Genomic DNA, 117,202 nt, shown 5'->3' with positions numbered 1-117,202 from the left:
GGTCTCTGCTGGTGTGTCCATGCGCATGCACGTCTACACACGCGCTCATCTGGTGAATACCCTCTGATTCTCCCCCCTCCCCTCCCCGTCCTCCTCTCTACTCCAAACAGACCACGTGGTTTCCTCTCAGAAAAAAAAAGAAATAACGGTGCATGTGAGCCGGTGAGGGGCGGCGTCTCCTCTGCCAGCAGCAGGCGGATCACTGCGAGAGGAAAACTAGAGAGAGAGGCGGAGAGAGAGGAAAACATTTTCCCGACCTGATCCCGCCATAGTTTTTCCCACTCTTCCACCACAGACCATCACCAAATCCACCAGTCCACCTCCTCCTCCTCCCCGCTGCTATAGGCTGCTACAGGCTGCTGCTGCTGCTTTACTCTGCTGGAGCCGCTGCAACTCCACGGATCCTCCTGCTGCTCCACTCATACAACTGGATTAATTCAACCACCACATCCGTTAGCACACTTTCAAACCCCTTTAGATTTTTATTTAAGTTTGCAGGCGAGATTTTGCTTTTTTTCGTTTTGCATTCTGCCCTTTTTTTTCTTTATTTTCTGGCGTGATTTCCACTTTCAGCGAGTGTGACAAGTGTGTCAATATCTTGTTGCGCTATCGGCGAATTCACGCAGAAACTTTTTGCTGAGATCTTCTGGACTTTTGTGTTTTTCTTTTCGTTTTTTTGGACTAAACAGTTTCAACATGCACAAGCTGTACATTGGGAATCTAGGCGACAGCGTGACTGCCGAGGACTTAGGAAAAACCTTTGACGACCACAAGATCCCCTACTCCGGACAGTTTCTCATGAAAACCGGCTATGCATTTGTGGACTGTCCGGACGATCAGTGGGCCATGAAGGCCATCGAAACGTTTTCTGGTGAGTTACGGTGGTCGTCAGACCCCCAAAGAGCCCTCTTACCTTTGGTTTCATTCATTCAGAGGGAGCGGGAGTCGCCGGCGTGGAGCCGCGGCTGCGTACACACCTTCGGCGGTGTGCCCCAGATTCACTACCCGCCTCCACCGAGGCTCCAGCGGGTTAAAAAAACATCCACATAATTATTTTACTGGTAGTAGCTTAATGTTGTGGGGAGATCTGGTCACCCAAAGGAGCCATTCAACTTTTACAGGGGGGAGGGACACGCGTAGTAAAGCCATACCGTAATGATTGAACGCGCAGTGGTGCCATTTAACTAAATTTACCTTTTATAATTTAAAACAGACGCGTGTGATAATTAGAGCGGGCGCCATTCTTCCTAATATTTCTATCTGAGTGACATGTAGATGCCTAGCATTGCTGTGTGATATATAATGAAGCCTCGCTGGTTCCCCTCCCCCTTTAAGCCGGTGCCCACTATGACAAAGATAGAAAATATCTTATCCTAATTCTGCTCCAAACGCATGCTCCACGCCAGCTCGAACACGGTAGCATCGTTATTAAACTCCCTATAAATAAAATTGTCGCAGCTTCAGTTGTGTATCCTAATATATTCATCTCGATCTGATTCATTTGTAACGTGAGGAGGCAAGGTCGCCATGCCTGTCAGCTTCTTGTGCATGAAACCTCACCAAACCAAACCAAGGAACACCAAATACACACTCACACAACCAAAGAGGGGAATTACATTTATTAAAACGCTATAATTCTCATCTAAATGGGTTTAAGAGGCTCGTTGCTGATGTGACGTGCCTCCACAGCCTACTTACTGGACTGTTTGGTTCTGTTTGGGCCCTTTGAACCCGCCCCTCCCCTTCCTATCACCTAGTTTCTTTTTTTAATGTAAAAACTCAAATAAAACACGTCTCCTACTTCAGCTATGTCTCCATTAAACAGCCTACCCACTCCACACAGGCCTACAACAGCTAGTAAACAGTTAGCATGTAGCATCACTGTCTGAACACCGTGTTTTATTTATTTCTTTCAGGTAAAGTGGAGCTTCAAGGGAAACGTATTGAGGTCGAACACTCCGTCCCCAAGAAGCAAAGGTACCAAACATTTTCTAACACCACACCCCCCTCCCCCATTTCTTTATGTGTTGCTTCACCTTGCCCAGGCCTTTCTTTAATACATTTACCAGTGGTTCAACCTTTAGCTGGTTGGTTTCTATTAAGTGCTGCTTTCAGACCCACTTCCATGAGTTTGTCGTGGGTAAAAATCCACGTCAGTGTTGTGTCCGTGGTGTTTGGTTGATGGTGTGAGTGTGCGGAGCCTCAACTTTGTCCGCCATTGCTGTGAAACTGAACTGTGACAGCTTTCTGCTGCCGTGCTGTGCATACTGTTACTGTTCATCTGAAAAATGCTAGTGTTGGTGGACTGGAGCCTGTTAGCATGCTGGGAGGATTTTCTGGAAAAATCCTGCCAAAAGCACACCACATTTACTTTAATGCAGACACACTTTATATTTAATCAGGAGGATATTTAGAAATTCGCAAGGAAACGGTGGATTTTGTTGACTTGTACGAGTTTGGAGTACATTGTCAGCCATACACAGTATTTCCATATATTTGGATTTAATTTAATTATTTGGCTTTTTGAGCATATGGGTAGTTCAGTTGAAACTTACTATAGAGTAGTTTTACAAATTTAAAAATACGTCATGGCGTATTTACGTTAGCTGTATTATGAATGAATGACTGAAATGGGTTGTTTAATTTTAATTTAAATATGTAGAGCTGTATTAACATTGTTTATAAGATTTAACGAGTGGGTGCTTTATTAAAAATATTTACATGGCAAAAAAAATCACTGAAATGGCTTTCTTAAACCTGGCGTGTATTTAAGGTCATTCCTGGTGATGTTTTACGTAAAAGCAGTGTTGTGTTTGCATCCAGCATATGAAATAAAAATATGAAAGTGGTGTTTCTAGGTTTGATTTGAAATTGGGTGTAATCTAACATAGCCAAAGGCATTTCAATTGTAATTACAACCTGTAGAAAGGACACTAGTGTGTGGGTTAAACCGTGGTGTATTTTAGATCAGCTGCTGTGTGCTCAGACTCGGATTTGACCCGGTTTTAGCTGAATACTAATCCATGATATACTAATATTCATGCTGTAACCTTTGGCACAGATACGAGGTGAGCAGTCCTACATGCTCCGCCATTACAGGCCACATGTGTGCGGATTTCATGATGGGCAGAAAAGTGGGACAAAAATCCGTCATGTTGATTATTTTTGGCTTTAATTAAATTGTAACAGGTTGTTTAAGCTCGTGTTTTTTACAGTGTTGGTGATTTGGCCAAAATTTTAAAATAAAGCGGGATTTGGTTCGCCCGCTTGTCGCCACGAGAACAAACTACTAAGATTTATTTAATTTAAAACATCAGCAGTGTTAATGTGAGCGTTTAGACGTGTTTTAAAGTGAAATTGCTGAATGTTAAAGTAGTTTTTGCCAAAATGTTCAAACGGGCCACTCTTCACGCCTAAATAGAGCCAACATGGCGACAGTTTGGGCTGTGGTGTCCTTTAATCTCACTATGGCTCCGTAAATTAGTCCCCTGCTCGGTGTTTTCGTGCCTTACACCTCCTCTGAGCTCACCTTTGCGAGAAAGGTGATTTGCGAGGAGCAGAAGGGGCCATCGTGGGTGAGCTGAGGCCCTCCGTGGCTCCTGAACACGTGGAGCTCCCACGCACAGAGAGTCACTCCACGTCAGGCTGAGAGTCCAAAATGGCGACGATCTCAGTGAACAGGCGGAGGTTTTTTTTCCCTCGGTGTGTAGTTCCGGGTCCGCTCTGCGGCCTAGCTCGTTCTGTATGAAGTGAACTGTCTCTGTTTGAACATTAAAATATGAAAGTGTGATTGTAAATCAAACAGAAGTGGACTGGTGTGAGTTTAGACAGTTTTTGAAGCCATTTCTCAAAATGGCTGTTAGTAGGCTGTGAGGGCGCGAGCCTAATTACCCAAGTTGCGTCCTAGATCACTCCGCTTAAATTTCAAAATTTCACCAAATTTAAAAGAAGACTTTCTTCGGTTTAAATTTCGACTTTCACTTTTTAATTACGATTGTTGACAGGAAACCAGACATGACGCGTTTGTTACCTGAGTTAAAACACAATTTTTGAGCAAAACGAGCATTTTTGGCGTTCGTGACATTTTGTTCTTTTCTTTAAACACGCAGAAAAAGAAAAAGGAAGCCTTCGTGGCCATTGTAGAATTGTGCAATGAAATTAGAAATATATATTTCTTTAAATGTGCATGAATCAGGCACTCACAGCTACAAAGAACACAAGTCAAGTGATGGGTGTGTGTTTTACACAATACACAAGTAAAATGCATTTAAATAAAAACAGGAACAAAAAATAGCTGTAGAAGAAGTAGAACATGACATGGTGAATTGGTTTTATAGTGCTTTCTCCTCTCTTGACCACTCAAACAGGTTTGAATAATTTATTTGTACATGTTTTTTTTTTCCTAAATAGCTAAAATTTGCTCTTATTTTATATCCTGTAAATTCTGTGTACCAGTGTTGCCATGCTTCATGTTTAAAAACCACATTTGTAAATGTATTTGTGGTACAAAGTTGCTATCTGCAGTGTGCGTGTGACATGAAGCTCCTATGGAGGTGTGTGGTGGTTTGTGAGAGGGGGGGTGTATTCACATGGTGCAGACCCTGTGTTTGAATGGGGAGGGGTCACTGCTGCAACGGGCAGTCTTGTGCTTCTGTCCCTTCTCTTTTTATTTTCAAATGTTTATGATGAAACCCCCGTAGGAGCTGCAGGGGGCGCCGCCCATGGCTGCCCCTGACCCTCTGACCACGTCCCCTAGCTAGCGTGGTTTCTGTGTACGTCTGCGTGGATTAGAAGTGAGTCTGAAGGGTTTTAAATGATGCAGACAGTCATAATATTCATCATGAAGTTGACTGAAATGTGTGTCAGGCTGAGGTCAGCAGGAGTGGTTGAGAAGGGGGGAGGAAGAGGAGGAGGAGGGGAGCGACAGGAGGGGGAAGGAGGTGCAGGAGCAGGGGTCGAAGGAGGAGGGAGGGAGGGAGGAGAGGGGGTCACTCAGAGGGAACAAGCCTTCCTCTCTGGAGAGAAAAATGTATAGAATTCCTGCAGAGCCAGGGAGAAGAAAACGACCAGCAGCACCAGAAACCTTTAAAACGGCGTGCACGTAAAGCGTGAAAACTGTGCACGCAAAAAGAGCGTGCACATTTAAATTTAGTGCAAAAATATGGGCGTGTTTGGCTGTGTGCAGAAACATTTTTTTTGTTGCATGGTTATCGAAAAGAAAAATATATATATAAGCGCTTAAATGTCAGAATAATGACTCTTCTGTTAAAATGCCAGACAGAAAAATTGAAAGAATAAATGAGTAGAGCAGAGGTTCTCAATTGTTGGCCTGGGACCTAAAAGTGGGTCACTGAGCTGTTTTTTGTGAATGTGGTCCTGGAAAAAATGCTGCATGGTAAAAAATAAAAAAAAAAAAAAAACAGCATGAGGATTTTTTCCTGCATTCAGATTTTGGTGTTAGCCACCAGTGCCTGACTTCATACCTCCTCTCGCCTTCATCACACGTGTTTTTTAAGGTTATTTTTGGGCAGCAGGAAGCATGGGTAGAGAGAGTGTGTGTAGACACGCACCAAACCAGGACTCCATCCTGCGACCGGGGCATGGAGGACTATGGGCGCCTGCTCCACTAACTAATCCAAACAGACGTGTGTTTTTATGAAGAATACCGTCTCCTAAAGGTTGTGTTTGACAGGGATGGAGACAGAAACCCGGGTCTTTGTGGAAATAGTTATGCATTTTTTAAAACCTGCTAATCAATAATGCTTTAGCTTATCAATGCTGCTACTGGTTCTTCCGGTTCTGTGATCACTCTAATGCAGAAACATGCATCAGCTCTTGTAAGATGGAATGTAAGCCCAAATCAGCAGTGTGCATTCCAAACATGCTATCTTTGACTGCTGTTAGCATGCAGCTTTAGCTGCTGCAGAACCGTCATCCTCATCTGCTCAGATCAGCACGGAAACATGCACCCAAACTTTGCAGTTTGTTTAAATATTTATTCAAATCTGATAACTGTGGGGAAATCTGCAGGAAAGTTAATTGGTGGTCCTAACGAGTTGAGTGACCATTATAATGTTTTCAGGTAGGCTCAGTTACTAAATAAAATGATTATATGTGTTCGGATGGCACATCGAGAAAAAGAGAATTTAGTTCTGAGGAGAAACTTGAGTAGAGACAGCTGTAAAGACAATAATAATAATAATAATAATAATAATAATAATGTAAAACAGATGGAATCAGGCCCTCTTTAACTTATGCTTTCTGCAGCTTAGACCACCTCTGTTAAATGTGGATTGTTTATATTTCCCCTGAACAATAGAAAGGATTGATATTAGTATTGTTAAAGACTGAGATGAAGAAGAGCATCAGTAAGGGTATCGGTATCAGGGTATCTCTAACTGCAGGACTCAGGGGGTCGACGCCAGACCCCCAAAAACACATGATCAGATTTGAAACCGTCCCACCTATTCAGCCATTATTAGTGAATGTGACGCATGGTAAACACTCATCAGTCCTGTCCTGATCCAAGCTGCACTTTTTCGTGTCAACTGTCCACTCCAGGCTCTTGGAGTCTGCCTGAGAATCAGAACAAAAGACCTGCTTCCTGCCGGTGATTTTCACCAATCAGGATATAGCAGATTAGCCTAAAACTCCAGTGATGGACAACACGGCAGCCCCAGAACTCTGTCCCTAAAATACTTTAATTGCACCCTAGTAACAGGCTGCAGCAAAGGCAGAACATGGATTTTATTTGACTTTATTTGAAAGTCCAGCCCCCAGATTTTTAGCTAAGAATAAAGGTACAAATGTAGGTGATGACCCTGTCATATGGCTGCAGCAGGCTTTTATATCGGGCGTAACAAATTCACATGTGCACAGTGAATTAGGATGCATGATAGGAGATTTTTGCTGCCAAACTCATTTTTTTAAAATAATTATTTTTATGCATTTATTGACAGAAGAGGACAGTGAATAGAATCAGAATAATGAACTATCTGAGCTGGTATTATTAATTGTACATCCCTACTATAAAGGATCAACTGCCTCATTTTGATCCAGAGAAATCCGGGTCCTGATGAGCTCCTCTGCAGTCTTCCTCATGCTGCTCATTTTGAGTTTATTTCATCTGTAGAGCACCGCTGACCGACTACACTGTCATTGTGGTTGGAGTTCCTCTGCTGAGTTTTTTGACGGAGCTGTACGGTGGTTTAGTGGTTTGCTCTGTTGTTCCTGGTTCCATCTAGGTTGGACAGAGTCTTTCTATGTCTCCATCTTCCTCCTGCAGTCCACAGACATGCTCGGTAGGTTAATTGGTGACTCTAAATTGCCCGTAGGTGTGAGCGTGCATCATCTGTGATTGAGCGGCGATCAGACCTCTCCCCCAGTGAGAGCTGGGGTCAACTCCAGGATAGAGGGATATTTGTGAAGCTGCTTCTGTGTTGAAAACCTGTAAAAGTTGCATTAAATAAATTAAAGAGGCTGAAAACTTTCAGAAAAAAGGTCTGTGGTTTCTAATTTCTGAAAAGGTAGGGGTCCTGAGGCTAGACCACTTAAGAACCACCCACGAACCCTTCCATTACACCGCTGCTGACTAACTCGATCCTTGAAAGTCCAACATTTCTCCAGGTTTTCCTCATGTTTGGTTGTTTCTCAGTGTTTGAAATTATTTTTTAAGACTGGCCGTCGATGCTTGTGTGGTTTTATGTTTATTAAAGAGGTAATGATGGCTTTGTTTAAAGTTTAAGCACCAAAACCTGCATGAAAAATTATAAAAAGAAGATTAGCTCTGGTTGTTGCGACACCTGGCTTCACAATTCTAGTAAAAATCAAACTATCGTTACCACGGAGGCAGAAATGTGAATCCTCAGCACCCATATCAACCCAGAAAAACCTGCAGAATCCGTCACAAAGTCGTGCAACTTTGACCTTTTAAGGCTGATATTTCCAGACTCTTTAGCCTTTAACATTTATATTAAAGCACCTTTTTTAAAGATTATTCTTAAAACTTTTTGCCTAAATTCAGACAAGACAGCAGAAGAGACACTGTGAATCGATCCCAGGACCAGTCCGTCAGAGACTCCAGCCTCTGTTTAAGGGTTCAACTGAGCTAAACCGGCACCTTTAAGAGTCTTTTTATCATAAATAACACAGAGGAGTCTCTCCTCTAGTTTACAGAAGAACTATGGGTATTTAGGGAGGTTCCTGTCATTCTCCTGTCATGAACTAAGAATAAACTAGCATGGTTCAGGATAAAAACTCCATCCATGAGCTTAAAACTCCTCTAAAGTCAAGCTTCTCCTATAGATGAACCATTATATTACATTTATGCTGATTTATTGTCTGTCAGGATGATCAGAAATGTTCAGATCTACAGAGACTGGCTGATGCCTACAGTTTAGATGTTCAGGACTTTCTTTGCAGCTTTTACAGATTTATTTTGGGGCGTTTTTAGAGAGAGGATGGGGTAGAGTAGCGAGCAGGAAACCATGGAGAGAGAGAGAGTGGGAGCTGACATGCAGGAAAGGAGCCACAGGTCAGATTTGAACCTGAAGGTCTGATTTCTGTTTACCAGGCGGGGTGTGACTGCCAGGCTGCCTTTGCTCCGCTTCCTCGCTATTTCTGACGGCTTCTTTCCTCTCATAGAGACGGAAAACCGTCGGCACACCAGGGAGCTTTAGTTCAAGCTTTTATTTGCCACCAAGTGACGTTTGGAGCCGGTGGGCGCTTCTTCAGACTGTAAATAAATCCTGACATAACTATTTTAAATATGGAACACCAAAACTACCGAATAAAGATCCTATAAGGAGCAGGCATATCCAATAACAGCATGTATGTAGATTCAAAGACGGTTCAGATATATTTAAGATTGACATCAGGGCCAGAGCTGGTTCACAATAGAAGAGAATAAAATTTACATTTACAAACAATAAACAAGAAAAAACACCAGAATATGTCCTTCATTCCTCTGATGAACTTCTGTCATATTAAATAAATAAAGCTAATCATTTAAATCAGGGCCACGAGGATCCAGCTCCTCAGGAGAAATTCACCAAAATGCCCGAGTGCTTAATGACAAATATGACGGTTAGGAATGTAAATAAAACAGAAGAAAAATGTTTGAAAAGCTCATCATTACAGAAGGACGAGCATACATACACTTGTTTTATTCCATTTTTCCTAAAGACAGTTTATGCAGGAATTTCCTGATTATCCTGGTGAAAGCAGCTTTATTATCCAGGAACAGGAAGTAGAAGCTTTAGAAAAAGACAGACCTAAAAATGCATGGATGTTCATTTATAGAAATATCCACTTTAACACATCTTAGACTTTCTGCTGCACATTCAGGACCCTCTGGAAACAGCCATGAGACCAGCTTTTGGGTTCCGATCCTCCATTTGAGAACCATTGATCTACAACACACGGGACAGCGCTCCTGCAGATCCTTGAAAAGTCTTAAAATTTCTTAGATTGGAACTTTTTTAAACTAGAGGCCATAAAACGTCCTTGTTGTAGCTATTCACATCATTTTTTTGTTTGATAATTTTACATTTATTCATTATTTGTTTGGGGAGAATTTAAGGATTAATTTTGATACAGCTAATGTTATCGTATAGAGTAATTAATTATTGATTGGGGCTTTGTTTTGATATATTTGGTAGTTTTGCACAAGATGACGTCTATATTATGGGCAGGTAGGATAGGATGGGCGGGCACCGGGGAAGGTGAATGGTTTTTTACTTGTATAGCGGCGATTTGAAATTGTTTGTTAATTGAAAAGAACAAATCGCCGCTATAGTCCTAGTTTAGATTGTGAGGTCTGAAAGTTTAGAGGCGTGTTTTTATCCTGTCTTCATTTCTGTCTACATTTATTCTTAATATCCCTGTATGTTTTAGTGATAAATGTGCCGTCAATAATCACATTTGGGGTTTTCTGACCTGAGAAATCTCACGCCTCTCATTTTATTCTCAGCTCAGGTTTTAAAAAGTCTTAACACTAGAACCACCTTGGATCTCTACATACCTAAAACAGCCAAGGGGTCAGATTTACCTGTCATTAAAGTGCCTTGATTTTCATAAATAACACTGATCAAGGATTGTCATTTAACCACTGATATTAAACAGCTTATTAACCTCAGATAGCAAACTAGATCACTGCTGGAAGATGATCCGTCACATAGAAAATCATCTTTGGACTGACTGCTAATCCTGAAACTTCCTCATCACCGTATTCTTCTTCATTAAAAGCACTGAGATTACCTTTAGACATTTATCAATGGTGAATGTATTTTTCCCTGTTGTATCCATGTTGAAGGTTGATCTATGACTTCTGATTAGGCGTTGCTGCAGTAGAGAGAAGGTATTTCCATTGCACCATCTATTTATTTCTGGTCTGAAATAAAACAGTGGGAAAATCAAGGCTTTCTTATGGGGTAAATTTGACCTGCATGGTGGTTCTAGATATGAATGCCCATTAACAAAATTTGGGTTTAGGCAAAGATTTTTCTATGACACCAGATGCTATAAAGCAAACTTTTAGGAAAGTCAAAGACTGGCAGTCTTTAAAACTGTAAACACATCAAGTAAGATTCTAGTGTTAAAGGTGAGTAGGAATCTTGCTAAAAGGAGCCCAAAATATGCTGCAGATTTTTGCCAAGAAATCTACTATTTTACTAGAAAAATGTTTTTTTTTTACCTCCTGTAGTAACCTCCTTATTATTAGGAGTATATTCTAAAGACAGATGTATGATATAATAATTCCCTCATATTAGTTAAAGATCTGCTGTGCAATGCTCTCCTCTTTGTTGGCTATAATTCTGCACCTTTAATGTCTACTGGTGCAGGATTTTGTCACATAGTCTTCCTCCAGGTTGATTCAGCTTACTTTTAACACACTTAAAAAACAGATTTTGACCCTTAGTATTTGTAACATATAATTATTATGTTTGTTTCACTGATTTAAATGTGTAATTCAACCCTTCTTATATTTTTTGACTAATTTCAAAATGTGCTGTCTCCATTTCAAATGAGTTGATTTTAATTGTGCAAAAGTAAAATAATAAAACTGTGTTCAAATAAGTTGGTTTGAAATGTGTTAAAATAACATAAAAAAAATGGTGTTAAACTAAAGTGATTTTAATTTTAAAAATGTGCTCAGGCTAGTTGAATTTAATTGTGTACCAGGAACATAAAAATTTTAAAAATATTATGACTTTAATCTCGTAACATTACGACTTTATTCTCGTAAAATTACGACTTTATCCTCATAACATTACGACTTTATTCTCGTAACATTACGACTTTATTCTCGTAAAATTACGACTTTATTCTCGTAAAATTACGACTTTATTCTCGTAACATTACGACTTTATTCTCGTAACATTACGACTTTATTCTTGTAAAATTACGACTTTATTCTTGTACTATTACGACTTTTTTTCTCGTAATATTACAACTTTATTCTAGTTAGATTATGACTTCATTCTCGTAATATTACAACTTTTTCTCGTAATATTATGACTTTATTCTCATAATGTCAAAAAAGAAAAAAATAATTTTTGTTTTCTCATGGTGGTCCTAATACTCCGTTGTAAAAAACATATGTGGAATCTAGGCAAATTTCCTTTGTGCAACTGCTTAAATTGATAAAATTGAGTTAATTCAACTCCACTCATTCGAGTCTGTTAAACCTAGGTTTACTTAACTTTTTAAAAAAAAATTTAGCACCTGCTACACAAATTACTAAGTTCTCCAACATTCTTTATTGGTTTTTAAAAACAAGTTTAAAAACAACAACAGAACAAAATCACCAGCTCAGACAGCACAGATCTATCTCAGTAAAAAAGAAAGAATGAACACAGGAAAAGGAAGTACCATACATTAAACAATTATATGCACATGAAATACAAGTCACACATCCTATCTGGGTATCTCACAATTCCAACCACTTCTTTGCAATAATATGGCATCAACAAGTTCCCAAAGGCTAAGTCTGAAGGCAGGTATGTAAAAATATATTCAAGGGCAAAAGAAACATTAGGATCTAATTGGAAATCCATGCAAAATTGACAATGATAAAATGGGTCCTATATGTACTAAGTAAGGATCCCAGACCTTATAGAAATGATCCACAGAGGAGTGAAGCATACATGAGATACATTCATTAGGAATACATTCCATAATTAAGTTGTGCCATGACTTCTTTGTAGGGACTGTCTTTGATCCAGAAAAGTAGAATATTCTTCCTTGCTGCAAAGGTTAGGAGAGTAAATAGTCTTTTATGACTAGCTTCTGTGATCTGAACATTTGAGAGACCAAGAAGAAGGCACATCAGGTTTAAGTCAATAGGAACACCAAAAACAGCAGATAATTCAGTTACAATATCAAGCCAGTATCTTTGCAACTCAGGGCATGACCAGAAACAATGAATGTAATTGCCAGTTTCAGATTTACATTTACTGCAAAGTGGAGATGCATTATTACCCATTTTATGTTTAAGAGCAGGTGTTATATAAATACGATGTACAATTCTTAACTGAATGGATCTAGTACAAATTATTCAGTTAAACTTACCTGTATTATTCATCTGAGATTACTTAAAAACATTAAGTTCAGTCAACCAAAAAATTATACCTAGATCTAGATAAACATGTTGTGTGCAACTGCTAAAATTAATAAATTAAGTAGGATCAACAAAACATTTTTTTCAGTGCACGCTAAACTTTAGCATTTGTAAATATTTCTGATTAATAAGAATATTCTACGATCTCGACGCTGCGCTGCCTCCATAAATCTGTTTTCCTCCTCTTAGTTTACCGACGTCATCGTCTCCTCAGCGTCTCTCAGCCTCGCCGAATCCTAAAGTACGAGTGCCGCTGAGGTCTAACAGGATCACTGTGTAGGACTGAACATCTCTGTTTTAGTTTATTATATAACTTATGAAACATGAAAACTTTATTTATGAGTCACTTAGACCTGCAAACGGCCAACATGCTAATATGTGGAGGAGGAAACAAACACAAACGGGTGCTTCTCACCTTTTCAGGTTTTATTTCGGATTTAGAGCCGTTATTTATTTATTTATTTGTTTATTTATTAGCGACCAGGTCAGGACGCGTAGCTCAGCTGGTATTCTCTTTAGCATGTCTGAAAGCGTCTCCGGTGGTTGTAGATGTAGAGTAACGCTGGCTAAGACGATGAGGAATAAATGAATCTTGATTTTCAGTTATAATAAAAATCTATCATCAGATCCTGCAGGAGTAGGTCCAGTCCCCTTACGGTCCTGTTAGGCACGCACATGTCTAAAAGTGGGACGTCCTGCTTCTTATTGGACCATGGGGGTGAAGTGCTAAGCCTACATGACCTTTAAACAAAGGCATGTCCAGAAACGACTGTTAAGAGAAATCTCCCAGAATGCTTTGAGACCCATCAGCAACCATCTAAAATCCTGATTTAATGCTGTTTCAATAGTTCTGGTCCTTTTGATCCAAACAAGCGTTAACAAATCCCTGGCAGTAGAAACATACGCCATCATCACGCCTGTTTCTATAAAAGCTGTCGACGACTCCTGATGTCGTACCAGGATCTGGAAGGGTCGGTCCAGTGTGTTGGAAGATTTCAACAAAATATTCAAATGGAAACCTGCAAAAAATCTTTTTTTTTACCTTTTTTTGGTCCTAGACCATCAGAAGAATGAAGGTCAACGACCAAAACATTGCAATAAATGACTTTTTTGGAAGTTGGAGCGTGTGTGGGAGTTTCCTTTGAATCATAGTTGGACACGCTGCCCTCTGACTCACTGAAATAAATTAGATGTGCAAAGAAAGTCATTGTAAGGCAGGATTTCACTTCTACCTCTGCATCCCAAACACAGGCTGTAGTCCTGTAGGATTCAAGACCGTCCTTGGGAGTCTTTCCTGCATGTCCAGCCCCTCTCTCTCCACTGTCCTATAAAGTCAAAGCATAAAAGCCCAAATATAAAAGAAATAGAAATGTTAGGACAATGAGGCTCCCCGTCTCTGCCGGCCTCGTTAATGCAACGTGAATCCTGGGTATCTGTCGATCGTCTCGTGGCGTGGTTGCAGCTGCAACAAGGCTGCTGCAGAAATGCATTGTGAACAGGAAATAAATGCATTAAACATCTGCAATGGTTCTGTGCAGAGATGTTGCAATGTTTTCCTGCAGTTTGTTCTCATTCATCCCTGTCTTATAAAACAGATGTCAAACTTTCAAGCCTCACTACTTTTTTTTACATGCTGTTAATCATAACAGAAATGTAGATTGCATTGATTTAAAAAATGCTAGAACAACAGTTTGGACCTGCTTTAAATGTAGAGAAAAAGTTCAGCATGCATGTTGTTTTCTTCCTGCAGAATGAAGCATAAAACAGTTTCTCTGACTTCAGTTTTGATCAGGATGTTGATTATTTTTAAGTAAAATAATTCACAGCTGATTCAGATTCATGCACGGCTGCAGAAAAATGCTCCTGGTGTCTCTTTGTGTCCATGTTTCCTCCAAAAGGTGTAGAAAAGGGATTTAATTTAATAAAATATTGGTAATGTTTCTGTTCAGAGATGTTGTCCATGTTTAAAGCAAGTGAGAAAAATCTGCAGGAGCTTTCCTGCAGTTTCCGGCAGATTGATCCCTCCTTTACACGCCTGTCTTATAAAACAGATGTTAAACTTTAAAGCTTGGTATTTTTTATGCTGTCAGCTGCTGCAAAAACATTATTTGTGTGGCATTAATGCACTAAATGAGGAAGTTTGAATTAAATGTTTAACTTCCTTAAAATGTAGGGCAAAAGTTCAGCATGCATGTTGTTTTCTTCCTGCTGAATGAATAAGACGGCCTTTCTAGCATCAGTTTTGATCAAGATTTTTTACTAAAAAGTTCACAGTGGACTTTAGATTCTTGCATGGCTGCAGGATAATGCTCCTCAAGTCTCTTTGTGTCCATCTTTACTTTAAAAAGTGAAAACAGCCGTGCATGTTAGCATCTTCTCTCTGCAGAACAGGATGGTTGAGTTCTCTGCAGCCTCAGCTCATCCTCTCCCTGGTTTGGGTTTTATTTTTTATTCTCTCATTGTTGGCTCTTCTGGTCTGTCCTCTGGTGTGCAGACAGACCTCCATCCTCCGTGTGTGATCTGCCATTTTCCTCCAAACAGGAGCTCATGATTATTCCACCACTCTTCATTCAAAAAATGTGTGATTTTAGAGAAAACGCAGGAAAGATCAGAGCAGACAAAAAAAAGATTTTCTCATCTGAAATCTGAAGAAGAGACGTGTTGGTGCGTTCATTTTATGCAATGCTTCCCGTGTGTTAATCCTCGTGTGTTCTAACAATTCCAGCTCACTCACACAAAAACATGTTTTATTTAAAAAGTACAGAGCTGAGTTTAAGGGGCTAAAGCAGCCAAATGTCACTGATCATCTCACAGATGTCTTTACATCACTCCGTGGTTCAGTCACCAACGCGCCTCGTTGTTGCTCTTCTGGAGGTTTCTGTGCATGTTATGATCCATCTTCACTCCTCTTCTTTGGTCCTTTATAATCAGCTGGTTTGATGAAACAGAGAGAAGCAGTTTAAAAGTTTCCTGCAAACTCACATGTGCCACTTTATCCTCAATAAACATTTGAAAGTCTGTCCTCAGCATGTGCATGAAAAAATAGATTTTTGCTTCATCTTTGCAGCTTTTGAATCAAACTTCTGCCCTGAAGGAGTCATTTCTTCACATGTGAGGTCATCTTTCTGAGTCGCCATCTTGAATGTACACACACCACATTTATACAGTGCATTAACAGGGATTTATGTCTATTTTGGGAACTCAGATACTGCGTGGTAGTCTTACTGCTCTGTATGGACACACCTCAGCACAAACAGTTTGATATCTGATAGTTCAGACTGCAGACAGACGTGGTCTAGGATGTCTTCATCTAGACTGGATTGGTTGTGCGTATGTAACTACTTCTAGGCATGCAGTACAGACCGCCCTGTTGACTGATTCAATCTGAAGAATTCTGCAATGAAGCATGGCTTCATGTATGTCCAGCCTCGTTTAGAGAGATGGGAATTGGAGCTCATTTTAGAGATCTGGATTATTTGAATCAGCTCTGTAATAAGAGCAGATCTGTGCTCCTAGATGGCTCTTTGTTTGGTACCAGTTTGCCCTTTAATGTCCTTAAATTTGAAGAAGGGAAACCACTGTTCAAACAGGAGTAAGCTCTTCGGAGCGACTCGTCCTTGAACGACACTTCACCACTCCCTCATAACTGATTGTGTTGAACTGAGTGTAATTCCAGTCTCATGAGGGAGCCAGGCACTTTCCCAAAAGTTGGAAGGCCTACTATTTGGCAAAAATGTAGGAAAAACCCCCAACATCCCCAGCTTCACTATCAACCCAACCTCTGCCTTTAAAGCCTATAAAACATTCCTGCCTTGCCTTTTGCATACAGGCTAGTCTAGACCCCCAGATTTCATACCAGTCACACCAGTTCCCCTCTAGTTTTATCAGCTCAGCATTAAACCAGCACGTCCTCTTCAGGTTATGATGACACGAGGGAGAAAAGCAGTTAAAGAGGCCACAGCTAGCCTCTTAGCTCGTGGCTAATCGGTCCTCGTTTATCTCATCAGATGCACGGACAGAAGTGGTGTAACTCAGGTCGAATTAAGAACAAATTATAAGAAATACACAGCATGCAACATTTGCACCATCTTACTGCAGAGTTCTTGACATTTTTGTCAGCAGCAGATTGAGTCTGATGCATTCAGGATCCAGACACTTTGATGTGCATGAGTCCATTTTCCCTTGGAGTCTCGACTTCTGTGACATAAAAACCACCCATACGAGCATGTAAACACTTTAAAGCTCACAAATCTTCATGTGAATTTTAGCTTTTTATTCTATTTTAAAGACAATCCTACATTAGAGTGGTTCCCAGCCTTCTCTGGCTTTGCAAAGCGAAGCAGCGTCTGCTATTTCAGCTCGTATCAGAGGCTTCTTTTAACCTTGTGTTCGGAGTTCTAGTCTACTAACACATGAGAGCAGCAGATCAGGAGAGGATGCACACGTAAGATCAGTCCTTTAAAAGATGTTTTGCACTGGTCCTTTAATTTGTGCAAGTTTTTAATCAAAATGAAATCCATTTTTAGTCCGTCATTTTCCTCTGATTCAGTATTTCTCTGCTGACCCAGGGAAATGTTTTGCTGTCTGTGCGTGAAGATGCTGATTGGTTTGTTTAGCAGGAGCCGGTCGGGCTAACGTCTTTGTCAGGTAAAGGGTTAGGATTAAGCTGCCGATGATTTTGTTTCTGCAGATCTCACCTTTACCGGCAGAGATGAAGTACTTTGTTTTAGTTGTCACACCTCTAAAGTGTATTTGCATGTGCATAAGATGGAGCAGTTGTTGGTGTCATACAGAAAGATGATTCTAAAAACTCTGCAGGCGGTCACTGTGACATCGCTCAGTGTAACCATCAGAGATAAAGAGCTTTAACAGCGCCATCATCATGATCGAGAGCAAATCTCAGTTCAGTTGGCCCACGATCAGGGAACACAAGACCCTCAAGATCACAGCGCTACATGGCCTGTTGTGCCTATTTTACCTCACATCATCACTACCATGCATGACCTTAGATTAAAGTCTGTTATACTGAAGCACATCTGTTTTTATAGTATCATTTATTGCCTGTTTAAAAGTGTTCAGGTTCGATAAATGCACGTTTAATAATCCTGATTGAGCTCTAACTACGGCTACAGGATTGGCTCAGTTTGCAGCATTAGTTCATCTTCCTTCTGTTGGCTTCCTTGCGTTGCACGCTGCAGTGTCGCGTCGTGGTTACCATGCGGCGTTTAGTATCAAACTGCAGTAATGCCTCAGCTAGTCAGTGAAAGACTTCTCAGTCCTCCGCAGGGCGTCGACAGCGAAACGTTCTCCTTTTTCTTTCCGTTAGTATAAAGCAAGTATTCAACACATCAGGAGCATGCAGACTTCCACCAGAACAGAGGATTTCATAACACTGATCAGTTAAACTGTATGAGGTGTTGAAGAGGCTGCAGATGTTCAGAATTACCTGTAGGAATGTACTTTCTGAGGAGTTCCCCTTACTCGGGTGGATCGTGCCTGAGACCGGCTCTAAAGCGAGCTCGAGCACGGCACGTGAGGTCCGCATGCTTGTGTTCACACTGACCATACATAACCAGGCTTTGGGGTCAGGCTCACTCAGATCTGGACCCAGGTCCATCAGTTGAACCCTCTCTGACCTGCAGCAGTTTGAAATAGCAGAAACTCTGGATGCAGAAGCGTCAGGAGAACTCTGAAGTTGGTCGTTCTGCAGTGTTGGCTGATGTAGCCTCCTCAAACAGCAGAGCATCATCTCCTCCTTTCCTCTCCTCTTCAGAGTTTCCCTGTAGAAGACACAACACCTCCATGTTAGCAGCCTGTGCAGCTTGTTTTGCAGTACATCCATGCATAAACTAGCACTCCCAGATTCTGTTTGAGGCTATTTTAGAGGATTTTCCAAACTGGAATATTAGAGAAGAATGTTCCCCTCATGCTCCTGCAGCTTCGGTTCGACCCTGACGGGAAAAGCTGCAGATTTAAATCATGCAGACATCTATCCTACAGCACCGGCGTGCTTCTTGACCCTCTTTTCCTTCTGGGTGATGTGCACGCTCGTCTCCTCATGACTCTCATTGTGAGTGCATTCAGACGGCTGCTCTCTCCTCTCCGTCCTCTGCTGCACATTTCTGTTTCGTCATCTTTTCCCCCTCATGTTTCAGCTCCAATCCGTCGTCTTTCTGTGCTCCGTGCTGCAGACGTGCTCTTTATTTTCATGTCTTTGTGCACCGTGGAGTGAGCTGCAGCTTTAAATGAGCTCAGAGTGTTAAAATGCATGTGAGAGCTGGTGTCTGTGTGCAGCAGCATAGAGGGAAAGAGTCGGAGGAGAAGCACGCCATGGTTCGTCTTCGTCGCCTCTCATGGACGGCGAGGAGGAGGGGACGATGGGCGGAGAGATCCAGGGGGGTGCGACCAATCGTCTGGCAGCAGTGCCTCTGAGCAGGGAGGGAGGGAGGCGGTGGCGGCTGTGCAGACAGGAGAGGAGGCGATGGGTCCTCCCTCCCTCCTCTCTGTTCATACTTTGATTCTCTCGTTGTTTTCTTCTCTCCCTCTCTCTGGTACAGTATGTTCATTTCTCTCTCCCCTCTTTTCCCTCTCTTTCCTTCCCTCCCTCCCCCTCCTGGCCTGTTGCCATGTTCTCTGCACCATTTCAGCGTTTTAGAGAGCGATCGGGCAGACAGAGATGGAGAGATGAAGGGGCTGAAACATGCCTGTGTTTGAAATGTGAGGTGGGAGTAAGCTCTGATAGTTTAGCTTTTATCTGTGAGCTATCGCTCTAATTCTTCTTTTTCTCCTGTCCTCTATTGTGGTAACGAAGATTCTGTGTGAGAGGAGGAAGTGGAGGATCCTTTTCAGCAGCTGGTTTTGTTTCACTTCAAACAAAAGTCCTTTGTGTTTAAGGAGAGGTGACGTCCACGCTAGGGCCGGGCAGGACGGCTGAAAAACAGGGCCTAAAGTTTTAGCTAAAGGATGAATCACTGTATTTATAAGGATAGGTTTAAAAAAGTTCCTCACAACCCCAGAACTTTAAATATATCTCACTAAGACCTGTCTGATACCAGCAGCTAAAATACAACCCTAGATCCACAGTACTGGGAGGTAAATACACTCCTAAATAATCTCTAAATGTCCAAAAACTTTAGCAGCTTTTCCTTATTAAGAATATTAGGAACACCACGAGTTTATAGATGATCAAATCTTTATATTCTAAAGGTTAGCAGCATCAAAAAGGACAGAAACATCATGCTTTGTTATTCTAAATTTAGAGTTCAAGTTTTAACTTGAATTAATCCTGTATTCAAACAGTCAGATAATAAAGATTACATCTAAAGATGCACAGTATTATTAACATGATATCAATATTCACAGATAATAGCTTACACAGTTAATAATCAGAATCAGCAGATATGAAAGTTTAGCTGATATCTAAAAACAATTTATCACCCGGAAATAACAACGGATACTGGTCTATGATGGCTGTAAATACTGGTTGGGGTTAAATTACAGCATATATTAGCTGTTAATATTGATCTTATTAGGGATCAATAACTGCCTATACAGTCTATAAATAACAGCCTCTATTTTCTGTAAATAAAAGCCTAAATCAGCTGTAAACATCAGCCTATGTCTAATGTGTAAACTCCAATGTTGGCTTTAAATACAGGTCTGTACCAGCTTCATTTATAAGCCAGAAATGCTCACATTGGCTGTAAATATTTGTCGATATTAGGGGTAAATTACAGCCTATATGGGCTGAAAATGCTGGTCTTAATAGGGACTAATAACAACCTAAACAAATCAAAAATAACTGCTTATACTGGCTGTAAATATTTGCCTGTATTTGGGGTAAATTATTATGTATTTGGGCTAAAAATATAGTTTTTTTTTTTTTTTTAAATAAGGATCAATACCAACCTAAACTGGTTATAAATAACTGCCTATACTGGCTGTAAATATTAGCCACAACTGGCCGTTAATGTTGAACTTCATTAGCTGTAAATATCTGCCTTTACGGGCTTTTATTATCTGCAGATATCAACTTTTGTTTGGCTGTAAATGTCTGCCTTTATTTAGTGTATATGCAGATCTATAACTGCTGTAAATATCTGCCTTTATTTAGTGTATATGCAGATCTATAACTGCTGTAAATATCTGCCTTTATTTAGTGTATATGCAGATCTATAACTGCTGTAAATATCTGCCTTTATTTAGTGTATATGCAGATCTATAACTGCTGTAAATATCTGCCTTTATTGACTGTATATACAGATCTATAACTGCTGTAAATATCTGCCTTTATTGACTGTATATACAGATCTATAACTGCTGTAAATATCTGCCTTTATTTAGTGTATATGCAGATCTATAACTGCTGTAAATTTCTGCCTTTATTTAGTGTATATGCAGATCTATAACTGCTGTAAATTTCTGCCTTTATTTAGTGTATATACAGATCTATAACTGCTGTAAATTTCTGCCTTTATTGACTGTATATACAGATCTATAACTGCTGTAAATATCTGCCTTTATTGACTGTATATACAGATCTATAACTGCTGTAAATATCTGCCTTTATTTAGTGTATATGCAGATCTATAACTGCTGTAAATATCTGCCTTTATTTAGTGTATATGCAGATCTATAACTGCTGTAAATATCTGCCTTTATTTAGTGTATATGCAGATCTATAACTGCTGTAAATATCTGCCTTTATTTAGTGTATATTCAGATCTATAACTGCTGTAAATATCTGCCTTTATTGACTGTATATACAGATCTATAACTGCTGTAAATTTCTGCCTTTATTGACTGTATATACAGATCTATAACTGCTGTAAATATCTGCCTTTATTGACTGTATATACAGATCTATAACTGCTGTAAATATCTGCCTTTATTGACTGTATATACAGATCTATAACTGCTGTAAATATCTGCCTTTATTGACTGTATATACAGATCTATAACTGCTGTAAATATCTGCCTTTATTGACTGTATATACAGATCTATAACTGCTGTAAATATCTGCCTTTATTTATTGTATATGCAGATCTATAACTGCTGTAAATATCTGCCTTTATTTAGTGTATATGCAGATCTATAACTGCTGTAAATTTCTGCCTTTATTGACTGTATATACAGATCTATAACTGCTGTAAATATCTGCCTTTATTGACTGTATATACAGATCTATAACTGCTGTAAATATCTGCCTTTATTGACTGTATATACAGATCTATAACTGCTGTAAATATCTGCCTTTATTTATTGTATATGCAGATCTATAACTGCTGTAAATATCTGCCTTTATTTAGTGTATATGCAGATCTATAACTGCTGTAAATTTCTGCCTTTATTGACTGTATATACAGATCTATAACTGCTGTAAATATCTGCCTTTATTGACTGTATATGCAGATCTATAACTGCTGTAAATATCTGCCTTTATTGACTGTATATACAGATCTATAACTGCTGTAAATATCTGCCTTTATTGACTGTATATACAGATCTATAACTGCTGTAAATATCTGCCTTTATTGACTGTATATACAGATCTATAACTGCTGTAAATATCTGCCTTTATTGACTGTATATACAGATCTATAACTGCTGTAAATATCTGCCTTTATTGACTGTATATACAGATCTATAACTGCTGTAAATATCTGCCTTTATTGACTGTATATACAGATCTATAACTGCTGTAAATATCTGCCTTTATTGACTGTATATACAGATCAATAACTGCTGTAAATATCTGCCTTTATTGACTGTATATACAGATCTATAACTGCTGTAAATATCTGCCTTTATTTAGTGTATATACAGATCAATAACTGCTGTAAATTTCTGCCTTTATTGACTGTATATACAGATCAATAACTGCTGTAAATATCTGCCTTTATTGACTGTATATACAGATCTATAACTGCTGTAAATTTCTGCCTTTATTGACTGTATATACAGATCTATAACTGCTGTAAATATCTGCCTTTATTTAGTGTATATACAGATCAATAACTGCTGTAAATTTCTGCCTTTATTGACTGTATATACAGATCAATAACTGCTGTAAATATCTGCCTTTATTGACTGTATATACAGATCAATAACTGCTGTAAATTTCTGCCTTTATTGACTGTATATACAGATCAATAACTGCTGTAAATTTCTGCCTTTATTGACTGTATATACAGATCAATAACTGCTGTAAATATCTGCCTTTATTGACTGTATATACAGATCTATAACTGCTGTAAATGTCTGCCCACATTGGCCGTAAATATTGGTCTATATTTGGGGTAAATATCTGCCTATATGGGCTGAAAACACTTTTTTAAATGAGGATCATTAACATCCTAAACTGGTTATAAATAACTGCCCACATTGGTTGTTAAAAATGATCCTTTATCAAATGTGCATAACAGTCAATACTGGCTTTAAATACAAACTCATATTAGCTGTGTTTTTTAGTAAATCATTTATCTGTAAATATGACTTTAAATATCAGTGTGGATCAGCGGTAAATATGGGGCTGAAATGCCTCCATGTTAATCAGGTTTGGGAGTTTTATTTCTGGCCACGTCTCCTTAGTTTATTCCTGTTTTTTGTTTTTTTTTAATGTTAAATTGTTTTGAGGACTGAAGTTTCAGGTCTTAACTACATTTATATTCCAACACTAGGTACTGAAATAAATCTGTGAATACCAGTTAATCAGATAAAAAGATCTAATTTCGTGCGTTCTAAATGATGTCACTTTATAAACACCAGTATTTATCAGTCAGAACCCTAGCACTGTTTCTACCCTGATGAGTTTATAGATTATAATAACGATGGCAGAGCTGACTCTTATTATCTTTGATTTTTAGTGGAAATAAACCATAAATGTCTGACTGTTCCAGACTTTAGACAGAGCCAGTATATTCATGCCTGCAGATGTTTTTCTATCGGCTGTTGGTGTCTCTACTTTAGGACTGTTAAGATTAGAACGTAGCTTTAGATTGTTTTTCCCAGTTTGACCAGTAAGCCTGTCTGTAAATGTCTCAGAGTCGGGTTCGTCTCATTGGTCCTGATCAGATCGCTGGTATTTGAGGTTTGGATGATTCCTCCACTCAGGGAAGATTTCTATGATGTTCTTTTGGCTGCAGGATGATGTCATAGTGATGTCATTAGAGAGGAGCAGCAGCTTTGAATCATGGGAGATGTAGGCTCACTGGTTGATTGATAGTTGGGATGCATATCAGATTATAGATAGACTGAAACACCGATGCAGATGTGTTAAATAATAAATTTCAATAAATAAAGAGGTTTAAAGTGATGAAGAGTTTTTAATCAGAGGCTGAAAATCATGCAGAGAGGAGGAGGAGGATGGAGGAGATACAGAGAGGCTTTATGTAGGTGAAGGGGTAACACGGGCCTGTCTCTTTAAGAAGAACACCCCCCTTTTCTCCCCCTCCTTCCCCCCTCCTCTTCAACCGTCGATCTCTGATTGTTTCTTCTCTCTGGATCAAACCATCTGTCCTCTCTCTCTCTTTCTCTCTGTAGCTCTCGATCGTCCACTAAAAATAAATTTCACACACACATCTGGTCACACACGCGCTGCAGCCACACACTGGCGTGGAGCGATGAGCAGCGAGGGGGAAGACGGAGAGTTAGAAATGGAGAAAGAAAGAAAAGAAAAATGGGGATGGGGTCGGCAGGGGCCCGGGGGGCGGGGCTTCTGTGTGGATGGGGCCCCTTGTGCAGAAACGTATATGAACATACGTCTGTGAGGAGAGATGTTAGCAGGAACACAGAGGAGTTTTCTGTCTAAAAGATGCTAAAGAACAAAATATTTACTCATAAATCAGCTGAACTCGTTCCAGTTTAGAGGAGATTTCAGAGTGCGCTTAGCATAATTTTCTTTTTACAAGGAAAAATCCAAACTTACTGTTCTTTGAAGGATTCTAGCTGAAATTTTCTGCATGCAAAAATGCATTTATTGGCATCATTTTATAGCAGCTCCTCGTAGGTCTAACTGTAGTTTACTCTGGTACTATAACCTTACATGTACAGTCGCTCTGCAGGAATTAGCCTGCTACTTGTTGATGATCACGTTGGTGTCCTGGGAATTGTCTTTCAATCATTTTAGCAAAGTAAGGTTGTCAGATCTGCACGTTCAGATGTGCAGACGTAATTTTAATGTCAATCTAAAAATAAATCTGTATCTAAAGAGAGGAAACAGGAAACACAAAGCTGGGAGCATTAAAAGCTCAGAAGCTTCATGGTTTTTAGTTTTATTTTGAAACAAAAGAGAGGGTTAGGGGTTAAAGCTGAACAGCAGAGGAGTGAGGGTTTCCCTGCAGGAGTCCGTTGAATATTTCCTCTCCTATCTTATTAATAAGGTTTATGTTTTATTTTTAGCATTCACTGATACTCTGTTTGATAATTCATTTTACATCAATAAAGCTAAATATTATTAGCATCAGTAGCAATCAGTTCCAGCAGATGCTGATATTTACCATCATATCGCCCTGGAAATAACGGCCCATACTGGTCTGTAATGGCTGTAAATATCGGCCTGTTTTTGGGGATAAATTAAAGCCTATATTAGCTGTTTATTTAAGTAAATAGCTGCTTTAAATATCAGCCTGTGTGAATTGTTTGTATCAGCCAACATGGAGTTTTCAGCATCTTTCACATGTTTCTGTTTTTGCTTGGAAAAATCCAAACTCTTATTATTATTGTAAGGATTTTAGCTGATAAGTTGTGCACTTTCTGCATGCAAAAATGCATTTATTGGCTAAATTTTGGTGCTAAATTTTCATCATCAAACCTCAGAAAGCTCCTGAACTTTGCAGATAAATTTTGCATGCCAGTGTGCAGGAAACAAAAAATTTCAGGGATCTTCTGCACATCTAAATTACATTTTAAAGACCCAGTTTACATGTGAAACACTGCTGATGCATTCATGCAGGGATCAGGAGTCTGTTGCAGCTTTCTGCTATTAAAAACAAGTTAGCTGATATTTGGTTCCAATGATTTCTGTTTTTGTTGCTGCAATTTGAACTCCAATTTTGTTATAATCAAACTAAAGTGTAGAGATGTGGGAGAGCGAGGGACTTCAGGTAAAAACACTCAGATTTAAGGGCATAAAAAAACATGTTTGCATTTCCAAAGATAGATCATAAATGAAATTTAAAGTTTCCAACAGCAGAAAAAAATGTTACAGCATTATAATTCATATATATATATATATATATATATATATATATATATATAAAATATCTATGTTTAACTTGTAAATAAGAGATTCTAGTTCCAGTTTTTAGAGACTAGAAGGTAAAGCTGGTTAAAAACGACATACCTGAGATGTCTCTCCAATAAAAACTAAACTCTGTAGTTTATTCACCAGGCAGTGAACCAACATTTCAGTTTCATGGATGAATTTAACAAACAAAGGGAGAAAAGCTGTTAAAAAGTGGTTGCAGCTCATGTCTACCTCCATCTTTAACAGCTTTTCTCCCTTGGTGAGGTAAAGCGGTGCTCTAATATTTAGTAAAAACAGAAGGTTCTGGATCACTCTGATGCTCTAGTTCCTCAGCGGTGAAACCGCGCCGACACGACTGCAGAGACTTTTTTATTCCTCTCTGTTTCCATTACACACGTTTGAGCCGAGTTTCCGGCGTCTCCTCCTGTGATTCTGTTCAAACATTTAAAGATAAATAATTCACTCCATCACATTATGTACTCTGCAAACATGATTTAGTGAACATGAAGATGTTACAGAACAAACAGACGTGAGAAACAGAGCGTCATGGACAAAATCTGTACATCTCTGACAGCATGGATTATAAACTCTGCTCTTATTTTGAAGGCTGGAGGAAGTGAATATCTGCACATTTTATCAGGAAAAGTCATTCTAGAACTTGACAACTAAAAAGGGTTTTAGTGGGTAGACATGGAGCGAGAGAACCATCTTCAGGTAAAAACCAGAGAATTACAGGACAGATGTGAAATATAAATCCTGTCTGTCCATGGATGTCAGAATCTAGACTGCTGAATATCGAGAAACCTTTCAGACTTCCCTGGAATACTGTTTTAATGAGAGAATGTGTTTTTCCCGGTCAGTTTATTCCAGGCTGACTTGACTAGACTGATAAACCGCCACTGGGATTTTCAAAGTAAAAGCCCCATCAGTTTGTTTCCATGGTGAGACGACTCCCGTTCTCATACGGTGCTTTTATTCTGAAGTGTTTCTCGGTTGTTGCAGTAACATGTAGAGTTGCTTCAGTGTTTAACTTTCCTTTCATTTCTACTCGATGTAAATGATTTTAAAACATCGGATTATCAGAGATGTTAACTCAGATGATCTCCATCTCCTACATCTTGTCCTCTGCTCAAAAGTGTTGTGAATTTCCACCACATGCATGATGGGAAATAATCTCAAAAGGAATCATATAGCAATTCATCGCAAAGTAGATTAAAATGCAATATGGCATGCTGCAATTTTCAAATTGCAGACAGTGCAATATTTCTTTAAACTGAAACGTGTCAAAATACCAGTTTGATACAATCTTTTTCCTTTTTTATGCTTTATACCAGTGTTACTCAACCCTGCTCAACCAAAAAGCCAAATTGTTGAAAAATACCTTTTGCAAGAGCCACAATCTAAGCTTGAAGTAGCAATAGCAATAAGTTAAAGGTGGCAAAAATGGTCAAGAAGCAACAAAATGGGTGAAAAGGGGCAAAAATGGGGAGAAAAGGAGAAAAAAGGTCAGAAAGTAGCAAAAATGGGTGAGAAGTGACTAAAAATGAGTTACAGTTGGCATAAATGGTACAAAGTGGCAAAACCGAGAAAAAAATGAGTGAAAAGTCACTAAAATGGGCAAAAAGCAGTCAAGATGGGCTAAAATGGGCAAACACTAGGAAAAAAGTGGTATTTAATGACAACAAGTAGCTTAAATGGGTGAAAATGCAGAGAAAAAAGGGTGAAAAGTGGTAAAAAAATGGGTAAAAAGTTGCAAAAAAGTGTCAAAATAGGCCAAAAAGTAGGGTAAAAGTGGTATTAAATGGCAAAAGATAGCCCTAACAGGCAAAAATGGGATAAAAGTGGCAAAAATGGGCAAAAAAAGTAGGAGAAACTGTGGTATATAATGGCAAAGGGTAGCTTAAATGGGTGAAAAGTGAAGAAATGGGTGAAAAAGTGCAAAAAAGTTTCCCTGTTTTAAGGTTTTCTGGGGGAATGATATTTAAAATTAAGACATAAAAGAGCCACACGTGAGTATCACTGCTTTATACATTAATAAAACCTTCAATTATCTTTTTTATTTCATTTTATTTTTTACAAAAATCTTACTTTTCTTGCTCATGCATTTATTTTTCTTTATCAAAATGTGAATAATGAGAAATGATCGTCCCCTTCAATCAAGCAACTAATATCAAAATTGCTTTAGTAGCCAAAATCACAGAAAGATAATTTTTTTTCTAAATTTAGCCCTAGTTGAACTTATCTAATATTGAACTTGTTATAATATAGAGTGATTTCTTGCTGATGTTTGTTGAACAACAGAAAAACTGAGGAACCTAAATAATCACATTTCAAATTACAATATTGCAGGAAAAAATTGCTATTACATTATTTTTGCAAATCGTTCAGCCCTAGTAGTTGGTGACCACCAGTCTGCAGAATCTCAACGGCTTGCCTACAATTTGTCTTTAGATGTGAGAGGCTCCCAGATGTCTGTTTAGAGTCTTTAAGACTTTTAGAGAAGTCCTCTGGTGTCAGGCCGGTCACGTTTCAGTCTGAACTACATTTAAATATCAGTATTGATAAAAATGAATGATAAAACATGGGCATATTGGATGTCAGTGCATGTATAAGAAAATGTGTGTGTGGAGCATCTGTTGTCCTAAAGCCATAGAATAAACTGCACTAACTCTCCAGACTACAGACCAGCATGGCTGCTTAAATCTCAGAGTCTGAGGACGGTTCCATGGTTCCACCTGCTTTTCTCCACAGTCGTGTCGTCGGTTCTCCTGAAACGGTTTAAAGCTGTTAGAGCTGCTGGTAAATGCTGTCGTGAGTCTGCATGTTTGGTTTTTCAGAGAACACCGAGAGTTTAGAAGAGTTAAACTCAGAACAATCAGATACTGAAGTTTTCCTCTGTTGATAATTAAAGAGACCTCTCCAGACTCCAGTAGTGGCTCTGTTGTAAACTTAAAGGCTTTTCTGCAGGCATTTTAGTAAACTTTTACCCTTCTACTGAAATAACGACAGCTTTCTATGCAGGCATGTGATCGACAGCCTCACATTAACGTGCAGCTCAGAGCGGTGTGATTCTGACAGTTTAGATTATTTCTACATTAGTGGACTTTCATTTATTTAAAATAAAACACTTCCTCTGATGCTAAAATGAGTGTTAAAGATTTCAGACAGACGTCGCCAGGTTCACTGGTCATTTTCTCACCTGTGGATTTTTCATAAATATGTGGCTAAAACAAAAATACCCAGGACAGAGTTCTGTTCATCCTTAGCCGATAGAGATGAGGGACATTTCAATCTTTTAATCACGGAGCATAAATGTAGTTTGACTGTAAACGCTGGTGCTGCTGTCGGCCATGTTTGTTTCTCATGAACGTTACTGGGGAGCAGAGATTCCAGATTAAACACTTTAACTGTTATTCTGATCATGATTGGTTTATCAGCATGTTTGGAAATGTGCTCTATACTAAGAAAAAAAACTAAAAATACACAGGGAATAAAAAAGACAGCCTGAATTAACCTGGTTAATAAAATACATACAGGCATTTTTATAAATAAGCATATGTTTTGGAAAAGGCTGTTCTTTTTTAATGGAAGTGAATAAAAGTTTAAATGACTGAATTTTAAACTAAAACATGAAAACAGCAGGATGAAGAATAAACCAGAGTGACTGTTGAAAAAGAGAGGAAGTGAATTGTTCTTCATATTTCTTCTTTTCTCTCATTTATTTATTAAAGTCCTCAAATTTAGTTTATTCAAAGGTTTATTCTAAGGTTTAATTTGTTTATTCTAAAGTTTATTCTAAGGTTTATTCTAAGGTTTAATTTCTTTATTCTAAGGTTTAATTTGTTTATTCTAAGGTTTATTCTAAAGTTTATTCTAAAGTTTATTCTAAGGTTTATTCTAAAGTTTAATTTCTTTATTCTAAGGTTTCATTTCTTTATTCTAAGGTTTATTCTAAAGTTTATTCTAAGGTTTAATTTGTTTATTCTAAGGTTTATTCTAAGGTTTATTCTAAGGTTTAATTTCTTTATTCTAAGGTTTATTCTAAAGTTTATTCTAAGGTTTAATTTGTTTATTCTAAGGTTTATTCTAAGGTTTATTCTAAGGTTTAATTTCTTTATTCTAAGGTTTATTCTAAGGTTTATTCTAAGGTTTAATTTCTTTATTCTAAGGTTTATTCTAAAGTTTATTCTAAGGTTTATTCTAAGGTTTATTCTAAGATTTAATTTGTTTATTCTAGGGTTTATTCTAAAGTTTATTCTAAGGTTTATTCTGTTAATTTTGTTTATTCTAAGGTTTATTCTAAAGTTTATTCTAAGGTTTATTCTAAGGTTTATTCTAAGGTTTATTCTGTTAATTTTAAGGTTTATTCTAAGGTTTATTCTGTTAATTTTAAGGTTTATTTTAAGGTTTATTCTGTTAATTTTAAGGTTTTTTCTAAAGTTTATTCTAAAGTTTATTCTAAGGTTTATTCTGTTAATTTTAAAGGTTTATTCTAAGGTTTATTCTGTTAATTTTAAGGTTTATTCTAAGGTTTATTCTGTTAATTTTAAGGTTTATTCTAAAGTTTATTCTAAAGTTTATTCTAAGGTTTATTCTGTTAATTTTAAGGTTTATTCTAAAGTTTATTCTAAAGTTTATTCTAAGGTTTATTCTGTTAATTTTAAGGTTTATTCTAAAGTTTATTCTAAAGTTTATTCTAAGGTTTATTCTGTTAATTTTAAGGTTTATTCTAAAGTTTATTCTAAAGTTTATTCTAAGGTTTATGCTGTTAATTTTAAGGTTTATTCTAAGGTTTATTCTGTTCGTTTTAAGGTTTATTCTAAAGTTTATTCTGTTAATTCTTGAGTTTATTCTAAGGTTTATTTTAAGGCTTATTCTGTTCACTCTAAGGTTTATTCTAACTTTTATTCTAACTTTTATTCCAAGGTTTATTCGAAGGTTTGTTTTGTTTATTCTAAAGTTTATTCTAAAGTTTATTCTAAGGTTTATTCTGTCAATTCTAAGATTTATTCTAAGGTTTAATCTGAAGTTTATTCTAACTTTCAGGTTTTTTCTAACTCACTGAAACAGCCGTACTCATAGATACCAAACTTCCCTGTTTTTCTTTCTCTGTTTCTGCTGACCTTTAACCTTTTACCTCTCCCTCCCCCTGGGCAGACCGAGCGCCCCCTCCTCTCTGAGAGAGAGAGAGAGAGAGAGAGAGAGTGGCAGTGGGGGCGGAGCCAGCGCGTTGCACCTTGGACCTAAATTCTTGACATTTTTTCAGCTGTAATGAGAAAGAAAGTGGAGATTAAAGAGCCTATAGAGCACCGTGGACTCTGATTGGCCGGGAGTTGTTCCATGCTGCGGTCTGATTGGCTAGAGGAGGGGTTTCTATAGTTGCTCTTTCACATATAGAACTTCCTGCTCCGCCCTTGCCTGGTTCTCTGCTTCTGTCCGAGCCTCTGAACGTCTCTGTGGTTTTTTATTTCAGGAATTTTTGTTCCTGTAGTTTCATAAATTCAGTTTCCCTCTCACAGCTGAGGGAAGCAAACTAACAGTAAAATAAATATTTCAGAGGGTTTTCCTGTATTTTAAAGAATTACTTTGATTCTTTTTCCTCTAAAACATGCAAACATTTTTATTCTGCATGTGCATTTATCTAAAAAGTTTTAAATTACTGTGAAACTTCAGTATTTTCTATTGTTAAGCTTCTAAAATCACTCTCTGCTCTTAGAAAATTCCTGAAGACGTTTTAAAGTCGTTTTCCCAGAAATATTTTGCTGCAGAAGGTTAAATTCAGTCCTCATGAAATCAGCCAGTTTAACCTGCAGGGAGGCCAACCTAGAAACCACCAGCCTAGAAGAGCTTAAACATTCACTCTTCAGGATTTTGATTCTTTTTTATTCACTCTTGGATCTTTATTTACTTTTAAAATTCACATCTTCTTCCTTTAAAGTCGTTTTAGATGTGCATCTCATGTTTGATGACTTGAACTTCAGGCCTCAGCAGACCTTTACTTAGCAGGAAAACAGCCGTAACTCCCATAAAGATCCATAAAGACCCAATAATCCAGATAGTAGCACCTGATTACACAGAAAAACATCTCCTGAAGCTTTTGACAAACTCTGTTAGTGCACAGAGATTTTTTTTAAGGAATTAAAAAGTGTAAAAACATGGAGCAGTGTGCTGCCAACTCGTCCTAACTCACTAATAAATAAAGTAAATATTAAAACATGGCGTCATGTAAATGCAGTGTAACCTGCGGGCAGATTTTCCCTCCGCACCGCCTGCAGGAGTCAAACAGAGTTCTGCTTTTAGAGCCGTTCTTTGTGATTCCTGTGACATAAAGACCTTCATTCATTTTCATCAGAGCTCTCATGTTTTTTTATTTATTTTTTTATTGATCACATGTCGTTGTGATTTCTCTGACGGATGGTAAAAAGCTCCAACAGGCCGCTTTCTCCACCTCAGCCTGCAGGATAACGCCTTAAAATCAGAAAATTGTTTTCTTTTACTGTAAACATGAAAATCAGAAGCTCTAGAAATAAATCAGAATTTAATATTTATTTATTTATGTTTAGCATTTAGACTTTCCTCCTCTGCCTGCAGCTTCTGTGAGTCAGTAAGGAGCTACGCTATATAAACGACGCTTTATCTCAGCAGGACGAGCTGCAGACTTGGTCTTATAAATGCAGAAGATTGTGTTTAGGGTCTGATTGTCTTTAGGGTTTGTTTTCCTTTATTTTAGAGGGAGACCAGCGGATAAAAGGAGGAAGACTGAGGAGAGGGAGGAGGGAATGACATGAGGGAAAGGAGCCTAACATGGATCATTTCTTGGACCAAACTGGGACGTGCAATGAGGCCGTCAGCTCTGTTCTCTTACTGCTGATGAGGAATGCGTCACGTGGACTGTTTGAATATTTAACTGTCCTGTGAAATCATTTAAATCTGTTCAAATCTACCCAGAGCCTTAAACCTGCCTCTGCCTCTGCTTCTGCTTCTTCATATTCACATTTTAAATGAATCCGTTAAGCCCTTAAAACTCCCGATGGCTAGAATTCTGGTGAAAGACAAAGGCTCAAGTTAGTTCTGTCTTCATGGGGCCCCTGGTAGTCCGGGCCCCTGGCATTTGCCTGAAAGTTTAAAGTTTTCCTGTGGTGATTATAAATTTCAGTCTTTGTTCTGAGATTCCGACGCCACTGTGTTTGCCTGCAGTACAAAAACATCTCAGCAGAGCGACTTTTACACCAAACTTCCTGCTTGTTTGAGTTCAGGAAACCGTGGAGGCTGACATCAGTGAGTTCTGCTGGAGTTGGAGCTGGTAAATATCAATTGTTAGCTGGTTCTATGCAAGAGAGGAGACACTGACGGAGATGGAAAGATCAGCTGATGGATCAGCTGATGGATCAGCCTAGAGCTAGTAGGCCAATCACAGCACTTACATTCTCATAGTTTTATTTTACATTAACATACTGTTATAAGATTGTTATTTATTATGTCTTTAAATGCAGAAATGCTTCGTTTACTTGAGAATCCATGCAGGGGAGATACAAAGGAGAGAAACGGATCCGTCAACAACAGATTTTCTGCAGAAGCATGAACAACAGTTTAGTGCAATAAAGGATGCAGGAGTTTTAGTTGATAAAATACTAAAGGTTAAACATCCTGATACGCCAGACGTGTGCAGCCAAGTGTTAATCTTAGCAGCTACTTTTAATTTTAGTCTTTAAATGAAATGCAGTTTAGTTTTAGTCCCATTTTAGTCATTTCTATCCTTTTTAGTTTTAGTCTAGTTTGAGTCCATAAAAAGTCCTCACATTTTAGTCTTTCCTTTTAGTCCAAGCATTTATTCTCCCGCCTAAATCTGGTACCAAATCATGGTAAGTGTGTTCTCTGCACTCTGCCAAACCTGGGGTCTCTGCTCTTCTCAACCTTTTCAGCCTGTGACCCCCAAAATAAAGGTCCCAGAGACCAGGGACCCCCACTGGACCTGGAGGTGGTTAAATACAGCCATGCATATTGAAGAAGTGCAGACAAAGCTGTCCATAAGGGGGGATAAAGGGAGAGGTCTCCGGGACCCAGCCATGATGGGGGCCCGCGGAGGTTAGTAAAACCTTGGTCCATTATGAAATTAAGTTGTGAAAACCATATTTTATATTTGACCTGAATAATAACCACTCTTATCAAATAAATATTTTTATTTATTAATTTGTGTAGTAAATAGCCATCATTAACATGATTGAAATGGGTTAAAAAATGCAAAAATTGGTTAATAACAGAAAAAATGGTGGAAAAGGTGGTGAAATTAGATTTATAAAGAATAGATTTTGGTTTAAGTGGCAAAAACAGGCAAAAAAAGTGGTAACGGGATTAAAGCGTGGCTGAAATGGCTTTTAAGTGCAAGAAATTGGTGGAAATTAATTGGAATGAATATTTGATATAAACTGGCAAAAATGGGTTAACCCTGGTTAAAACTGGCAATAAAAGGCTGTAAAAAGTGATTGATATACGCAATAATGGGTCAACGGAGGCAACACTAGGCAGAAAGTGGCAAGCATTGTTTTAAAAGTGGCAAAAACAGGCAGAAAAAAGTGATGGAAAGGATTTAAAATGGAAAAAACAGGGTTAAGGTGGCAAAGATGTTCAAAAATGGGCAAAATTATTGTTAAGAAGTGATAAAAAAGGGTTAACATTTGGTAAAATTGGCGTAAAGTGGCAACAGTGTAATTTAAAAAATAAGTAAGGCATCTGGTGACCCCCTGTCAGTGTCTCACGACTCCCAAAGGGGTCCCAACCCCAAGGTTGAGAACCACTGCTCAAGAGAATGTCGCAGATTTTGATTATCTGATAAAAAACTACATTACATTTTAGTCTAGTTTTTGTCATCACAGATCTATTTTTGTTAGTTTTAGTCTAGTTTTAGTCATCACAGATCTATTTTTGTTAGTCTCAGTCTAGTTTTAGTCATCACAGATCTATTTTTGTTAGTTTTAGTCTAGTTTTAGTCATCACAGATCTATTTTTGTTAGTCTCAGTCTAGTTTTAGTCATCACAGATCTATTTTTGTTAGTTTAAGTCTAGTTTTAGTCATCACAGATCTATTTTTGTTAGTCTCAGTCTAGTTTTAGTCATCACAGATCTATTTTTGTTAGTTTAAGTCTAGTTTTAGTCATCACAGATCTATTTTTGTTAGTTTAAGTCTAGTTTTAGTCATCACAGATCTATTTTTGTTAGTTTAAGTCTAGTTTTAGTCATCACAGATCTATTTTTGTTAGTCTCAGTCTAGTTTTAGTCATCACAGATCTATTTTTGTTAGTCTCAGTCTAGTTTTAGTCATCACAGATCTATTTTTGTTAGTTTAAGTCCAGTTTTAGTCATCACAGATCTATGTTTGTTAGTCTCAGTCTAGTTTTAGTCATCACAGATCTATTTTTGTTAGTTTAAGTCTAGTTTTAGTCATCACAGATCTATGTTTGTTAGTCTCAGTCTAGTTTTAGTCATCACAGATCTATGTTTGTTAGTCTCAGTCTAGTTTTAGTCATCACAGATCTATTATTGTTAGTCTCAGTCTAGTTTTAGTCATCACAGATCTATGTTTGTTAGTCTCAGTCTAGTTTTAGTCATCACAGATCTATTTTTGTTAGTCTCAGTCTAGTTTTAGTCATCACAGATCTATTTTTGTTAGTCTTGGTCTAGTTTTAGTCATCACAGATCTATTTTTGTTAGTCTCAGTCTAGTTCTAGTCATCACAGATCTATTTTTGTTAGTCTCAGTCTAGTTTTAGTCATCACAGATCTATTTTTGTTAGTTTAAGTATAGTTTTAGTCATCACAGATCTATGTTTGTTAGTCTCAGTCTAGTTTTAGTCATCACAGATCTATTTTTGTTAGTCTCAGTCTAGTTTTAGTCATCACAGATCTATGTTTGTTAGTCTCAGTCTAGTTTTAGTCATCACAGATCTATTTTTGTTAGTCTCAGTCTAGTTTTAGTCATCACAGATCTATGTTTGTTAGTCTCAGTCTAGTTTTAGTCATCACAGATCTATGTTTGTTAGTCTCAGTCTAGTTTTAGTCATCACAGATCTATGTTTGTTAGTCTCAGTCTAGTTTTAGTCATCACAGATCTATTTTTGTTAGTCTCAGTCTAGTTTTAGTCATCACAGATCTATGTTTGTTAGTCTCAGTCTAGTTTTAGTCATCACAGATCTATGTTTGTTAGTCTCAGTCTAGTTTTAGTCATCACAGATCTATTTTTGTTAGTCTCAGTCTAGTTTTAGTCATCACAGATCTATGTTTGTTAGTCTCAGTCTAGTTTTAGTCATCACAGATCTATGTTTGTTAGTCTCAGTCTAGTTTTAGTCATCACAGATCTATGTTTGTTAGTCTCAGTCTAGTTTTAGTCATCACAGATCTATTTTTGTTAGTTTAAGTCTAGTTTTAGTCATCACAGATCTATTTTTGTTAGTCTCAGTCTAGTTTTAGTCATCACAGATCTATTTTTGTTAGTCTCAGTCTAGTTCTAGTCATCACAGATCTATGTTTGTTAGTCTCAGTCTAGTTCTAGTCATCACAGATCTATGTTTGTTAGTCTCAGTCTAGTTTTAGTCATCACAGATCTATGTTTGTTAGTCTCAGTCTAGTTTTAGTCATCACAGATCTATGTTTGTTAGTCTCAGTCTAGTTTTAGTCATGGAAAAAAAGGTATACACTGGTGCATCCTGGGACTGTTTTCAGCATGAATGTGGAAGTACACTTTTATCAGCTTTTCTCCTTCATTGTGAGAAATGTATGAATGACAACAAACCCTGGTTTTCTGTTTAGTAATCAGGCCATATGAGGTTTATTGATTAGAGTCCTCGCTTCAAAACAGGAAGTAGAAAGTGGAGATTTGAGGATCTGGTCTGTGCTCGTCATTCTGTTATTGTTTCTGGTTGAGAGCCCCCTGGTGGTGGAATATTACATCCTGTGTGTGTTTGAACTTGAATAAATCAGGCTTATAACTCAAATGTAACTACGATCAGCTGATCTCACATAAGTCCTCATCAGCTGATGGCCAGCTGATTGGCTTCTAAGCATGCTATTGGTTAATCACACTCTGCTGCTCCCTCCTCCACCCCAGCTCCTCCTTTATCCTGCTTCATCCTGTCTCTTTTCCTCTTAGAGTCCAAACTGCAGCATTTTTCTTTAAACGCATCAAAGTGGTTGGACATTTTCTTGAATTGTTGGTAGTGATTTTTCCTGAGGAGCTGATGTTTGGTCCTGAGATTTCAGGGTACTGATAGGAATAAAATGACTGATCCTATCCCTGTTTTAGAGGTAAATCTGCTGTTTTTATCAGAGATTCTTCTGCTGTTCTGGATTAAAATAATCTCCTTCCTGTTGAGCAGAAATCTGGATCTCTGCAGAGTCTTTCTGTTATTCTGAGAATAAAATCAGAGCTGTTTTTTTAATCTTCTATCAGCTGATTATCACTCCGTGTATGTGTAAACCCAAGCAGCGGCCTCTCCTCATTGTTTCCATCCTTTAACTTCCCTCCCATGATCCTTTGCTCCTTCTCTTCCTGCTCTGAGATTCTCAAAGAGTTAAAATGGAGGCGCTGCCTGCACGTCACATGTCCGCAGACAGACATGTATGAGCTGCAGAGAGCCGGCCCCCTCCCCCACCGCTCTAACGTGCTCTCCCTCCCCCCCTCCTCGCTCTGGAGTGGGTGTGTGCTCGCCGGGGGTGTGCCATATCACATCCACTGCGCCGCTCACGTGGTCGGCGCTCCGTGCGCGTGGAGGGAGGTGTCGCAGCAGCAGCACTGTGATGGAGGGTGGGAGCTTCCAGAAAATCCTGTCTGTGTTTCTGTGAGGGGGAAACCGAGCGGCTGTTTGGCAGTGAGATTTAGACGAACGCCAGAGAGGAGAGGAGGAGGATTTAGACGCCGACTCGGTCTCTGATGGATGAATCTGGAGCAGGTTTAGGAGTCTGGTTCTCCTCAGGAGAGCTGGACCACGTCTGAGACCTCCAGAGGTTTTAGAAAGACGATCATACACCAGATAAACGTGGACAGAAAATCAAGTTTGATTGTTGTAAAAAATCTAACCATACTAAAATGTTTCTGACACAAAAACAGAAGTCCGAGACGGGCGGTTTTCCTTTTCTCATGGTCAAACCTGCAGACTCGAACATGCTGTCAACATTTCTGCAGCATGATTCAGAACCAAACCTCCTCTACTCCAGCTATTAGTGGGATTTTCATCACCAGGACACAGAAAGCTCTGTCTAAACTGCACAAATATGCCGGCAACTGGGTGGAAGTGAAGGACGGAGAAACAGATCAGATGATTTTATTGATCAGTGATTCTCTGTGATCAGATTTTTACATAGAAGAGGAATAAATCAGCAGAAACTGGAGTAAAGCTCCTGCAGAGAATCTCTCCTATTTAGCCCTCTTTCCCAAATATAACCAAATATTCCTGCAGCTTAAACCCAGCAGTAGGGCGGTTTTATTTTTAGACAGATAAATCTGATGTCAAAAACTCAGATTGCAGACATTTATTATTTTTTCGTTGAAAAAGAAGAACAAACAAAACCTGTTTACGGCTTTCTGCTTTTTATTTGACTACATCTGTAATATTTTAAACATTTGACAGCTGTTTTTTATTTAAGTCAGGTTATTTTTGAGTCAGTTTTGCCTGTTTATGTGATAAAAATCTGATTTTTCTGCCTCCTAAACAGAGATTTCTGATTGTCCTGAAGTTTATCAGCCTCCTGATCAATGATCTGATTTTCTGATTATTACCCAAGTGTTTGCTCCAGGACTGTCAAGATTAATGGCATTAACTGCAGTTAATTAACCTCCTAAGACCCTGCATGCACATGTGAGGACATTAGCAGAGTAATGATTTATTCTATTAGAAGATGCCTGGTTTGTCCAATAACGTCAGGAATTCATCTGAAATATGAGCAGAATTGGCAGTTAAATTTTCCTGAGTAATCAGAGAACATACCTTTGAAATTTTCAAGTGTTTTCATGGAAATTTTGGGAAAGGGTTTTTTTGTTTGCGATGGTTTCATTGGAAGTTTTGGGAGGAACATGCAGTAAAATTTTTTGAGTATTTGTATGAAATATTGGGAACATTTTGAGGGATTTTTTTAATGTAAATTTGGGAGATGTATGTATAAATAATTTCTCAGATTCTTTTTGACTTTTGGTGGAGAATTTGCTTACGAATGTAAAGTTTTCTCATGGAAACTTGGGAAATGTATTTTTTAAATTTGGGGATTTGATGGGAATTGGGAGGTTGGGTGTCCTTTGAAATTTCTAGAAATTTCTGTAAATTTCAGGGAATTTTATCAGGATGTTTGGAGGAATTTCCCGTCAGTTTCATGGAATCTTTTGAAATATATTTGTTATTTTGGGGAATTTGCTTAGTGATTTTGGGGAACCTTTAAAATATTTTTTCAGGAATTTAATGGAATTTTTTGGGACATTTTTATCAAAATTGAGCTTTATGATAGAGTTTCACTGAAACATATGAGGAACATGAAAAATGACTTTTTATTGGAAACTTTAAAAATATGTTTAAGATTTTTTAACAGACATTTTAGGTCGTTTCTTTAAAATTGAAGGGTATTTGTGTCGATGTTGGACTTCATTTTTGGTCAGAGTTAATTTGTGTTCAAAAACAAGACTGAGCTTTTAAACTGATCGGTCCTGATTGTCCCAAACAGGTGGGGGAAACTAAAAATACTTTCAAAATAAAAGCTCAGGTCTCAGGAGGGTTAGTTCCACAGTTAGTGCATTAACTTTTTTAATCTCTGCCTTTTCAGCACGTTTTAGTTAATCCACGTCTGCAGACACAGAGATGTGAAATAATCCTCCACTGATCCTGATTTCACTCTAAACTCATCAACAGCTATTCCTTATTAATCCATTACAAGTTTTTTTTTTTCTCAGATTAAATCTTCAGCCTCTGGATCCAAACAGGAAGTTAAACTGAAGACAGAAAAGTCCACCATGACACAAAAACCGTTTAGAACAGCGTTACTAAAACAAAGAGCCAAACTGTGCAAGAATAAATTTACAAGAGCCTCAATGTGAGCGGTGAAAAGTGGCAGAAACGGGACAAGATGAAGTGGTAAAAATGGCCGAGACGTGACAAAAAAATTTGTTACAGGTGGCAAAAATGGTCAAAAAGCAGCAACAACAGGGGGAAAATAAGCAAAAGACAGCTTAAATGGAGGAAAAGTGGCAATAAAGATAGCAACAAAAAAGGGAAAATTGCAAGAAGCAAAATAGAAGAGAAAAAAACTAGTGAAAAAACAAAAACAGGATAAAAGTGCCAAAAAGTGGGCTTGAAGTATTAAAATGGATTGAAAGTGGCAAAAAATTCAAATAAGGGCAAAAAATTCAAATAAGGGCAAAAGATTCAAATAAGAGTGATGGAAATATACAGACAAAAATAACTGACAATTAAAGCTGACTGTAAAAGTGTGGGAAACAAACCGATCAATGTGACATGCAATGGATAAATTCTGATTTAAAGTTCCCCTTTTTAAGGTTTTCTGGGGGAAAATATTTCAAACTAAGACACAAAAGAGCCACAAATCATCACAACAGAGCCACACTTTGAGTTTCACTGCTTTAGAATAATAAAATAGATAAAAATAATTCAAATAAAATTTAACATTTAAACCTTTTGATCGCCCTAATTTCTCTCTCTCTCTCTCCTTGACTGAAGATCATAAGGTTTCCTTACTTTAAAAAAAAAAACACCTTTCATTAAATAAATCAGATCTGATCCCTTTCAAACCTGTCATATTTACAATATTTAATATTTATTATATTATTGTATTTATTATTTATATATTTAATTCTGATCATGCTTTTGGACATTTTAGACTTTTCTAATGATTAAAGCAGTAAATATTGGCTGAGTAGGACTTACATTTTTATTTTTTCCCCAGTTTGCTTTTTGAATTTCTAAAAAGTTGTCAGTGAACAAAACAGCAGATAAATTGGCGACCACAAAACAAAAGGAGCCGCTCAGGTGGGTCCATGCAGGTTTTTACCAGGTTTAATCAGAAAGTCCCTTTACTCCAGCAGCAGATCCAGGAAGGTCAGACTGAGCTTTCTTTAAAGGCTAAACTCTGGTGAGATATTCAAACACAGCTGTACTCCATCCTTTAACACTAATCCATCACAACAGAGAATGCTCTACAAGCTTTTCAGATGTTTGGTTTGAAATAATAGAATAAAAGGATAATTCTCCATGAGCCTGAACATTCCCAGTATCTGTGAGTTATTCCTGTTTCTCACAGCCTCACCATAGTTATACTAAACTCTTATTTATTTATTTATGTATTTATTTATTTATCTATCTATCCCAGTGGAGCTGTGTGATCTTCGTGTCGGCGCTGTGTTGGATATTTTGCTCCAGTTTCTGCATAAAAAGGGGAAAAACCGTCTCAGAGCACGCTGCAGCTGAAAATTGCACTTCCTGTCACGGTTTTCAAAATAACACGTTCAATGGAAAAAGTCCCCCCTGTGGGTTTTTTTTTTTTTGTCTTAATTTGAAACAAATTTCTCTACAGCTCGGCTTTTATGAGACCAAATAAATAAATAAATGTAAGGGTGGACTCTCAGAAAAATAAAGGTCAGGCTGATTTTACCGCTCAAAGCTGCAGCATCCTCATTATTTCTGTTTGTTTGTCTGCTTTTTGATTGGTTCAGACATTTTTACATCGTCTTTAATTAGAAGAGTTAAAATCTTCATGCATGTACAGAAATCCTCCTGTGATTATGATACACATCTCTGTTGGTTTCAGAATTAAATGTCATTTTTCTGGTTCCTTTGAGGGCTTTTATTGTGAAAATCCGCTCTTTTTCAGCGCTGAGAGCGTGTGTGTTTCTCCGTTTTTATTCTGATGCTATAATCCTGAATGATGTTTTCTGTTTTTACGTCTCCCTCCTGAAGCCTGAAAGCTTTTTTTTAAATTTGAGGGTTAAATTGGCGTCGGGTCATCAGAGGTCAGCTGATCGCTGCTGTGTCATGTGACTTTATCAAACAGGCTAATTCACTGAAGGAGGAATAACTTCTTCTTCTTGAGTTTATCGGTGAAGGGAAATATTTGGTCTTTAGATCCGTCACTGAGTTTTATTTTAAACCAGGACGGATTTTTATTCAGGATTCACTCCTAAGAGAGAAATGAAGATGAAGACAGAGTCAGTTTGTTTCTGAGAAAATGGGGATTAAATTCTTCTGTAAAAAGAAAAAACCCACAAAAATACCCCCCATTTATTTATTTATTTATTTATTTATTTATTTATGCAGGTTAGCCGGAGATCAAACCTGAGCTTTGCTCCGTTTTGTGTTTTAATCTGAGAGCGTTTTTGTTAAGTTTGAATTTTTAAAGCAGGTTCAGATTTGAGCGACTCGTACCTGTGGGGGTTTTTAAGAAAAATAAAAACCAGCAGACTCTGAAACGTTGAACAAATACTGAGCATTGAGAAAAAGCTGCTCTTCTGTGAGGACAGGTAAAGTTAGGACAGACTGATCTGTAAATGTTTGAGAGGTTTTCTCATTTCCTCCATTTTTCAGACATGTATTAAAAATATTACATCCTGAATTATCAGCGTAGAAGTTTTCCTGTTGGACAAACAAGTTAAATAAATCTGTTTTTTTACTTTTACTTTACTAGTGATCCTGCTCTTCAGGACTTTCTCATTTTATTATTGGGTTTTATTGAGTCTAAAGCTCTAAATCTCGGCTGTCAAACTCAAGGCTCAGGGGCCAAATGTGGCCCACGGTGCAGTTTTAGCTGGCCCACAACATCATTTCATATTTTAATCAGAAGTGGCTCCAATGAGGTCTGCAGATTTCCTCCAGTATAAACATTTAAATTTAACCTTGAAAATAAAAAGAAACCTGTTAATTCATAAAAATGTGAAAAAGTAAAGAGTAGAAATAGTCAGGAATGAGGGAAAGAAATTAATTTGTGTTTTCATTTCATATTTTTATTTTGAGTGTGTCTTAAACTTAGGATTTTGACTTTTTGTTTCATATTGTGGCCTTTTAAATTCATCATTTTGACCTTTTCTCTCATATTGTGACCTTTTAAACTCCTAACTTTGACTTTTAATTCCATGTTTTCACTTTTTAAACTCCTGATCTAGAATCTTATTTCATATTTTTACCTTTTAGAGTCACAGTTTTGAATTTTATCTTCTATTTTGACCTTTGATAGTCTTGATTTTGTATTTAATCTCATATGTTAACCTTTAAACACATAATTTTAACTCTATCTCATATATTTGTCTTTTAAAAACCTTATTTTGACTTTTAATTTTGTATTTTGACCTGTGATACGTATAAAGTTGACTTTTCATCTCAGATTTTGTGATATTTAATCATTTTGACTATTTTTAGAATCTTAAAATCATTTATCATCACTGTTTAATTTCCTCTATAATTCATTACCTGTGAAAACACAGTTGACAGTTTTTGGCTAAATCCTGACCCCGTTAGTCCCTCAGGTTAGACCTAAATCCAGATTCTGGCCCCTGCTGTGACTGAGTTTAACACTCCTGGTCTGAACTAAAATCCTCACGTTTATTATAAATCTAACTAGTTTGATGTCTTCGGTTTCAGGTGGATAAATATCTGCCATAACTATCAGCAGACGTTCTGGAAACTTCCTGATTTTCAGAGCTATCGGTGTAAAAGTGTGGGGGTTCTGGCTGATATAAAAGTCGCTCTAATGAACTCACTCGTTTCTGCTCCATATTTTATTTAACATTATTATAAAGCTTTATTTAAAGTAGTTTGAGCCACAGTTAAACGTAGTTCGACATTTGTCACTGAATCCTCTGAGTAGAGCTTCTCAGTTTAACGTCTTCTGTTTGTGGTTTTTAGATCTTCATGTTGGAGCAGCAGGGCTGAGAAAAGGCGGCTTAAAGGTCACATATTATGAAAAATACACTTTTTTCAGGCTTTTCTAACAAAAATATGAGCCCCTGGTCTACCCACAATCCCCCTCTCTGTCTCCACCTTTCAGAAAACGTGATGAAACAGCTGTTCTCGAATTTTCTCCTCATGATGTCATGTGGGGTGTTAGCCCCGCCCCCGGTACGGTTGGCCCTCCCCACTTAGAAGAAAGTCCCTCCCTCCTACATCTACATCGGTTAAGCTACATCAATGTCCAAGGAGGGGCGGGGTCAGGGGCGGGGTCAGACAGCTCAGTAACATTTAAAGCTACAGACACAGAAACAGCTGGTTCTGAGCAGCGCTGAAACAGAGGAGTTTCTAGACATGCAGAAATCAATACTGGAGTGTTTTTACAGGCATGTTTTGAGGACCTCTGAGAACAATATAGACTTGTCTTAAAGGGTCAAATATGTGACCTTTAAAGGTGTTCTTCCTTTCTGTGCGGTATGAGATAAATAAAGGAACTTATTTTATTCCTATGTCTGTTTTTCCTCAAGGTTAATTTTTGTATTTTTCAGCCTTTAGTGTAGAGACAGGACTGTGGATCAGACTGAGAGAGAGAGAGAGAGAGAGAGAGAGAGAGAGAGAGGGGAAGGAGCCACAGGTGGGGTTAGCACAGAATCACATCTCAGCGTCTCTAAGACTAGAATTATTTATGACAAAGAACAGAAAAGTCCGTCACTAACTCTCAACTATTAAAGTGTTTCTAGATGTTCACAGTGTGGCTGTTGAATAGATCTAATACGGGACAGTGTTGTTATTATGATAAAATCTATAAATAGAATCAGGAGTCTGTCTGTGTGGTCATCAATGAAAATACAGAGAATAATGAGAGATTATTAGTTTGTATTTCTAAACTCAAAACAGAAAAATACTCAGCAAAAAATATAAAACCTGAAGTTTTAGTGCTCGACTTACTAAATAACATGAATGTAAACTTACAGGCCTTTCTGCAGGTGTTTTAGTAAACCCTTAAACTAAAATAACTGCAGACTTAATAAGGTGTAGAAGTATTGTCTACGCCTCAGAAACACTCAGGCATGCTGGGAAATTAAAGAGTTAACCTGAGTTTTAATTTCATGAGTCTCAGACCACAGAAAGTTGATTTAACAGCTTCACAGAGCGAGAGATTTATAATTCAGGATAAGAAAAGAACAAAAACTAAATTCATACAATGATCTAGAATAAAACAGAAACAGTAGGAGTGTAGAATAAAACACATTAAAAGGTTAAAGCTGGATTAAAGAGACTATGGGTCTCTGTAGCATTATTCAGTAGTGATAAAAAAGGACAAATATCCTGATATGCAATCATCTGTGTTAGCTTTAGCTGTAGCTGCATCACATTCAGGGAAAAAAACGAAGAAAAATACTCAACAAACACAACCAAAATGTACTTTTTATTAAACAAAAGTTGAAAAAGCAAAAATTTAAATTTACTTCAAAGCTTCAAACACAATAAAATCCTCAATAAAAGTTTTTTAAAAATGCCAGAAAACTCACTAAACCAGCTAAAGAGGATAAACAGACGAGGAGTGAGAGCACAGGTGTGACAGACAGGACAGGTAAAACCAAACTCTAGTTTTAAAAACTGCAAAATAAAACAGGAAACACCAGGAACTCCCCTAGAGAATAAAAGCACCAGAACACAGGAGAATAAGATCAAATTAGACAGAAACTAAAGTGGGATGATTGAAGGGAAAGAGCAACTAAAATCAGACTAAATCAGACTGTTGATAATAAATGTATCCTCAAGCTTCTTTTTTATTTCTACACCCTGTTATTGAACATTTGAATTAATATCACGTCTTCCTGTTAAATAACTGCTCTTACTTACAGCTGCAAACTCTGATGAGGCTGAAACTTCAGAGACGACAGGATGGTGAAGAATCAGATGAGAGGATGCACGCTCTCTACATGCTTTAAGAATCATTCATAATCACAGCGTCTCCATGTAGATAAATAAAAACCTGATAATCACGTTTATAGATGTTGTTTTAGCAGCAGGAGGCTGACTAGCTCTTTAGAAACTCTACAACAGGTGGAAGAATGAAAAAAGCACAGAAATGTTTGATTCTCCTGCAACACTTTCCCCAAACCAGCTAATAAAACCAGATAATTATTTAATAAAAAGTCCTAAAATGATTTAAACGTCTGTTTTATTTCATGGCTGATTATAAATAGAGAGTTTCTCCTCTTTCATCGTCCTATTCTAAAGTGTTTTAGGAGTTCTTAGGCAGTATAAAGAGCAGGAATGCTAAATGAATCTGTCATTCTTTCATACAGAATCGAGTCTACACAGGGCTTTAAATGGACAGGAGTATGCAGAGTACATCTGTAATCTCTGAAATGTTCTGATTAATAAAAACTCTTCTCCTCTGTAGTCATGTGCAGAAAGCTTCTAGTCATATTTAGACTCAAACTTTTGGTCTATCTGATCATTTTTAGGGCTCCTGCTGCAGGAAACTAAACCACAGAAGGATAAATCCTCATAGAGCCGCGTGGATCTGAGTCAGTTCAGAGTTAGAATCGTCTCCTCTGCTGCAGGAGTTAGTTCAGAGACTCTGACGGCCCTCTGCTGTTCACTCTGAGACTGTGGCCGTGTGTGTGTGTGTGTCTGTGTCGCTGTGAGTGTGTGTGCAGAGACGGGCCCCTTTCCTCGCCGCTCTCCCATTGGCTGCTGTAGGCCCCGCCCCGTTCCTCAACGATTCAAAACAAAGTGGAGGCTGACGTCACGCGCACGCACACACACTCAGAGACACACTAAAGCGCACTAACAAACACACACTCTTCATTAGACAAAGCAGGAACTCCCTCCTCCTCTTCCTCCTCCCCCCACGTCCCTCCTTCCTTCTTCTCCCCCATTTTGTTTTTCAGAGGCCGGGTCCCTCTCTGCTTTCTATCCCACTTTCTAGGAAACGCAGCGACTCCAAGAATCAGAGAAGGAGAGACGTTGTACTGCCTTTCCTTTGGAAAAGTCTCAAACCTAGAGAATCTCTGACTGAGGGAATCCTAAAGACTCAATTTTAAATTAAAATTCAGAACAAACTGAACCTTTAAATTCACTTTAGCTGAAAATGGTCAGAGAGAGAAACAGGTAGAATCAGGAGTCCGATCAATAATCGTTAAATCAGGTTCAGTCTGAATGATTTAATCATTTAAACCACCTGTTTCTAACAACACTCTGTTATTAAAGAAAGCTTAAAAACCCTCCACCACTCATAGATTTAATCCTTAATGTGACTAAACTCCAGTAAAATATCTGCTCAGTTTAAATGTATTTCCAACATTTTAGTGATGAATCTTTACAGACACATTTGTGCAGTTTAGACAGTCAAGGACAGAGTTTAAAATCCCTGAAAATGCTGGAATGTTTTTGACTTTTCCAGGTTTAAGAAGTGCCTGGGTTTGGGATAAACAAGCTCAAACATCTGCATGAGTGAAGAGCTCTCTAATAACATCAGAAATAAAATAATATGGAGGGAGATTCTCATGAAATTAAGGCAGCAGCGTTATTTTAGAGGTTGGTGCATTCACATTTTTATGGGAGGATTTATTAAAATGGTGTCAAATGTTAAAAAGTTCATCTATAGAAGCTTTAACTCTGGCTGTTTGCTGCATAAAAATGTTTGATCATATAAGAAAGTTTAAGGAGATTTTCAGCATTTATGTATTTGTATTGATTAGGGCTGAAAGATTTGGGAAAAATGATCTGATTGTGATATTTTCCCCCTAAACTGTGATTTAAAGTCTAACTTTTTAAGTTCCTCATTTTGTGTATTTTCAAACATATAAGAAATAAATCATTGATTTTAAAATAAACACAATCTTTGCCGGATTAAACAAAGAGAAACTATTTAATTTTGATCATTTTGAGTTAGCGTTGTACTGACAGAAATAATTATTTTATCTTTCTCATTCTGAATCAGACAAACCTACAGAAGAGGGAAAGCAGTCATTTTTGCAGTGTTGCCTGGTGTGTAGTGAGCATCTCTGCTGCAAAACATTATTAAACTGCTATTTTTTAACACACTTTTCAGGTCAAAGGAGTCTTGCAACTTCTGCAGTGTGTAATATTGCAATTTACTCTAAAATTTGATTAATTGCCCAGCCCTAGTATTAATACAGATAAACTACAGCTTGAAAATTCACCTTAAAGGGGCTGAAAGTGTTGAATTTGACTGAAAGTGTGTCTGAACCCTGCAGGAGTTTGCAGGAAATTCTGATGGCTGAAAGAAAAACTGGGTTGTTTTTTGGAGCTCAGGACTTCTGTGATTTTGTTGCAGGGTGTTGAACTGGATTGATCTTGTTTTTATTGATTATCACTAAATCAAAGTCGATTCTTCCTGCTGTGTTCACATTAATCTGCTTTTAAACTTCATTTTCAGGCGAGTTCCTTTAAAATCCTTCATCTCACCTGTGCATTTATGAGCAAACATTTCTCTTTATTCTTGTCTCTGCATAAATCACAAATTTTAAAAATCTCATATTTTGCTCAGATTAGGACTTGGTGTAATTTTGCATAAAATTCTGCACAACACGCGTTTAGAGTGATTTAAAAATCCTCCAAAGTTTCTGTTGCTCTCTCTCCAAACATCAGCACGTTTCCTGATTTTGAAGCGCAGATCTCGCCGTGACCTCGTCACAGGAGGTAAAGTCAGACGCCACGTTAAAAATAAAATCTGCACATTAATGAGATTCTTCGTCTTCTTTCTCTCCTTATTTCTTTGTTTCCTGAAGCTTCTCAAACATCAAACCCCGTTTTTAGAGTGAAATACAAGTGTAGAAAAATCTTAATTTTAAATATGGCAGATATTCATCCAGTAAATCTGAACTGTGCTGTAGAGAAGTGGCGGTTTATTATTCCAGCTTTTTTGTTAAAGACACTTAGATCTCATCTTCTTAAGCTGTCAGAGTTTATCGTGAATGTTAATCACACTTTATAGAGAAAAAACAGAGTAAAGCAAACATACAGAAGTGAACAGGCATAAATAAAAATATCGAAGAAAAATGATAATATCAGTATGTTTTTGTTTGGGTATCTGAAAAGGAGCAGGAAGGCTTAAAAATGGACTTAATCACAGCCCTTCTTCAACATTTCTATTACTATTTTATTTTCTTATTTAGTTGAAACAAGTCAGTGTAAATAACCTAACTTTTTAAAGACTACATTCATAAATTCCTCTTGTTTGGACTTTTCAGGCTCATTCAGAGACTATTATGATCAACAACTGTTTAATTCTTCATTTTTTATATTAACTGCTCTTAAATAAATGTGTTTGTGGGGAATTTTGATTCATAAAAGATGCTTTTGAGCAATTTGCTTCAATAAAAGCTGAAAAATAAAAAAAGAGGAGCTAAAAATGGTCACAAAATTCATCAGAATTGTTTTTTTTTTTTTTTTAGGAAACTGCAGCAAAATTATCCTGGAAAAAATGTTAGCACCAAGCTTAAATTAAATACAGGCCTCATCATTTTTTTTCTTGCTCAGATGTTGTTGTTTTTTTTTTTAAATTTGATATATCTGCCTTGAAATAAAATATCTCTGTCTGTGTTTCTCTTGATTTTGGCTGAGCTGAAGTTTTTTGTTACTGCTAATGTTCCTAAAATAATTTCTTTACTTGATTTAAAAAACTTCCGCTGACATAAAATATTTATTCTGGAAAAAAGGCCAAAAACAAATAACAGAATTTGACATGTTTGATCTGTTCTGGGTAAATTGTTTTGAGTTCATGCCTTAAATCTTTGTTTCTATAAAAATTATTAACATAAATGGTGGTAAAAGTAGTTAGAAGACATTTTACTGTGTAGTTTCTGTTTGTTTGAATCTTTCCTGCTGGGTGTGACTGATCTAAATCATCCCGTTGCTTTACTAAAGGATGAATCTACTTTAAGGTTTATTTTTAGACAAAGCTTTGTAATTTTCCATCAGCCTTAAATACATCTAAATATATTCTAAACACTAGGACACATAGCCTACATTTAGCTACAGTTCAGTTTAAACGTGTTCTTATTCTGGTCCCATTTTGGTTTTTCTGCTTTGTGTTTGTATAATTTCCTCCTAAATTGAGCGACATTTTTGGAACTATTTTCAGGTGAAACAAAGGCGGTACTTCAGCTCTGTTTTTGGACTTAAACCGTGCCGGTTTCTTGGTGTTTCCGTCTTTTAACGGTCGGGTTTCGGTGCCACATCAGCTCAGTCGGCTGTAAATGAGAAACAAATGTGTGCTCCTCCTCCAGCAGGGTCGGCTTTGACTCAGGACTTTGTCTTTTATCGGGTTAAAAACCAAGAGTTCACGTAGGAACGTGTTTGAACGGTTTTATTGATCATCTTTACCTGCCCGCGTGAGGGGAACAGCGCTGGGATTTAACCGGCGAGTGCGTGAGGACTCCCTAACTCTTGTCGGTCGAACCGGGAGAGAACGAGCCGTTTTTTTCTGTCGTTAAAGAAACACAAAACCCCCCAAACCGAGCTATATGTCAGCCATGAGCCTTCATGGCACACATTCTATAGAATAACCCCCCTCCTCCTCCTCTTTCTCCCTCCATCTCTGGAGGCTCAGACCCGCCCACCTCTCCGCCGCTGTAGTAATGCTGCATTCATGTGCTCCTCGAATTCTCCAGTTCTCTGTGTCCTCCAGCTCGTCTTTGTAAAATTATTGAGGCTACGATTAAATTGTGTTGCCTTTATTTGCATTAAACTGTATTTAATATGTAGATTAAGACATCAAGTAAGAACTTTAACCTCATACCGTAAAACGAATGTAAAGTAGTCTCGAATTCATGCTTTCTAAATAACTTTTGATATAGAAAATGGGTCAAACCAGCTTAAATTTAGTCAGATTTTGTTCGCAAATATTTTCTTAACCTGTCAGCGAAGATTTTACTCATCGTGGTTGTTTTTTTGTCAATTTCCCCAGTCAGAAACTAGTTAATCCGATTTTTTCAGACACTTGAATGCGAGGTTACTCCCGAGTAGTTTCTACGCACTTTGTGAATGGAGGGACGTGCTCGTGCTCGTGTGCTCTCTTTAACTCACTGCTGAGCTCTCGAAATGAAAAGGAAACGCTGTCATTTCTTGATCCTACGCAGTTAGAAAGGCACATCTGTTAAAAGATGGGCCTTTAATTTGATTTTTGTTGACAGTGAGACGAGCTGGAGTGAATGTGAGCCTGTTAATGTGGAGTATGGTGGAGTGTAATGTGCGCGCGCTTGGAGTGGAGGGGGTGTGTCCCTGTTGTTGTATCAGCGTGCATTCTCTCGCGTGGGCACAGAGGAGACTGCAGCTGTGGATTTAATATTACACCGAGCATTTGTGTAGTCATTTCTGCGATTTTATCTCCTTCTCAATAAACTTCGTTATTACTGAATCACTCTGCAGGCAGTCGTGGTGCCCCCGTGTAAACATGCGGTGTAGAACAGTGTTGAACAGACCCACTGCTCATATCATACAGCGTTCATGTAATGGCGCATGTGCTCTAACCCCCTCCTCTCCTCATCATGTGCTGTGGTTGTGCTCTGTTCTCCGTCATATGAATGCTCACTTATTGTAGTAAATGGGCGTTGGTCAAGATGGCCGCCTACTGGTCCTCACATGTTAGTATGAATGAGAGGGGAGAGATAGGGGGGAGATAAAGAGATCATTAAGCTGGTGCTGAATGCACCAGAGGCTCTGTAGTCACTGATAGCTGTGTGAGGAATATTCTGGAAATGTGGCAAACGGTGATATACGTCCTTCACAACAACTCTTCCTCGCGCCCTAGCTTAAAACGTCCGCTCTTCGTGAGTTATTACTGTATTTAAGAAAATATGATTAATAAAGGCATATCATCGATTATTTAACCAAGCAATTAATATTCAGTATCACAGTGTTTATGAACTGTTCGATAAATTGCTTATAGGGTCTGCACTGACGCAAAATAAATAAATTAACATAATTTTGACGTCGCCATTTTTTTCTTGTACTTTGGCGCGCTTTTCTGTTACATATGACACGTCAGCGGCCATATTAATTTAACCCTGAGACCTTAACGATAGAAACTGGAATAACGGCTCTGGTTCAGTAAGTAAAGAACTCCACAGCAGATTTTAAAGCAGTTTATTTAATATTAATGGCTTTGGGTCGGTTTGTGTGCGCTGTCTAGTCAGGTTTTTTAATATAATATTTGAGTCAAATTTATTACAAACCCGTTAAAGAACGCAAAATGACCAGATAGGCTAATACTGATAGGCTCCTTCCAACCTAAACTAAAATAATAACGACTTAGACTTAGTCCTTTTTAACACATACTAGGTTTTAACACTTAAGTCATAGATTCTGGACAATGCAGGCCTCATTTATTACATAACACGTATTTATCTATATTTTTTGCATCAAATCAGGACTCAGCCGGATACGAAAAAATCGCCTGCTGTTTTGAAATGTAAAGAGCGTTTTCTAATTGCTAATTGAATATATATATGACGTATTTACTCATTGAAATGGTTGACAGTCCAATAGGGAGGATTGCGTGATAAATTTTGGTTGATTTGTATGATTTATTCATCGTTACTTGCTATTTGTGGCCTACTTTTTCAAGTCTCCATGACATATGTTAAAAACATTAAAAAACACACTATATGGCCTGTTTCGTGTGAGGAAAGCATTAATCTGCCCCTTTACTGGATCCATACTGGATCCTACACCGGCTCCACCGTTTAAAGGAGCCGGCTTTTAGACAAGACTCGTTCGCCATCGAAACACCTCAGTTCAACACCTAAAGCTCATTTAACGGGTGAATATTCGCTGAAAAGCTGACAACATGGCTGTTTCACACTGACGTGACTTAAAAATTCCCCTTTCCACGAGAGAAACAATACAGCCTCACACACAGCCTTCCTGTGGGCTGTTCCCGCCCTGCTCCGTGGACTGTACATGAAATGGCTATGAGCTTCACAAAATGGCGAGTAAAAGGAGGAGGGGAGGGGGCGAGGCTGAGCTGTGGGAAGAGCGTGGGGAAGAGCCGTAGAAGGTGGAGAACATCTCACAGTATGAGCTTTAAATGCACATTTTACGTTTGACATATAAAGCACATAAATCCATATTAAGATGACAAAATTGTTCTTAAATGGGACGGAGGGTGGATATGAGCAAAGTCCTGTGAGCTGAACTCGCTGAATACGACATGAATGAGCAGATTTTTGATTTATGGCGGGCCCGTGCCTCTTTAAAAAGCAATGAAATAGGCTATGAGGCGGATTTTAACTTAATTTAACTTTAATTGTGTGTTAAAACTGCTATAAAATCGACAGAGGCACGTAAATGGTTGCACTTTGACCAAGGAGGTTGTCTGTTCTCAAAATGGAGATCTTCTCGCAGATCCAAAATGGAGGCCTGTCCGCGAGCTGCAGGCGGGGTCAGAGAGGAGAGCACGGGCTCAACTTTGGCCCGCAGTGTTTCACCCCTCCTCCTCTCCTCTCTCCTTTCCTCTCCTCTCCTCTCCTCTTCTCTTTTTCTCTCAATCAATCCACCAGTGAGGCGTCCTTGTCAAACATGTTAATTCAATGAGAAATTCCCCAAATACGCTTCTTACATGAGCTTAATACAGCTTACCGTAGTTTTCATAATAGAGTCGCATAAGAGCGAGATGCATTAAGATTCTACAGGCGTGTATATTCTATTCCACAGGTGTCTGCATGGGCTATAGTAGCATGTGTGCCTTTATAGTTACTTGTATAAAGTGAAATACATAGTGTCTAGTTATATTATGTGACGGTGGTAAAATAGGGTCAAATTTAGGGAATAAAAATATACGGATAGTGTTTTTTTAAGAGTAAAAAAATAATAAAAATGGAAAAACGTAACATGCAAATAGCCCTAGATGTTCTTTATTGGTCCCGAAGTATGGAATTAAAGCATTAGAATTGTTAAGACTTTAATCTGGAAGAATAATGGGATAAATGAATTTCAAGCAACACTTTTGAAGAGCAAAGTAGGATGGCAAGCTTTAAACAGGATTAGAAATCTAAATGTAGGCATACCTAAGAATTAAAGCTGCTGTTCTTTATAAAACAGGATTAATTTCTGCACAATATAGTGCAGTAAAAGCAGCAACACTAGAGATAGGAATAAGTAAAATCAGAGACACATGCATGCAACAAGGTGCAACTTTTTAAATGTGTAGAGATGTGCAAAACCTTTTTGTTGAATCTATGGTAACATTTATGCAGCCTCATTTTTGATTAAGCCAAATATAAAAAACATAATTTATTTTATTCATCCAGGACAGCCTTGGTAAGATTAGCATGATCTTTTTCAAGAATTCGCTTGCAAAGATATGCAGTTGTGAGTTTCCAGCGAACATTGAGCAGCCATCCACAGGGTGTCTGCAGAGTTTAAAGCTTTAGAAAGTATTAAAAAGTCTTAAATGAGTGACCACGAGGTCTTCGTTGTTTTACATTTAACTGTAGTGATGAACTTGTAAATAGACCGTGGTGTGATTACTATTAGGCCACATTAGACTCTCTATTGCCTGCTGCTTTATGGTATCAAACCATTGTCTTCTTCCACATAGTCTAGTCTCAGAACGCTCCAAAAAAGCTTAATTCACATGTGGCATCTTCTTTTCCATGTTGTCACATTTTTACCTCACAATCAGCACAAAACACACACAACTCTGTCGGTAATGTAAGAGGTTAGAGATTGAAGATGCGATAGGTTTTTAAAATGGTCCTGAAAATGTGTTAAAAATATTAAATTTAAAGTCAGATTTTCTGAATATACCCTGATCCAGCGTAATATGGGTAGCATCTGCATTTAAATGTGTTAAATGAGTGTAAAGCAGCAAAAATATTTGCTAAAAACAAGCATAAACACATGAGAACGTCTCCAGTGAAATGTGCTCCTGAGTGTTTGATTTAGAGACAATAAGTTAGAGAAAGTACAGAAAACACAAGTGAAGGCTATTCATGATTCATAAACATTAATATTGTATACCTGAGTGCATTTTCAGATAGCGGCCGAGCTGTCAGCCCTCATGGTGGCATCATTATTAAATTTTGATTGGATGAGATTCAGCGTTAAGTAGGGATTTTGTGGACCAATGAGAGTGCAGCAAGTGAGCTGGATGACCTTTACTCTATAAACGTGGACCAATCATGGAAAGAGCTGACTGCTACGATGGGGAACTTGTCTTTTTCTGTTTGACTTTAGTCTCCTTTCTCACATCTGCAGAGTGGTTGCATGTCTGGATTGGAGCAGGATTTAAAACCAGGGTTTTTAATGTGTGTGTTTGTGTTTTTGAGGATTCAGGAGCAGAAAAAGACTGATGTTTGAGATGCAGGTGCATGTTACATTTTACTTGACAATGCGGCAGTCTTTCATCCAGTGTGAATGAGAGTAGAAAAGCCTTGTAAAACACTCCTCCTCCAGCAGCGTTTGCACATCTTTACAGCCTGGTGCATCCTCTCCTTCTCTGTTGAGCTGTGGGGGAGTCTCTCCTCACATGCACCTCCTCCTCTTCCTCCTGCCGGTGCAGTCTATTTAAAGCTCAGACTCTCCTCAAACTTGTCTCCAGCCTTGAGGGAAGCTTTGGGGAGAAACTCCATAAGATGGAGAGGAGAGGTGCAGGAGGGTGGGGCTTGGTTTCCACTCTGTACATGAGGAAAGCCAAGTTTATGGTGGTGCAGTTTGTTGGAGGTTTTGCTCCTGCAGATGTGATGCACACATTCAGTTTATGTGTCCATAAAACTATGAAGTCATGAGTTTTCTTAAGCTGCTGAAAGGTCAGGAGGGGGCGCAACAAGATCAGCACAGGAAACAAGAGTTTTGCCACCAAAATGGTGATAAATTATTGCTGCTTTAAGGAGAGAATTCTGGATTTGTTTTGGATTTTATGACTTGTAGGTGCGGGAACATGCTCAAGAGAATTGTTCCAGACTGCAGCAGTTAAACAGCTCTGTAAGGCTGGGGTTCTGTTTTTTATTTAGACACCAAAATCCCTGAGGGAAAGTCCTCATCTGCAGCGATGTGCAGCTCATAGAAATAATAAAATGCAAGATAAATGAACAATAAGAAGACAAAGTGTAAGAGAAAAAGTTCCAAGTTAAAACAGACATGCAATTAAATTAACATTAAAACCAATGAAAAGAGGTGCAATCAGAGGTTAAAGTGAACAATTAAGGATCTAAAATGAACATAATTGATTTTTAAAGTCTTCAAGCAGGTGGTGCAAGAATAGATCTTCATATGAAGCTCATTAAATTTAACCTGAATATGACAAGATATCAGGATTTAAAAGTTTTGATAGGATTCTAGTCAAATACAAGTCATACCAGTACCTGTATGATACCACAGCAACAAAAAAAAGTTCTAGGCACCTAATTTTGGTAGTTATTTGTGTTTTTATCACAGGAAAATTCCAGGTAAACTCCATTAAACTGTCCAAATGTAAAGTATTCCACAATTTGTAAAATGTGTCTCTCTGACAGTGAAATAAAATGAACCTGGTCCTCTCGGTGACCAACATTTCCCCTCTCAGCTGTAGTAGAGAACCAGATTTTCTTGCGTCCTAAATCTTGTCTTTACCTGGCCTCACCTCTGCCCTCACTGCACCAGTATCCACTCATGCATTGTCTGATATTTCTGCAGAAATGTTCCCTCAGTAGAGCGCACCTCAGTTACGATGGAGGCGAAGACGTTAGTGGGCGGCGCTTTGTAGAGGCGTGATGTAAAGACAGCTGGTTTGGATTAGATGATTTAACAAATTCGTCGGGTAACGGGGTTAGTAAGCATGCTGGATGACAGCGTTTGGATGCTCGTCTTTCACCATTAGCAATGAAAAATTAATCTGAGATTTCTACTGGCTAGATAGTTCTTATAAAATATTAACCCTCTGCACTCTGTGCGGCTGCAGGCTGCAGTCGGCGCTCGCTCCATGCTTGGGGACATTTCAGAGCAGATGGGGGGTTTAATAATGGCTGTGCTGGACATCCTGGCCAGAATCACTGTAAAGTTTTCTCTTGAATGCCTTGTAGAACAGCGATCATACCAGAAAGATCAAGGCTTGAATAAGGAGATGGAGCACATTTGCAGAGAGTAAGATGAGGACACATTAGGCCTGAATTCCACTGGGCACAGCTGTGATGTCTTCTGGCAGCGATAAAGCCTCCCGAGCTGATTTCAGGGACTAAAGTTACCGCTCTTGATCCCTCCAGATGCATCACAGCCGGTTTTGGAATCAGCTCTCCGCTACACTCCTCTAAATTTATGCACCTTTTCTATTTTTGACCGAGCCGCTTCTGAGATCAGATGAGCTTTGCAGGAAGTCAGACGCTTGAATGATGTAGTGAATCCGGTCAAATTTTTAAATAAAGTGTCCTCCAAATTAAGTCCTTACACTCAGTATTAATATTTAACAATGTGCATGGATGGTAGAAGCACAAAAACATGGAGAATTAGGCTATTACAAAAACAGCTAGATTTAAAAGCGGTTATAGGATCAGGCAGAAAGATGCCCTACTTTGGAAATGCTCTTTTGGTTTGAAGCTACTTAAAGGAGACAAGCCTGCAGGATCCCTGCTTTAGATGCATGCTTTAGTCAGAAGCTGGATAGCTTTGCACAAATTTAGGAAACGGGAAGAAACAGCCAACTTAGTGAGGGAAAAAAACTGCGTCTCTAAGTGGCTCTAATGCTCCTGAATTAGCATGCTTTAATTTGTTTGTGTGATCTGTGCAAAACCCAAAAGTGTGCATGGAATCAGAAGTATTTTTGGTTAAAACTTCACATCATTTTGTTTAGATTTATAGTTACAAATCTGTGATTTAATAATTTTTTGATTGCATTTTGCTTCATTCCTCATATTTAATATTTAAAGGTGCAGTAGCTGCTGCTTAATTTCTGCACAAATAAAATTAGTGTCCAGTTTTTATTTTATCTTGAAAACAGTGCAGTACATGCTTGTGCAGCTGCAGTGAACATTTTTATGGCCTGTCTCATGGTAAAGGCTTTTAAAGAAGGCATATTCTTGCGTACTAAGGTGTGCATAAAGTTCTTCCTTGCATTGCTGCTTGTGTCAAAATGTGACATAAGTGGTCACATTGTTGTCAGGTGTTGGTACACATATTTCCTATCGATCAGATCAGACTTAAGCTGCAGCTGAGAGGGAATCTGCCGTCATTCACAGAAGAGTGTAAAGCTGCACAGGAGACACCATGCAGTGTCTCTCCCCGAGTTTACTGAGCGTGTTATTCTGATTTGTTTGGTCTTGTCTCTGTCGTTTATCTCTGTTGTGTTCGTCGGGTCACTCGAGAGCTCTGCAGACAGAAGCTAACACTCAGTGCAGTGAAACTTGGGATAAAAGGCTTTGTGATGTATCGATGAGGTGTTTTATGCACAGTGGATCAGAGGGAATAGCAGAGTTACACCTAGATGTTTACACGCCTGTTTGATCGAATATGAAACTGGCAAAACTGCAAAATTGTTAGACTTTGAGTGGTTTGTAGCAGGGCTGCGTTTCATATTTTACTTTCAGGATCTTAATGAATATAAAGAACATTATTTTGGAGGTTGATTGATTTCCTCCGCTGTGATATGGGCTGTAATGGCAAAGAGAATGTAGGAAAATGTGGACCTGCTGGATGGAAATGCATCCTTGAAAGGTTGTTGATGGGGTTGGATCACGGTGGCAGCAGGTCGGACAATCAACCCTGGCAAATCTGAATTATTGTGTTAGTCTGACTTAAATGGGACTTTTAAATCCATGCTGAAATTTTACTGAAGCTGAAATCATATTTTCGAAGTCACACATCTAGAGGATGCAGCTAACCCTTAGATGGATCAGACTGGACTAGTTTACACGCAGGCCTTCAAAGTTGAACAGCATGAATGCCATGCATTGTAAAAGTTGCATAGTTTTTTGCCTTCAGATAGTGGAGTAAGTAAGAGGGATCATGCATCGCATTTGTGCACAAGTTAAAGTGTATAGCAGTGGTTCTCAGCTAAGGGGTCTGGACTTAAAAGTGAGTTTCAAAGTCTTTGTCCCTTGGCCACAAATGTGTAAGTGGCAAAAAATGTCAAACAGTGACGAAGGTGCTTTTTAGCATGTTGGATTTGTCCTTGGCCTCATTCTTTAATGTGTGTTGTTCCATCTGAGATCCAAAACTGCATTCATTTAAAAAACAAAGGGGCGGGGGCTGCATAACTCAAGACCAGAAAACACTGGTTTAATTGGCCTACGTCCAGGCAGTCAAGATGGCTTAAAAATGTGAAAAAGGTTTTATTTCATATTACCAAAAGCATTAAAAATACACTGGTTTGCACCTTCATTTTTTTCAAAGGTTTCTGGGGAGAATTTTCACCTGTTTTATGATGAGACAGCTGAAGATAGACTGGAAGTAGAGTGGGGACAGAAATGCACGAAACACCACCTCAATCGGGGCTCAAGGGACTAAAGCTGGACACTTAAACTAAATTCTGACTAAAATGCAACATGGCTTACTGCCGTTTTCAAATTGCAGAAGGTGTAATATTTTTTAAACCTGAAATACGTGTCAAAATATCAGATTTTACCTTTTTTTTTTTTTTTTTAATCGATAAAGAGTTCTAGCTAACGTACATCTGCTCTACCAGCTAAACCTGCGCCTGGCTTGTACCTAATTCACAGAGACACACTAAGACAAGGAGAGTCAGTCTCCTATGGGCTCTCTTCTGCATTATTTTTCACCAAACATGTTGAAGGTGTTAGTAAGTGTTTGGTTTTGACTATTGAGCTTAGATCAGTGTAGAACCACAGGAGTAAAATATGTCAGAAATCCATGAAGTTCCCCGTCCAGCATATAAAAGGCTTGCTAACTTGTTGGCAAGGTCAGCAGGATGAAGGTCCATTGCACCTAAAAAAAAAGAGGCTGTGGCAGAAGCAGACAGGCTCTTCTCTGTGAATATTTTTCTCTTCATTTCTTCCCTGGTTGTGGTCTAGTTAATTGCCTAATTGAGCTATAGTTGTAGTTTGATTTAACTGTGCTTGTAAACTTACTGACTGGTTTATCACACAAACTAAACCCCAGTGTTTAAGGGACGGATCAATAACTCCTGTGTTCTGTTTGTTCTCATGTGATTTTTGATTTTCGATGGGTAGCTCTGCTTCAAATTAACACTCATGCAACAACAAAGTAGCTGGAACAGACATCTGTTGCTCTGTAATCTGCATTATGAGGTAAAATCCTCAGTGGATTCTGTTGCTTTAAATGCAACATCTGATTTTGTTTACTTCAAATCTTCCTATAAATAAAACGTCCAATAACACGTCTATATAAGGCAGCCAGACTTTTTTTTTATTGCAGTAACCTTGTTAGCTGTTGAAGGAAAAGGTTTGCATTGGTTGGCTGTCTCTGCAACTGTTCATGTCCTCTGTCACTGCAATTAGTCTTGCAGTTTCAGTTAGCATGGGAGTGTAATTAGCAATTAGCTCCATAATCTGATGCTATGTTATGAGTTTATCGGATTGCAGGTTGTCGGGTGGTGGAGGAGTCCTACTCTCAAACACGATGGAGACTTATCACTGTGTTAATCTCACGTATTCTCCTCGGCTCTGTTGTGTTTTTCGTGATGGAAGTAAAGGACACACACACTCAGACCCTCCTCACTGTGGCCCCAGGGCCCCTCTGTCTGGTCTGAGGGGCCCTAACCTTTGGCCTCTCTCTCCTCCTCCTCCTTCAGGACCAAACTCTTTCTCCTTTCTCCCTTTTTTCTCTCTGGTCCTTTGTTGGAGCTGAGCGTGGATTTAAAGCCTTCACAGCTCAGAGAACCAAAACAAGTCCGGTTTTTACGTTTGACTTCAGACATTTTAAAGCAGTGATGCACGTGTTTTTTATCTTTGTATTTCAACAACAATGTGAGATAAAGGTCTCAGAGCACATTTCTCCCTGTATTTGTGTTGAAATGTTCTTAAGAGGAGTATAAATTGTGCTATCAGCTGGCATACAATTTGATATGGTTTTAATGGTATTTTTAGCTATATGCACAACTATTTTTCTGTGTGTAGGAACCCTGAAAATAAGGCTATGCTTTTTGTTTACTCACAGAATCCAGCAGATCACATCAGCTGATGGGGCGGTCTTTAATGCATGACCAGAACTTGTTGCATCTACGCTATCAATCCAGTCTACATGAAGGCTTTCTAGACCCTCTCTGTATGCAGTCTGAGCCATCAGCATCACAATGGGCTGCAGCCTCAATTTTCTTTGTTACTGCATATGGCCACTATTTTATCTGTGAATAGCTGCAGTCAGATAAATATCTCTCTTTTTGTAGAAAGTGCTTTAGAAAGTCAGTGTAACAATGGTCATAAAATCTGCAAGTTACATGAAAATGCAATAATTATTTTCTGTCACTGCATCAATGCAGAATCATCCACGTTCTCATTCCAGTGCATCAGAGATAGATTAAACACCCTGAGCTGACATGTTTATAGGCATAAGAATAATTTAAATCAGCATTACTCAACGCTGCTTAACCAAAGAGCCAAATAATTGGAAAATACCTTTGCAAGAGCCACAATTTAAGTGGTGAAAAATGGCAATAAAAAATAAGTTAAGGGGGAAAAATGAGTGAAAGGGGGAAAAATTGTTATAAAATGCCAAAACTGGGCCAAAAGTGACAAAAATGGGGAGAAAAAGGGAGGGAAGGGCAGAAATTTGGATGAGAAGTGACACAAAAATGAGCAACAGGTGACTAAAATGGGCAAAAAGCAGCAAAGAGTAGCAAAAATTGGGGAAAAAATGGCCTATAAAGGCAAAAGGTGGCTTTATATGAGTGAAAATCAGTGAAAAGTGGCAAAAATAGCAAAAAGCAGGATAAAAGAGTCAAAAACTTTGTAAAAGGGAGCAAAAACTGGATAATGGTGACAAAAAAGGGCAAAAAGAAGTGGCAAAAGTGGGCTTAAAGCTGTAAAATATTTATTTAAGAATGGGCAAACATGCACATAAGGGCAATGAAAATCTACAGCCAGAAAAGAAAGTTTGTCAATAAAAGCTGACTGTGTAAGTGTGGGAAATGAACTGATTAATGTGACTTGCAATGCATAATGTCTAAGGTCATAGTTTCCTTTTTTAAAGGTTTTCTGGAGAATGATATTCCAAATTAAGACATAAAAGAGCCACAAATCATCACAAAACAGCCACATGTTGTGTATCACTGATTTAAATAAATAGAAGTTAAAGATATGTGAGTAAACGGTGAAGATGCCTGTAGACAACGGTGGGATGGATGGTGCAATCATATCCAAAGATGGAGATGATTTTTATATATTAAATTACTAAATTGTAAGTTGCGCATTGCATTTGATTAAAGAGCTGTGAAGCTTTTGCAGGATTGTGTGAGAAAAAAAATCCACATTTTTAACATTTGAAACGTTTTCCAGCATTTAGCTCGTGTTAGCATGGTGGGAGCTCCAACATGGCGGCTCAGTCTTATGGAGGCTGAGGACAAACATGTTGAAAATGTAAAAAATGACTCCTGGGCCAACAAGCGAGAAAGCAAATGTGAAGCGTGTTGTTTTGTCGTCGGTTTGCCAGCCCATTCCTGACCTGTTGCCATGGTTTCAGCCAATCAGAGAGGCTGTGGGACGGTGGCGGCATCAGTCGGGGTCAAACGAGTTCACTGTTGGTGGCTTTTTGGGGGATGGGATGTGAGTGATTGTGCGTGTGTGAGTTGGGGTCAGGGAGGTTGTGTTGGTGGAAGTTTCTGGCATGGAGGTGTGGTCACCAGGTCTGTTTTTCTGGCTGTTTTTAGGGGGCGGAGCCTGTGATTATAGTGAAGTATTGATCGAGGATCAAAGAGCTTTTCATTTTTTTTCTCATTGGGGGACGTCAGGTATTTCAGACGCACAAAAGACTATTCATGTGTGCTGCGGCCTCCTGGGGCGTGTGGGCGGGGTCTAACTGGGAGGTGGAGGTGGGGGTCGGTTGTTGTCGGGGTTATGAGTCTTTGATGGCGGGCTGGGTGGGGTGTGGGGTTGGAGAAAGAGTGCTAATGGGTGCTAAAGATGCTGCACTGTTGCACATTTCTGCAGATCAGTTCAAGCAGAAAAGATCAATTATAAAAAAAGTCGATATCGGTACCTGTTAGATACCACGGTAAGATAATAGAAGTCCCACATGTCTAGTATTGTGTAATTTTGTTCAATTTTTATTGGCAACAAATGCACAGAAATTAATGCACAAAAAAGTGCAATGGAGCTTATAAGGTCTCTTCCTCTCTTTAGGAGGAGCAATATTATGAGGACATAAACACAACTTCTACATTTGTCTGATGCTAGAATGACTTCAAAAACACTGATATTTGCTGGCCTGTAAACTTAACTAATAGACTTCTACTGTCTTTTTATCCTTAGACAGGTTTTGATCAAAAATATCTAAATGTTAACTTAAAAAAACACAGTTTGACCTTAAACATTAGGCCTACGTAGATGTTTTCACCATTGAAGATTGGGCCAACAAGTGTTTGTTGAATTCTTGGTAAAACAATACTTAATAAAATCAACTTTCCCTTAAAATGTTGAAGAATTGAAGGTATTTGAAATTAGCTGTTCATAAGAATTAAAAGCAACTTCTGTGTGAATGTAGAGGGGAAATACACAGCATGTTTAAAAAAATATTTTTCAACTTGAGGGTTGAAAAAGCCATTGTCAGTGGGACGAAATTATTTGCCAGGAAATAATATGTGTCAAAAAGTCGATAATGTGCTTTTATTTTGAAGGATATGTCTCCATATTTATGCTTCATTACATCTTTTGTCCCTTTCCAAGTTTAAACTGCTCCACTTTTCGTTAAAAACAGTTGGTTATGAGTAAAAATGTTCAGAAATTTGGGTTGCAGTTGGTTGATGAAGAGGTGGCACTGACTGTAGTCTGATAAGAAGTTTTGTTTTGAATTTAAAATCTGTTAATATTTTGGTTTTCTGCTTTTTTATAATGAATGCAGTGGCTCCGGTGGTGACCCCTGTGGGACTCCTTTGGTTTTGTATCAGAGTATGTTGGTTTGGTTATGGTTTTTTTGTTGGATACTTGGGATGAAAAGCAGAATTAAAGAACAAACTAAAAGTTCATGAAGTTTTCCGTTATGAACATACATAGATGTCTGAGTTCTTGGGAGATTAGACCAAAGAAGCTCAGAGGAGAAATGGTTAAATTCTGGTTGAATGTTTTCTGCGATAAAGAGAGAGGATGCAAACCAAAACTCACTCCACATTTGCTGGAAGAGACAGAGGATTTAAATGAAAAAACAAAACAGCATGTGTCCTGCTTAGGTGCTGTTATGTCCTCTAAGGACCCCTGATGGTAGACTGTAGATGTCTTTTAATGTAGGGTGGGGGTAGAAGATACAAAAGCCATCATGCCGCCTACATACCTGTATACATGTTTCTGGTTTTTGTGGCAGAATCCAAGAATGTCTATCCGTATGTTTTCCAGGGTTCAGAGAAATGTCAGTTCAGATGATGTTTTTAAGGGAAATCACAACGTTGTGGTCAAAACATCCCAGTGATTCAAGGCAGATCTGTGTGAGAATAAGACAGATACCCTGTCTTATTTACTTGTATTAAACAGCTTTTAGAAAATTAGAAACATTGTTTCCAGCCAATCCAAATCTGTGTCTAAGTTTGGATATTTATCCTTACAGCAGAAATAGTGGTGTATAAGGATGCTTGAGCTGAGAGGGAAGAGTGAGCATGACTTTATTTTGACTTTAACTTTACATGACTGTTTTTTGCCTCTGTGTTGAAAACATCAGAACGACAGTTAACCTTCAGTTTTTAATAAAGTAAAAAGTAAAGTAATAAAATAGTTGTATGCATACTAAAATGCAGAACAGACTGAATATATGGCGCTCGTAGTGGAAGTTTAGGATGCTTTAATATGGGAGAAAATGCATGCATGGATGTTATTCTTAAGGATATAAGGCCTGGATGACATTAGGAAAATAGGTGCTGTGTGATATTATAGTTTAGTGGTGATGGTTTCATCCAGTGTGCATCTCTTAAAATATCCTTATTTCTGCTTTATTTTAGCCTACTACCCAAATATTTCACTACTTCTTACAGTGGTTTGAAATTAAATCCCACAGGTCTGTAAACAGTGAGAAGAGATTTCAACTGATGCACATTCACAAAACTGTGAAAAACTGTTGTGATGATGAGCGTTACATTTTTGTTTTCACTGGATAATTGCAAATATCTATTCAGTTTGTTACACATGTTTGGCCAGTGATGATAGAGGCTTGTCTTTAGGAATGCCCTGATCAGGTGTTTTGCCACCAGTGAAGATCACTTATCACACATGAATAAGATCAGCCCGCACCAGCACTGTATGATCAGAATTTGTTGATGGTGTGACTGTAATAAAAGATTAAATCATTAAACATAGTTTCTCCACCAGTGCTTGTATTCTTAATCAGTCTGGTGAAATATCCTATTTGAGCTACAAATGTAGCTTGACTTTGCCCTCGTAGAAACATTTTGTAGTGCATGGAGAATAACCAAGTTTAAATTTCAGCCATAATTCTTTCCTGGTTGGACAAGGCCTCTTTGTGTGGAGTTTGCGTGTTCTCTCCTTGTACGCTGACTTCCTCCTGTTCGTCAAATCATTGGTGACTCTAAATTGCCCATAGGTGTGAGTGCCTGGTTGTTGTCTGTACATGTGAGCCCTGTGATTGGCTTTTTACCAGTGGTCTCCAGCCCTCTGCAACTTCTGAAGAGATGAACGGCGTGAATAATGGGTGACTGGATAAGCTGTAAGCCATGTTGCACACGATCTCTCTGCTACAGGTTTTGTCATGTGTAGTCATATTTTGCTGTCAAGAGTGCATCACCACTTCCTTAGAATAAGCTAATTTATTTCCATCTATTCTTCATCATAATTTATCTGTTATTTTTAGAAATCTGTATTTTTCAAGTATTTATTTTCACTCATTGCTTGCTGTTCAGTGTCAAGGATGTTTAAATTCATTACATAAATGCATGTGATGGAGATGTTGTAGAATCAATTGATAGTGGATTTTGTGATCTCAGAATCAGTAGAAATAATTGTGATTGGGGTTTTTTTAACATAACCAAGCAGCCCTAATGCATTTGTGTGTGATGGTTAATGTGTGTTGCAGCAGTCAGAGCTGAAGATGCCGGGATTTATTCCCTTTAAGTATCAGATGAAGTTTGATCAAACAGACTCTCCTCTAATGTGAAGCTGTTTGTCTCTCAGGACACGTTCACGATTCATTCAGAGGCCTCCTCACACTCGCTTTCATCTCCTAAACACACACACACACACAGTGTGTCGAGTGTATGGTGCTGCTGAAATGATGTGGTTTTAAATGTTAAATCTTTCTCTGTGGTCTAAAATTTTGCTTCATTTCTCTTTATTTTTGTTGATTTTTTTTAAATGTTTCTAACGTCCTCTTCCTTCTCTTTATGTCTCCCCAGGACCAGGAAACTTCAGATCAGAAACATCCCCCCTCACCTGCAGTGGGAGGTCAGTCACTTTTTCTTTTGTGCTGAATTCTTGCACACTCATTTTACTGCACCCATAATATCACTGATATTAATTTAAATATATATTTTTTTCTGTATCAGTGAATTATCTGCTGTTATTTTAGTTCTGCATGTGAATCTTTAAACCTGAAAGTTATGGTAAAACAAAACTGGATGATGGAATTTGACGCTGTGCTTTTGTAAATTTAATTCCTGATTCGTTTTAATAATTTAACTATAAATTAGGCATAATTACCACTATCTTCTTCCGACTTTTCTTAACTTTGTTCCTAAAGTAACTAAGAGAAACCTGCGTCAGATTCATGACGTGTTCTTAAACTGATTTGGTCTCTCCTGTGTTCTTAAATTGATGATTGGCATGGCCTCAAAAGCTGAAGCGTGTGCATGTTTTTCCTTGTTAGCACAGAGAAACACTTTTGTTTTTTTTTTAAGATTTATTTTTGGGCCTTTTCATGCCTTTTTTAAATAGAGGGAGGACAGTGGATAGACTTGGAAACAGGTGAGAGAGTGGGGAGACATGCGGTAAAGGGCCACAGGCCAGATTCCAACCCACCCGCCCACATACATGGATAGTGCCTTAAACCCCTCGACCATCTGGGCGTCCTGAGAAACACCATTTTTAAGCCCATGTAAGGATATGAGACTTCAGGGCTGTTAACGGGCACAGAGGACACACAGGAGTGGGACGAAAGAATATGTCAGTAATGTCCAAATTAAAATAAATGAAAAAGAACAGTATCAGAAGTACTGTGATGGTTCTAAATGGGTGTAGTGTTGCTACAGATGACGCCAAAAAGGATGATTTAAGTATATATTTAGCTCCAATAGTTGATATTAAACATACACTTGTGCATCTCTCTTTCAGACAGCTCTGTCATTAGAAATAACATGCATCAAGCTGTAATAAGAAGAGGATGCATTCATGCATTCAGGACAGATTAATAGTTGATTCATTTCTAAATAAATCTGATTTGATGTAAACCATATCTTAAAGCTGATGCCGTTGGGCGCAGATGGCCTAGTGGTTTGGGTGCGCCCCGTTCTCATCACTAGCTCTGGTTTTATCCACTGTCCTCCTCTATCTATAAAAGCACAATAAACACAATAAAAGTAAATCTTTAAAACACCCTGATGCTGTTAAATAACAACTCATCATTTAAACACAACTGAATCACTGTGTGTAAAGGTCAGTTTTTATTGTTTTGACTGAGTGTTTCAAGAAAAAAAATCCTCATTTTACATTTTTCTGTTAGGCTTAGAGTGGTTTAGTAAAAAAACTGACCATATTTGAGTGACGTTTGTGTGCATATTAAAGTGAAAGTGCTGATTTGATGTTAAATATGCGCAGTAAAATGTAATTCAGAAGTTAAGTTATTGTTTCTTTCTTAATGCATCATACGAAAGTGCTAATTTGTGCAAAAATAATTAATTTACTGTGCTATCAGCACTTAATCTTGTTTCAGAGTGCTCTTGAGTGTTCTTTGATTTGGGTCTCGTAACAAATCCCTGAAAAGAAAACCCAGGTGAATGTCAGAATCAGCTTGAAAACTGTGAGTGGGTTTGAAGAACAAATTTCTCCTTAAGAACGTTTGGCAAATGAGGCCCATTTTTGTAAGATTTGGAAATGCTTTAAACCACAGAAGCAAAAAAAAACAGAAAAAAAATCTGCTCTTATATCACCTGAAACTTTAAATGAAGATGGTTCAGCAGAAGCTGAAAGAATTGAGGGTTTTATCAGCGTTTTAAAGATGCATGCGGATGTGACTGCTGGCTCACAGCCCAGCATAAAAACAAACTAGGAAGCAAAAGTGATACCACACCAAAATAATAAAGAATAAAATACTCTTAACCTCAGGCCCCACAGTGGGAATAGTTAGGAGAAATAAAACTCAATCACTGAAATTCTTAATGGCTTTTGCTTAAAGATACCACACAGCAAAAAGTACAGGGGCATGCACCCACCTGTTTCTCTTTTGTCCCATTTAAAGTAGGACTTAAAGGTGCAGTGCATAATATTTAGGTTAGTAGCGCTAGGCTGAACAAACTTGATAAAAAATATTTATAAATAAGCCTGTTTAAATTAGAGTTTAATCTCCTGAATATGTAGAATTTCTTTAGTTTTTTTATTACCTTAGAATAAGCCTTTATTCTGAGTAGGGAGGGTCCCCTCTATGGACATCTTGGATTATTGCATTTTGCCTGTTTCTACATTTCCACAGAAGGGACCAAACAACAGAAACATTTTCATTTCATACTACTAATTTCCACAAAAAGTAAGCAATCAAATCTAAAATCTAACAGATAATATGGCTAATATTCCCAATTTTACACGCAGCACCTTCTAAAAATCGAATTTAGATTATTTTGACTCTTATTGTAAATTCTATAAGAATTGCTGTATTGAAGTGAGTTGGCATTTTCATCCCATTGTCATTTTTAATAATACATGTACAGAAATAAGGAGAGTAGGTTTATAGACTATTCTAGATAAAAATGACCCTTAAATGTTTACATGATGTGTAGGGGAACACCTCTGCTGCATAAAAATGTATTGATCTTTGACACATCTCAGGTTGAATAAACACCACACCTTCTGCAGTTTGAAAATGCAGTTGTACGGTGAAATCTAAGTTTTGATTAATTCCCCAGCCTTAGTTTGAAGTCACGAACATTTTATCTTCTAAATTTTGTCTTATGTTGGAGTTTCTGAACACGTTGAAAGATTCTCCAAGTTTTGAGGAGGAAAAATTCCTGAAATATCTCTTGTTCTCTTGTTTAACAAAACTAAGGCAGTGTAACAGACGACAAAGATTAAACTGCTGGAATAAATGATTTAAAAGCTTTGTGCAGATTGCTGCAGGACAAACTGGAGTGTTGGTTAAACAGAAAGACCTCAGTGAGCACAGACAGCCTCATACAGGGTTGGTACCAGTGGCTGAAATCCTTGAACACTCTTAGATTTTTAGGCTGTTTTCACGTTTTAAAAAGTGCTTGACGCTGTAATTTTGTTCTAGAATTAAAATGACTATCCGACTGAAAACTTTGTTTTTACAGAGAAGTCAAACTGCTGCTGGAGCAAATGATGGTTTTAATTTCTCTAAAGCAAATCAGGCTTTTGTATATAAAAGCATTTTTCAGTTTTTATTTTAGATTAAAATAACAATGATGATCTTCTACAACATCCAAAAGAGCTTATTTATCATCATTTTTGTATAGATATGTAAGTTTCCATAGTTTAAAGGAACAGGAAAGGCTTTAAAATACACCTGAAATCTGACCTTGGAAAAGGTGGATGAACCAGATCATGTGAGGTCATTTTAATGTGGTGCTTTATTTCAGAAAAATCCATCTTTAAGTTAAATTTTCTGTGTATAAATAGCGAATCAGCTGCTCCTTCTGCCTCCTCCTGTTTCTCTATTTTATTCTGGTAATTCATCAAACACAATAAAAAGCAGAAACTATGACCGCCTGAGGATCAATAAGCTTCATTGAAGCTGTGATTGTGTGTTAAAGTGTGTGTGTTTGTGTATGGTTATTGTCTAGTGAGGGTGTGGCACGCTGCCCGGCTCCTTTGGCGAGCTCATGGCTGTGGGAGTGGCTGTATGTGAGCATGTGCCAGATTGCCTCTTCTGCGGTCGGCGTGCTGTTTGTCCACATGAGGGCGACGTTTGTGTAAAACTCGGTCTGAGGCTGCTTGTCACTGTGTTGTCTAAAATCTCACTGTGAATAAAGATGAATATATAAAACAACCATGTTAAAAACAGCACAGACTTCAAAAAGTTGACAATGTTTTTGTACAATTTAGACAATGTGCAGGAGTTTTTCTGCAGATTTGACACCATCAGACATGCAACATGCACCAGGCTGTATTTATCTGCTGCAGAATGGCACCTGAAGTAATCAGCAGTTTTATTCTAGATAACTTTACAGAGAATTATGGCCAATAATTTTTGAATGGTGATCTTAGTGGGGATGCAGACAACTTAAGATGTGTTTATTGGTTCCTAAATGTTTTTTTAAACTTACAGCTTTACTTTTTTCTTACTTTTATCACTTGTTTTGTTGTTTTAGTCTTTAAGGATTTTATCGATTGTTGTCAGTTTCTTTCTTTTTTGAAGCTCTTTGGGCTTCGTACTTTTATAAATGAAGCCTGCTGTATAAATAGAGTTTAGGCTTTAAAGTACTTAAACTAACCTTTAAAGTTCAGAGATGAATTCAGGGCGTCGTGTGTTTTTCTTTTTCGTTTTTTAAGGTAAATATTTTATTTTTCTGGCATAACTTTATTTCCTCTCTCCTCCAGGTGTTGGACGGCCTGCTGGCTCAGTGTGGAACCGTAGAGAACTGTGAACAAGGTGAGAAGCTCCAGCTTCAACCACAGTTATCCTCAGCTGTCTGATCTTTGATTTAAACTCTCAGACAATAAAAAACAACCTTAAAGCCTCTCTGTTTATGCCACGTAAACTAAAAAACACTGCAGCTGGTGGCTGCTGCTCCCGGACTGAATATAGACCATAAACAAATCACAGGACTGCAGAGCCAGATTATTAATACAGATTCAGTTATTTTTGGTAATGAAATAGTTTGGAGTTTAGGTCAAAAACTGCATGCTACTGAATGTATTTTAACTATGGATTTATAAATGTTCATTTATAATAATAGGTGCTAAAACATGACATAGGCTCTCACTGACCGTTTCATTGGTGTACCTGTTTAACTGCTCTTTAACTCAAATATCTAATAAGCCAATCACATGGCAGCAGCCAGGGCATTTAGGCACGTAGAAGGTGAAGATGATGTGCTGAAGGTCAAACTGAGCCTCAAAATGGAGAATTATTGAATTTGCCATGACTGTTTGGGATCTAGCAGGCTCTCATGTAGCTTATATTCAAATGTGGCAGCGGAAATCAAAACTGATCTGATGAGGCGAAATATTTCCAGCCTTTTATGTAAATACCAGCCCAATGTAGGACAATGTTTGTGGAGTTGTAAGCAGGATGAACAGACCTACGTCAGCCGTCTTTGTCTTTCCTTACCTTCATTTATCAAAGTTTTTTGGGGGGCCTGAAGTTTGTTTCTTTATTAACCCTTAAACTTTGATGTGTGCTTTATGGACTCAAGTTTTAAGTCTGACCTAAATGTATATATACCAGCACTGCTGGAGTATCAGCTAAAATGAATTTGTAAATATTGGCAAAAATCAAATATCATGCATCTCTACTTTAATCGACCAACCAGTGTGAGCTGTGATTGTGACTGGCAGAAAAATGTGCATTAGAGCGCTCTGATTGGAGGAGGCTTAATGTCAGTCACAGGAGGAAAAAAGGAGAGCATTTTATCTCACTAATAAACCATCCTGTTCTGAATTAAATGATTTTTTTCTCTGTTTCTGTCAGTGAACACAGACAGTGAGACTGCAGTGGTGAACGTCACATATGCATCCAGGGAGCACGCCAGACAGTAAGTTTCAAATTCTGCCTTTAATTACCTTTTTATAACCTTTTATTCCTGCTCTTAATGTCAGCTTTTTGTCTCTTTCTGGCCTTTTTTAGGAAAAATGCCAAAATATGACTTCTTTATTAGCATGACTTTCACACAATAAGGGAGAAAAGCTGTTAAAAATGGCCTCACTGGTTTGTGTTGCAGGCTACAAAGCATTACCAGCAGCAGAAGCAGTAAGGCTATTGGGAAATTATCAGTGACTCAAAAATGCTGTATTGTTTGGTCAATGCACTTTATACTTCCTTCAGCAAAACAAACAAAGTCAAGCAGCAAGGACAGGCAAAGCTGAGCAGCGCCTCTTTACTGGGGCTACTCTGTGTGTGTGTGTGTGTGTGTGTGTGTGTGGGGGGGTACTAAAATAGAAAAAGAGGTCTTATATTGTCATTTCAGGATAATTTCAGAATAATAATGAAGAATTTCTCACGTTTTCAAACTTAAAAAGTTTAAGGCAATGGAAAAACTCAGCATATGAAGATGTGCAACATGTGGGTTTTTATTTTTAATTTAATTTGAACATTTCACTGCAAATCTTACACACTGCACTTATGAAAGCATTTGATATTTCACATTATTGCAGTCTCATGTATATTTATGCATCTATGCATTCTCAAACTTTGGTGGGGTTTCTGCAGCCATTTTGAACCTTGTCAGTTAGTTTGTCAGAAGGGATCTTTTTTAAAAGCTCTAATCAAATAAAATTTTGTTCCCGTTAAAAATTAAATTTGACCTTTAGTTTCATTTATGAGTCAAACTGTGAGAGTTAAACTGCTGATGGTTTGATGGTCTTCTTGTGACATCTAGTGGTCATTAAAGGAAACTACACCTTAAAACTTCAGTTTCTTCAAGTTCTAAATAAAAGTCAGGAAGCATTTTCTTTAGTCTGTTTGTTGACAAAATTATCATTTTGACACAATATAACAAATGAAATGTAACATTCTTTTACTGCACCCCAAATTTTACAAACTACAAATCAAATTCCACAGTAATCAACATCAAAGTGACAAAGATAAGTGCACATGGAGTCAAACTCAGCTGTTGGATTATTGTAAGGATGTTTTAGTTTTTATTCTTTAAATCCTCCTTTCTTTAAAGTTTTTAAATCATAAGTTGTATCATTTCATTTCAAGTTATGCATAATTGTTTTTAAGGCAGGCTGGTTTAACCCTTTATCTGCTGTTATATTTATTAATGTTAGAGGTGACTTGTTATTTTTGTTCTGCCACTTCTAAGGCCAGGGTCGGTTTATTTTTAGTTCATTTTCGCTTTTATATACAATTATCTTAAAATACAGACCGTAAAAACATCGATTTTTTTAATCGCAGTTAATCACACCCTTTTAATTGCATTTTAAAATGCCACTATTTTGCATTTTAAACTTTTTTTTTTCATGTTGGATTGAAACTGACTTCCTGTTTGGATACAGACCTGCTTTAATTGGTACATTAACCCTTTCATCCCGAGGCCCTTTTTCAGTGTTCAAGCTTGAAAATGACATACCCAAATACAACTGAGTATTTCTCTGCAACTACAAAATCTTCATGAATAAGCTTGGCATCAATGTGAAGATAACCCCCCTGAACGTTGAGTAAATTTTATTTAATTGTAATTTCTATACAGCGCCAGATGACAATAGGAGTCACTTGAGCACATTTTTCCTATAGAGCAGGTCTCTACCTGGTCCATTTACTAAACAAACTTAATAGCCTTATGTTATTTATCTTGTTTACATGAACGTATTTAATTTCTGCTCGTTCCCTCTGACTCCGTGACAAGAGCTGAGAAAACCCACACGTATGCTGACCAGAGAGCCTGCTCCCTCCTCCTTCTGTCAGAGCTGGGGTCTAATGTTTGCTAGGATGCTTTGACTCAGTATCATGAGAGAGAGTTCTCCAAGGCAACTGATTTATCCTCTAAAGTTATGTATGAACTGATGCCCTGCTCGTTTTACGTCTGAGATACTTAAACGAGCGCTGGATTACAGCGTGAGATTGCAGCAATTGTGCACAATTTATTAAATTCTCGCAACAAGCCTGACACTTGTGATACAGGAAAGTCCTGCAATCCCCCGTATATCACGCTGTAAACCGACAAAACTAGTGGGAACGTGGTTAAAATCAGCTAGGTTCCTCACAGGTGTGTGGGGGCAGGTGAGCTGTGAATATCAGAGGGGATCAGTTCCTATACAGAGTAAGCAGTCACCTGACGATCATTTTAACACTCAGTCATCAGGGATCAATAAACTGGAGGACGACCCCTTTTGTCTTTTAATTCCTCGCGTGCATGTTTCTCATAGCGCCGGACGCTATTGCCGATATTTATGATCGATATTTACACTCTCAAATAAACCTCATCCACATGCAGATTATGACAGAAACTTTTCAGCAACTTTTAAAGAAAATCTTGATCAGAATGTGGCAGAAAGTCCTGGCCTGGGTTAAATGGAATGCTTCTGGATATCTCTTTCAGCTCAGTCTTTCTAACTGCTTGTTTTTCCTTCAGAGCGATCCAGAAGCTCAATGGTTACCAGTTTGAGAACAATGCCCTGCGAGTCTCCTACATACCTGATGAGAACTCTGAGCTGGAGGGGGGTCAGCGAGGGCCCGACAATGGCCGGCGTGCAGGCTATGGGCCCCGAGGAGGCCCCAGAGGAGGCTCTCCGAGCTCCGGCATGCCCCCGAAACCTCCACACGCTGACATCCCACTGAGACTGCTGGTGCCAACGCAGTACGTCGGAGCCATCATCGGGAAGGAGGGCGCCACCATCAGGAACATCACCAAACAGACACAGAGCAAGTGAGTAATGCTCTGACAGGAAGCAGTTTGTTCTGCCGTAAATCTCCTGGATTGAACTGATAAGATATCACTTCTTTTAGATAAATTAAAGCATCCTGATGTTTCTTTGCTCCTGCAGGATCGATGTTCATCGTAAGGAGAACGCAGGAGCTGCAGAAAAGCCAATCAGCATCCACTCCACCCCCGAGGGCTGCTCCTCCGCCTGCCGTATGATCCTGGAAATCATGCACCAGGAGGCCAAAGACACCAAGACGTAGGTTTAAATCAGTCCCAACATGTTTAGCTCCAGTCACTGGGGTTAAACATGGGACAAAAACCTTTTTACCCTTTAAAACGGAACGGAGCAAGAAAGGACAGCTCAGAGTCTCCCTGTTTTTCGTTTTAAGGGCTGATGAGGTTCCTCTGAAGATTCTGGCTCACAACAACTTCGTGGGACGTCTGATCGGGAAGGAGGGACGCAACCTGAAAAAAGTCGAACAGGACACGGACACCAAGATCACCATCTCACCGTGAGATTCTCAGACTTTCACATGCTGCTCTTTTTAAGGTAAACTGATCATCTTTATGTGGGAGTAATGTTCTGTTTTTATGCGTGCAGTCTGCAGGACCTGACGCTGTACAACCCGGAGAGAACCATCACTGTGAAAGGATCCATCGAGGCGTGCTGTCGGGCCGAGATTGAGGTGATGAAGAAGGTCAGAGAGGCGTACGAGAACGACATTGCCGCCATGAATGTGAGTCTGCACACACACCGGTCGTTCTCAGCTTGAAGCTTTGCAGGATGAATCCACCTTATGAGAGACAGGGGATCTTGAAATTTGCACTTTATCAAAATTATTCTAAGTATTTACATCAGATTTAAGTCTTTGCTTCTTCACTGAGACATGCTCATAAACCCTCAGGTTGTTTCTAACTTTAAATCTCTCTACCCAGCAACAGACTCACCTAATTCCCGGCCTGAACCTCGGAGCACTCGGCCTCTTCCCCTCCTCCGCCAACATGCCCCCTCCACCTCCTGGAAATGCAACTTCTGGTGCCCCCTATGGGTGCTTTGGGGTAAGGAAATCAGCTACAGTGATTCCCTTAGAGACATAAAAGGCTTTTTATGCATCTTTTTATCCTTTTTACTCAAATAACTTTACTTTATCTAGGGAAAAAATGTTAGAAAAGTCTATGAAAACACAATAAACACCCTTAATGCCCTAAATCTAAAGTGTTATGAAAGAAACATCTTTATTTATTCCTCTTTATTTAAATCAGACTCCTCCTGCTCTGTGATGTTCAGACATCGCCGTTAAGAAAGAAGTTTGAAGTGTTTTTGATGATGCGCCATAATGGCCCTGCTAGCATGTTCCAGTTTAAACAGGCGATTTTTCTCTTTGTGTTCCCAGACTCCGGAGCAGGAGACGGTCCACGTTTACATCCCGGCTCAGGCGGTCGGAGCGATCATCGGAAAGAAAGGACAGCACATCAAACAGCTGAGCCGCTTCGCAGGGGCCTCCATCAAGGTCGGATTCAGACTCATGAGAAGTTGAAATAACTACACAGATGTTTTTGACACGCACATTTTCCCATAATTCTCTGCTTCTATCACACTGAAATATCTCCAGTTTCCTCTAAATCGATACTCTGTGGACGATCATAACGGCGAATCAGTGTGTTTACAAATTTGCCAACAACTTTTTACAAGTTGCATCAAAATGAGATCAATAATGTTGTTTAATGCCTCATCATTTTTTTTAATCAAACAACAGTAATAAAAATGTTTGTCTCCTCTCCTTTAGATCGCCCCGGCTGAAAGTCCAGACAGTAAAATGAGGATGGTGATTGTGACGGGACCCCCTGAGGCTCAATTTAAGGTAGAGCTACGAGTTTAAAGTTTGATATTAGAGAAAATGCAACAATATAGAATTGTTTTAGTATAATGGCAGCATGAATAGAATTTCTAGACACCAGATGTTGGTGCTCAAGCACGGCTGCTTCTTCTTCTTTCCTCTCCTGGAGGATTTTCAAACAGATTATGTGCCACTTACTGTATCAGACTGTTTGTGTGCTCGTGCACTGAATGAAACTGATGTGAAACAATCATGCCTAGCAAAACAACTCCTGAATCTTCAATGTTGAAATGGAACAAAATAATGAAAGGCCTTTTTAGGATTTTGCAAACAGTTAGAGGTCAGTCTTTTAATGCGTTTGTTGTGCTGCAGGCTCAAGGCCGAATCTACGGCAAGCTGAAGGAGGAGAACTTCTTCGGACCAAAGGAGGAAGTCAAACTGGAGACTCACATCAAGATGGCTGCCGCCGCCGCAGGAAGAGTCATCGGAAAGGGAGGGAAGACGGTGAGAAACCTCTGCTTTGACTTTCACTCCTTCCTGCAGAGCACGCATTAAAATCCTGCACATTTTTAAACACTTTAAACTTTATTACTCCGCTCTTTGTAAACATGTGAAGGCCAGGATGTTAAAAAAAAATCTCACTTTTGGATCGATTTTTATAATTTCTGTGTTTCTGATTACCATGAAATCATCATATTGAATGTGTATGCAGGTGAATGAGCTGCAGAACCTGACGGCAGCTGAGGTGGTCGTCCCCCGAGAACAGACACCTGATGAGAACGACCAGGTCATCGTTAAGATTAACGGACATTTCTATGCCAGCCAGGTACTGCGTTGTTTTCTTTATAGGGATGTCACTCCTCTGGATTTATCCAATTATTCTGATGTTTTTCTGTCTTCTGCTTTTAATCACTAATAAAGAAATCTGTTAACTTTTCTCACCCTCCAGCTGGCTCAGAGGAAGATCCGGGACATCCTGACGCAGGTCAAATACCCACAGAAAGGCGGGATGGGGATGAGCCCCGGCCCCGGCTCCGGCCCTAGCCCCGGGGGCTTCACAGAGATGGGTAGCCCCACGCAGGGACTCAGTCAAGACCACCAGCCCCGCAGGAAGTGAGAGACCCCGCCTCCTCTGACACGCCACGGGGCACGACGGACAGACAGATAGACAAACACATGCACGGACGGATAGACCAACGGACGGACGGATAAAAGAGAGCGACACACGGACCCAGCGGTAGACAGGGAGAGATATAAAGAGGGAGGGAGTACGCCCGGTCGGCGTTTAGAGAGAAACAGAGAAGAAGAATAAAATCAAAAAGATGAAATGAATAAAAAAAGAGAACAGACACCAGATGCCAGGCCAGAGAGACTGACTGAGGATGGAGGGATGAAGGAAAGGAGGGGAGGAGAGAGGGAGGGCCGACGTGTTTTCACAGGTGTCTGTCCTTCTGTCGCCCCCTGCAGACCTCTCCAGCCATCTGCACTCAGTCCTATATTTTAAGGTGGTTTTTTAACATAGAGATATATGTATAGAAATGTTTTATTCAGAGCTATTATTGATAGAAATGCAGTGAGGTGGAGCCGGGAGAGGGAGCAGGGAAACTGCTGCAGCGGCCACGGGGGGGCGAAGGTCACGGGTCAGGCTTTAGCCCCACCCACACCTGACCCCCCTGGCCAATGAAAGCATAGCAGAGGGGCCGCAGATGTTAACACTGCTCTTAAAGACCTCCGAGTAGCGGAGGGATGAAAAAAAAAGGAGAAAATATGAGGTTGTAAATATAATCTTCATGTAAACGTTAAGAATGCTGCGTCTGGCCGCCTTGCCTTTTTAACGAAGGGGCCTCCCATCGGTCTCCGGGCCCCTGCTCTTTGACACGTAGCATACTGTAGCCTACAGCGAGGCGGGGCTGTGGAGGCGCGGAGCTCCTCCTTCACGTTTAGCCGTGTGGTGGAAGACGCAGCGAGAGACAGTCAGAGGGGCGCGGTCGCAGCTGGTCCTGCAGTTCTAATGCAGCGGCTCAGCTAACCTTTAAAACGGCTCGATGAAACCGCCAGCAGCTATGCTAGCTGGCCCGCAACCCGCCCCTTAAATGGCATATTTTATATATATTATATATATATGATATGTGAGTTAGCCCGGCCCCTCGGGTGAATGTAAAGAAGGCAGAGAGCGAGGTTTTCATGAGTCCTGCAGTGACAGACAGACAAGACGTGTCTGAGACTTTCTGCTCATTGCCTTCTCTCGCCGCACCGCTCCGGCCGGACTCCTCAGAGGAGCTGAGGTCTCAAAGACCATCAGAGCATTCAGCCATCGTTGGGATAAACGGCGCCTTTGGCGTCTGATGCTCGTTTCTTGTAAAATGTTTGAAAACTGGCCGAGCGGAGCGCGAGAACCAAAAAAGCAAAGTCTTCCAAAGCTCCTTGCCTTGAGCTCAGCGAAGGTAAAATCAGACAGAAGGGGAGTGGCTTCCTCGTTCTCTCTCCCAATCTGCCAAAGGCCTGTGGGCGGAGCCTCCAGACCCTGCCTGCGTATGATAATGAGGGGCGGGGTCTATGCCTGGACGCTCTCGCCAAGATTAGAACAGATTAGAGAAGAAATGAGAAGAAAAAACCTACCTCAGGGTAAAGTTACCTCAGTATTCCTAACTTTTTTTTGCTTGCTGGTGTTTTATATAAGAAGAAAAAAGAAAAGAAGAGCTGATAGTCCTGAATATTTTTTATTTTTTTAAGGAAAAAAGTATTTTTTTTTAGGTATTGTCTTGTTGCTTTGGTTATTTTTTTCTGTTTTTTTTTGGTGTGTTGATGGTTGAATGAGCTCAGGAGGACGAGGAGACATAAAGTGCTGGTCTCGAGAGGAAATGGGTTGAGTGCCATTTTGCCTTTTTTAGGTGAGAAACGTGCTCTCTGTCTTCCTGATGTGTGATTGGAGGAGCCGTTTTCTAAAACGGTTTGTTGGCCAATAGGGAGAGTAAACATGAGAGGAGGGGGTGGCTGAAGTGCACACGGTGGCGGGACGTGCAGATAGAGTCACGTTTTACTTGGATAATGACCACGGATGTGTCATGAAAGCGAGGATAGGACACGGAAAGATGAGAGGAGGCGAAGAATTCTGGGTGCAGAATGTGGCAAAGAAACGGTGGAAAGCAAAGCAGAAGTTGCAGCGCCTTAAATATCCTGTTGTGTATTTCTAGTGGAGTAAATGCATCGTATTTTAACCCTTTAGGGTGTTTCTGCACGCCTCTCTTGATTAATTAAGCCTCAAACACATCCTACTCAGAAGAAAATCATTCAGAATATTGACTTTAACAGAGATGGCGGCTCATTGGCCGCCCTGTTTTGCACTGCATTTTAACACAACAGGATTAAGCACCAAGTCACTCCTGCAAGCTGGCAGCACACTAGACAAGCCATCCATCCATTTTTAACACTACTTGTCCCGTTTGGGGTCATGAGGGCTGGAGCCTATCCCAGCAGGAGGCTGATTTACCCCATGGCTAATTTGCAGTCACCAATTAAGCTAACGAGCATGTAGTTGTTGGTGGGAGCAAGCCAGGAGAGGACATGCAAACTCTGCACAGAGAAGCCCTGGGAGCTAACCAGGATCCTTTTTGCTTTGAAGACACAGCGCTAACCCTGCACCGGAGCGCAGCCCTGGGTTGCAGAACTGTGCCTGAGAAAAAAAAATATCTGGAAAAACATAAATGAGTTGCTTTTATTTTGAAGGGCATACCTCTATATCTTTGTTCCATCACATCTCTTATTCCGTCTCAAGTTTAAACTGCCCTTTTTTTTTTTTTTTTTTTTTTTTGTAAATTAAAAAGTTTGGTTGAGAACGACCTCTCTAGACAAGGGCCAGACCATGAGACCTTAAACCTGCTTTGGTCTCGCAGAAACTCGCATGAACAAACGTGACTTCAGAAGAAAAACAAACATGGAGGACGATAGAAATCCTCAGCTGGCTGTCGAGATATTCAGAAACAAGGACAGACCATGGCTCGATCAGGAGCAGTGAAATAATTGTATTTGGACTTACAGGCCTTAAATTGGCAACACAACCTCCATCTTTATGGAGGGCCAGTTGCACAAATCGCCTTGTGTCATCAGCTTTCCAGTGCAAAATGTGGCAAATCCCACTTTGTTCAAATCCGATTCCCTCCTCTTCAATAGGAGCATTTTTTCAGATTTTTTTCCAAAATATGCGCTCCTCTTTCTCCAATCAAACGCACCCCTCCTCTTCATGACACATCCACGCTCCTGGACCACCATGTGCACTGAAGCCCCTCTCTCTCCTGCCTTATTGTGATGACATCATCATAAAGCGCCAAACCATAAGAGAGGGCTTTAAGTGTTCAAGAGGTTTCAGTTCTCAACCACAAAGACAACACGTGGCGTTCTAACGCCGCGTCCGTCTTGACCCATCTCACCTGGAGGTTGTGAACTGGTCAGATCAGAGTTATGTTAATGCAGCAGCACTCTACTACACACTCACATAGACACAAACACGTAGATACACACCTGAACTAGCTCTGACTTCTCTGAATGTGAATATTTATTACCTGTGCACTGACCACGACACCTCAGAAGCTCCCTGTTGGCTACATGTGCGCCTGCTGTGACTGTGTGAGTGTTTAATGGTGTTAGATGTTCATTTCTTTCAGGGGATGTGGTTGGGTGAAACTTTAAAAAAAGCAGAAAAAAGTAGGACGAGAAGCTATGGCCCTCCGTGTGAGTTCCACCCGAGCGGAGGGAGAAATTGAGAAGGTTTAGAAAAAATGGGAGCAAAAAAAAAAATGAGAAAAGCAAGAGTTTAAAAACGACATCAACACATCGGAGAAATAGATAAAAGCCTGTACATACAACGTTAAAAAGGTGATCACCACACTTTTGTATTTTTGGAGAAAAAAGCTGAAAAATCAAAGTGGGAAAAGCCGTTTAGAGGAAAGATAGCGCCAAGTCACTGAAGGACACTGCCAGATAATCTTTTTAACGTCTTACCTGCACTCGGCGAGAGACTCTCCCACAATGCATCGTCAAACAGGAAATGTCTATTCTAGAGCCGCATCAAGACTTCTGTGTTGAATCTGCGCCGTCTTGAGCGCTGCATACTCATGACCAAGTAGCTCTGCAGCACTCTGCCTAAACGCCAGGCGGCGCTGCAGTGAGGAAACCCCTGCAGCTGCATGTAAACAGTCATAGATGGAGGAGGGGATTCCTGTGCATGACAGAATCGTTTCCCCAAGCCTTCAACGCTGCACACGGCTGGATTTTAATCTCTAATCCCAGTGCCAACAGGCTGTCATGTCCATGGAGTCATTACAGATGATTGCAGAATATGGTGGACAAGCCTGGACAAATAAAACCCAAACTGTTAAAGTTTCCTGTAAAGTTTGGTTCAGCTTTAGGGTCTAGATTCTCCTCAGTTAAAGCTGTGGAGCTGGCTTTCCCCTTAATGCTGACTGTATCGATTATATTAGAGTTGGAGCTGATAAATATCGATCAGCATTAGATTATAAATCCCTTTTTGAATGGAGGAGACATCTGAGGGGATGGCTGCACAGCCACAGAGTGATTTAAGGTAAAAGATGGGGGAAATTTTATTATTTGGCACTGATGAAGAAATGCAGTGACCATTTTGTAAATTTGATGATTCTGTCCTCGTCTGCAGCTGTTTATCTCGCTCTACAGTGTACGCGATATGCCTGAAGACAGGCGTACCTACGATTAAAAGCTGTTTTGGCATGGACAGATTTTGCAATTCTGCACCGTTCCTCAGAGACTGGCGATGCAGACCAATCACAGAGCTTGCCTACGTGCATTGCCTCCTGCAAAACTTCATCAACGTGTGGCGCATGCTACGGCATCGATTTCGACACAGAAGTCTAGATCTGGCTCCTCGTGTCTGTGCTTCCATTTTTGTCCGGAGGAGGAAACGTCACGGCCGAAGTGGGGCGTTTCCTCCTCTCTCCAAACCATAGAGCTCGCTTCACAACCACCAAGACACGCTCTTCAGATCCATGATTCAGCCTGCGATGGTTAGGATTCAGTTCTTTTATTTTTGAGTTTGACAGCAAGCTTTATTTGGACGTGACATCTGGGGACGCTCCGCCGCACTGGTTGATGAAACGTGCCGACGGCGTCCAACGATAAACCGACTGAGAACCTCCTCAAACACCTGAAGCAAGAGAAAGGCGAGGAGCAGAGGAAGAGGAGGAAATCCTCAATCGCCCCTCCGTCCTGCGGGAGGAAGGCGAGACGTTTGATTTTATTTTATCAAAAAAAAAAAAAAGATCATTTCATTTTTGGAGCGGGCGGGAACGTCAGGGTCCCTCGCCCTCTCTCGCGCTGGTCTCCATCGTGTTCGTTTTCTCAAACGTTTTCTTACATTAACCACCTTCTTCTTTTTTTTTTTTACAATCGATGTTCTGACTCTTTTGGAAACTGAAAATAGTTGATTCTGTTTTGTGATTTTCTTTTATAAATGCACAGATCTATTAACGATAAAACAGCTACTAAATGCTCACTAACATGTAGCTCTGTACACGACAGTCACTGTGCCAAACTCACGGGAGGGAGTCGCTCCAGCATGCAGAATAAAAACATCCTGTCCTACTGAAACCTCCAGAGGTTTCTACCTGCAGGCGCTGACGTTCCAAACTCAACTCCTCGCCCCGTTTTTGTACAGTCGAGACTTTTCTCTCACATGAAAAGAAACAAACACAAAGATACGTTAAGAACGGCGTCCTGACAGGACAGAGATTCCTTAAATACATGCTTTTATCCGATCAGAATCATCTGAACGCTCTGTCCTGTTTTATGCAACTTTAGTGATGTTTTGTTTCCACAGTGGGACAGAGATCGTCGCTGTGAGTGCCACAATGTAAAAATATCTTTATCATTTCTACACTTAAACATATGCATCAAACTTTCCTGTTAACTCGATCCAAGACTGTTCGAGGACGACACCAGAGCTGCTTCCACTCCGTTTACCTCGACAAGTAAAGAAAAGTGAGATTTATCATATAAACCTGAAATTCTCCAGGCTGCAGAAACATGAACTTGTGCACTGTTTTCTTTATATGCACAGTTAAAATTTCAGCTTTCAGCTGCTTTTGTGCAAAAACATCACTCCTATAACTCGTGTTGAAACTATTGGGTGCATTTTCTTCATACGTTTAAATCTACAACATCAGAAGTCTTGTGCATGCAAAGGCAGTGGAGTTTTCCACAGAGGGCAAACATTCAGCCTCATTTTGGCTCTGTTTAAGGTCTCCTCCAACTCCCAAGAGTCATATCTGGATCTTTAAATGTTAAATTCTCTTCTATTACAGGCCAGAAACTAATCAATGATAGGAAATGATGCCTTTTGGCTTTAAGAGAGTGCAAAAGCATCAGAGATTTGCTCATAAACCAAAACAACGAGCTGAAAAAGATGCCAAATGAGTCGACCCGTTTGATGTGAATCTGCATCATGATGTCTGTATTTTAGCGTCTTTCAGCCTTTTTACTGCAACTGCATCGGTGAATTCTGTGTATTTGGACGTTGCGATAATACGAGGTAGCTTTGTGCAGAATTAAAGCAACTTTTAAACGAGAGCAGATTAGACATGAGTTCCTATAACAAAATATAAAGCCCTTCCAGCTCTATTTCTGGTCTCCAGCAGCTCATGAGAGTTTTATCTGACATTAAGGGCTAAACTCTCCTTCATCCAGAACCAAAGGCTGAAAACGATGCCACAACGCTGCAGGAAAACTGAAGCCATAAACTCAGATGTTAAAATGCTCTGTCAGCCTTTTTCAGCGTAGCTAAGTAATCCTAAAATTCAAGGAAGCTTGCTTTGGGTTGCAGGCTACTGAACCTTAAATGATCCGTGGTTTCTTTACTAATTTGAGAAGCTTTTAGTTGCAGCCGGGAATTCATTCAACATGCTAAACAGATCTAAATTAGTTTTAGTTTTGGTCTGCACATGTGGCTTTAACCTGGCTGTAAACGATGCTGAAGCGGAGAGATCCTAAAAGGCTCTGAGGAGTTCATGTTGACTTTTTTAATGAGGATAGAAGAGAATCATTTCTGCAGCCTTAGAAAGACCTGAACGTCTTGTGGCGACTGGTTTCATCAGAGCAGTAAACGGAGTAACTCTCTCTGGTGGCGTCCTTGTCTGTAAAGACTGGAAGAGTATTTTGGGGCAAACTTTGTGTCCCATCTTCTTGTTTGTGGCGGCTGAGCTCTAAAATCGTCAGATGGCATAGCTCGGCCCCAACGGACAGGTGAACGGACGGACAGACTCACAGCTCTTGTCGTGAACCCCTCGAGTCTCGACAAATTAGAAACTTATCGAGAAAAGTTAGCGGAGGACGAAACAAACAGACCTCTAGTCACATAACTAGGAACGCTACCTCAAAAACAAAACGCAAACTCAGCCAGAAGATTGTTTCTTTTTTTCCTTTAAGACAAACGGACAAGAGCGAACAGAGAAACGACAGACCGTCGACATTATAGCCACCGTTTTTGTTTTTTGTTTTCCACTCTTTAATTTATTTTGGGGTTTTATTTTGAAATGTTACCTCTCCTGCTCAGAGATGGGACTGTAAAAATAAACGAGTAAAAAAAGAAAAAGACAAAAAAACTGGGACACATTGTGGCGTGGGGCGGCGCGGGCAGCCGGGGCGAGGATCAGCGACTCGATTGGTCCGGTGTTGACGTCACTCTGTGAGCTGTTAAAATTCAGCCGTTGTCAGCCGCTCACTGTGATTGGCCGCTTTTTTTATACCTGCTTCTGAGCGCCTACATTACCCATAATCCTCGTCCAGCTGCGCCCCACTGCCCCACCCCCTCCCTGTGATTTCACCTCCTGAATCAAGGGGCACGACACCGTAACCATGTAATTGTTTTGTTGATCTACCTCTTGGGGAAAACTAGGTAATTTTTGTTTTTGAAAAGGACAAAATGACAAAAAAAAGTTGCTCGAAGAAATAAATCTAGAAGAATAACTGGGTAGCGGCATCTCCATATACTGTAGTGGATAGTCTATTAAAGGAAAAACTTCTTCCAAAGATGATTTTGTTTTCTTTCTCCATTCTTAGTTTCTATTTCCTCCATTTGAATCTTAACGTGGGAGACAAAAACGTGTTTAACTCTTCTTTGACCATGAAAACCCAACATCAATGAGATTTCATTTTTCTTTCCACTTTTGTGACTTCAGATCTTCTTCCTGTTGGATTTCGGTTGATTTCTGATTCTTTTCTCTCGTTTTGATGACAGCAGATTGTATCTCTTGTGTTTGGGTGCATTTAGCATTTTCTTTCTCTCTGTGAAACGCCTACATGAGTTAGAGCGCCCTGCGAGGACCTTCTACACTGATCGATGATCGATATTTCACTCGTTTGAACAAAAAGGACCTGTTGTTGTTTTAGCGGCCGCAGAGCTGCCGGTGGGAGGACGAGCCACGTCACATGTCCACCAATAAAACTCAGATTTTTCTGACCCTGGGGGCCCGGGCAGAGTTCCTCCTTCCACCAGGTGGCGCTGTGGTCTTTACAGTATATGGACTTTCACCCTCTGCCTGCCTGATTCCTTTAGTCCTCATCAACACTTGTTTTAAACTTCTTGTAAACAAAACAGAGCATAGATATGAATGTGTTATTAAAGATGAGAAAACGGAAGCTGGCCTCCTCGTCCTCTCTCTGTTTTATCAAATATCTACTCCTCTCCCTCCTCAACTTCTTCTTCTTCTATTTTGGTTCAGTTCTGGGACTGTTATGAGGGCTGGTTTGTAAAAAAAAGAAAAGAAAATATTGCAATTTTGAGACACAAGCTCAGTATTGCAGAAAGTTTTTACACTGAGAAAAAGTTTATGAGATTAAAAGTCAAATTTATAAACTCAGGATTTCAGCATTAATGGCAAATCAGTCACACAAATTTATTTGATCAAACTTAAACTCAAATTCAAGAATCTAAATTCTAAATTATGACCAAAATTATTAATTTCTTATGATCATAAGTCAATTTAAAAATCCCTCCATCCTCCTCCGTTTATCCAGGGTCAGGTCAGCCAGACATCTTTCTCCCTAGCATCGTTTTCCAGTTCCTCCTGAGGGATTCCGAGGCGTTCCCAGACCAGATGAGATACATAATCCCTCCAGCGAGTTTTGGGTCTACCCCAAGGTCTCTTCCCAGTTGGACACGCCTGGAAGACCTTCACAGGAAGACGACCACCTCAGATGAAGCACCACCTCAGCTGGCTCATTTGAGAGGGACCCAACTTCAGTCAAGATGGCCGACATGGGCGTTGCAATACATCCAATCCATGCCGGAAGTCCCAAGCGGAAGTTCTTCTTGGTGTTGGACTCAGCTGCCAGTGTTTGTCAGTCTTTTTGTGCCTAAGCCTAACCCTTGGTGCCGGGTCTCAGATATATCACCTTCCCCACCGCCTTACCCTGAACCTAACCACTCGGGTTTTAATGCCTGAGCCTAACCGTAGACGTACGGCCTTCCAGTTGAGACTTCCGGTATGGATTGGATGTATGTCGGCCATCTTGTTTGCATCAAGGTACTCTTGGCTCCTTTTGACGTGAAGGGGCAGCGGCTCCACTTCAAGATCCTTCCGGATGTCCGAGCTCCTCTCCCTCTCTAGGCTGAGCCCAGGAACCCTCCTGAGGAATCTCATTTCAGCCGCTTGAACCAGCGATCTCATTCTATTGGTCATCACCCAGAGTTCATGACCTTAGGTGAAGGGTGGGAGGAAGATCGTTGGCTCAGCTCCCTCTTCAACGGTCTGGTACAACGACTGAAAAACTGCAGATGAAATAAAAAATCATCTTCATCAAAAGTTAAAATTATGAAATTAAAAATTAGTTTATAAGATAAAAGTCAGATTTATGAGTTAGCTTTCAAAATTATGGCATTAAAAATAATTTTGTGAAATAAATATTTAAATAAATGAGATCAAAAGTCAAAACAATGAGACCAAAAGTTAAAAATGATGACATTAGACGTCAAAGTTTCAGGGATAAAAACTCAAATTTAAAGTCAAATTCATGAGTTTGATTTCAAAATTATTACAAGTCAATTTAGTGGGATTGAAAATAAATTTAAATATAAAATCCTTGAGCTTTAAGTCAAAATTCTGACATTAGAATAAGATACTGGTATTAGAGGTAAAGCTTTGGCGTTAAAGGTCATTTCTGAGATAAGAAAAAAAAAATAGACATGTAACATTAATGGTAAATCGTTGGTTGTCGCCTCAGTCGCCTTTGACCTAAAGCCAAATTTATTAAAACAAAAAATTAAATTCTAATTCAAAGGAAATTCCTTGAGATCAAAAGTTCAAATTCTGACATTAAAAATTAATTTTGTGGAATAAAAATTTAAATTAATGGGACTAAAAGTCAAAAATGAGACCAAAAATTTAAATAATGACATTAGAAGTCAAACTTTAAGATTTAAAGTTTTGACAGTAAAGTCAAATTTTAAAATATTATGCAATAAAAACAATCAGACATTTATAATTTTAAATATTAAAATCATGCCATTAAATCAGGGTTTCACAGTATCAGGTATCAGCGCTGAAGCTAAACCTCAGTAGTCACAGAAATAAAACATCAGAGATTTTACTCTGAATTATTAAATTATGTTATTTTCTCACTGTCAGAGTCAGAGCCATGGATTTAACACATTTAAATAAATCAGATCAATGTTCACATTCTCATGGGTTTATATTAAATATTCTCTGATATAATTATTGATTAATACTCACTAATAATGTTTGTTTTATCACCTCTCTAAGTCTCATCATTCAGGACTTTATTTTAAACATTTAAACCTCTGCAGTGATAAATATTAAATCACTGATCAGTAGACTGTTTCTGGATGTGATGTGTAATAATGTCTCTGACCACTAGAGGGCGCCATCTGTTCTTTAATGCTGGCTGTTAATGATGCAATGGCTCCCTCTTGTGGTCAAACCGGGTACAGCAGCTCTGAGGGATAACTGTGTCCATACACTCACTGATCACTTTATTAGGTACACCCACTCAGTATCTATCAACCAATCATGTGGCAGAAAAATGTACAAACATGGCGACGATGAGATGAAGTTCAAACTAAGCATGAGAACAGCAAAGAGAGGTGATTAAAAGAACATGCCGTGGTTATCAGAGATTTTCCCTCCATCACAACCGTCTGAAGAGTTTAAGATAACGATAAAGAGGCAATAATGACTCAGGTAACTTCCTGTTACAGCTGAGCAGGGCGGGTTTATTTCCTTTAAGACCAGAACCTAAAATCAACCACCTGGAGCGTCTCTTTTCAGGTACCAAAGCCAGAGACCTCCAGGTTATAAACACAGATCTCCAAATATCCAACAGCCCTCCATCAGAACTCAGACTCCCTCCATCTTCATATCTGAGCCTGTCTCTAGTCCGGGTAGACTTTAGGAAAATAAAAGTTTGATTTATTTATAGGGATGTACCGTACGATCATTAGACTGATATGAAGATATCTGGGTTTTTTTTATTTTTACAGTGTATCGGCTGTAGATTTTCAGCTGCAGATATGAGCCTTTATCTATAAACACCTGCTTTTATCAGCTGTAGTTATCAGTTATTATTTACCGCCTTGTTACCATGGAGACAGGAGACTCACTGGATTTCAGTGGATCTTTAGTGGGATTTGACATGCAGAAAGCCTCTGAAACTGGTGTCAGTGTGCCAAAGATGTAACTGCTGCCATTAAAAGGATTGGACGGTGAGAAAGACGAGGCTTTGATGAGGCAGTCATGATAATTTCATGTCGTCAGTGTGAGAAATGCGTCCAGAATGGCGAGTTGAAAAGTCCGCTTTTTTAGGTCTGCCCAGCAGGTTGAGTCAGTGGAGGAGGTTTTGGATTTCCTGGGACAGGTGGCTGATTTCTGGAGGGGGGTTCATGCTGTAGCTTTGGCTGCTGGTTTTACAGAAGCAGGATAACATTACCTCTGTTCAAATCTGATGCTCACGTCTGACCTGAGGGGTAAAGACGCTGAATCAGCTCTGATAGTCTGATGTGAAGAAACGATAACTCTTCTGAAGGCGCCGAATCAAACTGAGATAGACACATTTCTAGTGAACATTCAAATGTTTGTATGAAGGATTTGAATGAGGGTCAGAAAATATGACTCCAACAGCTGACACATTTTCAGTAGTCCCAACTTTTTTGAAAACTGCTGAATATCTCAGAAATATTTCCAGAAAAGTGATCCTAGTGTTGTCCTGATTAAACTGAATGTTTTCATGTGTGAATGGTTTTAATCAGATGAACTCTGTAGAAGAAGATTCGTGTCTAAAAAGAACAGCTGTAAATATTCACAGCAGAAACAATAAAGACTAACATCTGGTTTCAATAATCAGGTGAATCAGTGTAGTTTCCATGTGGTGTTTGTCAAATACCGCCATCTTGTGGTCAATATTGTGAACTACACCTGTACCACCTGCTGCATTTAAATCAGTGTTACTCAACCGAAGAGCCACACTGTTGAAAAATACCTCCACAAGAGCCACAATCTCAGAGCTGAAAAGTGGCAAAACGGCTTGAAGTAGCAATAACATAAACTAAAGGGGGAAAAAATGATGAAAAACTGGCAAAAAAAAAAAGAAAAGTGACTTAAATGGCAAAAAGCAGTCGAGAGTGGCAAAATAGGGCAAAATAACAGGAAACAAGTGATATTTAATGGCAAAAGGCTGCATAAATGGACAAAAAATGGTGAAAAAATGATGAAAAAGGGCAAAAATGGGACAAAGTGGCCAAAAGAAGTTGCAAAAATGGGCAAAAAAAATTGGAAAAAGGGGCACTTAATGGCAAAAGGTAGCTTGAATGGTAAAAAGTGGCAAAAATGGAGAAAAGGGACAAAAATGTGACAAAAGTGGCTGAACAAAGTTGCAAAAAAAATGGGAAAGAAAAGAGGAAACAAGTGGTATTTAATGGCAAAAGGCAGCTTAAATTTGTAAGATTTAGTGAAAAAACAATAAAATGTGGCAAAAATGGGACAAAAGTGGCAAAGAGAAGTTACAAAAATGGGCAAAAAATTGGTGAAAAGGGGCACTTAATGGCACAGTGTTGTCCTGATTAAACTGAATGTTTTCATGTGTGAATGGTTTTAATCAGATGAATTCTGTAGAAGAAGATTCGTGTCTAAAAAGAACAGCTGTAAATATTCACAGCAGAAACAATAAAGACTAACATCTGGTTTCAATAATCAGGTGAATCAGTGTAGTTTCCATGTGGTGTTTGTCAAATACCGCCATCTTGTGGTCAATATTGTGAACTACACCTGTACCACCTGCTGCATTTAAATTCAGTGCTGAAAAGTGGCAAAACGGCTTGAAGTAGCAATAACACAAATGGAAGGGGGCAAAAATGATGAAAAACTGGCAAAAAAAATGAGAGAAAAGTGACTTAAATGGCAAAAAGCAGTCAAGAGTGGCAAAATAGGCCCAAATAACAGGAAACAAGTGGTATTTGATGACAAAAGGCAGCTTAAATGGACAAAAAATGGAAGAAAAAAAATGATGAAAATGGGTAAAAATGGGACAAAAGTGGCAAAGAGAAGTTGCAAAAATGGGCAAAAAAATGGGGGAAAAGGGGCACTTAATGGCAAAAGGTAGCTTAAATGGTTAAAACTGGGGAAAAGTGGCAAAAAGAAGTAGCAAAAATAGGACAAAAAAAGAGCAAAAGTTTTTTTAATGGCAAAGGTAAAAGTGAAAAGTGAATGGTGAAAAAGGGCAAAAATCAGGTAAATGTGGTAAAAATGGGACAGTGAAGTCTGACACTGAAAGCCTTCTTTAGAAGTCTGAGAAACAAACGGATTATTGTGAAAAACTTTTGAGGTCAAAGTTTTCTTTTTCTACGGTTTTCTGAGAAAATAATATTTAAAATGAAGAAATAAAAGAGCCACAGGTTTAATAATCACTGCTGTAAATGACGGATGCACTGATAAACACTGTTCTCTAGACCGAGTAGAGAAAGTAGAGCTCAGTGATACAGGATCTGTTCCTGAATTATCCATGAAGTAAATCCTGATTAAATGTTCTCATCCTGCAGAGTTTTCTCTCTCCTCATTTATGTTAAAAATCACAAACTACTGCGACACTAACGTCAGGATTTACAGTGATATCCAGTGAAAGATCTGCAGCGTTTCATCAGAATAAGTCAGGATTGGTGTAGAACTGAGACTGCTGTCAGGATTTCTGCTTCCCTGATTTAAATGTGTGGAAAAGATGAGAAATATCACATCTTCATCCACGTTCAGAGCCTTTAAACCTCTGTAACTGTAGCTCAGGATCCTCCATGTCTCTGGTCTCTGCTGAGATGTTTCTGCACCTTTATTATGGTCCACCTGTGCTACATTAACCTGACTGGCCGTGATCCTAAAGGCTCACACCTCTCTGTAGAAGGCCAGGATTATTGTAAGAGCTGATTACCATCAGGGGTGAAAGGTCGCAGTAAGAGACCAAGAACCTGATAGTCTGACTCTAGAATACGTAGGTTTTAAAATTTGATCTGTAAATCCTCACAGATTTGACGGTTTCAGAAGTTTGACTCAACACCCCCCCCGTCATATTTCTCCATTAGCCAGGACTTTAACCACCTCTTGTATCTGCTATTAAAGGAAGTTCTGCATCGTTTACCACGCCGCCCCATCAGTCACTGTCACAGATCCACGCTCCCTCCTATTGGCTGAAACCCTCACACGGTACCACTGCAGCATCCCTGGACCCATTAGTCACCGTGGCAACGCCTGGCCGTGTCGGAGGAGAGCGGGACGAGCGAGGGAGAGGAGAGGGAGAGTCGGAGGAGTGGTGGGGGGTCAGGGGGTTAAGGATGGAGGTGTGGAAACATGGAAGGAGAAAGAGGATGGAGGGGGGCGTGGGAGGAGGAGAGAGACGCTATCATTAGTCCTCTTTAGCTTCCATTATGAAGATTAAAGTGAAGACGGCCTGAGAGCCTTAACCCTTCACACGCTGCAGCACAGCACGCTCAAGAACGTTTAAGGTTCTTCAGGAGGAACAAAAGTAAATCTGTAGGAGAGAGGAAGTCCAGGCATCACTCTGAAATAACAGAACTTTACTACAGATAACAGAACTTTAATACTGAAGCTTTAAAAAAGACACGTGGTCTTAGTTTAAGTGGATATGAGAGGAAAGAGTCCACCAACAGCTGCAGTAAAACTGAATCTCCTTCATTCAACATTTCAGACGGTCTACAGGAACACAGTAGACTCTGGTCTGGTCTCTGGTCTGGTCTCTGGTCTGGTCTCTGGTCTCTGGTCTGGTCTCTGGTCTGGTCTCTGGTCTCTGGTCTGGTCTCTGGTCTGGTGTCTGGTCTGGTGTCTGGTCTGGTCTCTGGTCTGGTGTCTGGTCTCTGGTCTGGTGTCCGGTCTCTGGTCTGGTCTCTGGTCTCTGGTCTGGTGTCTGGTCTCTGGTCTCTGGTCTCTGGTCTCTGGTCTCTGGTCTAGGCTCTGGTCTCTGGTCTGGTCTCTGGTCTCTGGTCTCTGGTCTGGTCTCTGGTCTCTGGTCTCTGGTCTGGTCTCTGGTCTCTGGTCTCTGGTCTGGTCTCTGGTCTCTGGTCTCTGGTCTCTGGTCTGGTCTCTGGTCTCTGGTCTGGTCTCTGGTCTGGTCTCTGGTCTGGTCTCTGGTCTGGTGTCCGGTCTCTGGTCTGGTCCCTGGTCTCTGGTCTGGTGTCTGGTCTGGTGTCTGGTCTGGTCTCTGGTCTCTGGTCTGGTGTCTGGTCTGGTGTCTGGTCTGGTCTCTGGTCTGGTCTCTGGTCTCTGGTCTGGTCTCTGGTCTCTGGTCTCTGGTGTCTGGTCTGGTCTCTGGTCTGGTGTCCGGTCTCTGGTCTGGTCCCTGGTCTCTGGTCTGGTCTCTGGTCTCTGGTCTCTGGTCTGGTCTCTGGTCTCTGGTGTCTGGTCTGGTCTCTGGTCTGGTCTCTGGTCTCTGGTCTCTGGTCTCTGGTCTGGTCTCTGGTCTCTGGTCTCTGGTCTCTGGTCTCTGGTCTGGTCTCTGGTCTCTGGTCTCTGGTCTGGTCTCTGGTCTGGTCTCTGGTCTGGTCTCTGGTCTCTGGTCTGGTCTCTGGTCTGGTCTCTTTTTTTGATACTTTTTGCCTCTTTACCTCAATCGTTGCCTGATTTTAACCTGTTTAAATCACTTTTCCTGCAGGTTTTTTTTGTGCCACTCTTTAATCAATTTTTGCCTTGTAACTATTTTTTAAACCTTCTGTGCCTTTTTCCCTCTTTTACCATTTTTTGCCACATTTTAACCTCTTTTCGCCACCCTATCTGGTCATGTTAGCAGCATTTCTGCCAGCCTTTTTAAACATAAACTAATAATGACACTAAATCTCTGTAAAAACAGACACAATGGAAGTCATTCTAAAACTCTTTCAATGTTAATTTTTTGTTGGATGGATTTAACAGCTGCAGACATTTGAAGCCAGAAGATACTAAAAACCTTTTTTTCCCCCTTTTCTGAACTTAACGATCTTTCAGGGGCCGGACAGGAAGCTTTAGGGGGCCTGATTTGGCCCCCGGGCCACTAGTTGATGATCAGTGGTCTAGATAGATGACACTGGGAGGTCTGCAGTGAAACTGATCGCTCCTCTGTTGTAAAATCTTATTTCTTAGAGTTTAATTCTCTGTCCACAGAAACGTTCAGCTCCATGTAGAGCCGTAAACTTTTCCTCCACTGTCGTTCATTTTTAGCAGCCGTCTCCTCTTCCTGACCTCCAGCTGACATTGGAGCGTCATCAGGGTCATGTGACTGCAGAGAGCCTCTACAGCTGTGACTGGTGTGAGATCTAAACACCAGCAGGAGCGTCTCCAGGGCCATGGTGCCGTACAGCTCTGATCATTGATGCTTTTATTTGATCAGAGAATCAGAAAATTATCCTAAATCAATCTAAATCTGTTATTTTATTCTCTAGAGTTAAAAGAATTAAAAACATTCTTGAAACATAAAAACGTTAATCAGAGGAGAGTGAGAGGATGATAAATCCATCATTACACTGCAGGTGAGCTTTGGTTAAATAACACACTAATATTATGGTTCAAAAACATCGACATCTGCTTTAAAGGGCAGGAATAACAGAGAGGAAGTAATCCATGAAAAGATGCCAGAAAACGCTCTAAACCGTCCCAACATCTGAGACAGTTTTAATAAAGTCTGCTTTTTATTCATATCAAAGTTTATTCATAAGTATAATGCCGTTCACTAAAGACAGCAATATTATGCACAAATTTAATTTGATATTAATTTCACACACACACACACACACACATATATATATATACACATATATATATATAGCAAAATTTTCATAAAAATATTTTTAAAAATCAAAATAATCTCACACAGAATAAACAAGGCGATGTAGACTCTAAAATGTTGAAATCTTCAGGACTTTAAATCGTTTTATTCTCTGTGCCATGAAAAGCTCTGGTGTTAATTTAGTGGTGCTTAAACGCTGCGTCCTGATTGGTCAGATTGGGGTAGAATGAATCTATCACAGGTAAACTAACGCTCTAACATGGCTGAAGTATTTCTGCAGGTCAGAAGAAGAGCAGCAGTTTTCCTGCAGCTTTAAACAAAAATACAAAGTACTGAATGACTGCAGCAGGTCTCTGTGGTCTCTGAGTTCACCTGGAATATAAAAAGGTGAAAGAGGAACAGCTGATTCAGAATAATCTAGGATTCTTCTGCTTGTTTCACTTTTCTACAACCATGATGGTTTAAAAAGGCAGAGGTCAATATGGACTTAAGTTTGTCCACCAGAGGGCGCCATTGAAGAGACCATCAGTTACCCACAATCCTCTCCTCCGCTCTCAAGCTGAACAGCACTCTCAACAGGACCAGATCCAGTAAAAGTCTCTACAGGACCAGATCAGTCAAAGTCTACAGGACCAGATCCAGTAAAAGTCTCTACAGGACCAGATCAGTCAAAGTCTACAGGACCAGATCCAGTAAAAGTCTCTACAGGACCAGATCCAGTAAAAGTCCCTACAGGACCAGATCCAGTAAAAGTCTACAGGACCAGATCCAGTAAAAGTCTCTACAGGACCAGATCCAGTAAAAGTCTACAGGACCAGATCCAGTAAAAGTCTCTACAGGACCAGATCCAGTAAAAGTCTCTATAGGACCAGATCCAGTAAAAGTCTCTACAGGACCAGATCCAGTAAAAGTCTACAGGACCAGATCCAGTAAAAGTCTCTACAGGACCAGATCCAGTAAAAGTCTCTACAGGACCAGATCCAGTAAAAGTCTACAGGACCAGATCCAGTAAAAGTCTCTACAGGACCAGATCAGTCAAAGTCTACAGGACCAGATCCAGTAAAAGTCTCTACAGGACCAGATCAGTCAAAGTCTACAGGACCAGATCCAGTAAAAGTCTCTACAGGACCAGATCCAGTAAAAGTCCCTACAGGACCAGATCCAGTAAAAGTCTACAGGACCAGATCCAGTAAAAGTCTCTACAGGACCAGATCCAGTAAAAGTCTACAGGACCAGATCCAGTAAAAGTCTACAGGACCAGATCCAGTAAAAGTCTCTACAGGACCAGATCCAGTAAAAGTCTCTACAGGACCAGATCCAGTAAAAGTCTACAGGACCAGATCCAGTAAAAGTCTCTACAGGACCAGATCCAGTAAAAGTCTCTACAGGACCAGATCCAGTAAAAGTCTCTACAGGACCAGATCCAGTAAAAGTCTCTACAGGACCAGATCCAGTAAAAGTCTACAGGACCAGATCCAGTAAAAGTCCCTACAGGACCAGATCAGTCAAAGTCTACAGGACCAGATCCAGTAAAAGTCTCTACAGGACCAGATCCAGTAAAAGTCCCTACAGGACCAGATCCAGTAAAAGTCCCTACAGGACCAGATCAGTCAAAGTCTACAGGACCAGATCCAGTAAAAGTCTCTACAGGACCAGATCCAGTAAAAGTCTCTACAGGACCAGATCCAGTAAAAGTCTACAGGACCAGATCCAGTAAAAGTCTACAGGACCAGATCCAGTAAAAGTCTCTACAGGACCAGATCCAGTAAAAGTCTCTACAGGACCAGATCCAGTAAAAGTCTCTACAGGACCAGATCCAGTAAAAGTCTCTACAGGACCAGATCCAGTAAAAGTCTCTACAGGACCAGATCCAGTAAAAGTCTACAGGACCAGATCCAGTAAAAGTCTCTACAGGACCAGATCCAGTAAAAGTCTCTACAGGACCAGATCCAGTAAAAGTCTACAGGACCAGATCCAGTAAAAGTCTACAGGACCAGATCCAGTAAAAGTCTCTACAGGACCAGATCCAGTAAAAGTCTCTACAGGACCAGATCCAGTAAAAGTCTCTACAGGACCAGATCCAGTAAAAGTCTCTACAGGACCAGATCCAGTAGAAGTCTACAGGACCAGATCCAGTAGAAGTCTACAGGACCAGATCCAGTAAAAGTCTACAGGACCAGATCCAGTAAAAGTCTACAGGACCAGATCCAGTAAAAGTCTCTACAGGACCAGATCCAGTCAAAGTCTCTACAGGACCAGATCCAGTAAAAGTCTCTACAGGACCAGATCCAGTAAAAGTCTCTGTGGTTTTCAAACTGTTTCCATCAAAGGCAGACTTAAGGTTAAAACCTCAAGGCACATCGTATTCATATCAATACAAAACAGACTTTTTAATAATCTAACAGTCAAGGTGGTCCATAAGGGGGGATAAAGGGGACAGGTTTCTGGGGCCCAGACAACTGGGGGTGGCAAAAGAGGGCAAAAGTGGCTGAAGGGTGGCAAAAACTGGTTAAAGTGATGATAAAACATGGCAAAATTGGACAAAAAGTGGCATATAGGGTTAAAGTTGCAAAAAGGTGGTAAAAAGTGATGAAAGAAATAACAAAAAATTGTCCAAATAATAGCAAAAGTAGGCAAAAACCAGCAAAAGGTGGCAAATTTGGGTTAAATTTGGCAAAAAGTCCAAAAAAAAGCTGCAAAAAAAAAAAAAAAAAAATCGGTCAAAAGTATTTAAAAAAAGTTGCAAAATTGCAAAAAAGCAGCAAAAATGGTTTAAGTTGTCAAAATTTGTGGCAAAATGGGAAGAATGACAGACAGCTGACTCTGATGGTGTTTGGGTTGTTCCTGTGTGGAGGCTGGGCTTCATGGCTGTTGGCCCAGGTTCACATTTGACCTGCGGCTCCTTTCCAGCCTGCTCTCCCCCCCACCCCACCCACACACACACACACACACACACCCCCACCCACACACACACACACACCCACACCCCCCCCCACACACCTAAACACACACACACACCTCTCTCCTGGGTTTCCTCCACTGTCCCGCCTCCTCAGTAATAAACCCCCTCACTGTGCTCCATGTGGGCGCGCTCAAACATTCATCAGCCTCAGAGCTCACACATTCTCATGGTGCACAGATTAATCTACATAGAAGTAAAACCTGCAGGTTTACACACAATAACACAGACACCCCCCCCCCACACACACACACACACACACCTGTGGACCACACAATAAAAGCACGATACATCTTCAGGATGAGCAGCAGATTGAGATTTAGATCTCTCTCTCTCCTTCCTCCTCTGTTTCTCATGCATGCAAATATAAACACATGCATGCATTTACAACATCACACACACTAACACACCCCAACATCACACACACTAACACACCCCAACATCACACACACTGACACACACATGCAGAGACTAACACACTGGAGGTCCATGCTTTCATGTAAATCAAATCTCCGCTGGTCGTCCAGCTTTGTCTTTGTGGCGTTATGCAAATGAGCGTTTAATAAGCGCCACCTAATGAATTCATTACATGCTATCTGACATATGCACACACACACACACCCCCCCACCCCACCCCCCACACACACACACACACACGGGTGTTCACCTGGTGTGATTTGCATAGCAATGGTCCGGTTTGGCTCCATGTTCCAGCACATTTAAAGACATGGATAAAACCGAGCAGCATTCTCCAGCATGAATATTTAATCTAAAATAATCTGACGTCACATCGTCCCGCTGAATTATCTTTATTGTGATTCAAGTTTTTAGTTCAGATCCAAGCTCTGTTCTTAACCTGTACTGGCTCGTTCTGAATTTCTCCCACAGAGTTTGAGGCTTTAATAATATTTGTTTTTATGTTTATGTAAACGGCTCAGTGACATTACTGCACATTTTTATGTCTGAATTTCCCTCTGGATAAAAACATCATTCTGACATTAATTTCACTACAAAACTGACTTTGTTTGGGTAAATTTCAAGTAGTGCTGGAAAATAATACTGCAATCAGCATTATTTAAAATAACCCATAAAGATTTCATAAACCTGCTCGCATGTTTTTCAGTGAAAATGCAGAGAATAAAGAGAGTTTAGAGGAGTGGATTTCTCAGCTCAAAACATGCAAATAAAAAAAATACAAACCTGCAGTTTTTACAGTGCAACTTTCAAAATAAAGGGCAGGGCAATTAAGCAGAATTTTTGATTAGCCTCGATGGCATGCTGCAGTTTTAAGTCACATGAGCTGTAATATTTCTTTGACCTGAATGTGTTTAAATAAAGATTTGAAACTTTTCCTGCAGCAGAGATGTTTTGTTCTGCACCATGCAATCATTTATGTCAGAATAGTTTACAGAAACTCCTACTTTCCTCATTTTTATAAATGTTTTTGTTAATCTAAATAAAATGAAGATAGAAATAATCAGAGTTTGCAATAAGAGTCAAAATAATCACAGAGATTTTTCTTTATTGTTCAGCCCTGGATTCATCTTTATAAATGCGTGTTGTTTAAAATATTATATGTTTATTCTTTTTGTTTGGTGAAAATACACAAGATGAGGAACTAAAATAATTGAATATTCAATTGCAATGTTGGATTTTTAAAATCTCTATTTTCACAGATGTGGCTCTTCTGCAAACTTGAAGGCCTTTCTGCAGATGTTTTAGTGAACATTTACAGCTCTACGCTGAAATATCTGCAGACTTTTATGCAGTTTTGTAATCCCACAGCCTGACTGTGATTGCATTTGCAGTGAGGTGAATTGTGCAGCTTTATTCTCAGTATAACAGAATTATATTTATATTTTATTAGATAGTTCGACCAGACGAGGGGTTAATTTCCAATCTGTCCAGATCAAACTTGGAGATTCTTGGAGCAGACTCCTGCTGACTGCTGCAGCAGCGCCCATGCTCACAGGTGAGGACCATCGAGAGCCAATCAGGCTCCTCACCTGGGGGCTCGTCTCACAAACATTCCTTATGCATGTGGCTCCATTTAAAAGGAAATAAACAGGCTTGATTTTAGAAATCAAGGTTTATCATAAATGACGTCAGACTGAAGGTTTAATCCGAGTTCTTTAATAATCTAAACGGTGATAATGGAGAGAAAGGACGGAGACATTTGGATAAATGCAAATGAGGAAACAACCAAAACACAGTGGGAGAAAAATAAATGATGGTGGTGAATTATCAGGGTAATGGAGACGCTGCAGGCGATATCACAGAGGAATACATTTGTGTATTTATCCAGGAAACAGTCTGGTCCAGGTCAGCGTCTGTGTGCTCCTAATGACTGTGATTTTTCATGCTTTCTCTGCTCTGCATTATCATAGAAACATAACCTCTCTGCGCCCGAGATTCATGCATTTTGTAGTTTTAATTTTCTGCTTCCTGAACACGACGACACGGCATCTTTTACTTCCTCTGAATATTTATTCATCATAATAGGTTTATTTTAAATCTGGCTGTCATAACTGATGAGAATGGAGGTTATCTTTATAAGAGCTCCATGTAAAGTCATCAGACTACAGTGGAAAATCAGAGTTTTTTACTTTGACATGAGAGCTGCAGTTTTATTGTTAGAGTGAATCCAGGGCTTTAACTTTGACATGATTCTGCTGAAAATCAGTGAAGATGTTTGGATCCAGCAGCACAAATGAAAGTCCTGAACCTTAACAAAATAATTTCATGTTTTTAGTGTCAGTATTAAAGTCATGAAATGAGTCCATGTGTGTGCATGCATGTGTTTGTCTGCAGCTCTGATGGATTCATTTCTCTTCAAATCATCTTAGATTAGTTTTTAAAGCAGGATCGATACGATCAGTTATTTAACTAACAGGTAAACTGGGGCTATCAGTATTTAATGCATTAATCACAATTAATGTAGAGCCCATAATGAGTGCACGAATGTCTTTGATTAGATTAATCTCCTGCTTTATCAACGTCAGCGCCTCCCTGCAGACTCAGAGATGTAGAGTAAGTCCATCTCTGCTCCTTCATCTCTCATTCACCTTTAAAACCTCACAGACAGCTCAGAGGACAAACATTTACCTCTGCTCACTTTACTCATCAGCTTTGTTTTTCTGTGGCTAAGTTTATGTTCAAATCTACCCAAAGTTCCTCATTTTCCTTCAGAATAAAAGCATGTCTGTGTCCAGACAGGAAGTCAGTCACCCTTAGTTTAAGATAGAACAACAATCTAAAATGAAACTAGACAGTTTTAAATGTAAAAAAGGGAGATAAATCACAATTAACTGCAGAAATCCTGATATGAACTGCAAATACTTTTTATCCTTTGACTCCAGGTCTATAATGTCGATGCCGCTGTTGTGCCTTGGGGATTTCTACAGCCATGCATGATCCCTATGACTATAAACACTTAAAAAACCTCTGAAAAACCAACATTTTCTGCAGTATTTCCGGTATTTTCTTGCTGCAATGTTGTTTCATATGCAGGTTTCTGTGATAATTGGGTGTAAAAATGGCCGATAACAGGTAGTTTTGGACTGACTACAACAGACTGAATGAAGAGCTGTGAGTGAGGAGGATTTAGCTGCAATGTTTGCTGCAGAAATAGACATTTTAGCATGTCTAGTTGTTCCCAGATGGTGTAGCATTGTGAATTTGAATTCTGACTACGACTACACATCAACTAAAAATGCTGTAAAACTATAACTGAGTTGATGTTGGGTTGGTGTGGATGGAGGTTTTGACTGGATCTCAGGTGTGCCTGCTGCGGCAGAAAAGGTTTGAAAACCACTGCTCTATGCCACTGATCATCAACTGGCGGCCATATCAGGCCCTCCAAAGCTTTCTGTCCGGCCCCCAAAAGATCATTAAATTCAGAAAAGAAGGAAAAGAAGATGCTGTGATTTTAAGAGTATCCTTTGGCTTTAAATGTCTGCAGCTGTTAACTCCTTCCCACAAACAATGAATATTGAAATAGTTTGAGAATGTCTTAACATTTGATCTGCTTTACATTAAATTTACTGTCATAATTAGTAGATATTTAAAAATAGGGTTTAAGTTGGCAGAAGTGCTGCAAAAATGACCAGATTAAGTGGTGAAAAGCGGTTAAAATGTTGCAAGAAACTGGTTAAAGGGGGAAAAAGTGTCATAAATTGGTTTCAAATTACAAAAATAGTTCAAAAAAGTAACGGAAATGGGTTAAAAATGGGCAGAATGGAAGAAAAGTGACAAGAATTGATTTAAAAAATGCTAAAAAAGGGATAAAACATGCAAGGAAAGAGATTTAAAGGGGTTAAAGAATGGCAAATATTGGGTTAGAAGGGGCAAAAAGTGTCAAAATGGGTGAAAAGTGGCAAAAATCAAATGGCAAATTAGTGAAAATGTGTTCAAGAGTGGCACACAAGGGAAAAAAATTGGCAGGAAAGTTGCAAAGGGAGTTAAAGAGTGGCAAAATTGGGTGAAAAGTGGCCAAAATTGGTTAAAATCTGCAACTGTTGTTGAAAAAATGCAGTGAAAAGAGGTTTAAAAGTGGCAAGAAATAGACAAGTGTGGCACAAAGGAGATAAAACATGCAGGAAAAGTGGTTTAAAGGGGTTAAAAATGGCAAAAATTGGTTAACGAGGTGAAAAGGGTTAAAACAAGTTAATACTGGTGTACTGGTGTGATACTGGTACTGATGTTTCTGGGATTTTCAGGGGCCCAGCCAACTCTGTTGTCAGGCCTCTGCATGATAGATAATAGGGATAGGTCTCACTGGTAATGACTAAAAATGTCCTGAATTTCAAAAGAAACTTTATATATTGCTAGAATAATCCGTCTAAATTCTATGGTGGCAGCCCTTCCTGCCAGAAGACGTCTTTAAGGTCAAAACTATCTTTGTTTAAATATTAACTCTTTATTTAAACTGTGAACCTTTACAGCTTTATTTCTGTTTTCACATTTAGACTTTAATTTAATCAGTTGTTATTTTTAAGTCCCCCAGTTTAGCCCCAGTGCATGATGGGAGCCCACAGGGACGGGCCAATCAGGAAGCAGGAGGGCCACAGGCACTTCCTGTCAGCAATCAGCGTCAGTCAGGCGTGATGGATGGACGTGACACGCTCAAACTCACACAAACATCAGGATTCAGAAGGTTTTCATAAATCTCCGAGCACGCTATAACACCCTCTCACACACACACACACACACTCTCACACACACCTGCCCCGCTCTGAGCCTGATGAACTCTCTCCCTGAGCTGTGTGAGAGTTTGAAGTTAAACAGCTCTCCCTGTGTGTGACACCGTCATCCGTTTCTCTAAAGCCGGAGTGTGTTCGCCAGATCCTGAGACTGCACAGACCCTCAGAGTGTTTTTATTCCAGTCTTTACTTTCTCTCCTCATTCTCCTTTTTCTGATTTAGGCTCAGACGATGGACCCCCTCCTCTACCCGGTGTCATGACCAGATTATGAGTCCAGAAAATCCTCCAGTTCCCGACCGACCTGCAGCTTCTTCTCCTTCTATCATTCCCCTCTGTCTGTCTCTCTCTCTCTCTCTCTCTCTCTCTCTCTCTCTATGCTCTTACACGTTTATTCATGTCATTTTTCATGTGTTTATATTTCAGAGTTGCCACCTTTGCTGCCCAGCTTGCACCACCCAGACACTAAACCCAGCAGGGGTGGACCTACAGGGGCGTCATGGCCATGGGACCCTTGGAGACCTTGTTGAAGGAGTGTGGGGGGTCACTCATCCAGTCAACATGTGCTTTGTGGACTTGGAGAAGGCTTACCATCGTGTCCCGTGAAGGGTCCTGCAGGAATACGGCTGAGTATGGCTGTAGTGAGCCATCAGGTCCCGGTACGACCCAGAAAAAAGTGGGGCACGTTCCCGGTGCTTGTTGGCCTCCGCCAGGGCCGAGGAGGATCTCAAAGCAGAGGGAGGAGAGTGTCCACTTTGGGGACCTCAGAATTACATCTCTGCTTTTTGTGGATGATGTGGTAGTGTGGGCGTCGTCCGCCATGGTCCTCTAGCAGGCGCTGGGACAGCGAGTCAAGTGGAGTTAGCACCCCCAAGTCCAAAGCCGTGCTTCTCTGCCTGAAAACGGTGGATTGCTCCTCACGGTGAAGGAGTTTAGATAGAGGACCGTGTGACTGACAGGTGGACTGTCAGACTCTTCGTTCCAGTCCTCAGCTAAGCCATGAACTCTGGGTAATGACTGAAAGAATGAGATACCAAAGGAGGTTCCTGAGGAGGGTGTCTGGACTCGGCCTTAGAGATGAGGTGGTTCAGGCATCTGATCAAGATGGCTTCTGGTCACCTCCCTGTGGGGGTCTTCCAGGCCCATCCGGTTGAGTCCCCCGGGCAGACCCAGAACTCACTGGAGGGAACGCCTCAGAATCCCTCAGGAGAAACTGGAAAACGTTGCTGGGTAGAGACGTTTGCTGACTTGGCCTGCTGCCACCGTGACCTGACCACGTACAAGCGTAAGAAGAAGGATGGACATCAGTCAGATAAATCAGGATGATCTTCACTCTGATGGAGCGGCCCTGGCTCTGTCTTTGAAATAAAAAAGCAAAATGTGGACTTGCACATTTTTAGGAGTCAGTTGAGAGACAGTATCTGGTCAGGATGACCCCCGGTCGCCTCCTGTTGGAGGTCTTTCGGGCTAGTCCAACTGGGAGGAGACCTCTGGGCAGACCCAGGACTCTCTGAAGGGTCTATAGATCCCTGTTGGCCTGGGAATGCCTCGGGATCTCCCAGGAAGAGCTGGAAAAGTTGCCAGTAGACAGATGTCTGAGTTTGATGTGCACCAATCAACCAAAGTTAAATTCTTGAACACGTAAAGCCTGTTCTTAAGCAGGTTAAAGTGAAGTTAGTTTGTTAAACATCATTAAATTAAGTGGAGTTTCTCTCTGAGTATAAATCATTAAAAATGACAGCAAACAAACAGCAGCTTCTTCATCCTGTCCTCTGGAAGCATCTTTACACTGAGATGATGAGCTCTCATTCATTCTGCAGCTAACTCTCTCATAAACGCTCGTGGCGTTCTTCCTGCGGCGTCTTTGATTACTAATTAAAGGAAACAGAACGATCGGGCCGTGTGGAGCTCTGATAACACACACCTCATGTTTCTCCTCCTGCTGCCATTAATATGAACCTCTGATTGTAAAATTATATTTAAATTGTTCCTACATTTTTTAAAGTCTCCTTTCTTTGTGGAGATGAAGGTGGTGTCGGTGTGGGGGGGTTGGGGGGCCGTTAATGCTGCGAGCCGCTGAATGAAACGGCGTGGGGAGTCGGTGAGTGCAGATAAAGCCCTGCTCATGTATCAGCCTGCTCACCTGTCTGCAGCCAGACCGCCATAATGGATGGACACGAGCTGCAACCATCACTCATACTCACACTGCTGCTGCTGCTACACGTGTGTGTGTGTGGGTGTGTGTGAGAGGGAGAGAGAGAGAGAGAGCCTCCTTGTGTGTTTTGGTGGTAGGAGTGATTATACGTCTGCATGGGTGGGTGACAGAGAGAGTAGAGCTGGGTGTGTTCATGTAGGGATGGGTCAGTCTGCTGTAGTCCTGATATGATTTTATCACGACTCTAAGAGCCGCCTTGATCTGTGATATGATTCTAGATCATCTGATTTCTGTCAGTCATGTGACCGGTGCAAAGCCTGAAGAGTAAAAGACATTAGCGGTTAGCATTGACCACTACCTGGAGCTGCAGCCCTGCTGTTTTAGTCTCCTTTTCTTTAAAACCAAGCTCACTAGTTAGCAGACCATGGTCCCAATCCAGACCCCAAAGCACGGCTGATGGCTCCTCTTTCACCCTGTGCAGCTTTTCCATTTATGGGGATCTATCTTGAGTTTTCAAGCCTCAGGCATGAGCTTTGGCATTTTTTTGTGTTTTTATGGCATGTCAGAAAATGCCATCTAAACTCTTACCCCATGCCTGTGTGAAAAAATTCTGACATCTATGTCCCTTGGGTCCATTTTGGTCCCATCTAGTTCCATTATAATTACATGTTTTTATCCTAATGGCTATTAGAACATTAAAAAACATTCCTGCAATAAATGCTGTGGATTTTCTCTAGTATGCTTGTGAAAGTTGTAATTTTTACGATTTTCCACCAGACAGCTCCATTTTCCCTGATGTGGTCTACAGGAAAAATATCATTTCGTTTTTTGGATAATGCCTTTTGACTACCAAAACATCCTGTTTTGTATATCTGAGACTTTCAAATGTGTGTGTGGAAATACAAGTGTGTCAGTGTGTCTGTGAAAGTGTGTGTTTTTTCTAGTGCTGTCAAACGATTAAAATTTTTAATCAGATTAATCACAGGGTTGCTGTGGATTAATTTCAGTTAATCATGATTAAATAGCCTATCATTCATCTTTAATCTATATTAATCGGATTTCTTTTTGCATAAGCAAACAGACTCAAGAGAGAAGGGAATATATGTGCCATATACGTGCTGATTCCATTAAGCTGGAAGCGCTTCGGTGAAAAGAAAACTCCTCCCTGCAGAATGTGCAAAATACTTTATGTTGGTCGACTGTTCTGTCTTGTTTTTTTTGTGCTCATATTTCCCATTGAGAGGGCCAACGTGCTGTTTAGCGTCTTCCATATGGAGTCGGTTGGTCACTGCTGGATCAATGGCCCATTTGTGCATGCACAACAGGATGCTGGACGGTAACCCTACTAGGACAAAATGCCCGAAATGCACTGCCAGAGACAAGTCAGGGATTTTGAGTCATTGTGCGCTGTAGATGGGTTAATTGCGTTAAAATTTTTAATCAGATTAATCATGATGATGGATTAATCTGCATTAATGCATTAATTTTGACAGCCCTAGTTTTTCCTTTTCTAAATACAGGGGCTGCCATGACAGAACCTGGCAGTTCAAGGGTTAAATTTCTTATAAGTTGTGAATATTTGATGTTTATGAGTTGATGAAGATTTGTTTACAAAAATAAACAAAACAAAAATGGAAAATATGAATGTATAATATTTTTACAGCCTAATGTATGATATGAGCCATTTTGGGTGTAAAATTAAAGCGATTCATGAAGGTTAGTCTGGCGTACACTTTGCTAAGTCCAACAGATTCAGACACACATTCTGAGTCACGTGACTCACTTGGAAGTTTTGCCAAGTTTAAGTCGATCGTGTGTCGTTTGTCCTCTTGTACACAGGGAGATGTCACAGCTGGCCATGGCTCGACCAACTGCTCCTGATTGGTCGGATGAATTTCTGACATGTTTGGTATTTTGGTCTTATGAGACAGTGACAGTGAGAGCAGAACAACAAGCTGAATCCTCAACTGTGAGACATTTTTCTTTATAAACAGACAGCATCATAAATATTTCCGACAACAGCAGGAACGAGTTTCTAATGCCTGACTATCGACTCTAGCTGGACCTGGTAAATAAATAAATGATTTTATACTTTAAAGGGGACATATTTTATCCTTTTAAGACAAGTTTATATTGGCCCCAGAGGTCCCTAAAACATGCCTGTGAAGTTTATTGCTGTAAAAACTCTCCAGTATTGATTTCTGCATGTCTAAAACCCCTCTGTTTCAGCCCTGCTCAGCACGAGCTGTTTCTGTGGCTTTAAATGTTACTGAGCTGTCTGACTCCACCCCCTGAGAGCACCATGTGGCGGGAGGGAGGATTGACACAACCCCAGTATTCTCTTGATGTCTTCGCATTTTACCAGGGGTGTGAGACTCGTGTGTTATGTTACGTGACTTAATAAGAAAAACAAACATGGAGGACTACTTACATCCTGTTACAGCTGCAGCAGAAATCATAAAAAAAGGACAAGAATCAGGATGAAATCCCAGCAAAGATGACGGTACAGTCATCTTATGTCAGTCATCTCATTTGGGTTGTTGGGGTGTTCTGACGGAGACATTATGATGCAGAGGTTAACGAGGCCAAGACACGATTTGGAGCAATAAAATAATCGTGCAGACACACTTTCAGGATTATTTAGACAAACATCAGTCTGTCATCTAGTCATCAGGTGACTTTATTGCTGATGGACTTCTGCTCTGAGCTTTATTTGCTTTTATAAACCTGATTTACCTGAAAGACTCCAGGCTTTGAGAAAATGGCGTCGTCTCCTTCACCTGCTGTCACGTGTCGTCATGATAATGATCCTAGAAAATATAAAAGGATGTTAGAAATACAGGATAGAATAATCCCAGTACTTTGGTGAAAGTGTTACTTGTAATGTCTGTGTTCCTGTCTGTCACTCTGATTGATATTTCTCTCTGACACGTCCCAGTACCTCTCTCTCTCTCTCTCTCTCTCTCTCTCTCCATCCCTCGCCGTGTCTGTGTAGGAGGACGGGGTTATGGGAAAGGGTCATCGTTGGGTGCTGGAGTGACGGACAGCTGGCAGGAAACGCCGAGCTCTGCAGCAGTAGGAGGTAAAACAGAGCTGTCAATCTACAGAGAGGACAAAAAGAGGCGGGGCTTTTATTGTGAAGGAAGGAGGGCTTTTATTGTTGAATCAAAGAACTTACAAGCTGTTTGATAAGGCAGACATGAAAACCAACACTGCCTCATGACTCTACTATGGGTACCGGTCAGCTGATTTATTCCCTGGTTAAACATTTTACTAACCAGTTTATGTCCTCAGTCTCTAGTTTCAAGTCTTCTTTGATATGCCACGACGTTTAGAAAATCAGGGCTGCAGAAAGAGGAGAGGAGAGGGAGGGTTACCTGGGACTGAGTCGGTTCCATGGCGACTTCTCCAACATGGACAGAGGTGCAGAGTTCCATGATGCTGGTCTCTGCTGGCTCCAATAAAACAAGCTGCTAACTCACAGCTTCAAAAAGAGAGTCCACTAATGTTTATCACTGTTGTAACCATGACAACAGATGTTCTAGATCTTACTGTAGCAGAAATCTTTCAGCAGGACCTCAGAGCGTCGGATAGGAGCAAATACTACCATCCCACACTGAAGAACAGCCACGGTGCTCCTACACCAACATCCATGTCTGGTTTTCTTTCTGGCTCTCTGAGAGACATAAACAGAGAAAGGTTAGATGGTCCTGGAGTCATCCTGCAGGAAATGCTCCTTGATTTACTTCCACTTTTCTCCCTCACAAAGCTAGTTAGCTGGTTTTACCAGAGTTGGTGAATTAACCCTTAAACCAGGAGATGCTGTGCAAACTTCATCTGAATCAGACGTGGATGTCGAGTTGCACAACTCACCTGGAAGTCTGGACGAGTTTTAGTTGGAGCATGGTTGTTTATTGTGCACTGAAGGATACGGCGTTAAAAATACATTTGATTGAAGAAGTTAAGATTCAGGAAAAGATGTGGAGCTGTTGCATTGTGGGAAACGTAGTATTCTGGGGGTTTGAACATCTGCATCCAGAATAAAACAGATAAACTGATCTCTGCAGCTTCTGTCTGAACACTTTTAAACAATCTTTAATAAATCAGCTGTGCATGTAGTCTTTACACCTGCAGCTCTACGTCTATTTATTCCAGTTTATATCTTTTTGTGTTTTATTGTAGATAAAGTAGAAAATATTGTTCCTTGTATCTTTCATCCGAATATTTTTCTTCCATGATTTAAAACTCTGATGTTCCTGATTTTATATGGGCACGCCTCACCTTCATGTTTAGCAGCAGAATACGGGACGCTCCACCAGTGAAACGCCCTTAAATCCATCACCGCCCACGACTCCTCTCACCCCGATCAGCTGATGGATTTATGCCCTTTTTTTGGCGTTTATTATTTATATTTATTGGATCGTCACACGCCTCCATCCTGAAAAACACCAAACACAGACTCTCCTTGTTTCAAACCAGATGCCCACATGACTTTTTTTTCTCCTCCAAACAACAGGGATCGTTGCCATGCCGACCCCTGGGACCTGACCTCCTGAGGGTCAGAGGTCATCCTCCCGGCCTGCTGCTGTTGCCACGGTGATGAACGGCATCCTGGAAAGTGAGTGTGCACCCTGGAGTTCAGGAGAGTCTGAGTGTCTTAAGGCCGTTAACAATCCAATACTGTGATTATTCTTTATATCGTGTGTTTTAAATGATTCATTATTTCACTGCTAAAGACGATCACTAAGAACCACAGCTGCTTAAAGAACTCAGTGTTGGTGGACTTTATCAAAAAAATCTCCCCTCAGACTTTAGATTAAAATGCCTTCAGTTTCAGTCACATTTTTAACACTAACAGTTCCAGTCTGCTTTTATGGAGTCATTATTGTCACAAAGATTTGAGACCAAGCTGACATTTAGAGAAAGAACAGAGAAAATCTGAGGCAGGTAAGAATGGAAAGACTGCTGAAACATCCGAGCTCAAAACAAGCGTCAACCTCCGGTCCTGAAAGGGGAAGCCAATGCCGAAGTCTAAAAAATTGCAATACCACAAGTGTCCACTTGAGGCTGGCTGCAGGAACACAGGAAGTCCCATCTGAACACATGTTAAAAGCTGTTTTTACACTAGAAATAAACTGGTTTACAGCCTGGTTCAAAAACTAAACGTGTCTCATTAGCTAGTGTCTTCATGTGCTCTCACTGTACGGGGGGTGACCTTATTTGTACCACAGTTGTTTCAGTTATATTTAGGTAAAACTTCACTGATTTGAGCGTCTCGTTTGATTGAAAGATAGCTCGACAGGCAGAAGCTACCTTCATAAGGCTAGCTTTTGTGCTAGCTAGCTGACAGGAAGTCAGCTCAGTGGGCGGGCTCTTGTCTGCTGTTAGGATGATCCAAAGTTTGGTTGACACAACGATTTCAGTACGGAGGTTGCCGCAGATTGGCTTCAAAATCAGTTTTAAGACCCCTGTTGTAATCAGTCAATCCTGATATCAGAACGTTAAAATGTGCTCTTGAGTTTGCAGCAATAAAGTGTTAGTCAGTAAAAGTCCAGTTTGGATCAATTAAAGTCCTTACATTTCAGTCAACAGCAGAGAAATATCAGAGATTTCTACCACCCAACAGTCCAGCACCAACATTTCAGTCTTGTTTTGTCTCCTGGTTTTTTATCAGAGTTCTGCATAATTCTGCACCTTTTTTTCTACCGAAGAATGAAATATTCAGCAGTTTCTTATTTTATTTATTTTGAGTTAGAAATGTCTAAGCTGTACTGAGAGTGCATGCATCCTGCAGGAGTGGCGGTTAAATCATCCCTGCTGTCCCCTGGTTGTGAAGAGGGAATGCTTATGATGACTGCATTAAAAAAATGCTATTAACAGCAATGCAAGTCAGATATTTGAACACTTTTGGTAAATATGGAGAAGACGTGAACTTTTACTCTGCGCTGTGACGAAATAAAAGTTCTGATAATCTGACTCCCTCCTGATAACTCCTCTCCAGGAAAGCTTTTCTCCCAGCTTCTATTAAACAAAGAGGAATGTGTTCCACTCAGACAGCAGGGCTTAAATGCTCTGCTCTTCGTCAATAATTCTGCAGATAAATGTTTGAGTCTAGCCGTCTGCTGCAGCTGTGAGCACCCATTTATTCTGCTGGATTAGTTTAGAGTTGTTGGCTGTCTGTTGACCCCCCGGCTATAGACCTGGACCACGTAGGGACTAAGGACCAGAGCACCAGAGTGGGATGTCAGACTGTCGTCATCTTTGATGCCTCGGTATCAAAACAGGAATCCTAACAGCTTAATTTTACCAGATCAGAGTTTATACATATGGTATCATGACAACCCAAGTTTCTGCGACATAGAGAGAGTATCTTTGTTCTCCATCAGTCATAATCCTGAGGAGACTCCTGATAACTTCATTAGATTAAAACAATCTGATTATGGGACAGCAGCAGGTCTGTGTCTGTAGACGGGCCACACACAGAGGAACAGACGCGGCTCCTACAGGACGGCGGACACATCTGAGACCGACTCTCACCAACAGAAGGCTCCTGTATTCACGTCCCTCGGGGGTCAATCTGCCTCAGGCCAGAGGAATGACATCATGGTAGGAGGTCAGAGGTCATGACCCTGGGGTCAGCATGTGGAGAGACAGGAGAGCCTTAGCAGGATGAAGTAAGAGTACAGAAAAGTCTTTACTGTTAGGTCTCCTTTTTACAGGAGAGAGATAAATCCAGAAATCCTGACTCTGGTTCATCCTGATATCCAGAGAGGGGAAAATTCAACATCCAGTCCCAGCTCATATTTATAAGGCAACGTCACAAATTTAAGGGACCAAGAAAGGCTTCCTGCTGCTGCACACTGTAGAGAAGTTACTGCGAAATATGCATACCCCACGCACTGTGCATGAGCATGATTTCTCCCCTGATTATGCTCATTATTATTTAGACTTGTCCTTCTTCTACAGCGCAGCTCAGAGGATGAAACAGGTCTGGGCTTTGCAGATGCAGCGGTTTCTGAGGAGTCAGGAGATGTTAGAATTGACTTACCTGATGAGAGCCCGGTGCTTGGACATGTCCACAACTCCTGAGTATTCTGCACATAAATGTTGACTGAGGTCCCCTTTTAAAGAGGGCATGGTGCCCAAGTACAGTACACTTGTGTATCATTGGAACCTGTACTGTCTGTTTGGAAGACTAGCTTTCTTACATGGGTGCAGCCTCAGTGCTGGGCCTTCAGGATATAGAGAACGATACGAGCATTGTTCCAATCATACAGAGCCCCGTTTCCCCATGTGCACCACAACATTTCATCAGTTCTGTCAGTAATCTGCCGTTTAGAGGCAACAACAACTTAAGCTTTTAAAATCCAAAACAATATAAAAGACGAGATGAATCAATAACCCTCATCATCAACGGTGTCAAACTCAAGGCCTGGGGGCCAAATCTGGCCCGTGGAACAGTTACACCCGGCCCACTAGATCCTATCATATTTTTATTATAACTGGCCCACCAGTCTGAGGTCTGCAGAACATAACCTTGATGATTGAAAATATCCTTGTTAAGTCATAAAAAATGAGAATAAAAGTTAAAGCAATTTGATAAAAGTCAGGAATGTGGGAACATAAATTCTCTTTTCATTTCATATTCTTAATTTTGCGTCTAACATTTAAGACGCAAAGTTATGGTTTTGACTTTTTATTTCATATTTTGACCTTTTTAATTCACAATTTACACTTTCATCTAATTTTTTGACCTTCCAGATCCTCAATTTTACATTTTTAAGTAATATTTTGACTTTTTAAACTCATGATTTTGATTTTTTTCTTACGTTTGGACATTTTTGGCTCCTTACTTTGACTTTAATTTCATAATTTGACCTTTTGTTTCCTCAATTTTAAATTTTAAGTCATATTTTGACCTTTAAAACTCAAAATTTAAACATTTTTCTCGAGCTTTGATGTTTTAAACTGATAATTTTTAAATTTATCTCATATTTTGATGATTAAATATCATGATTTAACTTTCTATTTGCCTTTTAAAAACATTATTTTGACTTTAAATGCCATGTTTTGACCTTTAAAGCTCATTAGTTTGATTTTTTTTCCTCAGATTTTGAGATTTTGACTTTTTTCAATCTCAGGATCATTCATCATCAGTGCTGAGGTTTTTCCTCCCATAATTCGTTGCTGGTGAAAATGAGCGTGGACCCCGTTCGGCCCTCAGGTTGGACCCAAATTCAGAATCCGGCCCCTGCCGTGGTTCAGCTTGACATCCCTGCTCTACATGCTGCAGAGATTTGTCCCCGTTCAAGCGTTCCCTAACCTCCTGATTATTCTGATGGGTAAAAATTGCTGCAACACGGCGTTGCCGTTGTTCCTCACCCTGGGAATTTCTTACAGAAACAACAAGAATCAAAGAAAAACACACATTTATCCTGAACCACCTCAGCACCTCCTCCCCATCACTCATTCACAGCCACGGCCATTTTCTCTGTCAGGATGCCCCAGTGCATTGTGGGATTAGGATGAATGTTTATGGTGATGTGTATGCGTGCAGTCAGCGGGGAGGAGGAGAACAGCGGCGTTTCTGCAGAGACCCACAGTGGGCTTGTTCACTAAGAAAATAGATATCATTAGCTAGCCGCTCACAGAGAACAGAGAAGCCATCATTAGCCGGCTGTTTAGTATTCAGAGCCATCCTCGCTACCTCGGCTGCTCACACACTTCGAGGCAGAAATTAGCCAGCAGCACCTGACACTCCATCATGGTGTCACAGCGGGGTTTGGGTGTGTAGGTGTCCATCTGTGTATGTGTGCAGCACATTAGAGGCTCCAGCCATTAGCTCCAAACACAGCCTCGGCTTCCTGGAGGGAGACACGGGAACGCCATGAATGTTTGAGAGAATAGTTCCACAAACAGCACAGAACACTTAAAGGACAATCCTGGTCAATCACAGCCTCTGCTTCCTGGAGGGAGACACGGGAACGCCATGAATGTTTGAGAGAATAGTTCCACAAACAGCAGAGAACACGGAGGAGAGAAACGGGCAGAAACAAGAGTTTAAAGAGGAAATGTTTCAAACTTAAAGGACACTCCTGGTCAAACATGGACTTCTGAGTGATTTCACATCAGGCTCTGGTGCGTGGCCCGATTCCCTCCACACCGGTCTGCTTTCACATTTACATCCGTCTGCAGTCTGCATGCACGTGTTTGCAAAAAGAAGAAAGAGAACACCATGGCATCCACTCAAGTCAACATACATCTATGGTCCATGTGGGCAATGGATGCTATCCTGCAAATTTGGATGTTGTTTTTTGTTTTTTTAATTCAATTTTTAGGTTTTATATTGGAGAGGTTCTTTGCAGATGATGTCGTTCTGTAGCAGAGAGCTCCTGTTGGGGGGCAGGTAGGGATTTCTGCATGGAGAAATTACCAAAAAAGTCATGTATGAGCTGTTCATGACTATGCCAAGTGTACTTCTGTGTCCCAAAATTAGTTAGTGAAATCTTCAGGCAAAAAGCAAAAAGTTGTACTAAAGTTGGTGAAACCTTGGCAGGCAGGAATTTAAGAAGCCTCCATCTAAAGCGAGCCGCTCAGGTATAGTCCAGTTCTGTCCTGGTCTAGCTCTTTAAACTCTGATGTCCTTCCAGTCTCTCTCATAGTGATGGGAAATCGGCCTCTTCTATTGGTTCTTCATCTGGTACCAGTTTGGCTTTTTAAATGTGGATTAAATAAGGATGGAGGATGGAGGAAAGGAAACAGGAGCTAGCTTCAGCGGCTAGTGTTAAAGTAGAACGGGCTCATTCATGAACGGCTCATCATTCCTCGGTTTATTCTGTTCACTGTTTAAAGCATGTTTGAGGGTAAATGAAGACTTTTATGGTAAGCTAGCCCAGGTTTGTCTAGCTGAACCCCGGCAGGGGCTGGATCCTCAGTTTGGGTCCAACCTGAGGGCCGAACGGGGTCCACGCTCATTTTCACCAGCAATGAATTATGGGAGGAAAAACCTCAGCACTGATGATGAATGATTCTGAGATTGAAAAAAGTCAAAATCTCAAAATCTGAGGAAAAAAAAAATCAAACTAATGAGCTTTAAAGGTCAAAACATGGCATTTAAAGTCAAAATAATGTTTTTTAAAGGCAAATAGAAAGTAAAAATCATGATATTTAATCATCAAATTTATCTCATCATATGAGATAAATTTAAAAATTATCAGTTTAAAACATCAAAGCCTGAGAAAAATGTTTAAATTTTGAGTTTTAAAGGACAAAATATTGTTTAAAAATGTAAAATTGAGGAAACAAAAGGTCAAATTATGAAATTAAAGTCAAAGTAAGGAGCCAAAAATGTCCAAATGTAAAAAAAATCAAAATCGTGAGTTTTAAAGGTCAAAATATTACTTAAAAATGTAAAATTGAGGATCTGAAAAGTCAAAAAAATTAGATAAAAGTGTAAATTATGAATTAAAAGGTCAAAATATGAAATAAAAAGTCAAAACCATAACTTTGCATCTTAACTGTGAGACGCAAAATTAAGAATATGAAATGAAAAGAGAAATGTATTTTGCCACATTCCTGATTTTTATCAAATTGCTTTAACTTTTATTCTCATTTTTATGACTTAACTCAGATATTTTCAATCATCAAGGTTATGTTCACATTTTTAAACTGGAGAAAATCTGCAGACCTCAGACTAGTTGGCTAGTTATAATAAAAGTATGATCTGGTGGGCCGGGTGTAACTGTGCCACGGGCCAGATTTGGCCCCCGGGCCTTGAGTTTGACACCCCTGAGCTAGCCTCTTAGATCAGGACTAGACTCTGGTAGACCTTCATCTGGATAGACCACTCTAGGAGGTCTTCAGGACTGAGTATTAGTGATCTGGTTCCCCTCCTCTCCAGGTAAATCAGTGAAACTGTGGTAAAAATCACCTTTTAGTAAAGTGTAGCGATCGTACCAGGGCTTTCAGCGTTAATCAAGTTTATTGAACTCAATCAGGGTCCACTTTAGCGCCCTAGAGAGGAGAACAGGAGCAGAGAGACGATGGAAAATATTGCACTGCGTTGTGGTGCATTGCTTGTAATACTGCAGCAGGAATCAGTGAAATCAGGCTGATTTTATCGGTCCTGTTTGGTCTCAGTGTCGGCCTGTGCTGCTTTCAGTCGACAGTTTTTGAAGAGACAGGCGACGTTACTGACTGTAACTCTGTTTGTACCTGTAAGCTTCCAGAAAACCAGAGGAGATATGGATGAGACGGTTCAGACAGACAGAAGAGAATCAGAGCATCATCGAGACATTCCTAAAAATGAAGCCCAGGTTTTAAACAGCAGGTTAACCCTTTAATTTAGAGGAGAGAGCAGATGTTGAACATCTGTCCGCTCCCTGATCAGACCTGAAGCGGTCCATAAGTGAACTATTGATCAGAGAGCGCTGCATCGACGTCTCCTCCGGATCAATGAGCCCTCCTCTAAAATCCTCCATGCAGAGAGAGAAACTGACAGCAGGTGGAGAACTAATGACATAAATGTATTAGTAATGATATTGTAAATCAGAGCGAGGGCGGAGGAGGCATTGAGGAATGGGAGAGAAATCGACATCTCTGCAGAGAACATCGACTCCTCCCAAAAATAAATGGCATTAATGTGCATGCAGCTTTATGCATTATATAGAGGGAGGCAAAAGCCAGCCTGCACCTGAAGAATGGACCAGTAACTGGATTATAGAGGAGGAAGCACTGGAAGCTTTAGTGTGAAAGTATAGAAACAGAAGTTTGTAGAAGTTTATAGAAACCCTCAGACTTTTAATGATGGATGAGAGGGGTGTGTAGTCCTTCAGCCTTTAAAAACATGCAGAAAGTCTTGTGCCTTTGTCCTTTCCTCAGTTTTCTCATGCTGTTTGTGTCAAAATCAAATGTTTATTAGTCCTGAGTTTTCACGTAGCTGGTTGTCCTGGTTCCTGGATAAAAAAGAAAGATATGTGGGGTTTCAGTAGCTGAGTGGTCATGTCTGTATGTTCACAGAGGCAGACATGGGTTGAAACCTGTGGCTCCTTACCCCCATGTCATTCCACACCAAACCTCCCCTGTTTCCACCTCCATGCACTGTCATGTCTACAATAGAGGCATCAAAGCT

At 39.8% G+C, this 117,202-nt stretch overlaps 1 protein-coding gene across 2 annotated transcripts; it reads left to right on the top strand.

The window, feature by feature from the left end:
- The first annotated feature begins 216 nt into the window (after positions 1-216).
- igf2bp1 (insulin-like growth factor 2 mRNA binding protein 1) lies at positions 217-77,826 on the top strand. 2 transcript variants are annotated; one of them, XM_041777724.1, is made up of 15 exons: positions 217-871; positions 1,917-1,977; positions 66,270-66,318; positions 70,639-70,690; positions 71,732-71,795; positions 74,337-74,630; positions 74,749-74,883; positions 75,017-75,139; positions 75,229-75,364; positions 75,570-75,686; positions 76,022-76,138; positions 76,415-76,489; positions 76,838-76,969; positions 77,178-77,291; positions 77,415-77,826. In XM_041777724.1, the coding sequence occupies exons 1-15, from the start codon at positions 697-699 to the stop codon at positions 77,580-77,582; spliced, it is 1,812 nt and encodes a 603-aa protein (XP_041633658.1). In that variant the 5' UTR covers positions 217-696; the 3' UTR covers positions 77,583-77,826. The 2 variants fall into 2 exon arrangements, with proteins under 2 accessions (XP_041633658.1, XP_041633657.1); XM_041777723.1 differs by having other exon boundaries at positions 75,564-75,686.
- Positions 77,827-117,202: the final 39,376 nt, after the last annotated feature.

Source organism: Cheilinus undulatus, linkage group 21 (genome assembly GCF_018320785.1).
Source record: "Cheilinus undulatus linkage group 21, ASM1832078v1, whole genome shotgun sequence".
In the NCBI taxonomy this organism is placed as follows: Eukaryota; Metazoa; Chordata; class Actinopteri; order Labriformes; family Labridae; genus Cheilinus; species Cheilinus undulatus.
Note: the sequence above shows the minus strand (reverse complement) of the source record. Positions and strands in the feature narration are given on the sequence as shown.

Excerpts from the sequence above, each read along its gene's own strand:
- igf2bp1 (XM_041777723.1), top strand. The coding sequence starts at position 697 with ATGCACAAGCTGTACATTGGGAATCTAGGCGACAGCGTGACTGCCGAG. Across the intron at positions 76,970-77,177 it reads TCGGAAAGGGAGGGAAGACG|GTGAATGAGCTGCAGAACCT; the intron begins GTGAGAAACCTC and ends ATGTGTATGCAG. Across the intron at positions 77,292-77,414 it reads GACATTTCTATGCCAGCCAG|CTGGCTCAGAGGAAGATCCG; the intron begins GTACTGCGTTGT and ends CTCACCCTCCAG.